The 139,414-nt window shown below is 53.9% G+C and overlaps 6 protein-coding genes across 7 annotated transcripts; 2 read left to right on the top strand and 4 right to left on the bottom strand.

Annotated features, from left to right (window-relative positions):
- Positions 1-12,289: 12,289 nt before the first annotated feature.
- On the top strand, positions 12,290-15,287 carry IL10 (interleukin 10; the record flags this gene model as incomplete). Its single annotated transcript, XM_084302086.1, has 5 exons — positions 12,290-12,448; positions 13,763-13,825; positions 14,047-14,199; positions 14,840-14,905; positions 15,195-15,287. 5 exons carry the CDS (start codon positions 12,290-12,292, stop codon positions 15,285-15,287), a joined length of 534 nt encoding a protein of 177 aa, XP_084158212.1.
- A 14,917-nt stretch (positions 15,288-30,204) lies between these two features.
- Positions 30,205-55,937, bottom strand: MAPKAPK2 (MAPK activated protein kinase 2). Its single transcript, XM_084302045.1, has 10 exons — positions 55,403-55,937; positions 35,495-35,634; positions 33,981-34,045; positions 33,444-33,523; positions 33,210-33,336; positions 32,766-32,841; positions 32,550-32,674; positions 32,341-32,426; positions 32,148-32,228; positions 30,205-31,752 (listed from the first exon to the last, which is right to left on the bottom strand). The coding sequence occupies exons 1-10, from the start codon at positions 55,670-55,672 to the stop codon at positions 31,609-31,611; spliced, it is 1,194 nt and encodes a 397-aa protein (XP_084158171.1). The 5' UTR covers positions 55,673-55,937; the 3' UTR covers positions 30,205-31,608.
- Positions 55,938-66,418: 10,481 nt separating this feature from the next.
- Positions 66,419-78,080, bottom strand: DYRK3 (dual specificity tyrosine phosphorylation regulated kinase 3). Its single transcript, XM_084301993.1, has 3 exons — positions 77,947-78,080; positions 76,938-77,053; positions 66,419-72,968 (listed from the first exon to the last, which is right to left on the bottom strand). Exons 1-3 carry the CDS (start codon positions 77,984-77,986, stop codon positions 71,397-71,399), a joined length of 1,728 nt encoding a protein of 575 aa, XP_084158119.1. The 5' UTR covers positions 77,987-78,080; the 3' UTR covers positions 66,419-71,396.
- Positions 78,081-79,000: 920 nt separating this feature from the next.
- EIF2D (eukaryotic translation initiation factor 2D) lies at positions 79,001-90,496 on the top strand. Of its 2 annotated transcripts, XM_084301721.1 has the most exons (15): positions 79,001-79,120; positions 79,793-79,983; positions 80,486-80,569; positions 82,685-82,775; positions 83,433-83,540; positions 84,179-84,468; positions 84,681-84,798; positions 85,179-85,224; positions 85,932-86,035; positions 87,492-87,650; positions 88,315-88,404; positions 88,508-88,603; positions 89,688-89,808; positions 89,953-90,127; positions 90,225-90,496. In XM_084301721.1, the coding sequence occupies exons 1-15, from the start codon at positions 79,065-79,067 to the stop codon at positions 90,293-90,295; spliced, it is 1,800 nt and encodes a 599-aa protein (XP_084157847.1). In that variant the 5' UTR covers positions 79,001-79,064; the 3' UTR covers positions 90,296-90,496. The 2 variants fall into 2 exon arrangements, with proteins under 2 accessions (XP_084157847.1, XP_084157848.1); XM_084301722.1 differs by lacking the exons at positions 79,001-79,120; positions 79,793-79,983; positions 80,486-80,569 and adding an exon at positions 81,083-81,225.
- A 3,590-nt stretch (positions 90,497-94,086) lies between these two features.
- RASSF5 (Ras association domain family member 5) lies at positions 94,087-106,498 on the bottom strand (the record flags this gene model as incomplete). The annotated part of the gene is made up of 5 exons (XM_084301829.1): positions 106,360-106,498; positions 97,180-97,290; positions 95,459-95,756; positions 94,961-95,076; positions 94,087-94,239 (listed from the first exon to the last, which is right to left on the bottom strand). Exons 1-5 carry the CDS (start codon positions 106,477-106,479, stop codon positions 94,087-94,089), a joined length of 798 nt encoding a protein of 265 aa, XP_084157955.1. The 5' UTR covers positions 106,480-106,498.
- Positions 106,499-124,087: 17,589 nt separating this feature from the next.
- On the bottom strand, positions 124,088-133,608 carry IKBKE (inhibitor of nuclear factor kappa B kinase subunit epsilon; the record flags this gene model as incomplete). The annotated part of the gene is made up of 19 exons (XM_084301844.1): positions 124,088-124,163; positions 124,426-124,538; positions 125,035-125,131; positions 126,820-126,921; positions 127,419-127,458; positions 127,681-127,757; positions 127,908-128,020; positions 128,108-128,183; positions 128,904-129,005; positions 129,512-129,603; positions 129,739-129,803; positions 130,151-130,353; positions 130,533-130,712; positions 130,865-130,975; positions 131,433-131,593; positions 131,860-132,041; positions 132,430-132,559; positions 132,649-132,789; positions 133,522-133,608. The coding sequence occupies 19 exons, from the start codon at positions 133,606-133,608 to the stop codon at positions 124,088-124,090; spliced, it is 2,148 nt and encodes a 715-aa protein (XP_084157970.1).
- Positions 133,609-139,414: the final 5,806 nt, after the last annotated feature.

Below are 139,414 nucleotides of genomic sequence, written 5' to 3'. Positions count from 1 at the left end.
CGGGGGCTGTTATTTCAAGTTTTGCTGAATGAGTAATTTATTGATAACCGAGCTCAATCTTGAGAGTATATCTATCATCACAGTAACACTAGGCAAATAGATTTTATGCCCAGGCTAGTCACAGTATTGCATACAGCTGAAATCACCACAAATGCACCCAACATGCCTCCCTCAGCCCCGTGCCTTAGCACTATCAAAGAAAACAGCCAAAAGACAGGTCCAAATCTGCAGCAGGTTGCATTTGCTCTTGCCAAGGTGTTGGAGTGCTCGGCAGCGTGTGGCATTAATCTGCGCCTTCCTCCCCAAATTCCCAGCTGCTGCACGGAATTGCAGCAAAAGGTGCGCTCGCAGCGGAGGAAGAGGCACCCGAGGGCCCTGCAGCTTTCCCAGGCAGCCGGGTGCACACCCAGCCCGGGTGAGGAAATGAGGGAAGAGGCAGCGAGTTCTTACTTCATTATGTAAATTGCAGATGAGAAGAAGGGATTTCTCTTTTCAGTTTGGTAGGTGAACGTCTTCCTTTTTGGTAACTGATGCCCTAAAGGCAGGTCACCAAATACCAGCAGGCAAGACAGAGTCAGGGGTTAAAATCTGCCCAGCAGCCCACTGGGTGGAAGATGAAGGGGTAAGAGGGGACAGGAGGGAGATGTTGGACTGGGGGGCTCAGGGCTTTGCTCCCCTACATATTCAGCATGGACCTGGGGGTCCCTTGGCCTTGCTGTGCTTCCACTCACAAAGCAGCAGCAAGAACGTGAGCCTTGCCTCGAGTGAGCGAGAGAACAACGATGCTGGAGGGTGGGGGACAGGATCCACATCTTTTCTTAGTGTTTTTTTCAAGTAGGTGCACAGAGATGGTGTTTGATTGCCAGTGCTGCACCTCTGAGGGTCCCCAGCGTGTGCCTTTTGGAGACGACGGGGCACAGTGTGCCTGCCGATGGCACGGCTGGATTTTGGCAGGCTTTGGACCAGCTCCTGGTTGAAGCAAATCACCTCAGCTCAGCCTTCCCCGCACAGATGCGTAACAGAGGCTCTCATCTGCATGCCAGCTGCAGCAACAGGAGAACATCCTCAATAAAACAGCAAGCCGTGTCTCATACGCTCTGGGAAGGAAGAGGAAAGGAACAGGGATTTCTGATCCACGGCAGCGTGACAACGCGGGTGAGATCAGCTGGGAATTGACTCCCTGAGGCATTCTGGCATCATTAAGGCTTTCATGTACGGCTGCACGCTGGGACGTGGTCCTGTCCCCCATCCTCCCAGTCTGCCCGCGGCAAGTGGGGGGCTCCTCCCCAGGGCTTTCATGGCAGGCACGGTGGGATGGGGCACCCAAAAAACAGCCGTGACTTAATAACACACAGCACAGAGGGCTGTTAACGGTCTGACACCATGATAGGGGATTAAAAGGTAAGAAGACAAGCCCTGGACATCACTAGCTTGCCTCAGCGTTATTAATAAAAGTGGCAAGCAGCCCTCCAAGGGGCTGCAGCATCCCCCTGGAGAGCCATCCCTGTACATGCCACGTGCTGCCAGCCCCTGAGCCTTGCTCGCTGGGATCCACCACTGATCCATCAGCTGTTCAGATATCCAAAAAACTTTCATTTCATCCAAAAATAAGAATTAAAAAAAAAAAAAATCTCACCACCAACAAACAAACAAACAATAAAATAACTTTGAAAAAAAACATCCATCAGCAAGACATCGTGATCTGAATAGGAGCCGTGCTGTCATGAACTGGCCACACACACACATCAACACTAGATTTCCAGTAAAGGATTTCAGAGTGATAAGGTACCAGTTTCAACAGTGCATCTCACTGTAGTTTCATTCTGTAAGGAGATCTGATAATGCTTTGCAGACCATCCTTGGTTTGCCATTCTGTAATATATTACTCATAGTTCACAGCAGCTTTAGGTGCTCCAGCATTTCAGATCTGAAGCTGATAATGGTTTGTACACAGATCCCCAGAAATAGACAACACGAATGACAGAAATGCCTGTAGTAATTTTAATTAAAAAATAAAAATAAAAAAATCCAAACTTAACTGCAAAGACCAGAGCTCGAGGAGCTCTTCATGACACGCTTCAGCAGAAAATCCACAAAAACCAACTCAGCCACTTGACAAAAACGTTGCAGAAAAGCAGTTGGTAGGATTTACCATCTCTCTTGGTGATACTGCAGCTAACCAAGACCCTTGCCAAAGGATTTCCACAGGCAGAGGAAAACATATTGGCTTCCTTTTTATGCACCAGAGAAATTCCTTGGGTGCTGCAGCACGGTAGTGCCGGGAGCTGATGGGATGATTAATTGCAGCCATGCTGCAGCTCTGGGTGGTTCTCAGCCCCTGAAAAAACAAAGGTTTCAATGTCAAGCAACCACCTGGCCCTCAAACCTGGAGCCCTTCTCGAACCTCACTTGAACAAGTGCTGATCCAGAGCGGACCTCCCAAAAGGCAGGGGTTTGCCCCGGTGCCCTGAGGACAGTCCCTGCCTCGGTGTCACTCTTTCCATTAGCTTCTGCACCGGTGCACGCCGCGGCTCGTGGTGGAAACGTGTTGCCATGCCCTGTCCCGACCTCCTAAATCTGGCTGTTCTGTCTCTTAATTAGTGCAGTTCATTATCGACAGAAACCAGGGACCTGTTATCAGAGCAGCCTCACCGCCTGCTCAGCCGCAGCTCTGCAATGCTGCTGACAAAAGTAGAAAATTGTTTTTCTCGGTAAACTCATCAAATGACTCAGAAAGGGCTCTGTGAGGAATAATCGGCTGCTAGGTGTGGTACATTATGTGCCCTCTTCTCAGTCACGTTTCTAACCATAACCACTTTAATAATTCTGAAAATCGAGCTCTGAGTCCCGCCTGTCGGGGAGCGGCAGGCTGGGCACGGCTCAGCCTCACCCGGCGCAGCTCCTGCTCAGCCAGGGACAGGCAAAGCCCCAAGCCCATGGTGCCAGACCCCAGATGATGCCAGGATTTCCAGCAGGGGGCTGGCAAAGGGGTCCTGCCTAGCCCCGCTCCCAGCAGGGCTCAGGAGAGGGGCTCAAGACCTGAGAAAGGTGTCCTAAAACCTTAATTTTCCTCCATCCAAAGCTGCAACCCTAACGCCCTGCAAGGAAACGCCCTGCTTAACGCTGCGGATGCTCCACTTTGCCAAACACACTTCTTTCCCCAGGTTTAACTTCTCCAGAGCTGCTTTTCCACAGATGCCTGGAAGAGCCTGGGACCAGGACCCCTACGGGGGCAGCCCGGGGCTGTTGTTGCCTCAGGGGGGCTCCAGGAGAGCACCCCGAGGTGTGACACCGCCCTGAGACATCTGAGAACCGTGCTTTAAAGCATCCTCTGGGTGGAGATGTCACCTCCTGTCCCTCTGGAGCTGCTTCTGCCATTTACCAGCAGCATTGGGAAGGGGACAGAGCCGTGGCCATCCCCGGGGAGCAGCTCCTCGCCGCTGCAGTGGCCCTGGGCTCACACTGGCCTCGCTGGACATCCTCAGCTCGTGGCTACGCAGGGCTGCACGTCACAGAAAGTGCCACTGCCTCAGCCACCGCCTTCACAGAGCAGATGCGATGTCATGCGTGTGACTCACCAGTGGCAGGGCTGCCTGCAGGCCAGGATTTTACCCAAAGAGGATATAAAAAAAGAGAAAAAAAAAAAAAAAAGTAATTTTTTTTTTCTTTTTCCCTCTAACATTCATCTTTGTGGAAGGAGGAAAGCGTGGTGGAGGATCTTGTACACCGACATAGCTCTTCTGCAGAAAACCATTCATTTAGTCACCGGTGTAGGGGGGTGGGGGGTGTTGAAGGTTAAATAGTTGCTTACCCGGATTTGATAAAAACGTGAACTCGTAATTTGGTTATCATAAATGGCATCTTCCTCAAAGGAAATGCACATTTCAGGTCTTTGCAGTGTCATAGCACAGCTAAAGAGTAGCTCCTGCTAGCTTGTTCCAGCTGCCCACCACCCTGTGCCTGCGAGGCAGGGGCCCTTGCCATGCCCGGAGCAGCAATTTTGGGGATTGCTCCCTCTGGGGATTGGATGGAGAAACGAATTGCACTTGGCAAGTCTTCCTCCCGAACCTGCAGCAGTCGAGGAATTTTCCATAAGGTTTCGCAGTCACCCTGCTCGGGTGCCCAGTCACTTGTGATCGTTCCTGCAAGATTTCGCAGCCAGAGAGTGAGCTTTGATGATTTGCTTTTTCCTTTTTTCCCCGCTGTGCTAAGGAAATTGGCCATTTCAGCAAAAATTGAGGTAAAAGTGCCTGAGAAGAGCTTCCTTGCTATTGAAGATAAACGAAAGCTTCCACTAACGAATGATGCAAAGCCCAGCAGTGGTGCTGAGCTAGGCACTAGCCCTCAAACACGCGTATTTCAAAGACTCAAATCTACCAACAAGACTGAACACAGGTTCTACCAATGAGGCTTTTTCAGTTTCCAGGAGGTTTCGGAAGCCTTTTGATGTGGGCATCCGACACATTAATAGTTGGGCTCCTGTAAACAAGTGGTGACACCAGTGTACGGGGGAAAAAAAACGACGAAGAAGAGCTGTGACCTCAACCCACGTCGGCAGCGCGGCGGTGGCCTGCAGGGCTGCACAGGGCTGCAGGACCAACACCTCGCAGAGAAACGAAACTTTCTTGAAAGCTCTTTCTCGAGGGAGAGAGCTGGGCTCAGTGAACACGAGAAACGACAGAAGAGAATTGACTTCCACTTTCAAAACCCACGAGAAGCCCCCCACATCTTCCCTGCAGAATTTAGATTTGTTTACTATTCTCAGTTCTAATTTTAATCCCTTTTCTCTCTTGTAATTAGAGCTGCAGTTGCTATTTGCATTACCATTTATTGCAGTGTTTCACTTTTTCCTGCAGTCCTGGAGGGCTCCTGTGGGGATGCTGCTGAAGGAGCAAGTGAGCACCTTGGGAAGGGGGCAGCTGGTGGCAGGAGGTGGAGATCTGAGAGGGAGACAAGAATAAAAATAGCCAACCCTGGAGACAAGTTCTTCACTTTGAAAATTCAAATGAACAGACCCAGAACAAGGCATTGCTTATCAAGCTCTGTCTGGAGCAAATAGAGATTTAAAAAGAAAATGACACAAAATAAATAAATAAACAAATAAATGAGAACAGCACATGCACAGGTTTATTAGGGCTCATTACCACTACTTCTGGATGAGCAATAGCTCACCAAATACTTTCAAATACACTAGGTGCAGCCAGTGAGGGAATTGTACCCAGAGGGGCTGTTTCTCTATGAAATACCAAACCACCCCTTCCCTCCTTGCGAGCTTCAGACAGACAATAGCTCTGAGTGGCATAACTTTTAAAATGATCCGTAATGCCCAGGAGAGAAGGGGACCAGCCGCCAGGTGCAGCATTTTTAGAAAGCTGCTCGGCCTCGAATTTGGGCGAGCACTGGAGCGGCCTGTCCCACGGAGCTGGGGTTTGTCCGGGAGGGTGAAATGTGCTGATGATGCAGGCACTAAATGATGCCTAATAAAGGAGAAACTGACTGCTCACTGCTACTAGCTCCATTTTTGAATTATCTGGGGAGCAAATGAATCACTCCGATAGCCAGGCAGAGCTCTCATCGATTCACCTTTCACCAAAACTGAAACACATGTTTCAGTAAATTAGCTGAGGAGTCTGTACATAGCCCATCTCTTAAAGACAAGTTTCGGTTTTCGCTGGGTTAATATTGCCTTGAGCATGCACTAACTCGGGACTGGAATCGGTCTCAATTTCACAACCATGAGGTTTTGTGCCTGATAGCAGAGCGGGTCAGCCCTCGGACACAGGGTGAGGGCTCCCCAGCTCGAGAAGAGAGCACAGGAGGGGAGGAAAGCAAAAGGGCCTCTGCCAGCCCCTGGCAGCACCTTGGCTCTCCCATCTCCTATGTTATTTCTTGATGGAAACCAGCAAAAACCCAACAAATCAGCTCTGCATCCCCTGGAAGGGTTATCAGGAATGATTCCTCCGTGCAAGGCTCAGACCTGCACATCCCAAGAGAGCGCAGGGTTTGTCCCAGCCCCTGTGCCAGGGCAGCCCGGCTTCGAGGCATAAATTCCTGAAAAGTGACGGGCTCTGTCCCTCGCAGCACGCTGCTCCTGTGCACAGAGCCACCGGCCCACGCAGTGGCAGGCTCTGAGCTGGGATGCTCGGGGCTGCAGCTCCCGTCCTGCCCAGCCCCGAGCCGCAGGCACAGGGCCAGGGACGTCCCGCTGGACATCCCATTTCCAGCAAACCTTCTGCTACCCAGAAGGAAAGGCTGATAAACGGGTAAATGGCAGGGCTCCTCTTCCCTGAAACAGGAGAGAAAGCTAGCAGAGGGCATTTGCTTCAGATCTTGTTTTCTCCTTTTTTTTTTTTTTTCCTTCCTCTTCTTTTTTTTTTTTTAACACCGATTTCAGAGAGGGGGGTTTCCACATTCGGGTTCATCTGCCACTTCCTACTTACGGCCATCCCGAGTGACACGGAGAGCAGCCAGAGGGAAAAGGGACCTCAGCGCCTGATCCTGATGCTGAAGAGGATCTTCCACTGGCTGCAATGAGAAGACAACTCCCAGGCACGGTGTGCAAGCAAAGGCAGGGGCAGCTCCCTCGGCCCCCTGCCCACAGCCCACCCTTCTGTGCTCCCAACAGCAACGGGAGTGCAAGGGCACCCTTCCCATCCCTGGACGCTGCTGTTCTCTGCACCCAGGCTCACTTCGCCTTTGCATCTTTGCAATTAAAATACCTTCCAGGAGTTATCTTATATTTAACAATTAAAATTTGAATTAACCACAAATTAACTAAAATTTATATTTTAGCAGCAATAAGTAGATTTTAAGATGTTGAATTAGTAATAAATTTAACCACTGGAGGTATTTTATACATCCAGATTTCACCACCAGTTCTCCGAGCACATGGAGAGTTGTAAACAAACATTTTTTTATCAAAAATCTCCACTTACGCACGTGAGATCAAACTCAGATATTTTTTTCTCTTCCTGCCAGTGGCACAGCCCTGAGTTGAGGTGCCACTTTCTGACCGAGGCACCCTTCATCGTTTTGGAAAATGTGAATAGAAAAGCATCTGCTAATTACAAATCAACTGGAAACAACCAAACGCAGGGCAGGGGGAACTTGAGCGATTCTGGTTCACTGCATTTTTCTCTGAAGCAGCAGCCTTGGGGGCTGAGCAGTCTGGGAACCTGCATTATGAAACTCGTTTCTCTTGCCTTGGCTTTTCGGAGGGGGCTCAGAAGTGTCAGACCTAATTCCTCCTGGCGTTGCCACCACATCACCCAAAACCCGTGCTGAGCCTTCGCAGCACTCTGCTTGCCGGGGAGTCCCCACGGGCCACCGTGCTGTCCCACCAGTGTTTCAGGCTGGTGGCAGCAGCGGGGACGTGGGGGGAAACCCGGGGGCTCTGGCAGCCGGGTGACTCCACCGCGTGCGCCCACGCTGCCTCAGCGCCTGGCACGTGCTGCTCTGCGTCTTACGGGATGGAAAAGAAAGCCCGGGATTTCTCAACCGCTCTGCGGCATGCAAATTATAATAATAATAAAAAAAAAAAAAAACAACTGACTGCTTCTCAGCCCAGCAGCTGGCATGCCTTGGGGCTGTGAACTTGTCTTGGTATTGCCGTGCCCAAGGCCACCAAAAAATGTGATAACCAGTTTCTTTCTTATGACCATTCATAACCATGAATGTTTCTTCTCTGTATTATTGATCATAGTGATGATGCTAAATCATGACAGAGACAATCTTCTCCAGAAGATCCACACACCCCAGTAATACCAAGAGTAGAAAAAAGAAACTCATCAGCCAGCAGTTGTGAAATGAACTGTAGAAGAAAGAGTTGTTCAAAATTGGCTCGATAGGATGTTCAAGATAAAAGGAAGTCAAGCTGGACCACGTTTAGTGTATTTTGCATACTTTTACCTTCTTAACTTACCTGCAAACATACTGCTTTCTTCCAAAGAAGCCCCGTTGGCTGCCCTTGCTTGCTCGGAGCACACACTCCTCACTCCTTCATTTCTGTAAGGACAGAAATAGGGTGGTACTGCTAGCACAGCTCCATCTTCTGAATTACCTGGGGGCACCCTGAAACCCACTGGCGGGCCATGAAATAGGGATGCTGTTCCCTATCCTTATATCTTATAATAATAGGATAATGATGTATAGTACATTGTATTAATATATATAATATATAATAATAAATAATAGATACTATTATATCCATTTTGTGATTCTGTTTAGAGTCTACTTGGAAAAATCTTATATCTACCACTTGAGAGAGACGGTTCCTTGATCTAATTGAACAAGACATGGCAAGCTCCAAATATTGGAAGTTTTATTTATGCAATTTAAAAAATGCAAGTATTTCTTCATTAAGATTAAAATGAATCTATAGACCAGAGGAAGTCTCTGTTACCTAAGAATTTTAGGTCAAGGTTCCAGCTTGGGTTATGTCAGATGGAAGTTATGGACCTACTAAGAAAATGTTATGTAAGGATCTTTCTATGTGTCATATTAGAATTCATAACAATGTCTTCCGTTCATGATTAGTAACCTATTCCTGGACACTTAGATGTTACATGACAAAACAATTCATGACATTGGTTAAATTTCCAAAGAGTAATTTGGGATTTACCTGTTGATATGAGGTTGATATGAGTCACATCACAAATTCCGACAAGGGTGCTAGAAAGCAGGTTTCCAGAAGTGAAAAGTCCAACGTCATGCCTCGACAGCAAAAAAAAAAGTCAAAAAAAAAAAAAATCAGTCCACTTTATGTTTCACCCATCAGGAACTGTTAGTCATCAGAGAGGGTGCTGCTTCTGAGAGCAAATGAAATCGCTTCAAAGCTGCTTTCGTGTATGGTGAATGAAGGGCCACAGAGTCTCCCATTTCCCCAGTACGTCACAGACAGCAGTTCTCCTGAATCTGAAGGGATGAGAAATGGGGAATTTTGGGAAAGAAAACAAAGAAACACACCATGATGGCAGCCTGGAAATCTAGGGGATTCTTCAAGCTGTATCTACAACAGTACATCAAACACACAATGTTCCCTTGTCCGAAGAAGGTGACTGAGACCAAGAGGGGGGAAATAAAAGGAAAAGCTTTCCCCTGTGGAAGCTTGCCAGCACGAGAAAACCCTCACGGATGGGCAGCACCCCGGTGAGATGCACAAAACACCACCAGCTCCAAGGGGATGCTGGAGATCATGAAATGCCCCCAGCCCTGTTGGCACGGGGACAGGCTGCCCAGGGCCATGTCTGAAGCCTCTCCTCACACACTGCGTTCACCTCAACACCTCGCTTCAACTGCAGGGAGCAATCCTGCCCTCCTGCCGACTACTTCTTTTGAAGCTGCAGCTCCCAGAAGCTTGTGGGAGGTGGGGTAGAAGCGTACAAGTGGCTTTTGAGTAACGTGCGCTCCTTCCTGAAACGATCTTCTTGGCAACCGTGAAAGCTGTTTCCTAAAGGTTTAGAAATACACCCACGTCCCCGGACACTCTTTAGGAAAAGGTGCTTTATTCATTCATGCAAGCACTTCGTAGTACTGCAGAGTCAATGCATTTCCACAGCAGTAAGCAAGGGTGAGTCAGAGCGAAACTGCACCGTCAAGATCTCTGACACGGCGAAGGAAACCCAGGTAAACACAGCCGAGTGCCGTGCGTGCGCAGGACGGTTTCCTTTGTGGAATGGACACATCTGGCTTACGCCCTCTGTGTACCAAAAAAAACAACACAGGTTCCAAAACAGGGAGGAGGGAATTGCACAAGAGCGAGAAGCGCTCTGAATTGTCAGGGTGTCGAGCTGAAATGACTTCATGGAGAGCCACCGGTTGCCCAAAATAAGAGAGGTCTGGAAACAAAACTCAGCTCCTGGGCAGGAAGGAAGGCAGGTGGCTGCCATGGAGATGACCCCAGCCCAGGAGCCCCTTGGCCAGCACAAGGGCTGGAGCTCCCTGCATCTCTGAGCAGCAAAATGGAGCTGCCCAGCAGCCCCCTGCGAGCTGATGCTCGCCAGCAGCACCAGCACCTCAACCAAGAGCTAAGACCTGAGAGCAAAAAGCAACGCCCCAGAGCAGGGGCAAGGTTGGCAAAGCAGGTCCTGAGGCTGCATCGTTCCCCAAATTGCACCAATCCACACAGGTTTAATCCACTGCTATTGCACCAGATGCACCCTGCACACACAGGGACCACCTTGAGGTGCTTGGGGGATCGCAGCCTGCCCCTTCCCTGTTCCCCAGCACAGAAATTTCCATGGCCCTGTGAAATTTGTGCAGTCATCCAGGTCCTGGTCGTGCAGCTCATTGACCTGAGGCAGATTGGAGTTAATCCAAACTAAAACCTCGCCGTGTGGCAGCCAGGGTTGAAAGCACCGGTAAAAACGGGTTATGTCCAAAGCTACTCATTTTTGCTGCTCTTTCTTCTCCTTTCTCACAGCTTCTCTTGCTGGTCAAGGGAAGAAACCACACTACTGATGCATTCAAACAGGGGAAGAAAAGCGGGGACTGACTTCATGACACATGCTGTGATTCACATAAAACTTCTGGTGTCCCTGCAGTGATTCAGTAGCAGAATTCACCGGGAGGATTCTCCCTCGTGTCCCTTGGAAAAGCAGCAATATTAACATCAAAGGGTAAACAAATCAGAACACAAAATCCCACGCTAGTACCGTATTGAGAAGTTACCTCAAGGCCTTCAATTACTAATAATTCATCACTTTCCCCTTACTCATGCATACTCTGACACAGAACATTCCTCTATTTTGCTCCTAAAATAATTTAAAACATCTAAAAAAATAAATACAGGGCAACAAATAATATTTTGCATTTTTCCAGCATTTTTTTGCAACTAGCTCATTCGCAGATGTTTGCAGGCTCACATGAAAAGAGGTTCAGTGCAGTGAGGGAGGTGAGAGTTGAAGGGATGTGTCCAAAGCAGCAACCCGGAGGTCAGCTGGGAGGGATGCACTGCTCCAGACTAACAGAAAAGCTTTCAAAGGACCCCATGGTCACTCTAAGGCCAAATTTATCTTCACTTTCTCTTTCTTGAGCAACAGATTTGTTGCAGAAATCTTTATCGTGAGGAAGCAGGGGCCTGTGTGTATAGAAATATGTGGAAAGAGAGTGTGAATGAGAGGAAAACGGAAAGGAGAGACGTCAGAGGAGTTATCTTCAGCACCAAAATGGTAGTTTTATCAGCTGGGACAATGAATCTCAGCTAGCAGAGCACATCCAGTTCATGGAGCCAGCGCTGGGTGGCTTGGACGAAGTTACTGTCTATTTCTAGGAAATACAATAAGATTCAAGAACCAGAAACAAAAATGTTCGTGACCTGCTTGGACACTTGGGCACCACACACCGGTGTGCAAACAGCTTCTCCCATGACACAAACCCAATTAAAATCACAGGCTGCTGCTAAGAAACACCTTAAAAAGAGACTGATTCTCTCCTTACTGGTGGGGAAGCAGGCAGGAGAGAGCCCTAGCACCAAGCTCCGAGCTCCAGCTCCTCTCCCCCGCATGGGACACGAGCAGCGGCGCAGCCTGAGCCAGGCTGAGCTCCCCCAGCACGTCTCCAATGCACAGCACCGATCGTGTTAGTGCCCAGGTGAAATCCCAGCTGGAGCTTGGAGCATGCTCCTGAGCTTGCCGGAGCCTGTACAAATTCATGTCGATGTCAGCAGACATAAGCATTAACTGAATAATAAACAGAAAAAGATTTAAGAGTGCCATGTATTTGCATCGGGGTGATAAATGAGGAGACAATGTATTTGAACAAGTTAATTGAAAGCAATGCTGCTGCATTATCCATGGTGCTGGTGATCCTAAGTGGAGGCTTGACTTGGAGATTTAAAAATAGAAACACTTTTTGCCTCACAGCATTCTTCTAAAAATAAAAGAGTGGCTGTGAGAATGCAGAAGTAACCTCACAACCTCACACAGCACCTTTTCTTCTTCTCATTGTATCTGAAGCTTTCCTCTTTAGCCACATTTAAATTTACAAGAAGCAAGCAATGAAAAAAAAATGCAGAGTCTAAGCACAAAAGATTTGATGGGGTGTGAGGAGGGGAGGGGGGTCAAGAGAACAGGAAACCCAAGTTGACGGGAAACCCAAGTGACATTTGCTTTTAATGAATGACTTATAACCCTAATATTGCTCGTCAGGAAGCGGGGAGAGGAAACTGAGAGATGTTTTGAGAGTATAAATGAGGGGCTCCATCAAGGTGAAGACTGCAGATCTGCGTTTTACCCTCCAGTGAAATTCAACCGAGAGCTGGACTAAGAGGAAAGGAACTCATCCTCACAGCATGAGAACCTGCTGCGTGGCGCTGCTGCTGCTCCTGGCTGCCAGCACCCAGCCTGCCAGGTGCTTGCTCACCGAGTCCGGCTGCCTCCACTTGTCTGACCTCCTACCAGCGAAGCTCAAGGAGCTGAGGATGAAGTTCGAGGAGATTAAAGACTACTTTGTAAGTATGACACCAGTTTGTCTCTCCTTGTCTCTCTCTTTCTCTTTTTTTTCTTCTCAGAATTCAGTGATTTGGATGAGGGGACAGCAGCTTCCTCTGGGCAGAAATTATTTGGTTGTGCCTGGTGTCATGGGCTGCTGCATGCAAGCAAGAGAAGTTGTTTTGCTGCTTGCTGAGAGACAATAAGCAAGGGTTTTCTTCCTAGTTTTAGTTGTAATGAACTTGAGCAATTTCATAATGAACCCTGCAGACCTCGCTGGGCAGACTTCCCCCTGAACGCTGCAGAGCAAATTATTCACTGAATTAGTAGGAAGGGACCAGACTCTTCCTCAGGGCCACGAGGTCCAGCCCTTCTGAAACCAATACTAGACGAAAAGGGAAATCTTTTGCTACCGACTTTTCTTTGAAAGAGCTGCAGAAGCACGACCAAAGGACCGGAGCACCCGACAGCAAGGAGCGCTCGGTTGGGTGCCTGTGAAAGGTCACAGCTCCATGCCGCAGGGACGGGGGCACAGGGGAGAAGGGTGCAGGGCCAGCAGCACGAGGCACTCAGAGCATCCATCTGCCTCTGCACGGGGCTGACAGGGGTGGTTGCTCACACCCAGGTTACTATTTTAGTTGGTGTCAGTACAATTTAGCAATAAAACAAGAGAACTCTCCGGGTTCGAACCCAGACTGATGCTGTGGTTTGTATCAAATGAACACTGCCGGGGGGATTTAAGACTTCAAGCCGGCTGTAAACCTTTCAGTTAATGTTAGGAATGAATGTTCACCTCTCAGAAAAGCTTCCGAGTGCCACAGGGCAACGGTTTGGGCACTGTCAGCTCACCCCCTGCACCGCCCCAGCCCCCCGGAGCTGAAGGCGCAGCGGCAGCACCAGGAGGCGAAGCCCCCTTGGGGTGCCCGGTGCCCCAATGTTTGGGGACCCTCAGGTCACCATCAGAGGGCTGGAACCGTCCTGTCCCTGGGAGCACACGAGCAGCCAGGCTGCGTGGGGACCCCTCTTCAAGCAGCTGCCGTAACTTTGACACCTATCTGGGGAGCGGGGTGGTGTGGTTAATGAAATCTAACGGAAAAATCAAACTGGCATTCGAGATTTTGTGAGCTTGCTGCCTCAGCCCCACCAAAAAAAAAAATAAACAAACAGGGATTTCTGTACTTTGCATTACTGAGCTAGAAACCGAAGGGTGCTCTGTGCCTCACCACGGTGAGACCATAAACGCAAACAAGCAGAACAATCCCTCGGCGCAGCGCAGGGGGAAGCGGTACCGCCTGCCTCCGTAAAGCTCATCGTTCTCCTGCATTCTCCTACAGCAATCCCAAGATGATGAACTCAGCATCCAGCTGCTCAGCTCCGATCTGCTGGATGAATTTAAGGTAAGAATCACAATTCTCACCTAAGCCCACTACCCTCCATCCTTCAGCCTGTGTTTTGTAAGAAAGGAAGCCGACCCCAGGCGGGGGCATTCCCCAGTGTCGGCTCTCCAGCTGGCTGCGGCAGGGCTGGCACACGGCCACCCCCGTGCTGCGAGCTCTCTGACCACCATAAAGGCACCGGTTTGTGCTGCCACCAACACAGCCCCTTCCTCTCACCCCAGGGGAACTTCGGCTGCCAGTCGGTGTTGGAGATGATGCGGTTCTACATGGAGGAGGTCCTGCCCAGCGCCATCAGGAGCAGCGAGCAACACCAGCAGAGCGTGGGCGACCTGGGCAACCTGCTGCTGAGCCTGAAGGCGATGATGAGGCGCTGTGTGAGTGGGCTCAGCACCGCGGCACGGGGCGCAATCGGGCACTCAGGGGAGAGGGGCTGGTCCCAGACCAGCAGCAAGGCAGGGGGTGGGAACTGGGTGTCCCCACGGGCAGGAAAATAGGGGCAGGAGCCAGGTGGGGATGCATGGGGAGGGGCAGGGTCTGGTGCTGCACGGCACAGACCCCATGAGGATGCTCTCCGTTAGACAACCAGTACAACAGCAGAGATGCCCAGAAGCACCCTTTATCTGCATCCTGACAAAACCTGGGTGAAGAAACAGCGGGTGGGGGGCAGGGGGATCTGTCCCTTACCTGGCTGCCATCTCGGTGGTGATGCCTCTCGCTCTCTTAGCCGTGACCCCGTCCCCAGACGTAGTCTGAGTCAGACGGGACCAACCCTGCCCTCGCCGAGCCCTGGGGCTGGAAGGAGGGAGGGAGGGAGAGCACAGGGCTGAAACTGGGGTCCTGGCGGGCTCCGATCTCAGCGCACGGCACGAGGCAGCCCCGGTGCCCGCTGCAGGAGCCCAGAGGAAAAGCTCAGGCACACACGGGGAAGGTGGAGACCCGCGGCGGCAGTGACGAGGGACCCGCACCAGGAAGGAAAACTGCTGAGTTAAAGCCGTGGTCTCCTTCCCTTTGCAGCACAGGTTCCTCACGTGCGAGAAGAGGAGCAAAACCATAAAGCAGATTAAGGAGACATTTGAAAAGGTGAGTGCCTTGCTCGGGCGGGTCAGTGGGGTTTACCGCTGTCCTCACACATCAGGGCAGGCGTCAGGAGCCGAACAGGCAGAAGCCTTTGATTATGTGAGTGCTTAATACGGAGAAATCCAGTGAGCGAGGCTCAAAGGAGCAGCTGCTGTGTTTCCGTGAGTGGGTGGGGAGAGAGAAACTGGAGCTTTCGGTGGAAAGAGAACATTTCTAGGGATTCTGCATCGCATACACGCTTGAACTGCAGCGGTACCAGTGAATTAAAACACCAACTGACTTCCACCTGCAGATGAACGAGAACGGCATCTACAAGGCGATGGGGGAGTTTGACATTTTCATCAACTACATTGAAGAATACTTGCTGATGAAGAGGAGGAAGTGAAAGCGCCCGCGGGGCGGCTGCTACACCAAGTCCTGCTACTTCTTCAGAAAGCACATTAGGCTGAGAGACTAAATTATGCTAGGGCTCAGGTCAGGAATTACAGGTCAATAGCAACTTAAAGTTTAGTATTGTATTTAAAAGTTATTTTTTTACTAATTGAATTTAATATTTATTATTCCTAATACCTCAGTGTTCATGTTTACACATTTTTATTTTGAGAGAAGTATAATGACCTTGTAAACTACTATTTATTGTTCAATATTTTATGCTGTTTATGATAGCGCTATTTTATTCATAGCTTCAAAACACCCAAAGCAGCATTCTTCTGCCGAGCAGGTAAATGAGCTGAGTTTATCCTGAGTGCAATTGCTCTGAGCATGGTCGCTTGGTCAAGAGCTCTTCCAGTTCTGAGTTGAGCGAAGTTTAATTGCAAACACCCCATGAGCACTCTGCTCCTATTCTTGCCTATTTATTTATCTGCCCCTATTCAGCCATTTAGTTATGCAATCAAATGTTTCCTCGCATAACCATGTCACTAGCTCTGGTTCTGCAGTTGGAATTTGGCACTGAAATATTTCAAATTATAGCATGGCCTTGCACTGAGAAAAATAATCATAAAATTAATCAAGGGCGGGATTATTTTTTTTTCTTCCCTTGTGAGGAAAGTCGTGCACTCCAGCAAATGCGATGTGACCATGCCTCAGCAATAGCTCGGTTAAAACCCACCTCTTGACTTCAGCCTATAGATTAGTCCAGGTTAAAGAAAAGTAGTGATAGAAATTAAGCTTTTGGTTCTAATAGAACTTGACTTAAACGTTGCTGTCAACTGGCTTCCAGAGCCGCTGGGTCAGACACTCTGCACTTTTAAGAATTAACCTTAGTATTTTCCAGTCTTTGATTGGGTTTTACCTACTGTTTGTTTTTTCTTTTTAGAAGCTAGAGGGTATTTAATTAACCACCATTTTAAGGTGGCTTGGGTAATTTGCATTCAAATTCTTGAAGCTGCACGCAGCGCTGGCAATATTTGGTTTTGCTTCTAACTGGCCGCACGAGGAGCTGCAGCAGACTGGGACTGGGAAGGAGACTGCAGTGGGGCTCCACTGCCCCCCGTGAGACTCTTGTTTTAGGGGTCCTCACCCGCCTTGCCCCCAGTCTCCTCCATGCCCCACGTGCACCGCAGGACCCCCACCAGAGGGAAATCCAATAACGCCGAGGCATTTGCTTCTAATATTTAGAAGTATCAGGGCACCACGATGATGAAACACTGTCTGTTTGCTGTTTGCTTTCCTGTCATTTGTAAGTTTCCTCTGACTAGGGTCTATTTATATGCGATTTACTCCTTTTTGACACGTGTGGGGACAGAAGGGCATTCCTGCAGGCAGCGTGCCCGGCACCACAGCAGGTCCTGCCCCGCGGCAGGGGTGCTGCTCAACTCAGTGCCACTGGCTCGAGGGCAGTGCTGGAGGCAGATGCTGCAAAAATCCATGTCACCTTCTTACTGGGTGCTCTGGCCAGCTCCTCGCTGCTTCTCCACTGAGCTCTTCGCCTTCAGGGTGGCAGGGAGCTGAGCACAGCCCCGGCGCTGCAGCGCACACCAGCAAAGACACTGCGCCTCGGTGTAACACTGCTGTTACTGCATCAACTGCTCCACGTGGATTGTATGAAAAGAAACCTTTTATTTTTGCTAATAAAGACCTCATGACAAACAAAGCCTCTCTTCTGTTCTTCTAAGCTGTTAACATGTTGTAGACCAGCAGCAGTGTCCAGATGCCGTGCCCAGCAGGGCACGGACCCGGGCAGGCAGGACCACCACGCAGGGGATGCATGCACCAACAGGCAGGGAAGCAAGGCAACCCCTGGGACATACATTTAAAAGCAAATCTCCAAGGAGGCAGAAATAGTCCCTAGAACAAACTACCTGCCAGCGATTTCCTAGCCTCTGAGTTACAGTGGAGAAACGCTGGCCCCAGTGTGTGTCCCTTCAGCCTCTAACTCTCACAAGCGTTTCAGCAATTGCCCTTTTCGGAGCAGCTTTTACAGTTAAATAACAGCTCATGTGCCAAATGTCATTGCTAATCCCCAGGACTAACATCCCTGCCCCTCCCTCCCCTGACTGACAGCAGAGAGCACTGCTGCCTACTGAGCTCTTTTTAACTTTGCATTTGTTCTCCATCAGGACGAGGCTTTGATCCTGGATCAGACAGGAGCTACCAGCTCCATTCTCGGCTAATATTAGTTTCCGACAGACCTGCTTGCTTTTCCTCCAATTTGGGATCACTTCTCCACGCACATCCACGTGCATACACCGGCAGAGGACCTGACCGAGGAGGGGAAGGTGTGTGCACACGAAGGCACAGCTCCATCACCTCCAAACCCGGGCACAGCCATTTCCAGAGCCCAGCTCTCACCGACTCCAGGGGCTGCTGCTGGGGGCACCCACCCAGCACCTTTTGGTTTCAGTTTAGAGCCTCTTGTATTTTCACTGCTTGTATATCTTTGCTTGCCAGTCAGAACACTGAGTGCTCACTGGCAGCTGCGGTTTCTTTCCTCACTGTATTATAAATAAGAATATTGAACATGACAATTTTGAAGCCAGTTTCTGCCTAAACTTCACTCCAGTGTCAATCAGCGTGACTGCTGTATTTGCCCAGGAGATTCCTTGCATTCCTGGCAACAGCTGCCCAGTGCCTGGAAGCCTCATCCCTGCCCTGCCCTGCCCTGTTTACATTTTCACCCCTTTTGCACAACTTTTCTTCCATGGGGACAGCACCCGAGGCACCAGCTTGGAGCAGGAGCCTGAGGGCCCTCGTGAGTGAGATGGGTGCTCAGCACCCTGCCCCGGGGAAAAGGCAGAGTCAGCTCAGAGGCGGTGAGTTTTTCAGTAAAGCACAGTCACTCTGGTTAGAGTAACCACAGGAAGGAAGCAGATGGGATGCCTCTTGCTGTATGGAGAACAAAGGTTTCCAGTTACCTGGCGCTACAGGAGCCGCTTGATGCAGAAGGCGGCCGAGGCAGAGAGGTCAGCACCCTGCAAGGGATGCTGCTCAGGGCCACCAGTGCAGAGGTGCAGCCCTGCTCCTCCCAAACTGGGTGAGGAAGCAGGGGGCAGAAAGCTGCCGCAGGGCTCCCAGACCTAAGCACGGGTTGACTCAAGGGAGAGGGAAACAAGTGGCAGGGCACCGAGCACCAGGTCTCCATCCACGCTGCGTGTGAACGCGTCTGTGCCATTTGTCACCGAAACGCGGGGAGGTTTGCATCACGACATGGACCCGGGAGACAAAAGCACGCAAACACACCTATGACTAAACGCATGCCTCATCTCCAAGAAGGTTTAGGAAGGGTGTTCTGGAAAACCCAGCAGAAGTTGCCTGGGCAACCAAAGCCAGCATCTGTCATAGAGCAATAGGGGCCAGCGAGGGAGCGATCGCCGTGATTCACTTCTGGCCGTGTCCTCAGGCAGCCTCTGCAGGGTCAGCTCGGGACACAATTGTCCCTCCCTCCTGGGAGGCATGACCTTAAAAATAAATAAAAACTAGAGGGGAAAAAATACAAATAAAAATGAAAACCCCAGGTTTTTGCATGGCAGCTTGCAGAGAGATACGCGAGGCACCGCTCCAAGCCATCCCCTGTGGCTCATGGCTCAGACCAGCAGCACCCGGGCTGTGCCCTGGCCTGGCGTTTGCTGCATGCATCAGGTGCTGCTGTGGCCACCCTGCAGAGACACCATGAGTCCCATTGTCAACCAGCACACACCAAAACCATCAGTGTTTGGGGGGAAAAAAGACAATAAAAGAAATTTTTTTTACCATGGCGGAGGGATGGCATCGCAGCATGAGCTCCATGAAGTTGGAGCTGGTGTGAGATGAGCGGAGCAGCAAGCCCAGGGCACGGCACCGGGGCCGGGTGAGCACAGGATGAGGCCCTGGGCACTGCACCCCCTCTGCAAACCCAAATGGGACAGCACTCCCTGCACACCATTTTGCACAAACAAGGCAAACTCAGACTGTGAAGGCGATGTCCCCCAGCAGGCCAAATCCAGGCTCTGCTGACAGCTCAGAGATGCCTTCAGCATGGATCTCCCTGCCCACAGCCCTGTTCAGCTGAATTCACCCTCACGAATGTGTCCCTCCCCGTGTCCCTGTTCCATCCATCGCTTCTTAATCTCTGGTGCACAAAACCCAGCCCTGGGATGGGGGCAGGGAGCAGCCCCGTAGGGTTGTGCTGGGCTCAGCAAAAGTGCTGCTCGTGCACCCCGAAATCTGCTGCACCAGAGGCAGCGGCACGTTATCCCACACCACGTAGTGCTGAGGTAGTTCCTGCCAATCTCAGCGTCAGTCTGCGTGTTACAGTAACGGCGCAGGACTCTCACAGATCTCAGAGATGGCGGTTTTCTCTTTGTTGATTTTTTTTTTTTTTTAATCCCACAGAAGGAAACGATTTCCTTGCTGGGTATCTCCTTCCTGATAGCTCACCCCGCTGCCTGAGCGGCTTCCTGACACGCAGCCCCGCTACCTGGGAGCCTGAGTCAGCCACGTGCCGACTGCTCACCCAAAGGAGCCCGAGCTGCTCACCGGGCCCAGCGCCGCACCTCCTGGCTGGCAACACGGGGCCACAGAGATTTCGGTCTGGTGTGGGTTGCACGTGGCTAAACCACTTTTAGGGTTAAATATATATTTTATATATATATACATATACACACCCTGGAGAAAAAGAACTGGAGATCTGGTCTACAACCAGGGGAGGTTTACCAGACCTTCAGCTCCCAAAGCATGAAGCAAGCCAGGGGTCAGGATCTGGCCAGAACACGAACCCAGCAGGAGCGCTGCGGCTGATCCAGCCTGCCGTAACGCAGCACGAAAACCCACGCCTGGCTCCCATCATGACCCATCCTCCAGAGGCACCCCCTTCCTTTAGGGGGTAAAGCCAAAAACAAGCTCCCAATTTCTTATTTCCCTTTTTAAAAAGTCCAGCCGGCGGCTGCTCAGCAGAAGCCCAGCCCCTGCTCCCTGCAGCCCCATGAACCCAGGGTGCATGCCATGGCACGGGACTGGGACAGGAACAGCGCAGCGGGGCCGCAGAAGTCCAGGCTTGCACAACCTTGCCATCACGTAGGCAGGGATTTTCATGGTGAAACCAGCTGAGCCGCAGCAGATGAATCACTGCCAGCGGGCACAGGAACAGGCTCGCCAGCCCAGCACCGGCGGCTCTCCGCAAGGTGCCGCGATGGAGGCAGTCGCTGCGTCCTTCCACGGCTTTCATCAGAGAGATGCCCAGTTCTGGGAGAACGCAGAGCCCAGGCAGAAAACAGACAGAGCACACACGCAGGGTTTGCACAGACAGGTCAGTGGTTTCAACAGCACTTCAGTCACGTCACTGCAACTCTTGCATGAGCACACGCACACAGGGATAAAGCTCCTGAGGACTTCAGAAGTGCCCCAGCGTTAGCTGCTCGTGGCTATAAATTTCACTTGAAATAAGGAACGTGCCAAGTGTGGCAACTCATCAGAGAGCATCTGCCTCCTGAAGGAGCAGTTTCTTCTGCTTTTTCTTTTTTCTCTTCAGAAAACTTCCTTTTGGTGGTACGATGGCGCTGAAGCCCTAACTGGACAAATCCAAATGAAACAAGCACTGCTTGTAACAATTTTTAAATTGCAGAAGCTTTCAGAACTTTCCTGATTTCTGCTGTGGTTACAGTGAACACTTGTTATTTAACTTTTTTAACAAGTCGGGCCACTAATGCCTCTCTGCGCCCTAGATTTCAGCACCACGTGACCCTGAAAATGGGGTTTTTGTCATGAAAGAGGTCAGGAGCAGCGAGAGCACTGAGCAGGGCGCCCCAGCGCAGCACACGCAGCACTGGAGGAAGTGGGCACGGGGCTCACGGGCTGGCACTTTCTTATTTGTGCTGTGGTGGCAAGAGCCTGGCTCACCCGCGGTGCAGCGGGGTTCCTAAAGCCAGCAGCAGAATGGCACCACGCTGCTAGTGCTCAGGGCCTGGTTTCTGGGAAGGGCTCATCCTTATCTCCAGTGCCAGCATCCCACAGAGCCGCCAGTGCACGTGCACGAGACCCGAGCATCCTTTTTGAGACAGGGCAAAGCCTATGAGCAGGCGTCAATCCCACCCCGCTCTGTGGGGCTCCACTTTCAGTATTTCGACAAGTGAAATCTAAGCTCAACGCCTATTCATCTGTGCTCCAGCGTTACCCGTAAGATGGAGGAGCAGCGGCTCCGGCTGTCTCATAGCGAGAGGCTTGCACGGGCGGTGGTGCTACACCCTGTGGCGCAGGGTCTGACGCATGGGGCTGTCCCTGCAGCAGCCCTGCCCGCTCTCGGGATTACGAGCTGCCTTTTCACTCTCGGTCTCAGTGGGGTGACGAGCAGGGCTCTTGCAGGGGTGGCATACGAGCGGATGGTGCTGCTCCCAAGGACCGGCGATGTTTGCTCCGGCGTGTGCGGGCAGATGCCTGCCTGGAGACAGGGCCCTGCATACCAGGCACCCCGCACAGCTCCAGGCTCTGTAGGCACAAGCCTCACTCCTCGCTTGGGGATTCAAACAGCTTGTGCCCTGAAAAAGCCCAAGCCATCCGTTTTCTGCAGACTTTGAGATTTGAGGGCAAAAATTTTGGGAGGAAAGATTTCACCAGCTGCCCCAACAGAAGGGTTTCTCCTCTAACACTGTGCAGCAGACTGTGTCCTAGCCCTTTTCTGAGCTCTGTGGGTTCCTATCACAAGCTCCTCTATTCCTCCACAGCAAGGCAAAAAGAAAAAAAAGAAAAAAGAAAAGAAATGTGCGTTAACACCCCATGAAACACCCCTATCAGAAAACAAGCACGTCAGTCATTGGTAAAGCCCTGCACCTGGCTATTTCCATTTTGTTTCTCCATAATTACTGTTTACCAGCAAAGCTCCACTGTAATAAAGCTTGAAGAGCCACCCATGTCCTTTTCCATGTCCAGTGCTACTGTAAACATGTGGAAGCAGAAAGGAGCAGCACCACCGCTGCCTCCTGTGCTCCGTCTCAGGCTCTCACGCCCGAGGGGCGCACACAGTCAGTGGAGACAGGCATCAACCCCAACACACCAGGCTGGAGGAGCCCCTGCACAGCTTCTGCTGCTGCCCCAGAAACTGCACAGAGCAGACGGCAAATCACGAGCAAAACGGCCAGATAAAAGGAGCCATGGGATGTGCAAAGTGAAGCGATTCCTCCCAGCGCACCTGCGGCTGGTGCACGGGGGTTGCGCGGGGAGCTTCGGGAGCGAAGGGGCCGGTTCTCAGCAAGGCGGCTGCTTTCAGCGAAGCTCCTTTCTCATGCGGCGTGCCGGGCCCTGCACGCCCGCAGAGCCCCCGGTGCCCGCCCCGCAGCGGCGCCCAGCACGCTCCGCGCGCCGTCTCCTCCGCACGCAGGTGGTTTCACAATGACTAAGGGCTGGTTACCCTCAGCAATACAGAGACCAGAGGCAGGCTGGCAAAGCAGCCACCTAACAGGAACAGCAGCCACTTGCTTTCTTTTTAGCTCTAAATCACTTTATCCTGATACATCCTGAGGGTTCGGGGAGGATTCGGCGTTTGGTGTCGAAACTGAGCCCCGGGTGGTTTACAGGAGCTGTCAGGGTGAGCAGCAGGCTGACATAGGACAGAGAGATGCACCCCGTGACCTTTTTTTGTCCCATTCCAACTGTTAACCTGTTATTTTGTGAAAGGGTCAGAGCACAGTTCAGGTGCAGGGACTCACCTGGTTAGACAACGATACGGTGGAAGGAAGGAAAATCACCAGATTATTTCCCAGGCACATCAGCTCTTTTGATGCCCAAGTCTGAGTGCTTCCCTGGGCTTTCTGATTGAGGAGGAGATGGAGATCCCAGCCCACAAAGTCAGTACAAAACCTTGGTTGGCTAGGAATGGTAATTCAGTTGTCTGCACCAGCCTGTTCTCATTTCGCATCTCTGCTTTCCGTGCTGTGCTGCCCTTTGCCTCTTGACAGCTTCCCTCCACCATTTCATCACACCCTGAAGCAACAAAATCTTCTTCTCCACTCCAAACAATTCGGTATTTCAAGGCTGGACTACAAGGTTCATTTCTTGACAGTGCCAAGTTTCTTTTCCCCTGAGTTGAAAAGTCATTTCCTGAATCTTTTGCAATGCTGACCCCAACTCCTATGATCAGCACATCCCGCACACCCTCTCTACAACTTGCTGACAGCTTCCCACTGCCAGCACCTTACCCATGCTGAACAGCTTGCTTTAATGCTCCTGGGCATGCTACTTTTACAGCTGAGTTTAAATTACCAATAAGTCATCATTGCCTTAACCTGTGCTGCAAATGTCCTTGCCCAAAGTCTCTGATTTTACAGCAAGCACTCAGCAGACTTCATCTAACCACAGGATCAAGCAAGATTAATGCTTGGTCCTTTACTGATTTGGCACTCGTGAGCACTAAGCGACTAGCTGTGCCAACACTGGTTGTTCCAAGCACCACAGCAGGAAATCCTGACAACCCTCTGATGACCCCAATCCCAATTCTTAGAAAAACACTACCGTCACCTGATTTCTCACAAAGAGCTTTGCATTTCTAAATCATGCAGCTTGCCACCAGCTCCTGATAACAAGGTCTGACCCGTGAGGTCTGAAAGGCAGCCGGGGCAAGGGCAGCCTCCAGTTATACCATGGAAGAGACATCGCAGCCAGGCTTTGGAGCAGGCACTGCAAATGGAGTCAGTCCAGGACTCGTGTGGTGCAGCTTCCAACGGGACCTAATGCTCCCAGAGGGAAGGCTGAAGCTCTCCCTTACCTCCTGGGGTTACCTCCAGGCTCAGTGCTGCAGGGGCTGTGGGGTGCTGGGACAGAGACATCCGTATGTCCCCCAGCACAGGCCACCAGCAGGTTGGAAGCTAACAGAACAGCTCTGAAACATCACCAAGGCAAAATCTAGGCGTTGCTGGGGTACCAACAGACTGGAAATATAACATACTGCAAAGCCTACGTGGCCAACAGAAGGCTATGGTTAGCTTCCACTACACTGAGAACAGGTTTACCAGTACTGGTAGTACACACGTGGAAAAATATCTACTCTAACTCACTATCCTTGTCATAAGAAAAGTAGGGGCATGAACAAAATGGTCTGTTATACAAAACTGCTTGGTCCTGCTCCATTCTGATCCCTGTCTGCATCCCTTGCACAACGTGTCTTCCTGTCCCGTACGGCCCCGGCGGCCCTGGGGACAGCGTGTCCTCGTGGGGATGGCCAGCGTTGGCCAACAGCAGCAGCTGCAAGCTCCTTGGGCCCCGCTTCTGTCCCTGCAAGAGCAGCAACTACTTCTGGCATCGGCAGACAAGGAAACGAGATCGTTGTGATTCATCTCTCATGTAGTGGCAAACACTGATCATCTACCTGGAGCAGAGCCAGGTTTTTGATCAAAACCAATCCCCTCAATGGTGTGAAATATATTTTTTTTTTCCTCAGCAGGAAGTTTGCTGCTAAAAATAAGAAGGTGGGGTGAGGAGAGAGCGTTTATTTTCCTACCAACTACTGAAAATTTTAAATGATGCAGTGAATCTTTCACATATTCCTTCAGAGTCAGCAGGTCACACATACAGTCCCTCGATTTTACTCGAAGTGCTGGGCAGCTACGTCATCACACATATGTACGCCATGGACAAGAACCCTCAAAGGTTCAATAACACCACCTGAAATCCCGCAGCTTCAGCTCCAGGGGCAGAAGCCCAGCTCCAGCCTCACAGGAGCCAGGGCAGAGGCCCCAGGGCAGGACGGGGTGTAACGTGAAGGAAGGAGGCACGGGGGAGTGAGGCCGTAAGCCAGACACACAGGAGAATGGCTCTGAGCCCTCCCCGATGTGTTCAGAGGCAAGCCCCACGTGAGGGAGGCCTCGGGGAGGAAGCTGCCTCCTGGTTTTGTCACTGTGCTCGGGCCCACGCCTGCTCTGTGTCCGGAGCTACAAAACGCAGCCCTCGGAGCCCAGGGGTGCCCTTTGCAGCCTCCTCCAAGGCTGAAAACCCAGGGCGATGAGGGAACAGGCCCTGGGAGGACGTCCAGCTCTGATTCTGGCTCTGGGAAGAAGCAAGAGCAATGGCCAAGGAGCTGCTGAAGGAAGGGACACCGAGGCACGCTTTGGTGGCAGGAGGCCTGGCTGGGTGTCCCCATCGGGCCGGGACAAGCACACATTTCCGAGGCACCAGCACCTCGGAGCTGCCCGTGGTTATCAGTCCGAGGTGCTGACAGTCTGCTCCAGGGGTGGGGGTGAGATACAGCGCTTATCTGCCATCGTCTGTGCTACCACTCCTGGTTTCCAGTTATGTTTGAGGTGTTTTCATAAAGAGTAAGCATGCGAGAGTATCTCTTGCTCATCTCGTTGCCCTTTATCATGGTGGCTTATCTTCAGCTTCTAGTTGAAATTAGCCATCTATGTCTTCTTTAAGGCCAAGCAAAGGTCAGGCTGCACTGTTTGACATCACTACAGGTGTACGGAGATCGCAGTGTTGGTATTTACCCGCTGAAGTGACTGAGGAGCAAACAAAGACCTTCACAAATTTGGCTCCGGACAACTTCCTCCTGTTCCCAAATCACTTGCGTCTTCAGAGCATTTCCATGCTGAAAAGTGGGAAGAGAAAAACACGTTATTGAAAGCTCCAGTCTGTCCCAGTCCCCCTGCCAGTGGCCTGGGTCCCCACCAGCGGTGCGAGGATGCTGCAGGATTGTCCTGCCCCAGGGGAGCTCTCTGCTGCCGAGACAAACCGCAGGCTCCCCGCGGGAGGAAGGTCTGCTACGACAGAGCCCAGGGGAGAGCAGAGAAGCTCGCCAGCCTTGCCTCCCCACAGGTGCCCCCTTTGCACCCCACAGCAGTGGCTGCTCGCACCCTGGGGTGCAGGGGAGCCTCTGAGCTGGGGCCGGGACACATGGTGTGGGGGCTGCAGGATGTCACCTGCTCAGCAGGGCTGAGGGGAATGGAAATATTGCCCTGAAACAGCAACAGGGCAATGCTTGGCTGACTTGCAAGGTAACATGGGATCTGACCATACCAGAAGTCTCGGGTATATCCTGCATGAGGATTAACCCTGCACCTTTGGGTGCTGGAGAGCCCGAGATACCCAGACTGTGGGTGCATGGAGCCGTGGGGGCACCCACCCACTTGGGGGCACTGGGATCTCCAGAATCCCAGCCCACCACCCTTGCCCCAGCCCAGCCCAGGACACCCCCACGGCACCCATGTCACCGGGTTTCTGTGCTCTGCTCCCACCACAGCTGGAAGGGTGTGCGAGGAGTGGTGGCCACCACCTCTCCCTGCCCCACAACAGAGCCTTTGCTCAGCGATTTTATCTGAGATCCCCTTTGAGCATTTTTACTAATGACGTAGAGAACTGGTCTCGTCTCTCCCCAAGAGCTGTATTCCTTCACACTGCTTTTTTCATCCTCACCTTGCACGGGAGAGCAAACACCGTCACGCATTTCCCCAGCTCATGGCTGCCCTCTTCTCTCCTCTACAGCCTATTTATTTACAGCACTTTGTGAACAAATCTGTCTAAAAATTTTGCTTTCAAACCCGAAGCAACAAAATATCGCCCTGTATGAGTAAGTCTGTTCTCACCCAACGCCCACACTGACCCAGCTATTCCTTTTAGTATCAACATCTTTACAGAAAATAGACCTCTGTTTTCATCCACCTAGCAGACTGTATGAAAGCAGTGACAAAAAAGAGTCTGGCAGCGTGCTGCAGGGAGCGCAGGGCCCCCACGAAGGGATTTGTGTGGGGAAGGAGAGGAGAAGCCACTGCCGGGTGGGTAAAGCTGTGCAGAGCCCAAAGCCAGGACAAGGGGGCTCCAGCCCCAGGTTGGAGAAATGGGAGGGCGACACGGGAGACCCCAGGGAACCTCAGCGACCACCACCACAAGACCTGCAGTGCCCATACAGGGCTGGGATGGGTTTTGCAGAGCCAGCTGCTGCCTCTCCCCGGGGCACTCTGCTCCGCTCTCCGCATCTCCCTCCCCAAGCGACGTTTCGAGCCGCAAGCCTTCAGGCAGGAGTTGAGGTTTGTGTCAGTAAGCACTGTGATTTCCAGAACTGGCTTTCAGTAATAAAGGAAATGCAAACCTCAGACCCCCCGCCCCGCAAAGACAACGTTTGGGTTTTTATTGTTAGGATTACGTTTGTTTATAAAAAACTTCTTTCCAAAGCATTGAACCTGCGCAAGCCCGTCAGCGCTAACGGCAGCCGTGGGCTGAGCCCTTGGAAAAATTAACCTGCGCTTCACACCTCTCGATGCTGTGCATATTTGTGCAGTCCACATTTCCGCTTCTGCAGAGCGATCTGCACTGTGCACATGGGCATGACTTACTGTCAGGGCTTTAAGTATTAGCTCACTGTTTTGGAACGTGGCAGCTGAAGAAAATGACTCCTCCCTCCTCGGCTTTTGCAAGAGGAGGAGGTCGTCAGAGCTCCTTCGCTCTTTCTCTTGCAGCACCTTTGTGGGATTTGACTTCTTTCCTTCCTGCCCCGTTGCACAACAGCATCCCGCAGCAGCACTTCTCGGAGCAGCCCATGCACTGGCCGGGAGCAGGATGAGCGATCCCAAAGCCTTCCCCGCACAACTGCTGCGTGCTCAGCGCCACCACTGCTAAAACACTTCATCAAAAGCAGCAACGTGCCAACCTGCATCCCCCGGCCCAATACAGTGAACGAGGCACGGCCTGGCAGCGAAGGCAAGGACCTGACTTTTGGCTTCGGGGTCTTGTGCCAAGCACTCAGCACCACACACAACATGCAAGATACAAGAGACACAAGCTTTTCAGTCGGTGCATCTCCCATCCACATCTCCTGATGTTTTTTCCATGCTGTTGGTGCTGCCAGGAGCTGTCACACGTGCTGCATGGAGCCACTGCCCACGACGTGGGGATCCTGTCCCTGTGGTCACTACCAAGGCTCTTCCTCCTGCCCCTACTGGCAGCATGGGCCTCGCTTAAACCATACACATAACAGGAAAAATATATATAACATTAAATATTTATATATATAAAGTAAGCTGTCTTAATAAGAGACAGAGCCCCTGGCAAACATTTCCAGTTCACCAGGAACTGGGGGCAGGGGGAACTCGGGGCCAGGAGCCTGGCATGGAGCAGAGCTGCAGCACAGCACCCCATCCCCACGGGCTTCAGTGCAGAGACGCTCAAGGGCAGGAAGGAAAAAAGTGACAGGACCCACACAAATGGGGACCCAGGCAGGGCGAGCTGGTCTTACCTGGCCCAACGCAGGAGCCTCCCAGGCCAAGAAGCACTTGAAGCAACAGCTCTGATGAACTGCGAGCAAACTGGAGCTGCTGGAAAGGGGAGCTGCTGGGGAAGGCCCAGGGCTGGCCCTTCTCTGATGATAGCAGCGCGGGTCCTGTGCAAGCAGTGGTCGCAGTCGCAGGGTCCCCAGGGGTCTCATGTGGCACTCCAAACCTGGTGGTGCAGGGGTGAGCGTTGGACCCATCTGGGATGGAATTTCACCCAGACGTAGGTGGAAAACACCTCCGAGCTCTCCTGCAGGTGGGGAGAGCAAAGCCGACTGCATCCATCAGTCCCGTTACAAGCAGCAAGAGGCAGCGTCGGGAGAGTGCTGGGGCTGAAGATGTGCGAGCCAAGGAGCCCCAGCGAGCCGGGGAGCCCCAGGGCAGCCCCTCCAGGTCACCGTGGCTGCTCCAGCACCTCCAGCACCCACACCACAGCCTGGTCACCCCAACCCATGCTACGGGGTGCAGATCCCAACCCACACTGCAACAGCCCCAGGAATCCTCACAGCACCTGGGAACTTCTCCAGCTGGGAAGGAAAGGCTGAGAGAGCCCCCCCAAGCCTGGCACTTACGGCCCCATCCCAGGGCGTACTGGGGCAAATCTTGTCTAGGAGAGGGGCATCCCCGAAGCAAAAGCCCGAAGCCGGCGTTGCGAGGAGGCTGCAGCGGTGCCAGCAGCCGTGGCAGCGCGAGGCTCGTTCAATCAGGGCTGTCGGAAAAGCGCAGCTCCATCGGCTGGAGCGGAAAGAAAAGCAAGCCGGCTCCAAGCGTGAAATTATGAAACAAATAATCAGATAAAGCCCTTTGTATCGCTCGCTCAGAGCCTTCCTGCTCTGTGGTTTGGCAGAGCTCGTGGGCAGCGCTCCCATGTACCCACTCGCACACGTCACCTGCCCCTCGCGCCGCTCAGCGGCTGCCGACTCGCCCGGGGTGCACGGGGAGGGGGGGGGACACCCTGGGGACCCCCAACCTGGGGCTCAGAGCCCAGCGGGGGCTCCTCCTGCCCGGCCCCCACCACCTGGGGAAAAGCCTCAGGTCCAGGATGAAAAACGAGGGTTTGGAGTCAAACCACCTGAGGGGGCTCGGCCACTCGCACGACCCCACCTGCAGCCCCTCGGTGGCTTCTTCACCCCAGGAGGGACACCAAGAGGAGGAAGAGGAGGAGGAGGAGGACGGCACTGGAAGATTTTGCTACTTCCTCCCCTCCTGCAGACGCTGCAGCCCCACACGGGGAACGAGCAGCACCGGTGGCTGTGAATCCCAGCGCAGGGGTGACAGCGGGGACGGTGGCAGCCGGGTCCCCGGCCCCACACGTGCCCCAGCGCCCACGGCACGGCTGCGAAGCCGGATGCGCAGTTCCCCCTGCCGGCACCCGGGCGCAGCACCCACAGCCCCAGCACCCCAAAGGAAACCCCCCTGCACAGAGCCGGCCGCCAGACCTCATCAGGCAGCCGAGCCCCGAGCAAAGGGCAGAAATGGCACGTCCCCGGAGAACGGGCTGGGGGAACTCAGCCTCTTTGGTGGAAAAAAAAAAAAAAGCCTATTTGGTGGAAAAAAAGGCAATTTTAGGACACATCACGAGAGCAACCACCTGGGGTGCTTCCTACACAGCCACGCAAGCAAGGAGGAGAGACTGGGTGACGCAGTAAGTGTCTTTAATCCAAAGGACTGAAGAGCAGACCAGGAAGATTAGTATAAGCCAACAGACAGAGGGAAAAAAAAAAAAAAAGAAAAAAAAAGATAAAAACTGCTTCTTAAAACAAATCAAAATTCCATACAGTGTCTAAAAGATCACCTAAAAACTAAACATTGCCTTAAAAAAATCTTTTTTTTCCCCATTCAAACACATTAAACGCAGTGAAACATTGTGACAAATAATAATAATAATAATTATTCATGGACTAAAGACTTCAGCGCAGCCGTTCTGCTCCGGGTGCAGGGGATCGCTCCCGGCCCCCCTGCAGGAACCACACTGGGGGGGCAGGGGGGGGACAGCGTGACCCCAGCCCCACACCACTGCACCCCCATCTCCTCCATCACCCTCGGGACCCCCTCAGCACAGCATCTGGCTCTGGGGGGGCAGCAGGGGAGGGTGGAGGCAGGGGGGAAGCATCCTTGCCCTGCGCATGGCAGGGGGGCAGGGGGGGCACCGGCCTCCCACCTCTCCCCCCGCCAACCCCTGAGGTCAGAGCTGGATCGCAGGCACACACAGACCCCCATGGGTGTCATGGAGGGGGGGGCAGCACCTCGGTACCGACGGACACGACGCACAGCCACGCACAGACACACAGCAGCACAGGCACGCGGCCCTCGCGGGGAGCCCTGCGTGCCCTGGGCAGAGTGGAGGCTTCCAGTTCAGGGAGGGCTCGCTGCTTTGTTTTTTTTTTTGTTGTGGTGGTGTTTTTTGTTTATTTTTTTACCTGCAAGAGTGCTTTAAAAGCAGCGGATTTCCAGGCCAGCAAACAGCACGCGCTCTCCTGCATCCGTCCCCATCCCCCCCATGGGGAGGGAGCTCCCCATCCCCATCCCTGTCCCCACCATGGGGAGGATGCTCCCCATCCCTGTCCCCATCCCCGTCCCCGTCCCCCTGCCCGAAGCCTGCCTCTAGCCAGCGCTCCCAGGGCTGTGCTGCCTGGGTTTCAGCTCTACAGTAGTTTTTAAAAAATACGGATACGTTATATACCCTACAAAGGTCACCACAGGAATTTCCATGTCTTTGGAAGGAAGGAAAACATAACAAAAAAAAACAAAAACACAAAAAGCCGAAATGTTTCACAAAAGAAGAAAATAAAATCCAATTATCGGTGTCATCCACCTACAGGACAGAACCCCCCGGCTGACGCGCGTGGATCTGACGGGGATATGGCATCGCCTGCTCCAGAAAGGTCAGAAACACAGGTGAGTAGCTAAAAATAACTAGTCTGGTATAAATGTCTGAATTCCATGCGCTTGGTAGAACAGTCTGTCTCTTTGTGTCTTTTTTTCTTAAAAAATATATATATATAGTTATTGCTTTCTCGAGGGCCGCCGATGCTCGCGCCCTCAGTGTGGGAGCGCTGTGGGCTCCACGGGGTTGGCTTTCTTTCGCCTCTTCATGAGCAAAGGGTTGGAGGAATCCTCGATTTTCTTGATCTTGATTTGTTCGTAGTCCACTCGCATGGTGGCCAGCGCGCTCGTCATCTCCTCCTGCGGGGAGGGGGCACAGCGCAGCGCCTGTCAGCACTGCCACGGGGCGGCAGGGACCCCCCTGGGGTCAGGATCCCCCCACCCAAGGACAGGGACCCCCAAGGACAGGGACCCCCCAACCCTCCTCCCGTGGTCCTGCTGCTCACGAGCAAGTTGTGGGATGGGCCTGACAGCCCCCCAGGCAATTTTTCCAGCCTCCCCCAAATCCACAGGGCAGCAGAGGATGCTCAGCGTGCCCCCTGGGAGCCTTTTGCTCTCCAGTTTTGCACCCAATTGCAATTCCAGCACAAATCAGCCCAACTTGAGACCTTCCCAGCGCAAGGGGGAGGCAGAACCGGACGGCACGCGGAGCACAGAGCGTGGCAGGGCCCCAAATCAGCGGGCCAGGGCCTCACCTTCACGTCCTCCCACAGGTCCTTCTCCTCCTTCAGCACGCGGCTGGTGTGCAGCGGCGTCTGCGGCACCTGCATGGATTGCTGCGGGGGGAGCGGGGCAGCATCAGCCAGGAGCCAGGGCTGCCCCTGCCCTGTCCCCGTCCCCATTCCCGTCCCCGTCCCCACCCCGTTGCCCCGACAGCCTCACACCCACCATGATCCAGGGGTGGTTCATGAACTCCGTTATCGTCATGCGCTGGGTCGGGTCCGTCTTCAGCAGGTTGCGGATCAGCTGCTTCACTGCAAGAGCGGGGAGGCGCGTGAGCAGGGCCCCGGCAGCTCCCCTCAGCCCCAAAACACCCTCGTGTGCCCCCCTCTCCAGCAGACCTCAGCCCCATTCGACCCCCCCACAACCTCCTTTACCTTCCTCCGACACTTCCGACCACTCAGGGTTGGGAAACTCGTACTGGCCCATGCGGATCCGCTTCTTCATGCCGGGGGAGATGGCGAGGCCGTGGTTGGAGTAGAAGGGGGGGTACCCACACAGCCTGCACGGGGGGGGCAGAATCAGTGCGTGGTGCCTGGGCTCTGTGGGAGCCCCCGGTACCCGTTGGGATGGAGAGGAAGCGGGTGACTTACAGGATGTACATGATGACGCCGAGGGACCACATGTCACAGGATTTGTCATACTTCTCCGGGCCCAGCACCTCGGGGGCTGGTGAAAAGAGAGGCAGACACAGGGTGAGGGGGTGCTGGGGGGCAGACGAAGCCCCCTTGGGGCATGGGGAACGCTGCAGTGTGTGGGATGCTTCACCCACGCAGTGCTGTGCGCACGGAGGGGCTCAGCCCACACGCACGGGCAAAGCTTCGCCCCCCAGAGCAGCGAGCGCAGCGCGTGCCTGCACCGAGAGCAGCACAAAGCACCCCACAAGGAGCCGTCCCAAACACCCCTCTGCGGTCAGGTCACGGTGGGTGCAAAGCCAAGGGGCTGCACCGCAGGGGAGCGAGCGTGGCCCCCTCCAAGCCTCCCCCCTTGGCTGTGACCCCCCCAGCCCTGCAGACCTGGGAGCGCTCGGAGCTTACCCACGTAGTAGGGCGTGTAGCACGGCGTGGCCAAGGAGTTGTGCGTGGTGGTTTCTTTAGCAAAGCCAAAGTCAGTGAGCTTTAACACAGCGTTGGGCCTTTTGGAGGTGTACAAGAGGTTTTCCGGCTGTGGGAAGACAAGGGACAGGAGGTGAGGGGCAGGGCTGGCAGCGGCCCCGGCAGCACCGCGGCCGGGCAGGGCTCAGCACCGCGGGTGAGCGCGCAGCGCGGTACCTTCACGTCCCGGTGCGCGATGTTGATCGAGTGCAGGTACTGGATGGCTTCCCCAATGCTCTTCATTATCTCTGAAGCCTCTGAAGCAGCAAGGAAGCCATTGAAAGAGTTTACGAGTGAGTTACGACACGCACAGCTCCCTGGTTACTCTATGGACCAGGAGCCAAAGAGCACGGCTGCAGCCTGAAGGGTTTTTTCTCCCCAAAACCTCCCTTCCCAAGCGGTGACCCCGCAGACTGTGGTCGCCCTATGCAAACCATACCCCAGAATTCACATTTTTGGAGCATGGGGGAGTGTTTCTGTGCTTGCATGCAAGGGATGCACAGGGGAAGCTGAGAAAACATTCCCAAGCTCTGCTCTTCACTGAGCAGAAAAAATCAGGGCCGTGATCAAGGGCTGGGCGCTCACATCCAAATTCCTCAATTCCCCAAATGCAACTGCTGCTAATTCCAAGGGCCACCGAGGAAATGGGCCGCACCAGAGGCGCTCCTACAGACAGCAAGGAATGGCCCAGAGACCAAAGCACAGGGACCATACCCCGTTCTGTGAAGGCCTGGTCTCCCCGGTCCTGGATCCGGCTGAAGAGCTCCCCACCATCCAGGCTGCAAGAGAAGCGGGTGGCGTTAGGTGGGCGCAGGCACCCCGGAGCCTCTGCCAGCAGCTCTGTGAGATGCCCCAGCTCGAGCAGCACCCAAGCCTTTGACACTCAGCCGAGCACCGCCCAAGCTCAGCAGTAAATTTCTCTTTTCTCCATCCCTGCCCTTTGTTTGGCACTTCTGGGCACCGAGCGCTTCAGAGCCTCCCTCTTCCAGAAATGAGAAGGGCAGAGGATTCACACATGCTGCAGAGACACGGGGTGCAAACGGACGTGGTCTCTGTGCCAAGCCACAAGAATGCATTTACAGTAAAGACGGCGAAACGCTCCGCCGTGGTGACAGCACTCCCAGCCTGCTTGGCCTACTTTAGCTCTCCAGGCGGCCGAGCTCAGCACTACACAAACCCAAACCCCGCGGTGTGCGAAGTGCTGAGCTCAGGCGGCTGCGCAGGTGAGGTGCTGGCAAGGGGCCACGTGCCCAGCAGACACCGGGCTGCTCGGGGACCTCCTGAATGCCCCAACGGCCAGGGCATGGCACAGGGCTCCAGCAGCGTGACCCGCATGGGACAGCTCCCATCGGCTTGTAGGGGGGAGAGGCAGGGACCGGAGCCCTTGCAGCACAGCAGCTCGCAGGTATGGCACTGGAGAAGGGCTGTGGAAACCTCATCACGGCTCCCGCCCCCATCAAAGGCTCTCCCAGGTACCCTGGGGAAAGGCTCGACTCCACCAGAGACCGGGGCTAAGAACAGGGATCGCTTCTCCGTGAGAACAGGGACAGCAGCGCTTCCTGCCTCGGCCTTATCTAACTCCAGCAGGAACGGCTCCCGGCTTTCCCAGCATGGAGAGCATCTCGAGGGAGCTCCCTGGACACATCTTGATACCCACGACACGGACAGCGCTGAGCCACCTGCCTGTTCCCCGTGCCGCTCACCCCCTCGGCCCCCCCCAGGCAACCTGCCGGCTTGCCAGGGGAGAGGTTTTGGCAAGGAAGCTACATTAAATCACAGCTGCGGTTGGGATGTGGTTTCAATACTTTCCCCTTCATTCCTCCTCCTCCCCAGGTTATATCAGACATCTACCCGAGCCAGCCCCGCTCAGCAGCTGCTGCGCCGGGCGCTTCTGCTCGGCTGCTCGCTGCCCCGCAGACCGCACCGCGCCGCTGGGTGCCAGGAACCCAGCGACTACCCCGGCTCTCCATGGCCGAAGCCAGTTTGGTTATGACCCATCTGCTACCAGAACCCAGGCCTGAAGCCTCCCGAGCGCCGAGCATGTTTTCAGAATGACTCAGAGCCTGCGCCACTCCCGCCCAGGGCGCGCAGCACCTTGGAAGTCCGTCCTGCCAACACCTTCAATGCTACGCCCCTCCTGGGGCCGGTGTCCCCACGGTGTCCCCAGCACCCAACGCCACGGGGCCGGGTCCCCCGTTCCCCATCGCCCGCCGGCAGCCAGGACTCACCACTCCATGACGATGAGCAGACATTTCCTCCCCTGGTAGAGGTTCTCGTAGACGTCCATGATGCGGACGATGTGCGCGCACTGCGACGCCCTCCAGTGCAGCTCCACTTCCCTGCGGGCCTTGGGGCAATCCTGCAGCATCTGGGGGAGAAGCCAAACCCCGCTCAGCGCCCAGCCTGGCACCTGCTGGGGAGCTGGGGACAGTGCCCCGCTGGCACAGCGCCCGGGGTGTGGGGAACACAGGGGTGCAGCCGGAGCGCAGATGCTGCCCGAGGCTGCGGCGAGGCGCTGGGGCGCTCAGCGCAATGCCTCCAACCCCATCTAGCGGGAGCAGCGCGAAGCCACCCGCCCCGAGAGGCACCCAGCAGGGTGACGGGGCTCGCTCGGTCCTGTTAACCCTCACCTGAACGCCCGATCCCGCTCCGGTGACCCTGCATGGAGGACGGAGCAAAAGCAGCAGTTGCAGGGAAGGCAGATGTCCCGGGGAGCGCTTTCACTTTGCTCCTCCGTCCCGGCAGCAGTACCGAAGCGCTCCAGCAGAAGAAGCCAGGCTTGTGCATTAGAAGGGGTTTAATCGGTCTCGCTCCCCAACGAACCCAGGGCTCCTCTGTACCCTTCTCCTCCCACCCCCTTACAACAGCATAAGCTGCTCACCCTCACTTTCTCACTCTGGAAGCTTATCCCAGCTGCCTGTCGCCTGTCTCCCTCCCCGGAGGTCTGCAGGCAGCACCCTGCCAGCGTGACACCAACCAGCACGACTCCCCACTGCATTTACCAGAGCTTCTTTACGCCGTGCCAGCAGTGCTGCATCCCCACGTGCCACCAAATGTCCTCGCCCTGCCCTTCGCAGCCCCCAGGCAGCCACACAGCACACGGGGCAGGGAGGCTGCCCCACACTGCCCATCCTCTCCTGCCCCCAGGGCCACCATCTGCATCCAGCCACCACCGCTGGCTTAAAACCTCAGCCTCCTGCCCCCTGGGACAGGGACATCGTCCTGCTTGGGGCCCCCCCACGCACGGGCACGATGCAGGAGCCGCTTCGGAGGCCAGCAGCACGCATGCCTGAGGAGGGGACAAAGCGAACAGCCAGATGTTCCCTAAATAGCAGGCTTTTCGCCCAAGCAGCAGCAGCCCTTTAATGAGGCCCTTGCCCTTCCCAGAGCCAGCTCACAGTTCCCAGGTGCAGGAAGGATTAGCTAGTCTGCCACAGACTATTAATTACCATGCTTGTCAGGATAAACAACCAGCCTTAATTATTATACTCCTAAATATAGAGCAACAACAGTGCCGATCCCGAGTGCATTTCATCTTCCTTCCTGCCTCCAGCAGCTCTCGGGGCCGGGCTCTGTGGGGCGAAACACCCGCTGCCCCCAGCCGGGACTGGGTCTGCAATCCCAGCTCGGCAGCGGTGGCTCCAGCACCAGAACAGGCTGGCCTCAAAAAAAAAAAATACTGCTGCATCTCCACAGCTCCTCCAGAGCATCCTGGCTGCTAAAAAGGCTGCCCCCACATCCCCCCGACCCGCCGCAGTGCGTACAGGAGAGGTGACCGGCGGGGCAGATGGGAACACCTCATCCCTAGGGGGGGATGCACGCCAAGGAGGGGAGAGGAACAGCCCCAGGGCTGTGCACGGGCAGGAAACATCAGGTTTGGTCATTTTGCAGCATGCGACAGCCTCATTGTCCGCTCGGTGCTGCAAAAAGACAGCCCAGGCGGCTGCCAGCGGGGTGACAGGACCCGAAATCACGCCCAGGATCCTGCTCCTGGTGCGGCCTGCTCTGCGACAAGGCATAATACCTGCTTTAGCCCCAAAAGACGTGAGCTGCCCACTTATAAATGAAATGCTCAGTGGCAGCACCCACCTGTGTTTGTAAGCCCTGGCTGAGGAACAGCAACTCGCAATCCTGCCCGCAACTGAGCTCACCCTTTGCCACAGGGACGGGGACACAGGAACCCCGACACCCACCCGTGAGCCAAATGCCTGGGTTCTTGGTCGTGTCCCTCCCTGGCTCTGCCCCCACAGGGCTCCTGCCCCCAGTGCTGGGACTCGGCGGTGCCCAGGGGAGCAGAGGGCAGGGCGATGACTGCAGAAGGCGGCGAGGAGAGCGCCAGCCCCGAGGACACCAACACCGCTCGCAGCAGCCCCTGAGCCGGCTTCAGAGCCGCTAAGCAAACAGGAAGCACCGGGGCTATAAAAAGCAAAGCAAGAACCGAGTCGTGAGAGAGGGCAGGAGGCACTCGAGGCACTCCTGGCCACGGCTGCCTCAGAAAGCTCCCCGCAGCTCCGGGGCTGGAGGGCGGCTTGACGCACAGGAGAGGACGAAGCAAGGGCACGGCCTCTCCCTTCTCACTGAGCCATCCCCATCCCCAGCACCGGGGGACCCAAACCCACAAAATCCCACCCAGTACAGCCCAGGGCAGCTCCACACCTCGGTGTGATAGCTGGGAGCAGGCACAACAGCCTCTGGCTGGCAGCTCCTCCAAGCCCTGCCGGCCCCGAGAAGAAGCCAGGCAGCAGGGCAGGGACAGGGCCTGGAGAAAAGTTTTGTTATTCACGGCTCTGCCCCAAAAAAGCCTGGGTGGGGAGTCAGGAAGTTTAAAAGAAAAAGAAAAAAAAAAAGGAAAAAAAAAAAAAAGAAAAGAAATTGTAATTACACGCAGGGAAAATTGAGCAGCAGGAAGCAGCCAGTTAGCATAACTCTGAGCAGAACAAACAGGAGAGGTACAGAAACATCCATCCAATTTTCAGGTCACTGCGAGCGCTTTTAAATAAGCTTAATTGTGTTTCCAACGAGCTGGGAGGCAGCCGCCTCCATTACCTGTACCAGCACAGCCGTGACATTTGCTTTTGTACTCGAGCACCCACAGGCAAGTCAACAGCTGCCTGATAGCCTTCAGAGCACCCCCCGCACCTCGGCTCCGCAAACAGCACGGCCTCCCTCCGATTTCCTGTTAGCTGTGGGATGGAGGAGATTAAGCCTCGTTAAGGGAAGGAGCGGGGCTGGTTGGGAAACGTTCCCGGTGCCAGCCAGAGGCCAGCCCCTGCGAGGCTGCAGCAGTGCCGCAGCGGGGCAGGAGGATGCAGAAGGGCTGTGGCAACACCCTCGCCGTGGTAAAAGCACCCCACGGGCGGGCAGCAGGGTGCTGCTCCCACTTCTCCTCCTCGCCGCTCCTTCCAGCCGCTGTGCCGGGTGGGATGGAGGGAACCAGAGCAAAAGGCTGAGGGCAGCTGGGACATTTCCCCTCTGCTCTTCCACCTGCAGCTCGGCTGCCGCTTCTCTCCGCGCCGCACCCCAGGTCCCCGCGCGGCACCGAAGGCAGCAGCAGTGCTGCTCCCCAGCCAGCACCAGGGCATCCCCTGCTTCCCGAGCTCGGCCCCGCAGTGGAAGCAGAGCCCTCCTCCCCGGCAGCTCGGTGCCATCGGCACGTAACGGGATCAGCACGAAGCCCCGCGAGCCTCAGCGGCTCGGTCACGGCTATTCTGAGCGCCGCGGCCCCACCTGCTCTGCGCCTGCCCCACGGCACCCATCGGGCACGGCTGAACCCACCAAAAACCCCACAGAACCAACAGCAAACGTCCAGCCACCCGGCCCCAACAGCACCTGTCTCAATTTCTGGTTACAATACGTCTCCACGCGTACATGGAAGGCAGGGAAAGAGACAAAAAGTGGTTTCCCCCCGGCATCCGGGGAGAACCCCAGCCCTGATGCCCCCAGTCGCTGCTCAGGGCTTTACCCACTGCCCCAGGCTGAATTAATGCCATTTTAGTGCTGCAGAACAAAGTTATTTTTCTACAGTCTGCTGCTTGCTCCGGTCACTCGTCCAACGTATTTGGGTGTGTTTGGTAACACTGCCCAGGTCCCCAATTTAGCTCTGGCATCCAGGGCGGCCCACGGCCGCAGCAATATTCATATTCCTTGGCTTGCGAGGAATAGGCTGGGATCAGAAAGCACCTTACGTCTCCCTGGTGTCCACAAAGGGTTCACTGCCCCCTCCCTCTCACCCACCCCAGCCCCACTGGGGGCCACAGGGGCTTCAGAGCAGCTCCAGGAGCAGATTTGGGAAGCCGAGCTTGCCAAGGGTTACACTGCCCGGCCAGGAGGGTGATGGCAGGGCAGGGGCAGCCCGCGGGACACAGCCAGGTACAGCTCAGCTGCCCCCACCTCTGCTGCCTCCTCCCACGGGGCGGCTCCTGCGGACCCAGCTCGATGACTTCAGGTGGGAAACCAACAGGAATTGGTGTTTTCAGAGAGAAACACATGCACAGCTGGGAGCACTGCTCAAAGACAGAGGGAAAAAAAGACCCAACACCAGTATTGAGCAGGGGGATGCTCCAGCACCAGGCAGGGGGTGACTGTCCTGGCACCGGGAGTCTGCAGAGCGCCGGGAGGAGCCGTGGGGAGGGACGGGGCCGTCCCGCAGCTCCTCTGCCTTCGGTGCAGCAGCACCGCGGGCACCGCGCGCCGTAACCGGATCCGGGTTACGAAAGCGTCCGTGGACGGAGGGCAAGGGCAGCGCCACGGGGCTGACAAGGAGCAAGGAGCCAGGGCCCTGCGCTCTGCATAACCACCGTGCTCTACAAGAAAAGCCCTGGAGCAAAAGCCGGGCAGTGGCGTGCGTTCCCACAGGGCTGGACGTGCCTCAAACGCGGCTGCGCGGGGAAGAATTTGGTGTTTGCGCTCCTGAATTGCTCCCCAGCAAAATGCTGCCTCATCCTCCAGCGCCTCGCTCCCAAACCTCCCCGAACCCGCTGCAGCTCAGAGCCACCGGCTGAGCCAATTTTTCTGCTCTGCAGCCCCCGCGAGCCCGCTGGGTGCAGGCAGCTTTGCAGAGGAGCAGCCCCGGCGCTCCACAGACACCCTGACCTTTGAGCAACCGCTTCCAGTTAGCAAGCGAAGGCCGGGGCTGCCGACACGGGCACCCTCCGGAGGGCCCAGGGCTGCAGGCCAACACCTCAAAGGCTTTGGCTCAGCCCCACGCAGGCAGGGAATACCTGGGCAGGCAGCAGCGTGCGGGAGCCACACTCTCTTGCATCACCCCACAGCTTCACAGCCCCCGAGGCCGGTACGGGTCTCCAGGGCAGGGCAGTGGACTCCTCGTCCACGGTCACAAAGCCCCTCCGTGCCCAGCCCCTCAGCCCCCAGCCTGTGTTTGCTGCCAGCAAAGGCTCTGACGAGGCTGAGCCGAGGTAAGGGGCTTCCCTTTGCTATCGCAAGCTGTGGGAAGGTGGGTGGGAGCCAGGAAGGAAGGAAGGAAGAGAGCAGAGCAAACAGGGGAGCTGCAGCCGCGCACACACGCTCACAGCCCCTCGCCTGAGCGTGTCCTGATTCAGCCTCGCCGCCCCCTCGCACGATGCTTCGCCGTGACTCACGGCAGGATTCGCACGGGGAGCATCCCCAGCACCCAGCCGGGGAGGTGCTGAGCGCCTGCTGTGGGGTGGGATGGGGCGAGGAGCCGAGTTGCCCCTTCCCCAGAGCCTGACACCATGGGACCAGGCTGCCGCAGGAGCGTGCCCTTTGCTACGCAGCATTTTCGGACACCGGCCTTGGCTGCTCACCTGCTGTGGTGGCCACTGAGGCCCCAGCTCCACGCTCACGCGGGCACATCAGCTGCTCCTGCAGCCTGGGTATCTTTATTTCCCTCTTTTCCCTGATCTCCAGCGCTCCACCTGCTCCCAGCGCAGCAGCACACACATCCCTCGTGCAGGAGCCGTGCCTCTGGGGACCCTCCGGCAGCAGGACACCCCCCGGAGCAGCCGCACCAGGGGGCTGCAGGAACCTGCTCCCGAGGCACGAGGAATAAACCTACAGCACAGAGCTGCAAGTCGTCACCCGCCCCCGCTACCAGAAGGAAAGCAGAGCAGGGGCTGTCCTGGCCAAGTAGCAGCGAGGCGAGGAGCATTTTTCCCTAATAAAGCAAAATGGTTTCTCTTTGAAGGATTTGCCTCTTCCAATCTTTTCAAGTGAACCAGTTGCCAACTGGCGCCAGCTGCGTGACACGTTCGCAGGGCTGGTGCCGGACACTTGGCACGTGCTGTGCCGGGACCAGGATGACCGTGTCCCCCTTTTCTTTTCTCTGCCTTTAGTACCAGAGCATTTGGGATCCCCCAGGGGACCACCCCACATAGCCAAGTCCCCCAGGGAGCCCCCCAGCCCCGACACCACTGGGACGGGGCAAGCAGGAGGGAGCCCGGCTTCCCCTCGCGCTGCCTGGTCTTGAGCTCCGGAAGAGAAATCAAACTGCAAGGCCCAGAGACCGTGCGAGGGATGAAGTTACCCAACACAGGAACACTCATCGCTCAGTTACAGCAATGACAAAACGTGTGGCTCAGGAAACCTCCCCCACATCATCCGGGCTCACACACAGCCCTTCACGTTATATTTATGTCCTCTCCACGGGCAGCACCCAGGGGTGAGCAGATCTCCCTGTGGGCTCCCCGAGCAGCAGACGAGAGCCTTCAGATGAGAACCACATCACAGCCTGCCACGGCACGGGGCTGCCTCCCTGCTCAGCTTCATTCGGGGCACAAAGATCGCAAGGAAAGCCAGTAACAGCCAGCAGCCACCGCACGCGGTACATTAGCGGCTTCATCCCCCCGCTGCCTCAAACCAGAGGTCATCCCCGATACCCATTTGTCTCCAGGAAGATGGAAAGCTTGGAGAAAGCATCCCAGGGAGAGAATTATTCGGATTACTTTCCCCCAAAGCACCTCTTGCAGACAGAAAGTCAAAACAGGCAAAGCCCCAAGCCCGTGAGCTGCGTGGCTCCGCGTTTTTCAGGCGCTGCTGCCCACGCGCCCCCCACGCAGCCCCCACACCACAACACCAGGAGGAGATTTCACAAGTGGGCAGAGGACAGAGGGCTGCTGAGGGAAGTGGCACAACCATTGCACGGCGCTTTCACAAGGAGACCTGCAACACCGGGGGGGGCCGGCAGAGCCCCAGCACAACGGGGCCTCGCGCAGCCGGGAGCGTTGCACCATCCCCTGCAAGCTCCCACTGCGGGGGGGTGCCGGGGACCCCCACCCACCGCCCACCCCCTCAGCCCAGGGCATCTGCTGAGCATTTCCTCGCCCACGACAGATGTGGCAGCTATTCAGGCTTTTCAGGCAGCAACAAAAGCCTCGGCGGGCGCACAAAGGCGAGGAGCAGAAGAGAGGCTGGGGCTTAAACAGGAGCCACCTGCCGGGGGCCCGCGCCCCCCTCCCCGTGCCACCGGGACACCCGTGCCCGCTACAGCCCTGCACCAAAATACTGCACCATCCGTGGTGAGAGGTGCCCGAGGACACCGCCCCGACGCTGAGGGAAGTGCCACCAGCACAGCGGGGACATCGGGGACGAGGGCGTAAGGAGGGGGCCGAGGAGCTCGTGGAAGAGTCAGAGCAGGTAAACGGCGACTGGGCGGCAGCACGAAGCGTCCCCGCTGACTCACCGCCTCGTAGCGACGGCACACCGATGGCAGGCTGCTGCGAGTGCTTAATGAAGATAAATAAACAGTTCCTGCTTCGTGTATCTGAGAAAAAACAGCAAACTGGTGCCTGGGTTTTGTGTTGGGATCGTCGTCTTCTCGCCACCGTACATCAAAGAAACACAGAGTTGGGGTGAATTGGGGTGACTCCCCCGCTGCTCCTTTCTCCAGTGGGGTCTGTGCTGCATGGTCAGATCCCAGCCCAGGCCCTCAACAATCATTACCGAGACCCTCGGTGTCCTGTCACGCAGGACGGTGTCCTGGGGTGTGTCAGGACATCCGTTAATCAGGCTGGTGCCAGCAGGGCATGAGGACGGGTGCCTGCACCAGGAGCATCCCAGTGTGACCAGGGACTGACTGGGAAAGGCCCAGGTCCTGCCCTGCACCCGGGGCTCAGCACCCAAAGGGCCCCTCAGCAGACGTAGGTGCCACAACGGGCACTGCAGTCATGGACAAGGAGGACAGAGGTGATAAATCACCCCCCGGGAGGGCAGAGCACGTCGGCACCGCTGGGCCCAGCACTAAGCCAGGCCGTGTTCCAGCAACGCAGCTCAGACCGGTGCTTGAGCAGGGGGTGAACGGGGGCCAAAACGCCCCAAACCCAGCCTGCCACTTCCTACGTGTGCTGAGATGTCACCCGGCAGTGACAGGGACACCAGATGAGGTCTGAGCGGGGACGGGACCGGCTGGCTTGGGAGCAAGGCAGAGATCACCAGCACCACCACCAGCATCGTCACCACCAGCATCTCGGGCCCTTTTATCTGCACTACAGAAAGTGAAAGGAAAATGAGAAGTCAAGGGAGGGGCAAACATCTTCACAAGAGCTACGCCCCGCTGAGGCCAGGGCTTCGTGAAGAAATGCTTTTTTGCCACCTCCTTGCAAAGCCTTCAAGGCCGCCCCAGCCCTCCCTTCAGGCTTCCCCCCCCCTCCAAGTCCTGCATCTAATTAGATTTCCTATCAGAGCTGCTGCAGCGGTGAATGGGAAAGTGCATGCATGTGCTTTACGATAGGAAGAGGCTGATATTTCTGGGTGTGTTTGATACAGAAGTGAGTGCTAATGTAAACCATTAACTCAGCCCTGACCTCCGTACTTTGCACCTCCTGCAGGCGCTGCACAGCCTGGAGCCCGCTGCTGCAACCCCGCCGCAGCACCCTCTGCCTCCCTCTGTGGCAGCACAAGGTGCCAGCTCTGGGCTCCGTGTCCGTAGGGATCCCCTCCTGGAGGACACACGGACAGGCTCAGCCCTGTAGTGCTGCCTGTGGCCAGCTGAGCAGCCACCGGGCACTTGGAGCATCCTTTTGGCTCCCTGGCTCCAGCAGCCCCAAAGCCGTGTTCTGCCTGTCTGCACAGCGAGGCCTAGAAGAGCCCATCAAATCCGTTTTCGGGGAGCCCTTTTCTCCCAGCCAGGCTGGGGCCAGATGGGGGAAAGCCCACGGGATGCAGCACAGCGCTCCTGAAGCTCCTCTCGCCACCCAGGACATCACCAAGGTTTTATTTACGTGCCCTTGAAGCCTGGTGACGCACGCATGGCACGTTTTGCATCACTCTGTCCTTTCCTCGGCGATTTGTTTAGAAGCGTCTCATCCCCTCGGCGGGCTCTGTCAACACCGGGGCTCACAAACACCTTCCGATGCCAAACCCAGGGATGTGCACCCCAATCCCAGCACCCCAAATCACCCCGGAGGCGACGAACCCCCCAGCACAGACTTAACCATAACCCAAAATGATGTTTGCATCCAACCAGCCCTGCTGCAGGCTGGGAGGCGTTTTGCCCCCGGTCCCCACGTGGCCTGGATGCAGCCCTGCAAAGCGTAACCAGCTCCTGCATTAAGCGGCCGCTGCTCCCATTGAAAGGAGGTTTTGTGCCGTGCAGGGGGAAGGTCGGAACAAGAGCAACACGGGGATTTCATAACACGCCTTTGTCTGCGCAAGCAGGGGCCCCGCGGCTGCCTCCCTCCCCAAACACACTCCCACCCCCGGCCGCCGTGACCGCCCTCCTCCGGCCTTTGTCCCTGCACCCCACACACGGAGGAATGACCCTAAAAGCTCCTCCGGATTCCCCAGGGCTGCCAGCCCTGAGTGGTTCCCTCGCTGTGAGGGGCTGCCCTGCGCCTCCTCCTCCTCCTCCTCCTGCTGCCCAGGGGTGTCCTGCACCCCCGGCACATAGCACGGCCTGCAGAGGACCTCGTATGAATCCCCCCACTTGGGATGAACCCACACAGGCTAAAAGCCGAGCAATGCCCCAGATCCCAAGCTCCCTGTGGGCACTTTCCCCCAAGCACTGGGGTCAGAAGCATTTTGGGGCTGACCCCGGAGCTCAAAGCACTGCAGGAGGCCAAGCGGGCGGCCAGGCGAGCAGCAGCCCGGCCCTCCCTGCGGGCCTCTGCCACCCTTCCACGTGGCCTCACAGAGCAACAGGAACCAAAAAGGGCTTTGGGGCCCTTTTGGGGCCCTCCTTTAGGGAGGAGTACGTGAGCCTCCTGCCACGCACCACTGGCCCCGGGGAGGCCACCCCAGCACCCCGGTACTCAGCACCCTCGGCTTCGTGCTCCCCCTGGCTCGGCCCCCCTGCGCCAGGCGTCCGAGACAATTCCAGCTGAGAGGAAAACACAGTTCGGCTTCTATTTTAAAAAGCCCTTGTTGCATCCTGCTGGCACCTCATTAAAGCACTCAGGACACGGCTGCTATTCTTAGCTCTCCCGGCCTCTCGCAGCGCCGGGCACGGGGAGCGGGCAGGAGGGAGGGGAGGGCTGAGGGAGGGAGGCCCATTAGGGCCAGGACGGGGCCCAGACCAGCGTCCCGGTCAGCGCCGTAACCTCGGAATACCTCATCCAGCAAGCATGCATAATTCATCACCCAGTGCCTAGATGCCTCCACAAACACCGTCAGAGGAAAATCCTCCCCTCTCACCAGCCCCGAGAGGGACCCACCGGGCTCGGTCTCCACAGGCTGTTCCCACTACGATGTCGGGCACTGGCAACGTGGCAGAGCAAGGTGTCCATAGCGGAGGTTTTGTCCTCTTGCACCTTATAAACACGCAGTGAAAACAGGCTCTGGGAGGACTCGCTGGTCCTTCCACAGATGCCCCATACCCCGCACATGTTTCGCCTGTTAGAGCAGCATGGGAAGGGAATAAAAGCATAAAGGCAGGGGCATTTAAACAAATGAGCAAACCCTAAACCTACTGCCACGTTTTTTGCTGCCTCCCTAGCAGCTGGACCGCTGCTTGGGACTCCTCTCCTCAGCCAGCCCCATGCCAGCCCTTACACCCAGCACCCTCGTGGACACGGGGCGAAGGGAAGCGGCTCTCGGGTCCAGCTCCGTAGGAATTCAAGCTCCTTCAATCCCACTTATTGATGAAAAGGGCTCAGGGCCGGGGGGACGCTGGGCGCAGCCAAGCAGCAGACAGTCCTGCCTTTGTCCGGCCCAAGGGCTCCTCCGGCAGCCCCGATGCTTCCCCGAAGGCAAGCCCTGCAGCCTGGCAGGCGCAATGACACCAAGCAGATTAGATTTGGGAAACTGTGTCCCCTCCGAGCTGACTGCACTACCTTGGGACCTCGTTGTCCTGTGCAGGAGGAAAGCACCCAACGCTACCACGTCCCTTCTGCTCCTCCTTTCTTCCCAGGGTCACTCGCCTGGCTGCTTCAGCGCAGTCTTTGGATAGAAAGAAATTCGAAAGGGATGCTTTGGTAAAAGGCACAGCTGCCTGGCCTGCAGAACAGAGCCCGTCTGTGTTGCCAGAGCTGTGCAAAGCTGCATGAATGGGCTCCCATCAGTGAATCCTCATCTGATAGCGGTGATGGAGATAAAGAGCATCCCTCTGACGCTGCCGGGGGGCTCCAGGGACACCAGAGCAAGGGTTCAGGGCAGGGAGGGACGGGTCCCCAGCCGCCGACCCCTGAGGGTGTGCGTGCACACAGTGTGATAACAGCAAAGCTGTGCATACCACGGATTTTTGGCGGTGCTAGCTCCCTGGGACGTCCGTTGGGTTACAAGTTTGACCTTAAGAGAAGGTGCCACGAACGGATTCAAAGAGAACCAGCAGCAAGGCAGAGCGCTGGAGAGGTGACAGGCTTTGTCCAGGTGTGCAGAGGAGAGGTGACAGGCATCTGGCAGGGGACGGGGGTGTCACAGCCCCGCCAGGGGCACAGCACGCTGCTCCACGGCAGCTCCAGCCCGCAGGGAGGGAGCTGCTGCTCAGCCACGTGCAGAGACCACACTGTAATCAGCATGAAACCCCCGGCATGTTACTCACCCAGGCTTCAGCAGCCCAGGATTTGCATCCCTAACAACAGGCACCTCGGGCCGGACTGGCCACCTCCCTCACTGCGCCCAGCCAGGAGCTGGGGCCGCAGGAGCACCCAGGGCACCTCCGAGCCCCGCGGAGCTGCAGCGCTTCCCTTCCAGCTTCCATCTCACGTCGTGGGCAGGGAGCTGCTCTTAACCAGCAGCTCGTGCTCACAGTGAGGTGCTGGAAGCTTCCTCTCCAACACGAAATAAAGAGGGTGGGAGGAGAGGCGAGGAGGGAGACGTTAGATGTCCTGCTCTGACACAGAACAAGCCACTGAGTCACCAAAGCCAAGCAGCGAGGTGTGGCAGCGCCCCTGGAGCGGGACGGCCCCAGAGCTCGGCCGTCACCCGCCTGTCGGGAGAGGGCTGCGTGTTTACGTGGTCAGGCAGGAAAGCAGGGAGCGGTCCTGGGCTCTGAAGTCCCATCCAAGACCCAGACTCAAAGTGAATTTCCTTCAGTCCCAGAGAGGTTGCTCTCGCTCACGTCCCTGGCACTGGGAAGGGGCTGCTCCTTGCAGGGACACCCACTGAAGACAAAAGCAAGCCTCTTGCAAGCCCTCAGGTTAGCCAGGGTGAAGGCATCCTCCCAGGGAATTCAGGCAGGCATCTGTCTGGGGGCTGCAATGCTCACAGGCTCCCCGAAGCAGCCCTTCCCACCAGCAAGGCACTGCGCACCCCATGCACCGGGGTGGAAACCCACACCCAGCCTGCGGCACGGGACTCCCCCCAAAAACACCGCAGCCCTGATGACTTCCAGGAGATAACCCCGGTTTAAACTTCCTGGCAAGCCCACCCTTCCCAGGGAGAGGCAGCCAGCCACTGCGGCAGGGCGACTTATGCAACAGCAGCCCTGTGTTTTCTTAGCAATCTGCCCAACGTAATGGGCAGCGGCGTTGCGAAACGGCTGGAGAGGAAAAGAGGGAGACACAGCAGAGCCTGGAGGGGAGCAGGCAGGAGGCTGTTCAGGCTAAGCAGAGTCCTGCAGCCCCGCCGTGTCGGGAAGCAGCAGCTCTGGGAGCCGCAGGGACGGGGCACTCGCACCCACAGCAGCGCCAGCTGAGAGCGAGCACAGCCCCTGCCTTTTTGCGAAGGCACAGGGATACAGGATGTGCTCAAACTGTCCTGAAACATGCTTAAATGCCAAGATGGTAGATGCAACGAGGCTGCCACAAGGACTGAAAATAAAAACACGTCGCTGTTACCAGGCCAGCCTCCCTCCCCTTTTATTTTTCCTTGAAGTGGCTGAGGATAACATGCATTCCTTCTGGTGTGCTTGCACGTGACTGCACATACCTTCCCGCAGCCCAGATAAGCCGAGACACCCGGGACGCCGTGCCCATTTCCGAGCAGCTCTGCTTGACCCGGCTCCCGCCCGCACCTACCGGCTCGAGAAGCAACGAGCGCGGCTCCTGCGGCCGCCACAACGCACTGCCAAATTTCCACAGCAGCCCCAGCTTTTGTTCCAGCCAGATTTCCCTGAAAACACACGTTTGGCAGGGAGTCCGAGGAGCCTTTCAAGAGGCTACGCTAGCTGCTCGCCGCAGCTCAGGGCCAGACGACTGGCGAGGACCGCAGACAGAAGCGCTACTCAGCTCTGCAAACACTTGGAGCAGAGGAGGTGCCCCACGGAAACCCCGAGATGAGGCTGCCCAAAAAGCACAGGAGGGCTTCAGCCCCTCAGCACAGAGCCCTGGCCCGCTGTTGTACAGCTTTTCCTTCCAGCAGGCAACGCTCGGGCAGTGACAGCCTGAGCCCGATGCACGCTCCTGTCCCAGGCCAGCAGAGCTGAACGGGCTCAACCCGACCGGAGCACCCCGCTGCAGCCGGGGGCATGCAAAGAGAGGCAGCAAAGGTAATTAGGATGAAGCAAACGAGTCCATCCCTCTGCAGATCCCAAATCTATATCCCAAACCGGGCCATCTTATCGGAGCAGAACTGCGAAGTCCCCGCCTGGCTGGAAGCCCCTGGAACATTCAGATCTGAGCTTGTGTTTTGAACTTTATCTCTAGTTTAGGCTACAGCCCGCTGGGCGGCCAGGCACACAATCACATGCAGCCCTGACGCCAACGGCTTAAATAATCTCATTACATATGACGGCAAAGGCCGCGACAGTCACAGACCCCTCGAGCCAACTTGCTCACCTGCCCTCTCCGCGGGGAGCATTTATTCTGTCCCAGCAAAGCCCCCGCCGACGGAGGGCACTGATCCAGGGGAAGATGCTGTCGCCCTCCCCGGTGGCGTCAGGCTCAAGATTTTGCCACGGCGAGGCTCCACGTGCTCAGAGGGGCTGCTCCAGGCCCTGCCTTGTCCCCAGCCGCCCGGTGACGGGGACAGTCCCACCACCCTTCACGTTTTCACAGCTCACAGCACCTCGAACAAGGCGCGTGTTCCGGGGCATCTCAGGGCAGGGGCTCAGCAGCACTCCGACTCGTGGCCTTCGGTCCCTTCCTGAGGCCGTGAAGCAATCCGTGAGTTAACGCAAGCATTAAACCTGTGGTTGCCACAATCCTGCCCCAAACCGGAGATCTTAAAAGGCTGAAATCTTTTAAATGAACCGGCCGCTAGGCATAAAGGAACAGCGGCTTAAAAGGCTGTTTGAGGTCTCTGCATTCAGACTTGTTCCTGCGTGAGTGCACACGGGCACAGGCACTTGCCTGGGGACCACCAGGGCATCATCCCCCGCTCACAGCATCCCCCCCTGCCCCGTCCTCGAACCTGCAGGCAGGGTGCTCTCAAAAACAGAGCATCACCGCCTGCCCCACAGATCACCACAATGCAAAGAGGCCCTGGACCATGCCAAAATCCCTGCCCACAGCAGTGGGGTTGGAGCAAGAAGGTCTTTAAGGTCCCCTCCTACCCAAGGTGTTCTTGAAACATCAGCCCCAACGCAGCCACCTGGGCTCACAGCTGGTTTATTAGGGAGAAATCGGGTAATGCTGTGTTCACCTGCCTGCAATTGGGGCCAGTGGAGGGATTGCCCCAGTCTTTATGGGTCTGCACCCAAAACCAGCTGCCTGCAAGCTCAGCCAGCTCCTGAAGACCCTCTCCACAACTCCTGCCTCAAACCCACCCCCAAACCCCTTCCCACAACATGGAGAGGGGCTGAGCGACCCAACCAGCCCCGGCACGGGGCAGGCGATGCTCGGGGGCTATCGGGGAGGGGAGCCCCGAGCCAGAGGGGCCCCAGGGGCAGCCCCGCAGCCTGCGGCAGCCGCCCCAGCCCGCCGCAGCCAGACCCGGCGCGGCAGAGGGGAGGCAGCGCGTTATTCTTGGAAACCAGGAGGTGAGGTCATGCTGCCTGAATGCTGCTGCAACTTGAGGCCAGGCGCGCAGGGCCGCTGAGAGGGGCCTCCTGCCGCACCGCACCGGGGGGGTCACCAGAGCCGGCAGGGGGACGGGGGCTTCGGCACGCCGCAGGCTCCTTCCTCACGGTCCTTTGGGAAAGAGAAAGTCCCCACGGCTCACACGGTGCAAGTGTAAAGATGGGAGAGTGCGAGCCCCAGAGAAGGGATGGGGTTTAAAACTACTGCCCTCGTACTGCTGTGAGGGGCTCGTGAGGGCTTGGCCCATCACTGAACACAGCCCGGGGCCAGCCTGGGGCCATCAGGGTGGCCAAACAGCCACGGCTCCAGCCAGCCCTGCCCACCCCCTTCATAGTGTCTGCACAACCCAGCAAAGCCCGTGCCCCCCGCGCATCGCAGCCCGAGCACAAGCCCGCCTATTTCAGAGAAAAGTCACCTCCAGGCTTCCTTGGCACAAGTTTTCTTGGAGTTCACCTGTGCCGCCCATCCAGCCAGCGCACGAGGAGGCCCAACGTTTCAAGCGGCTTCGAGTTATTATTTACACCGTGCCCAAATGCACACAGAGCTCCACGGCAGGCAGCACATGCCCAAGGAGCCCCTGGCACCGTGGTGCTTTACAGCACCCATGGTGGCCAAAGCTCGCTGAAGGCCAGGCAAGAGCTCACCACCAAGGAATTCATCGTTTTACCTGGCGGCACCTGGCTATCAATCACACGCACACCACGAAGCTCACGGAGGAGAGGGCAGGCTCCCTGTAAAGCCCCAAAGCCCTGCATCCCAGCATCTGCGAGCACAGGAAACACGGATCCTCCTCTGCGAGACCTGTGGCTGAAGGCATTCAATTACTAAGAGGAAGAGCCCTACCATTTCCTGAGCATGTGCCAGAGCACAAACCAGCCCCCGGCTCCCAGGCCGTTATCAGTTTATCTCCGTTGTAGATTTGACTGCTCGGAACATGTAATATATTTGGAAGGGATTATGGCTGATCATAAATTGTTTAAACAAACTCAAAACCCAAGTCAGTAAACTCTTTTGGTCAATGAGATAATAAACCGCTGCCTTGGAAAAGCCCCAGTGATGTCACTATACTTTCCATAGCTTTTAAACTATGAGTTGCACAAAAATCCACAGTGAAGACATTTTTGGTTACATTAAATACATAGCAGAGCTCAAAAAAAATCCCACCGCTGACACAGAAGCAGACACACAGTGAGGTCTGTTTCCCATGAGCGTAAGCCCGGGATATTCACACACTCCAGCACTTAGGGAGTATTTTTCCAGCTGGCTTGTCCGAGGGACAAAGCATTTGATCTCAAACGAAGCTGCAGGGAAATGGGGTGCTCTGCTTCCTTAAACACCCTTGTAGAAGACCCGACCCATGGTGGCAGCGAGAGCACGAGGCCACCAGCAACATGAACACTCATCCACAGCGCTGATAGCAGCTCCGATACTGCCTGCCCTACTTCCACGGCAGGCGGCCGAAAAGAACAATAAACCACAAAAGTACTGGGCTCTCCTTCCTCCTCCTCCATCAGAGGAACCATCGCTCACGTTATCTGATGAGACGGAGGCCGAGCGAGACTGAGTGTTTCGCAAACATGCCCCGGAGCTCCAAGGATGCTCCAAAATCCGGGCTGCAAGAGGGGACAGCTCTGCAGGAACTGAAGGGAGACACAAAGATTTCCTGCTCTGAAATTTGGGTGAGGAGAGACATTTGTTTGTTTTAAGGGAAAACTGCTCCACGGAGAGACACACGGGGCAGAGAAAAACTCATCACCTGCCGCCCCTGGGCTTCATTTTCCAGCCTGCATTACCTGCCGTTTGCTTGTGAAATGCTGAATTCGTACAGCTCGCCTTCAGCCCAACATCTCGCCTAAAGATTAGCAGAAAGTGGAATTTGCAGCACGCACACAGCCCTCGCTCCCAGCCTGCGCCACTTAATGCCCACAGCCTGACCACAACGAGCAACGCCAAGTCCAGTCAGCGGTGACCTACATACAAGAAGTTTTGCAGGGGTGACAAGCCTCGTCATAAATCACGCCAAGGAAGAAAGGGGTAAGAAACCACCCAGAGCTCGCATTTCAGCTCCACTCGTCACCTCTCCACGGCCTTCCCGTTCCCACCCTGCTCCACACCCAGGAGCAAATAAACCACGGGGTCCCCACCGCCGGTGGTCGGGCAGCTCAGGGCTGAACACGGGCAAGGAGCACCCGAGTCAGAAAAAGCCGCGTTTAGAGCCATCTGCTCCTGAGCAGACAATTCATGGACTCCACGCTTGAAGTGTTTCTTGATACCAGAACAAAAAAAAAATAAAATGGGTGTGGGAAAGCATTGAAACAATATTGATCTATGAGAAAAGGAATATCTCCTGGGTTTACCTAGGTACAGTGCAGCAAATAGAACTACCAAACAGCACTACCATCCGTTAACTCGTACACAGCACTGTTGTGTGTCTCCGACGTGGGTCGTTGCACCAGAAAGAGGAGAAAATTGGCTGTAACGTTTCACCAAAATTGGCTGTAACATTTCACCAGAATTGGCTGTAACGTTTCACCGCCACCGGGACACTGCCTCTGAGCTCAAACGCTCCCAGAGCACCGGAAAGTGCTCTTAAGCAAAGTGACCCTCAGCAAAATGCTAACTTCAACACGTCTCTCTGCTTGGGAGGGAGGTTTAGAAACATAATAGTTGCTCCGGCTCCAAGAGGAAGCACAATGTATCCAGGAGTCACCATTAATATTAAGGAGACACCCAATTGTTTCCTTCACCACGTTAATGTACAAGATCTTGGAACAGAAAACATAAAGAGAAACCGCTCCGAATGGAAAGGTTTGCTGCACAACCAAAGCAGGCAGCATGAAGAGATTTCAGCTTTGGCTGCTGGATAAGAGCCACGAGAATTCTTTTAAGCATCATCTGCAACATGACAACCCAATGCAATCACTTCTGGGTATCCCGCTTTAGGTCATCATTCCACGCTGATGCAGCCCATGAGTAATTCCGATCCAAATACCTCTCTGCAGGTCCCTAGCAGAGATGTCATCCCGGCTGTGAAGCAGGGAGCGATGCTGTCAGCACACGCCGCATCCCAGGCAGGCTCCCCATCGGCAGAGGGACAGCCACGGCTCACAGCTCGTGCTCCCCAGGGCAAGAAGGGCACACGCAGCTTGCCCCGGCTCCCAGGCTCCCGGCAGAACAGTTTATAGGGGCTGGAAGGAATCGCTTACAGTAGCAGCTGTGCTGCTCTTTGGAAAGCCAGAGTCGCATCCAACAGCCCAGCTAAACTTTCCTCTCTCCGCCGGGGAAGTGCGAAGAGGCCAGGGCAGGGGACAGAGGGGAGAAGACCAGCAGCTTTCCAAAACAGATTCACCAGCGGGCGCACCTCATCCTCCAAGAGCTGCGCAGCCATTCCACATCGTACCATTAAATCCTACACCACAAGATGCTTTTCCATACAGCCAAGGACACGACACAACACCTAGCACTAAATCCCGACCCCGTCCATGGGTAGCGGCAGGGCAACAGTGCAAACCTCCGGCCCTGACCCTCCCGGCCCGGGTTTGGCCAGGAAGGAACCGCTGCAGCTCAGTGTCCCCCGTCCTCGCACCGCCGCTGCCATCCTTCCCCTTTCAGTGTTGCGAAAGGGAAGTGCTGGAATCCACGCTTTAAATAGTTGAGTCAACTGTAGAAGTGGTGAGGAGCGCGTCTGTCAAAACAGAAGAGGATTTCGCTAATTTCCATCCCGACGGGCTGACAATACCTCTCATCCTGCAGCGTGACGGGGTGCGGCTAACGACAGTCGCCTGCCTTTTGGGAAGAAACCTCCAACTTTTTGCCGTCCGACTGCACAAGGCCCCGCTGAGCCACACGTGTTGAGCGCCATCCCACAGCGACCCTGCGCACCCCGGCAGCGCCACTTGCACCCCCAGAGCCCACTCCTTCCACCTGCCCATTCCTTCCCGCTAGGAACCTCAGGTGCCAACAGACGGGCAACCCGAAAAGCAAAGGAGGGGAGGGTTACGCATCCGCCCGGCGATATTTTCAGCCTTCACGATTCTCAGGGTAACGGCGAGGTTTCTAACAGCTAATGCGTGGGCACCAGGCGCATCTCTGCTAGGGAACACGGCGCTCCCGTGGCACCGGCTGTTCGTGCCCGTGTCCCCCGGCGCTCCGTCAGCCTCCACGAACTTCCCCGCGTCCCTCTGCTGAAGGCTCCTCGCCTGCGCTCCGAAGGCTCACCCGAAAAGCAGGGCACAGCCCCGGCACGGGGCGCCCCTCGGGTTGTGCTGCTCGGCTGAGGACCCCCGGAGCGGGAGCGGGTTGGGGACGCTGGAGGGGCAGGATAACACCAAACCATTCCCCTTCCAACGCGGGGAACGGCCGCTGCCCCTGATTCCGTGCTGTTTCAGCGGGTTCCATTCCTCATCCCAAAGGGAATGGGACCAAGAGGCCGGCGGACCCCCGGACCCCCACCCAGCCCCGTGGGCCAGCTCCGCGCTGTTGGTGGCACTGGGGGGGGGTACCGGGACGAGAACCCCGCCGGGGGAGCTGCTGCCGGGCCGGGGGCTTCTCGCTCGGCCTCTGGGCTGCCCGGGCAGGCGGGGCGGATGTTATTTGGCTGTGGGGAAGCCCTGAAGCTGCGCGCCGGGGCGCTCCGTGGCGAGCAGCGCGCAGCGGGGCGGGCGGAGCGGGGAGAGAACCGAGCCGGGCCGGGCCGGGCGGCTCCGCGCCCCGACGGGGGCACCGGGGGGGCACCGGGGATGGGGTGGGGGGGGCCCGATCCGGGGAGAAGGGAGGGAAGGGGAAGGGAGGGGAGGGAAAGGAGGGAAGGGGGGGCCCGGCGCGCACCTTGAGGGCGAACTTCTCGCCGCTCTTCTTGCTGAAGATCTCCAAAACTTTCCCGTTGATGCCGAGCCCCAGCACTTGCGTGGTGACCTTGTAGTCGTCCGTGATGGCATTCTTCCGGATCTGCAGGCCTCCCTTCCCGGGGAACGGCGGCAGCGGCGGCGGGGGCGGCCCGTGGGGGGGGGCGGCGGGCGGCGGCGGCGGCGGGGGGGGCTGCGGGGGGGGCGGCTGCGGGCTGGGGAAGCCGGCGGGCGGCGGAGCCCCGGACAGCATGGCCGGGATTGGGGGGGGGGGGGGGGTCGGGAAAGGAGAGAAGATGGGGAGGGGGGGGGGGAGAACGGGGGGAGGCTGCCGCCGGGCTGCGGGGGGGCTCCGGGCCTCGCAGCGGGGGGAGAAGCGCCGCCGCCACCGCCCCCCGCCGGTGCGCCCCGGCCCCGAGCGCGGCGACGGGAAGAGGGAGCGCTCCGGTGCGGCCGCGGCTCCTCCTCCGCCTCCTCCTCCTCCTCCTCTCTTCCTCCTCCTCCTCCTCCTCCTCCTCGCTCGGCCCGGCCCGGCTCTGATGTCAGCGCCTCGCCGCGGCCGGCCCCGGCCGTCGGGGGAGGGACGGGGCGGGGACGGGCAGCACACGGCGGGGCGGGGGCACCGAGCACCGCCCGGCCCCAACGCCCCCCTCCGGGGCGCCCCCGAGGCGGGTTTGGGAGGGGGTGACGCCAGGAGACCCCCCCCGAGGGGCTGCGGGCACCGGGAGGGGGCCCCGACGCCGCCGCCCCGAGCCCCGCGGGCACCGGGAGCCCCCAGAGCCCCCCCCCGGAGTGACCCGAGCCCCCCCCGGGGGCGACGCCGCCCGCAGCGCTTTGTCTGGGAGCGCCGAGGAACGGGAGGGGGGAACAAAGCGGCAGCACGAGGAGCGGCAGCGGAGGGGGGGGGGAAGCCCGACCCCAAAGGATAAAGCCCGACCCCAAAGGGTAAAGCACGGCCTGGGGGGAAGGGGCTGAGCCCCAGCTCCGTGCTCGGCCCAGAACCCGGCAAAGACGGGAGAAAGGCTCGGAACCGGGCTGGGAGAGGAGGGATCCGCGCTGGGGTGCATCCTCCAGGCCCTGGAGCTGCCCCACGAACGCCTCTGCAGCTGGGGCAAAACAGGAAATCAGAAATTTTCATTTCGGGTGTCAAACGCACCGCCCGGGTGGCACCGGTAAGCCCGGGTTTGTTAGCACAGAACTCTGGGTTTTGGCACCCTGTCCCCCAGCTGCCCCCAGGGCGCAGGGGCCGTGCCCTGCAGGAGGAACCAGGCCCAGGAGGCACGGCCCCAGTGCCCAGCCCCCAGTCCCAGACTGGTCCCAGCCTCGCCACCAGCACCAGCACGGACCAGGCAGAGCCCTGGGGGCCCCCAGAAGGTTCTGCCGGAGGGTCCCGGCCACATCCCGGCCAGAAACGGCTGTCCCCATCCACCCGTGCTGCTGTCAGCAGTTTCGCTGGTGTCACAAGGCCAGAAGGAGCCACGGACGCAGGACTTCCCTCTTCCCCTCGCAGCTGGAGGAAGGCGACAGCAAAAGCGAAACGACCCAAGGGACACGGGAACACCAGCCCCGTGGCACACGAAGCCCACAGCAGGTCCTCAGCAAGCAGCTGCCTCCCCAGGGAAGCTTTACGGGCTCTGGGTAAGGACCTGGGGCCCCGCCTGTGCTCGGAGCATCCCTGCAAAAGGCGTCGAGCTCGGGGCTGTCTCGCCCTGCTCCCAGCACACTGCGGAGTATGCAGCAAGAGAAATTCCTCCTGGGAGCATGGGTTGGTGCAGGGATGTGCAGCGTCACCCAGAATGTGACCCCGTGTCCTCCAGCCCGGTTATTGAGGGCTGGGGGTGTTATTTAAGCATTTCTTATGGCAGCAGCCCCAAGCCCGCGGTGCCTCAAGCTGCCGGCTTTGAGGGGTCTTCCCGGCTCTGCCTCAGCCCAGGCTCAGCACTTCAGGACAGGAACCCTGGAGCTGGGGCAGGAGGGGACATTTCTGTGATTTTCCCTGTTGCACACAGTTGGGATCGGTGGCTGCCCGGGCCTCCCGTCACATCCCACGGGACAGGGAGGGCACCCAGCTCCCTGCGCCCGCAGCATCCACCTGGTGCATGGCAGAAGCCATCCCTGAAAATAAGAACTGGAAAAGTGTTAGCAATGTTTAGAAATGTCAAATAAATAAAAGTAATAAATAAATAAAAGTAAATAAAAATAAAATAATAATAATAATAATAATAATAATAATAATAATAATAAAACACTAATAAAACCGTACCAAGAAAAAAATAAAAAAAATAAATAAATAAATTGAAAATAAGAATTAAAAATGTAAACCATAACAATTAAAAACCCAAAAATTAAGAAAAGAAGGGGGTCAGGGGGGCAGGGCCCCGCGGCTGTTGGCCGTGTCGCCACGAGGTGGCCCCCGGAGCCCGCAGAGCCGCGGGCGGGCGGTGCAGCCCCACGCGTGGGGGGGGCGCTTGGCCCCGGCGGGCCCGGAGCCGCCCAGGATACGAAACATGCATACATCAGCCTCTGATACGAAATATATACATACATATATATACACATATATTTATTTTTTTTCCCAAAAAACCTCCGTCCATCACTTGAGGTGCCCAGGGCTGCTGCAGATAACCCCGCACAGGCACCAGGCATGGACTGGGGCACTGCCTGGTCTCCTCTGTCTCCAGCTGCCAGATTTCTGTGATTAAAACCATCCAAACAGACAGATGAAACAATGGAGCAGCCTCCTAGGAGACAATCAGCAACGGACTTGGTTATCAGAACGTCGCTGTAAGCTTAAAACCGACAGCTAGCTGGCATATTACGGAGCTTATCCGCCCAGAGACACAGCTCTGCAGCAGCAGTGCCACCCGATCTGCTCAGCCCCTGCCTGGAGCCTGGCTGACAAACCTCGGCCACAAGAAAATTGGTTGGATGCGAAGGGGAAGCGATTTTTCCATTTCCATCTCCATTTGGGAAAAAGCAACAGCCAGCAGCAGGCTCAGCCTCTATTCATGCAACACCAGTGGCTGATCTGCTAATGTGCTTTCTGTGGCTAGTAATAAACTAGATTATTATTTGATTATATCAGAGTTAGCAGGAAAAATAGACCTTGAAGATTAGGGTAATGATCATTAGCGCTGTGTGCGTCCTGTCCTTCTCCACGGGTAGATTTGCACGAGCACGGGGCTGCTGAAAAGCTTCAGAACTGGTAATACATTTAAATAATCCTGTACGCTTCCAGGATAGGGGTAATTGAATTGAAAAGATATTGTTAATCCCCATTACAGCAATTAATGTCCTTGTTAAAGCAGTGGGAGGAGTGGCACAGGAGGCAGCACTGGGTGGCTTTGCGTGCGGCGGGGGCTTGGTGCGGCCCCCGTGCTGCCGAGGGGATGCTCTGGGTGCAGGAGCTGCAGCCCCAGCCATCCTGCCCTGCTCCCCGGGCTGCTTTACACCACGCCAGGAGCCTCGGCTCTGCCCCCAGCAGCTGCTCTGCTCCCCCGGGAAGCAGCTCAGGGCTTGGAAGTGATCCTCAGGCACGGCTCGCGTCGCTATTTATAAAGCGCCGTGGGATCCTGCAGATGAAAGGAGCTATTATAACCTGGATTTACGATCCAAAAAGTAGCCGCAAGTTTTTCTCCACTTCATCTTCATCTGCTTTTGTCGAGACAAGTCAGAGCAGCACCGAGACAGAGCCTCTCCCCTCACTCCGGAGCAGCGAGGGAGGTTTCTGGCTGCCAGCATCTGTCCCCTGCCAGGGATATTCCCCCCCTGGCAGCACCCTCCTGCTGCGGGCTGGGAGAAATGCCCCCTGGCACGCCGTGGGACGAGGCCAGCAGCTCCAGGGCTTGGCTTCCCCCGGCAGATTAGCACCCGGCTGGCCCCAGCGTTGCTCACATACCCCAGCGGGATGGCTCCACGAACCCATCCTGCTGGGTGTAGCTGACACACGGAGCCCTTAACTGCAAGAAAAGTCAGGGAAAACTGCTCGGAATTGCATCCCTCCAACTGATGGGTACCAGGATCGGGGCACTGCTCGGGCAGCTGGCTGCTGCCGCCCCTGTGCATGGTGCTGGGGGGGACACAGCAGCCCCAGCCCCTCCAGGCATCAAAAATGCACAAAGTCCCCGCACTGACCCCTTAACTCTGCTTTTCTCAGCACTGAGCGATTTTCCATCTCCAGCTGGAAACTGCATCCTGATTCACTGCCCACAGGATGATGCCGAGGGTACTTCCTTCACTCCCCGTCACCCCAGCCACTGCTCAGAACTGGCAAGGAGCCATTCTCATTTTATGTCTCGCCCTCACCTCCGTATTTCTGAACACAGATTTATTTATTTTTTTCTGAGCAAACCTGCAGCAGCACCAGCACGGAGATGGGCTGGGAGTTCGGATCAGCAATCTGACCAAGAGCCTCTGATCTTATCACGGTGTGTATTTTAACGGGCAGCTCTGGAGCAGAGGCAGGGAGCCCAGAGGCTTCTCTCCGAGGGAGCAATCTCTCGGCTGGACCTGCACAGCCTCAGCCCCTCGTCAGCAAGAGGTAGCGTTGGAGCAGGTGAGGTTTCAGGTCAGAAGTGCCCACGTGCTCTGTGCAGCACATGGACCCCTCGTGCAGGCCCTGGTGACATTTCTGGCACAAGGACATCAGCCAGAACTGGAGAGGGATCAGCAGTCCCCAGCCTTGTCCCAGCCACGGCACACGGCGGCATCGCGAGGCTGTGCTGGGAGATTCACCTGCAGGAGAGGTCAAACACGTGGCATAAACTGGAAGGGATGGGGACACGGAGGGGTGTGAGGACAGAGGAAGGGTTGGAGGCTCCGGGCTGGGGCTTTAAGCCCTTGCTTTAAATGGGGCACCCCGGACACGCCACCTCCCACTGCACATCCATCTGCTGGCATCCACGCCTCACCCAAATCCCCGCGATCTGCCAGCAGACGGAGGCATTTGTGCGACGAGATTACGGAGATTAGCTCCCTTAGCATAAGCAGCTCCTGGGGCTGGCCCTAATCCAGGGGGACACACGCAGCCCGCATGCCACCACCGGGCTGCCCCGGAGGACCCGCCGGGGCCCAGGGGGGAAATTTTCGCCAGGGTTTCTGTGCCAGGCCGGGCACCGCATGCCAAAAGGGACTCTGCAAGGAATCCCAGCCTGTGCCAGCAGGATGGCCACGCTGCAGTGGCTTTTTCTGCCCCCACAGCTGCCTGCCAGCCCCCCGGTCACTGCAGCACAAGCGTGAGGTCCTCGGGGCCCTCGGTGTTTTTTAGCTCAGCCTCTGCTGCTGCTTTGGGCAGCAAACGGAGCCCGACCCCAGCTCAGGCTCTGCAGAAGGCGCTGGCTGCTGCTTGCTGCTTTTTTGGGGGTCTCAGCCTTCAGCTATAATGAGCTTTAGCCACACGTTGAAGGCTGAAACCTAGATGTGCCCCATGGACATAGAGGCAGCAAACGCCCAGAGGTTTCTGCACAAAGCTGGGTTCAGGACACCCTGTGTTCAGGAGCTTTGTGCCCCCACCACCCGCCTCCCCCCTGCAGGGAGCCCCTTACCAGGATCAGGGCTCAGCCCTCGCCCCCCCAGAGCAGCACAGCCCTGCTAGGAGGAAGGGCTGGGGCAATTAATGTCATTAACTCAGCAATCAGCAGCGAGGCCTCACCGAACCCCATGCACCCAGGTGCAAGCAACGAGCGTTGCCTGCAGGGAAAAGGGGAGCAGGGAAAGGGAAACGCAGTCCTGAAATGACAAAAAAAAAAAAAAAATCATGATCTGAACCCAAAAAGAGGAGGCTGAGAGAGGCCAGGACCGATGCTGAAGCACAAGGTGCAATCAGCCGGGAAGCTCGTTAGGCTGAGGGTCAGCACCCATGGGCTCGGCCGCGGGTGCCGGTGGCTGCAGGGTGCTGACGGGGCTTTATCGGTGTTGCTGTGCTCGGTGGAAAAACACTCGGGGCACCGAGCAACGGGCGAAAAGAGCCGGGGTCAGGCCGAGCAGCTGCTGCGGGGCCGTGCTGGAAGGCCTTTGCTCCCAAACTGCCGTATCCGCCCCGGCGTGCTGAAAGCAACAACAGCGATTGCATTGTAGCGGGCTGTGACCTGGCACGCGGCGCGAGCCAGAAATAAAACTGTTTATGTAGCAACTGAAAAAAAAATAGCAACAGCAGCTAGGTGAGGCCTATCGATCTTGATTTATTTAGTTCTGGGGGCCAGGAGTGTTTGTTTGTTTGGGTGGGTTAGATTTGTTTGCGCTGTTGAGGTTTTGCTCGGTCCCGCCGTGCTGCTGGTGGCAGCAGGGATGCTCTCACGTGGGCCTGGGACTGCCCGGCCCCAGCAGCTTTTGGGATCGGGGCAGGAACACGAGCAGCACCTGCACACCAAGGTTTTGGATGCTGGTGTACGCCGGGGGATGCTGGATCCAGCACGGAGCTGGCAGGAGGCGGGTGCAGGCTCGAAGCCGGCTGTGTCCTGCAGTTCAGATGGCACCAATATTTCCTAGCACTCGCCTTGCACTCGATCCCGCAGCATTGCCATGGGGGAAGAGCTCTGCTAGCGAGATCCAGGACACGGGGGCGTTACGGGGGGAGCCCACCTGCAGCTGGGCCCACCCAGAGCTCCCCTCATGGCTCCTGGGGAGGCCGGGCCAGCTCCCTGCAGCGCTGCCGGACCCCGGAGTGAGACCAGGGCCTGGGACAGCTTTTGGTAGAGGCAGCGAGGGCTGACAGACTGCGGGAAGGACGCACGGGGCTCGGGCTGTTGTCTAATAGGAAAAAATAAATAAATAAATGAATCATCCAAGAGTATTTATAAAGCTTTGTGTCGTTCTGGTGCGTTTCCCATCACATGGGGATGTGTCGAAGGGTCACGCTTCGTCCTGCAAGTGCTAAAGGGAGGGCTGGAAATAATTATGGCAAGGCATGTGATCCCGCCAGCCTGGGAAAGAGAAGGAGAAGAGCTGACGGGGAGGTCTTGCCTCTTTTTTACCCGCTAGCCAGCTTGGTGCTTCTCCCCAAAGCCCTGCCGGGGTCTCACGCAGCGAGAAATCAGGTGAGGGAGGCAGAACACCCAGAGCAGCAGCAAGGACCCCTCACCAGGCCCTCGGGGGCTCAGCCCCACCAATTGTCGCTGCAAATCCAGCCTGAATCAGCACCAGCTGGCTGGAAAATGAAAGCCGGGCCCTTTGCCTCCCTGCTCCATCTCCCAAAATAACCAGAGGCTTCCCCCTGCTCACCCCAAACACCCGCCCGCCCTCGGCAGCCTGTCCCAGGAGGGCAGGGAGCAGCCAGCACAGCCCAGTACGCCCAGCCCAGTCCCCCCAGCGCCTTGTGGGGATGAATTAGGGGGCACTGCTGAAGATCACAGGGGGGTGAGCATCAGATGGGGCCTGAAATCACCACCACTCGCTCCCGGGGCCGTGCAGCGCTGCAAAGGGGCAGAAACTGAACAGCCCCACTTATTCCCATGCTTATCTGCCCCTGAAGGAGAAGTTAAGCACCTAAATCCTATCAGCTTGGAGGACAAGGCAGGCAGCATGCTTCTTGGGGCACGTACAGCTCCGGGAGGGCTCCCCGTGGTGTCTGGGCCCCGCAGCTGCCCCCAGCCCCGTTCTGTCCCATGGCAGCACCCAGACCAAAGGTGCCAGTGGCTGGCTAAGCTCTGAGCTCTGCACGGGGCAGCAGCAATGAAGGGAATTGTGAGGGGATATACAGGGGATATACAGGGGATATACAGCTTATGTCTCAGAGATCCATTCTCATACCAAAAAAAAAAAAAAAAGACATTTTTATTTATTTATTTATTTATTTTTAAATCCACCCCTGCTTGCTGGCACATTTATTTAGTGCTTAGGTCTGAGAGCAGGAACCTCTGGTGGGAATCACTCGCGTGACCTTTCCTAGGTGATGACTTTACAGCTGGCTGCCCAGACTTCCAATATCACCTCGTTTCTGCCATCCATCACCAACGCCTTGCAGCTCCTGTCGCTCCCGAGCTCGGCGCTGCTCTCACCCCGTGTCGTGGCCGTGGCCGAACAGCAGAAATTGTCACCGTGCATGGCTGGGGCCGTGTCGGACATGGGTGACCTCCAGCATCACCTGTCGGAGCCACAGAAGCACCGAGTGAAGTCTTTATTCCCTTCTCATCCTTCACCTGTGGCAGGATGGCCAGCGGGAGCTGCAGAAGCCCCAGCTGAGCAGGCAGGGCAGAAATCCTGTGTTTTTTTCTGAGTCCTGCCCTGCCAGAGCTGCTTTCCCCTCCTCGAGGGCTGCCAGCCAGGGGCACGCTGCTCTGCATCACCTCAGAGCTTTATTTCTCCTTTCTTTCATCCCCTTCTCTGCTCTGCTTAATGACTCTTAACCCTAACTGTGCTCTCTGTCTTCTAACCTATAACCCCCTTGCCCAGAAAACCAACTCTCCCCAATGCTCCCTCCTCCACCTGCAGAGCCCGATGCCAGTTTCCAGGCTCCCGAGAGGAGCACAAACCCTTACAAGGCTCCACACTTCGGCAGGAGGCCGGGGCTGGCCCTTGGTCATCTTTAGAAAGCTATCCTCAGCCGTTAAGAATGGCCGGGCTTAATTCAGGCAGGCATCTCAGCCCTCCAGACAAAGCAAACAAACTGAAGCTCATGTAAGGGGCAGCTCGTTTAAACCCGCGTTGCCAGAGGAAATTCGGCCGTGGGCTCGTGCCGATGAGCCCATCTCCCTGCAATCCCACACCGAGCCCTCCTTCAGCTCCTTATAAGTTCAGCCTCCGCGGGTGCCTGGTGCCGAGTCCAGCCCCGCTCGTCCTTTGGGTCTGCACAAACACCGGGGGGACGGGGGTGGCACGGCAGGAAAACAGCTCGGGTACGTCGGGCACGCTTTGTTCAAGAAGGCACACGCATGTGAGGACAAGAAAAGTCTTCAGAGGAAAAGGGAGCTCTGGGCATCTGCGCATGTGGCTGTCCCGAAGTGTTTGTAAAGCGCTTCAGGCTGATCTGACAAGGGGAAGGAAAACAAACCCGGCGCTGCCTCCCATTCATTCATCTCCTGTGCTGCAAAGGGCTTCGTTTCTAAAAAGGATTAGATGAATCACACTGAGACTAGCACTAGCTTATTAGCTGATGCTTAAAGAAAACCTAATTATGGGCAAGATTCACCTCTGCAGTCCACACCACCCTGAGTCACAGGCGAACCCCTCCTGCAAGCACCGTCTGTATGTGAGAGTCGGGAACCACCCCAGAGCTCTGGCAGGCTCCAGCTGCTGCTGTCACTGCTGCCACCTGCACCAGAGAGCTCAGTGCGGGGCTGCCAGGGGCTGCCAGGCAGCTCGTCCTCACCAGCACAGCAGGAGATGCAGCCCGGGACAGCCCGAGGAGTGTGAATGGTGCGGGTTGTTGCTGAGTGTTGGCAGATGTGGTGTGACAGCCCCAACACCTGGTGCCCCCCTGCACCCATGGTACGAGCAGAGCGCTCCCCTGGAAGGAGGTGTGCGGGATGCTGCCCTGCCATGAGTGCAGGTACCATCAGCAATTCATGGTGTTCCTGTCACCAGAAAGCATAGCCAGAATCTTTGCAATTCTGAGGCCATGTAGAATGGCTTTTTTTCCCCTAGGAACTTCTTGGCACTTCGCAGAAGCAGCAGGTTCCTTTGAAAGGTGCCGAGCAGAGCTCCCAAATCTGCAGCTCCGGGGTAGCCGCTCACCAGGGAACAGTTCTGGCTTATGAGCATAAATTATTGGGTGGCTTCAGAAAACAAACAAACCCCCTCAGCCTGTATTTTTAAAACATGACTTTTAAAAATAAACAACTCCCTTGCTAGACTGCTGCAGCTGCTTCTAAAGAAAGTTGTGCTGAATGCCTCGGCCGTGCAGGACGTTGTCCCCTCGCTTTGTAAGGGGGAGTTAGGGCCAGTGAACCAAAGGGAGTAGGGCAAAATGCGAGTAAATCTAGTAAATCTCCTCCTCTTCTGCTTGTCAAAATGATTCGAGAATCTCCTGGTTAATTTTTCCTTTAAGAAACCCATTAATTAATGATTGAATTGTGCAAAGGTGCTGATTTTACACCGGCGTTCCTCAGCGTAAGGCAGACAGGCAGAGTTACCTGAGCGCAGCCCTGTGCTCGGTTCCCCATCCTCAGGTAGCGCACAGCAGGCTGTGTAACCCCGAAGAGCAGAAGCCGTGAAGCACAGCACCTTACTGTCCTGTGGCGAGATAAGGCTGCTCTTTTACACGGGGTGCTGTGCCTGGGAAAATGCCACAAAATCCTAACAGAGGCTGAGCCCTGAAAAACAGCAATCGCAGCAGGCTGAGAAGCAACTGTGCCTACAGGCTACACGTATGGAAATCCATACTGCAAACATAAATAAAATCAAAGATCACTGAACTGCCTGTACGTACATATTCTGTTACTGTTTCCAGGCTGTGATTTTTATTTATTTTTTAATCAAACATCTGACGTTCACCCACATTAAAACGAATAAGGAAAAAATCCACTCTGTTGCCTGCAAACTTTCTGCACGTAACTTACATCATTCAGTCAGATAGGTCGTAGCTAGAGACCTTTTTATTGCGGGATGATTTCATCTCCAAACTATTCCAATATCCACTTGTGTACTGTAAGTTACCCATTTATAGGTTTCTAATAAAAGCAAATCTTCCTTAAGTGGCTATTACTGGATTTCTCCTTGCAGCCTAGGGATAAGCAGGATTCTGAGCTTTAAAAAGCTCTGCAGTGGACTAAATAAGAAAGTGACAAGCAGAGAATGCTATGGCAAAACTTTGGTAAGTTCTAATTATGGCCCTGTTAATGGGAAGAACGTCCGTCAGATCAGAGCGCTCATCACATTTAGCCCTGGCACGCTGAAATCATCTGCTCGCGCGGCCTGAAAATTCTCTGCTGATCTCTAGATGCCACAGAAGTTAGGATCTGGCAATACAAAGTAAGCCACACCACCTGGAAATAATCAAATATCTACGTGTATTCTGTATATATTAATCCAAGTATGTCTTTCAGGAATTTGCACAGTCTGTTGCTAAAGAAAATTATGCATTTATTTTCTTTTAAAAATGAACCAAAGTACAACTTTAGGAAATATCTGCCCATTACATTTAGATACATAGTTTGAGACTGACTTATTTCGAAAGTGTTCCTTCACAGAGAGAGTTATATTCACATGCACCTTAAGTGTTTTCTACATTTCCACCTTATTACATCTCTTCACAATATTTATAATAAAAAGGCTAACCTGCAAGTTCTTTAGACGTATTGACATTGAGTGTGAACATCTGCGATGTTTAAGAACCCCTGAATAGTCATTTGATTGCACCAAGACAGATGTAGGCTGGTAAAATGATAAGGCACAGTACTATGTATAGGGAACACGGGTTGTTCTTTCAGCACAGGCTTACTGACCTCCTTAGCCAGCCTGCAAGAACTGCGTTTGGGTTAAGTCACTGCACCCTCTGAGGGCAGCGACCATGTTCACCTATGCAAGACTGCTCTGACACCCCAAGGGTTTTACACGTGACAGTGGGAGTAAAAAGCTAAGATTTTAGTGGAGTTTTACAACACTCAAGGGCTCCTTTATGTGAAGGATGAAGTGTATACATTTCCCCAAACCCGTATCAAATTAAGAAAAAAAAAAAAGTGAAGTGGTTTCTTTGTTATACTCTCAACATAAAACCATGATGTCCAGATTTCAAAACTGCTGGGTACCCACAACTCCGAGTGCTCAAGGCATGAAAAAGTTGCAAGTTTTTCTATTAAGGAAAAGGGTTTTCAGTGTGGTTTGCTTTGAATCTCAGCTGGGTACCGCACAGAAGTCCTGCAGACCTTCCCGTGTTATTTTGGCTCTTCCCTTCCACAACAGTATTAAACTTTGGCAGGCAGGGGATTTGTATCAATCATTTCAGCACAGATCTCTGGGTGCAGAATCAGCCTTTTGCTTGTGTGGCGAGGATTAGTAAGACATTGCTGAGATCATCATGTACATGTTCGGCAGCCAAAGCAGCTATCAGTATTAAAAAAAGAGAGAGAGCTGCAGTCTGCAGCGCATACCCCCTTAAAAAGGACCCTAGGTTTATTTCAGAGGTAGTTTCGAAGAGGATGACCATTGCAAAGAACCTCTATTAATAAATTCCTACCTTTAACAGCTTCTAACTGCATGGAAGTCCTCACAGGTCACAACTACTGTAAACAAGCTCAGACTGCGTCGCACGCCCACAAAACGTGCCTTAAAACGTTCAGATTCGTTTGTTCTGAACTCCTAGAGCTCCTACCCAAAATGGATGGATAAAAACCTCTGGCAAGGAGTACCTGGTGTACGCAGACGACCTCCGTGCTCAGATCCCTGGTGTGAAACAAGCTCCCACCAGGACAATCAGAGCTGTGCAGAACTGAACGCAGCCCGGTTTGGTGTGTGTAGTACCATGTTCCACAGTGAATACGTTACTGTCCCGCTGAGTTCACACCAAAACAAAGTTTCTCCTTGCAACTAGGACAGCCGTAGGATATTTGGACCCCAGTGTGAAAGCAACATGTATCTGTCGGATGCGATGCCCATGCCTTGTCACTTGTTTCTATAAAATATTGCTAAAACAAAGAGCTAAGATGCAAACAATAAACAGAGCATGTTACTCACGATACAGAGACTAACAATGTGTGCAGTCAAACAGGAAACATTGTAAAGAACAGTTTAAAACAAGTTTGGGTGACTTCATTAAGATTCTTAGAAATGTGATGTCTGTTACAAACTCAAGTAAATCGCATTTGTCTTGTGCTAACTTCCTAGAAGAGCATGATTCGGGTTCCAGTGGAACCTCACTAGTGCTGGCAGATTAACAGCCCTGCAAAACAAAGAGGTACCTCAGAAATCAGCGCTGCTGTTATTCTATTTAGACAAGTTTTGTATCAGTTTCATTCAACATCCTAACCACTATCACAAATGATTAAAATGATGAACTTTTAGTGATTTCAGACCTCCTTAGTGTTCGGCTTTCCAAAAATTCGTGAGAATTTGTGAAATCAGTGTGAATTTGAGACTCAACTGTATCTCAGTGATGACAGCCACTGTGAGTGCACCCGCGGTTTCCAGCTGATGCTGTTCAGCAGCACAGCCTCTGCTCCGGCCCCGTGGCTGCGTGCACCTCCTGTGCTAACTCACCAGGTGAAATGTCCCAGACACAAAATCCACCAGCTAACTTGACGGGCTCTCCTGCTTTGGCAATAGTGTGTCACACTTCCTTGAAATCATGTATTTTATAAAGAAAATGGGGGCTTAGTAAATGGAAACAAGCTCAAAATATCGTTAGCTGTATTCCCTGGGTGATGAAGAAACCCCTTTTCAATACAGCAAAAATCTTCTGAAGTTGCTTCTTGTTGCTTCTCATCTGCTATGGCTGTGCAGGCAAGAGCCCCAGATCAGCAAGACAGTCAGCTCAGCACCTGGCTTTGAACTACAGGAACAGTCCCAGGTAAGTGAGATTGATTCTTAGCCATACACAACTCAAAGAGCACCTTCTTTCATCAGGTCAAGATGAACACATTTTCTAGGTTAAAAAAAAAGCCATATTCTTGCCAAATAATTATTGTATTTGTAGTTTCAAAGCACAAGCTTTAAGTGAGAGCACTGTACGTATGCTAGGGGCTGTGACACTGGAAGTTACCTGCTAGTAACCAGATCTAATCACTCTGCATCTGGCATTTTAGAGATAAAAATGCCCCAGAACCAAGACACTACTTGCTACTTCTGGAGAAGGGCTATTTCACCTTCTCTTTGCACAGCTCCTAGCACACGAACACTCTCCTGCCTTCCTCCAGGTTCCAAACACCACCATCACTTTATAGTTTTTCTACATAAAGTGCTCTTTGTCTACGCTTCTTTCGTACCAACTTATTGCTCCTCACTCCCCATGTACATTTAAAAAAAAAAAATATGTTGAAAACGCATATGGGGAAGGGCAGAGAAGGAAGAATAATATTTCTGGCTTTGAAAAAACCTGCCCCATTTTTAGAGATTCTGCTAAAATTAGTGGTCTATTCTACCACTTCCCTCCCTGTTTTCCTGATTCTCCATTCAAATAAAACTTCGCTAGGCTGAGCCAAATAAAAAATACCAGTCCTGCATTATTATGAAGTGAGCCATGAGCATTGCACACACACTGGTATTACTTGTAGCTGCACAGATAAAGGCTAGACTACGTTATTTTCATATTATTACTAAGCCTATTGCATTCATACTCGTAAAACAAAAGAACTTGGGAAAACTAAATGCGTGAGAAACTCAGTTTGAGCAGCAGCCCGGGAAAGTTTGGAGCTCTGGGTCTGTCTTTTGGCTTTTTCACAAAAGCCTCCATCCAGCATTTCCCAAGTGCTGTAATTAAAACAGAGCAGAAAATGCAGCCCCATCTTCTCAGAAGAAGGGTCTTGTATTGAACACGTGGTCACCTTATCTTAAAAATCACCCTGATAATGCCTTTGTTTGTATAATGAGAGTCTCCTTGTTTTAACATCAGAAACCTGCTACGGAGAAACTCATTAAATTTAAAACCCTCTCTTCATAAAAGCTCTAAATTGTATTTAAAATTGTGTTCAGGCACCTGGCAAGAGATCAGATGCTTTTGTAAATGGACTCGGGCCATATGGCTCCAAGTACTAACAACCAGAACAAGTTGTGCTGTTGTCATTACAGGTCACACCACCATTTCATGTTCTTGGAAGATAAAGGAAATACAAGCTCATGCATCTCGAGCATGCAGAAACATCTCTCAAAGACCTGAAGGAATACGATTAGAAATAAAGCGATTCATCCCATGATGTACTTTGATTTGGATCCACCAATTTTTGCAACTTATCGGTTTTTCCTGATATTTTGTAGGTTACGGTGAGATCTCAGAGCACTCTTCCACTTAGGCCTGTCCCCCACGTTTTCTAGTTATAGTCCTGGGCCTTCAAATCTTTTCCTTATCTGACCAGGGCGGCATCTTTGCTTTTTTATTAAAAGAGCTCCACCTAATGCAATGGAATTCACTCTACACAACAAAGACATTTTTTAAATGATCAGAATCTCAAACGTGTAGAACAGACCCCAGATTCGATGGTTCCTTAAATTCAACATTTTTGTTTTGGAAACAACACAGGAAAAAAAAACACACACACACACACAAAATCCACACACACACACACCTGGCAGAACTGATTTTTTAAATCTGAGCTCTAAAAAACATATAATTGATTCATTAGGCCTGAACACACTGGTCCACACTTGTGATGGACCAGTGCTGAATTTGAATTTCCTTGTCAGTTTTCCATAGGTTTTTAAGGGAGATAGCAAGTGCACAGAAATTGTTTTTATTTAGAGATATCCTGTGCTCTGTGCCATTTCCAAGGTCTTCTGAAAAAAAAAATAAAAATTTAAAATCAGACTACAAAATTTCAACACCAAACTCTCTTGGTGTTTATATCCCATGGTATTTTTAAAAATCTCAGGCAGAATAGGTAAGGGAAAAGCAGCACAGAGAAATCAAATTCTTCAAACGTAAGTTAGCCATTTGCAAGCAAGTTCTTAATGCATTACGTTAATGCACTTGTGCTTTTGACAACAGATGTGAAAACATTCCCCCAAATAAAAATAATTAATTTGGGGATTAACTGAAAATATGCATTTTAAATTATTTTCCCTTGCTGTCTTAAGCAAAATAATCTTCTAAACCGTCTTGATAAGAAAGTTTGATGTCTAAAACAGCATTATTAAATAGCACATCTGTCAAACTCATTTTACTCAGCAGAGGAGCTGACCTATCCAGAGCGGTATATGCACCATGTTGTGAGAGAAACAATTTGATCAAAGTTAGCCCTTTAAAAGTTTACATTTTGACTAAACTTTTTATATTCAAGATTCATCCTCTAATAAAAAGTAAAATCCATTAAAAACCTCTGCATTTAACTTCCTTACACGTTATTAACAAACGATTGAAATACAAGGTGTGTGTTCTGGAGCCACAGAGCCCGCTATTAGCTGACCAGCTTTGGCAGCACAGTACATAGAGGTATACTGCCGCTGGAGTCGGAGGTTAAATTCGCTCTCAGCTTGTTTGCTACCCCAACTACAGGAGGCAACTTAGAACCAATTCCCGTGAAGGAACTCGTGTAGCTCGATATCCGTTTACTGGAGGTTTTGTCAGTGCTGGGCGGTTTGGGTGTTCGTTTACAAATCCACGGGTGCCTTAGAGCCTGACTTGGAGTCATGCGCACCGAAGGATCCCAGCTGAGGCATTCTTTTAAGAACTCGATGAACAAGGGATCGTCGCAGCCTTTCAGTGCCGTCACCCAGTCCTTGTTCCCTGGAGCACCTCGTATTTTCCCCCTGCGCGAGCGACTCCCGTTCAGGGTCACTCTCCCGTCTGCATGCGTAGTTACAGTGCAGTAGCGCGGGTGACCCTTGGAGTTGATGAAGTTCTTGGCTCGCTTGGATTGATCCAAAAGCTTCTGAGGGGGCATTCCCAGAAGTTCCATCATACAAGCCAGTTGGTCTCCCTCATCCTCTCCAGGAAAAAGAGGGTATCCAGTCAATAGCTCCACCAGAATACAGCCAAAACTCCACATATCTATGGGCATCCCATAGCGGCTTCCTAGGATTACCTCTGGTGCTCGATAAAATCGAGACTGAATGTACGTGTAGACTCTTTGGTGCTCAAAACAGCTGGACCCAAAATCTATGACCTTGATTCCGCTCCTCCCTTGCTGTTTCAGGAGGATATTTTCTGGCTTCAAGTCACAGTGTATGATTTTGTTCCTATAAAGAGCATCCAAGCACTGCAGTATCGAGTGAGCAAACTTGCGTACCAGCTGGATGCTGAAGCCCTGAAACTTATTTCTTTTAATCAGCTCATACAGGTTCATACTCAAGAGTTCAAAAGTCATACAGATGTGGTTCCGAAAGGTGAAGCTCTCCAGCATGTGAATAACATTCATGCTGCCAGTTTTATCCTGCTTCTTCAGGTGCTCCAGAATCCGGATTTCTTCCGCTGCTTGCCGATGGAATCTCTTCTCATTGCGAACCATCTTTAAGGCTAAGTGTTGGTGGAGTTTGTGATCGTAGACTTTAGCAACTTGTCCAAAACTGCCCTTGCCAATGATTTTGAGCACTTCATACCTGTAAGCAAGGTGGTCGTGGGGCACGTGAATGTAGCTGCCTTGGTCATCGTCGTAGCCTCCGTTGTTGGGACCACCAATTACTCCTTGCCTCTTTTTTGCAGCTGGACCCACAAAGTAAATTTCAGAGAAATTGAATATCTCTTGCTGCTCATAAGCAGATAATTGGTGTTTGTACTGTTTGACAGCTTGCTCTGGAGCTTGGGAAATGGCTTTGTGTGCTTTTGAGGAACTAACACCACCTTTAGAAGTGCTTAAGCTCTCTATACTCTTATCTTTTGCCAGGGAAGGAAGAGATCTTTCTGAACCAGTAATTCCTGCGGACTGCAGAGTACTGCTCCTTCTGTTACCAGAGTCCTCAAATAATTGCTCCACTTTGACCTGACTTCCAGTCAGAGGGTGATCCTTCATGGCAAGTTTGTTGCTACAAACCTACAGAGGGAGAAACAAAAAATCACCTTTACTTTATGTTTTAAAGCATGGACTAAGAAAGAAAGCAACATCACAAATAGAAACACCAGCATGTTTTGCATCTCCTTTAGATACAAAGAGCTCAATGTATTACCTAAGCTAACTCAAGCTACAGGAGTAATTACAGAAGGGAGCACAAAATGCAACTTACTGGAACAGGCACGTGCACAAACACGGTGTATTTTTAAGTCCCTACAGGGCGAACCCCAGAGCATCAAACACTCCAACAAGGACGCAGTACCTATCCCTACTAGTATGCACGTGGTCAGCAAACAGCTGGGGGAACGGCTATGTTTAGCTTTAAACGTGGGTGCAGCAAACACAACCGACAACAGATGCAATTTGCACCTGTCCGAGACACGCAACACAACAAGAACGTGCAGAGAAGTGTCAGGAATATTGCAAAGACAAGCGCGCCGGTGGAAGACAGAGACATGACAGCAAGTGACATAAGGCTGGTGTAACCAAGCTGAACACAGAGAAAAGGGATGACAGCAGGATGAGATAAAACACATAAATGATATAAATTTCATTTCTATCTATACATAAACGTTTGGTGGTGGCTTTTTTTCCTTCTTTCTTTTTTAACGAGGAAAAACACATCATATCCATACTTCCTTTGGAATCATGATAGCTGAATAATTACTACAAAAGAAACTTGGCAGCCCTCAATAATCAAGAATATCTTTTACTCCAACATCTTTGTCAGTAGCGTGTAACCACTGCCACACACTGTCACGTTAAAATATTTACATCTGAAATTAATGCATCGAAAACAGCACTTAAATGTGAGAAAAGCATTGTGAAATGTTTCAAGCTTGTCATTTTTACAGACTAGTAAGTGTCGAACTCCCTGGAGTTCAGTCCCTTATTTGCACAGCAGTTATTCCCCTTTTCTACCCGCTGATGCTCCTTGCTGACAGGCAGCAAGGAGGTGTTGTTTCATCCCATGCAACAAGGAAGAAGCTGTGACTAGTGTAGCAACATCTGTTTTCCATTCTGTCCTTTAATCTAAAAATAAAGGTTTGAGACACATGCCAAACCGAATCCCTGAAAACCAAAATAGCTACACAGGAATCAAACAAAAATATAAATAAACCTGCAGATCCACAGCCATAAAACCAAATTCCTTTTTAGTTACATAAAATCTAACATCTTAGCACAGTCTGTAAATAAGGGAAGTGAATGCTCCTGCCAAAGCCAGCTACATGTCTCTTAAGAGTCTATTTGTCAGTGCTGCCTTGAAGGGTTAGTTTTGCTCACGAGCCCAAAAAATGGGCATTTTCTGCAGAATTCAGTTGTAGCTCAGGGGTGGCTATGCCATCAGATCTATCCTACTAAGTTCCACTACTCGGAGTCCTATCAACCCCGAACCACAGTGTACGGTAAGAGACACGCCTTTCCAGAAACCCTGAAGTGGAAAAACAAAGCCCAACCCTGGTAACTTCGGATAAACGCCTTTTTCTCGGAGTCTGGCTGAACCTCTGAGATAAGAGCGGCGTATTTTCGGAGCCAGCTATTCAACGGAGCACACACAAACAGTAAGTTTACAAACAAACAGCAAACACAAAGGTGGAACGAGGTTCATGCTTGTTTGGTTCCTGAAGTTTCTGGGGACCCAGGGGGGAAGAAAGCCTGCCCTTCATCAGTAGGAGTCTTACTTTCACCTCTGAAATCAAAACTTCATGTTCTTACTACTTGGGTTTCAGTTGCGTGCACAACAGAAGCAGCTGTTGCCCAGCCTGGCTTCAGGAGAGGTGGCAGAACAGCTCTGCAGAGAGCCATCCTGGTGCAGAGCCGTCTCGGGGCAGCTTAGATCAGCAAGGCCCCTGCAGAGCAGCTTCCTGCAGTCACCTGGGTGAATTAAGCACCAGGACTTCAAAAGGCGTTACTGTACCGCACAGATGGAAGCTATTACATCAATTCCTTTCACTATCTGGTTGTGAAAAAATGGTGTTAACCGTCTGAATGTCATCAATTTTAGCAACATGACAAGGCCTAGCAAACAGTGTTGCATCCAAATACTCAAATACTTCCTATCCAGCAGCAACAGCAACTCCCCTAGTGCTGTTGTTTGGGGCAAACATTTTGTATTTTAAGTTCCTACTCAAACAAGGAATTCACAGTTACATTTCTCCTGAAACTGTTTCTTAGAGAAGGGGGCTTTGGATCTCAAACCTGACTCAACACCCATAAGCAGCAAGGACTGAAATTTCATTCTCAGGAGGCGACCAAAATCATTTGCCACGTGACGGTGAGCCACAAATAGAGAGCAATCTCCAGCCCAGGAGAGCTACACCAAGTCAGATGACTTCTGGCTAACATCAGCTTTCTTTCAGCAGCTTTCTTCTACAAATCACAGGCCGCCCAGTTTTTGTTGTTGATAAAATATGCTATTAGAAGCCCAGAAATTGGACCAACAGCACAACTGGCACCACATTAAAGATTTTCACATCCTTCTCACTTAAAATGAAGTTTTATATGAAAACGGTTAACCCAGTTCCTACACAGTGGGGCTGTCAAAAGCTCATCAGTTATTTTCACAAACTGAATTGAACCCATCTATTCTCAAAGCAGAAACATTTATGCTCTCTTATATCACTAAGATGAAAGGAATGGACAGCTGCGTATCTCAGAAGTTTGCAACTCTCACGTTACATTAAATCGTAATACAGAAATCTTGCAAAGAAAGAAACTGAGTATCACTTAAATCCATACACTTCTCCATCAAAACTGAGCATCACAATCCCTGCACACTTCATCTCAGTTCCTGCTTGCAAGCCGCCACTAAGGTTGTATTTTTTGACGTGCTATCATGGCAAAACTAGGCATTTTGCAATCCTTAGTCTTGTCTTAAAAAGTTAACAGGCTTGATGGACAAAATATAGGTGAAGGATAAGATACACCATGGAAAAAAAACAGTCATGCAATTATATTTGCATTTAACCTGACAGTTCCAGTGCACTGGCTTCTGTTCAGTTATGAACAATTCTAGTTAAATTATGACTTAAGCCCTGCAGTTTAGGATTTCCCACATGCCCCCCACAAAACAATCCACTGCTCCTGAAACCTGTATGTTTCTGCTGCTCTCCCTCAGAATTGCTAAAAGAGGAAACACAGACCGGCACTACTGAATTTGCTCAGTGAATGGCACAGACCAAATTCATTACTAATGTCTGTTACACCAAGTTTACACAAAGTGATGATTTTCAAATGCAGCTTATTTGGTGAAATGTCTGTTTTCACTTTCTAGAGGGTTGTGTTGTTTTGTTTTTTCCTAAGCACAAGCTCCTTCACTTCTGCCAGAACTCAACAACAGCCAAAACACGGTTATGACACGTATAAAGGTCAGATCTCTGCACAGCTGAACACCACTACTACTGCACAGTTGGAACAGTTTAAGAAAAGATCCCGTAACTCCACACCTGTTTAGGAAACACAGCTCCTGTAGAGAAACACGTTTACACCTTCACTCCATAAAGACCTATTTTGCTAGCAAATGAAGTGGAAGATAATGCCAAAGCTTTCAGAGAAGAAAGATACTTCTGTAAGGCGTTTGGAAGACACACAACCCCCCACCGAAGTCCTGAAATTTTCATAAGTGAAACTGAAATGGAAATGTGCAAGAGTTGAAGCAAAAGGTGTAGGTTTACATAGTTATCAGCATACCAGGTGGCAGAGCAGAACACTTCAACCCTTTGTAAAATAAATTTCTTAATTAAAATGAGAGCTAAGGATAATAATACTGGATTACTGATGCTGCCTAGCAAGTTTTACGTTCAACAAAATGCTGTACTGTTTTTATATTTAGTAAAAGCCACACTAAATAAGCTACTGAAAGGCTGCCACATCCCACTTGTCTCATTTACTCTCTATAGTCAGATACAATGCCACACCAAGCCTCCACGCAGGAGACTTTAAAATACTCACATTTGATCTTCCAAGGGAAGGAAGTCCTGAGGGGCTTTGTTCTTCATTTGTAGACTCCTGGTACCTGATCTGATCTATCCTCATATAGGAATCATATAATCCGTCTCCAAACCTGGCTGGAAATGTTCCATACACAAACCAGTCAGTCACAACGATTCGCACGGATAGAGACACACGATAAAAGCACACCTCATGTTTTAGTAAGACCTTCAGTTCTCTGTCAGCTGTTAAATGATCTTCAGAATTTAACTCTGATGTTTGGGCTGTATTTTAATACCTCAGAGTACACAGCTCTTTGGAAACCTGAATTTATGACACTTTTAATTTAGAGCTTCTCTTTTTTCATCATTTTTTTGCACTGCAAACACACCCTTAAGAAACCTTAGCCAATGCACTCCCCCCCCCCTTTTTTTTTCCCTTAAGCAGGATAATCCCAAAGTAGCCTCATTGAGGGCGACAACAGAAAATGAGCGCACGCGTAGGCACTTGGTCGGAGCGGCTTTGAAGTAGGTTATCCCTTAAAAATGAGAGGAAATTAGCAGATTTGCTGCAAAAAGCAAAAATAAATAAATAAATAAATAAATAAATAAATAAATAAATAAGAGGGTCGCGTTGGTTCGCCCAGCATCTGACAAACCCCGCTCAAGACCCTAAAACCGAACCGCTCAGCGCACCCGACATCGAACCCACGACCTATCGCGATACCGCATCCCGTCAGCGCCCCTGTCGCGATACAGCCGACCGGCCCGGGCTCCCGGTCACGGCCCCGGGGGGGCTGAGGCGGTCCCGGGGGGGCTGAGGCAGCCCCGGGGGAGGCCGCCCGCCGCCTCCAGCCCCCCCAGCAGCCCCCCGAGCGGGGCCCGCTCCCACCCCCGGCCCCGCCGTGAGGGCAGCGGCGTTGCCGCGCCCCGGGGCTCGGCAGAAGGGGAGCCCGGAGGCCGCATTGTTCCGCCGCCCCCCCCCTCCCAGCCCCTCAAACACCCCGGGGGGGTCCCCGCCGCCTCCTCACCTGCCCCGAGGGGCGCCTCCGGCTTCCTGCCCAGCAGCATGGTGGCGGCGGGGGGCGGCCCCCATCCCTCGGCCCGCCGCCGCCGCCGTCAGGCCCAGCGCTGCCGGGGCGGGCGGGCCGCGGCGGGGCCGCCCGTTGCCAGGGGAACCGAGCCCCCGGCCGCGCCTGCGCACTGGGGCCGGGGCGGGCGGGGCGCGGCGCTGCCCCCTCACGGTGGGGACGGGGCTGAGGAGCGCTCCCCGCCGATGAGGCGGCCGTTAACCGCCGTTATCCGCTGTTTCCCTCACGGGCACGGCTCGTCCCCGCCGCACCGGCTCCTGAGGGGGTCGCGGAGCTGCCCTCCGACCGGGGAGCCCCCGTTCTGCCGCCCCCCAGAGGCTCGGCGCAGCGCCGGCTGCAGAAATGACGCCCCGCAGCCGCCCCGGCCTCGTTTTATTTATTTTTTTATTTTTTTTCCTTTCTGTGGGCTCAGGGGTTGCGGTAATCAGGCGACGCCTGAGATAACCGGCGGCGCAAGCGGGCTGGATTCCTGGCTGTGACACGGCGATAAAGGCACCCTGACACTGGGGAGGTGTCGGTCACTGCCCCGAGCCCCCTGCACCGCAACAGACACCAAAAAGTCCCCCTCACAAAGTCGTTTTCTGTATTTTAGACTTGCACCCAAAACTCCTTATATCTGTGCAGCCTTTGGGTTTTACTACATCCTCCCTCAGCATGCTGGGGTCTGGTCCCTGCCCGCGGGGACCCAGGCAGCGCTTCCCCTCAGCCCCAGGGCGCGTCCTCCACGAAACAAAGCATTTGGAACGAAAAATAAACTTATTATTAATGCAAAACCTCCCGCAACACGCCCGAGCCTTTAACCTGCCCCGCTACTAGCAACCTGGCGGAGCCTTCACCGCTTCCTGCGCGCTGCGCAGGGATTACAGCAGAGCAGCCCGGAGCTCTGCGGCCCCGCTGCCGGCGTTGGGGACGTTTTGGGGGCTGCTTTTTTCCCCTAAACCCCCCCCCCGGAGCCGGGCCGGGCCGTGCCGGGAGGCGGTTTCCAGCCGGACGCCTTTGTGCCGCGGGACGGCGCCATGGCGGCTGCCGCGGCCTGAGGGGGGAGCGGGGCGCCCGCCATGTTCTGCCGGGCGTTCCGGGTGCGCTCCAACACCGCCATCAAGGGCTCGGACCGGTGAGTGCCGGGGGCAGCGGCCCCGCCCGCCTCGGCGGAACCGGGCTCGGCCCCGGGGGGAGCGAGCGGGGCGGCCCCGGGCGCAGCGGGGAAGGAGCCGGGGCCTGAGGGGCCGTGGGGGCCGCGAGGTCCCCTCGGAGCGCGCAGTGCTCGCTGCGGGAAGGCGCGGCCGTGGCCGGGCTCGTCCAGCTGCTCTGTGTTTGTTTTGACTTGTGTGGTGATGCTGGGGTGACTTGGTGGTAGCTGGGATTCACCCCATGCTTCTGTGAAAGATGCCACAAACCCCGCTTGGTGCCTCTTAACCATCTCCTGGGACTGCCCAGACAGTGTGTGGGGAGAGGGACCCGTCTGCAGCCCGTGCTGTAGGGTGCTGGTGACAGGCCCCATAGCACAGAGGGGTGCTCGGGCCTTCGGAGCCATCCCAAAATCACAGACTGTGAGCAGATGTCAAGGAAGAGCAGGAACAGGGAAACATGTTTGGGCTTTCGCCCTGTGTTCTCCCAGTATGCAGCTATTTCATGTGTAAACCCAGACGCAAATGCCCCAGGTTGTTTTCAGTAAAAACCTGGGAATCCTGTGAGTAGCCCCCAAAGCGGTAACTGTTTATGTTGGAGTTATTTTAAGAGGCAGTCTAGACAGGTTTGTAACATGTTTGTGATTTTATCGTTACAGGAGAAAACTACGAACCGATGTCGCAGCAGCTTTTCCAAATCTTAGTGCCGAACAATTAACTGAGTTCATTCCGAACAAGGAGGAGCTTAATGTCATCAAAATATACACTCACAAAGGGGAGGCTGTCACGGTTTATACGAATAGCAGGAACCCAATACTGTTTGAAGTTGAGAAAGCACTGTATCCAACAGGTATGCATAGTGGACTGGAATAATCCTCCCTCTCTACTTACTGGACAGCAACTTTTCCCCAAAAGATTTGCTTGTGTCTAAGTACTTACCTGTCTCCCATCACTGTAGTGTATGCACACTTTGTAATCTTTAAAGTGCTTATTCTACCACATTCTGTGTGAAATCCAGCAGCAGTTCTGGATTCTTTCTGCAAAAGGAAAATTAAGGTGCTGAGAGGCTAGAAACCAGAAAACAAATGTTTTAAGTTATAGGATAGCATCATAGCACTATTTCCTCTTTTGTCCACTGCAAGGGGTAATTCCAACAAGCGAGATGTCAAGTTTCAGGCAGCCATCTATTAATTATGTTAGGAACATTCTGACTTTAGGTGTCTTGATTATCCAAATAACAGGAGAGTGGTTAATTGTGGTTAGTGCGGTCCTGCTTAATCTTAAAGATGGCAAGAAGCAACAGCCAGAGAAAGTTTTTTAATGATGCATCTTTAAATTCTGTTTTGGAACAGTGTATGCTTTGTGGGCCTACCCAGATCTTCTCCCTGCTTTTTCGACATGGCCTCCTGTGCTACAGAAGCTAGCAGGAGGAGCAGGTAAGAGGACTAGAACTTTGTCACATCGTGTTGCAAAAAGGAATTCCCTTTGGGCTTTTTAGTGTTATCTTTCCCAGTGACAAAAATGTACCTGGAACTAAGAAAAAGTATAAAGAATACTTATTCAGAAAGTAATTCATGTTTTCCTCCCAAAAAGGAAAATTAGCAGTAGACAAGTTGCTGAATGAGAAAGTAGGTTAAGCTGTTTAAATGCTGTAATCTGTTCCATTTGAGAGTCTTGGGTTTGGAAATTCCTTCTCAGGGTGTAAAGTTGATCAGTGACTTTGAACTGGGACACTGAACTGCCTGTGTAACTGGTCTGGTTTTTATAACACTCCTTGGGCAGCCGACTTCATCTGCTGCCGCCCTGCTTTCTGTCAATTCAGAGGTGAGCTCGTGTGGATAAGTTAGTTATCTTGGAACCTACAGTCCTAATCACTGTCAAGTAAATTGTGGATTGTGCAGGTGAGGTTGAATTCCTGGATTCCTGGCTCTATCAGCTACTTATGGATCAAGACTGAAGAGAAAGGACTCGTATTTTCTGGAACCTGCTTTGGATGCAGTACAGAATCATGAGAGTCAGGCCTTTAGAACATGAAAGGGCAGAACTGCTCAATCAGGAAAGGATTGAATTCCAGCCATTGCAGCTTTAATCTGTAAGTGGAAGCGTACAATGTAGAAAGAGATGTCTTTTCCGTTATGCAGTATCTGGAGTAGAAGTACTCAAATCCTTCTGTTCAGTTTGCTTCTGGGGAAATAAAGTGCATGAATGTGTAGCTGTGATGGACATCTAAGCAAGCCTTGTTGCTGACTTGTAGTAACCTAGTTTCAGGGGGGAAAAAAAAGTCTTGCTAATGGGCAAAGAACATTGAGGAAAGAGGGATGCAGATCATTAATCTCCCTGGCAACCAGGCTACCTCTGGGTACGATCCAAAGATAAGAAACTGGCCACTGAGACAATGGCCAGTGAAGGCAGAGAACAGAGACAGAGCCACGCTGCATCAATAGGAGGAGAGGCGTGAGACTATCCAGCACTGCAGATGTGGAGAGAGGGAGGGAGCAGACTTTAGGGAGCAGTCAAGAAGCAAGGCAGTGCTATTCGTGATACCTGTTCTCTGAATTCAAAGGTCTGACTGCCTGTCCTGGTTATTTACATGATACGTACACGCTACCTACCTCGTCACGTTAGGTTCTTACACGATTTCTGTCCTCAGAGACGTGGAGCCTTGGTTGCAATTGCTGAGTTCATTCTAGATTTGCTGGAGGTAGTTGTGACAGTGAATGGGAGGAAAAATATTGGAGGCCTCTTCAGCTTGTGCATTAAAACTAGGATGCTGAGAAAGTGAGATGGCTTCAAACCAAACCATGGAACACAGGTCAGTCCATGAGACTGCAAGGTCTGGATTATTCTAGCTACAGGGAAGGAGAGCAGATGATCTTAATGTAATTCGGTGATAACATGGTGCTGCTGTACATGGTGCATGGAAAACTTGAACTCACGTGGCAGCCTGTTCATCCCTGGCATGGAAAGTGGAAAGAAGCACACAACAAAGCCCACTCGTTTCTGTCCAGATCAGCAAGGAAATGGTTCAGGCTGCTTCCTCATGCTCAGGAGAGTTCACAGCTGAGAGCGAAGCTAGTATCAGATCAGGAGGGTCATGTAAATTGGGAAATTTTAGGCAGTTCTCTATGCTAGGAGAGAGTTGATGGGATACCCTGCCCTTGGGACAGGGAAGAATAAAGAGGTGGTTCCACACACATCTTTATGCCTGTCTCTTTCCATATCAATAATAAAGAGCAATGCTGTCTGGCCTGGGAAGCTCATGCCTTTCTGTTAAAAGCAGTGCCCTTTTGGGGCCTGACAGGTAAGGGACTGAGCATTTTAAGCTCTTCGCCGTGCGCACCATCATAAATAGGATCCTTTAATCCACAGGGTGGTAGCAGGAAATGCTGCCTTACTAGGAAAAAACAGAGAATCATGTTTTGTCTGGCATGTGCCCAGCTGTTAACAGGCTTGTGTTTCTGCTGAGTAATGGGGAGGGGGTGGGCGGGGAGAGGGGGAGTGGAGGAGGTCGTGGCTGAATCTTTCATTGAGAAATGATGCTTTTTTTTCAGATCTGATGCTGCCAGGAGTAATAGTGCCACCTTCTGGCTTTCCGCAAGTAGAGCGGGGCATGCTCTGTGCTGTCACCCTCTCGGGAAACAGGTACAGAGGACTCCTTACTCACACCTTGTCTTAGAAACTAACCCTGAGAGGAAAACTGCTTTTTTATGTGGAGACTCTGGGGCTTTTGAGGAAATCAAAGCAAAATTATTCTCATGCATTTGATGCACATGTAGGTAAAATTGGGCAGAAGAAAACATCCAGTTAAATTTCTGATATGTTTGAGCTTGGGTATAAAGCTATGTAAATTGGTTCTTTTGGACCTCTTGGGGCCTAATTGGTGGATTTGTTTTGAAACAGTAATTTTTAACAAAATACTGTATTCCACACAGTTGTCTTTTTGTCTGTCTGGAAACTCAGAGAGAGGGAACAGTGCTAATGCTGCCATTTCTTTTTTCCCCGTTAGTCTCTGTTAGTAGTACTTGGGCTTCTTGAACTTCCTAAAGGGAAGGATGTGTCACTGCCCAGCTTTCACTTCAGTATCACAACTGCACATATCCCTGGGATTCTTTGGAAGACCTTAAATACCAGAAAGATGGGGCAAAACCCAAAAATGCCTAGATGCTTGAAAAAAACAGGCTGTAAAGTTCAAGGACAGTGTAAAAGAAACCTGGTCTATCACAATGGCACAGCTCTTTGTTGTTCAGGTAGCACAGTGTATTTGTGCTGCCCTGCTGTAATGTTCCTGTCTTTTCCCAGAGCTCCAGTAGCTGTCTCAGTTGCCACTATGTCCACTGCGGAGATGCTGGCTGCTGGAATGAAAGGGAAAGGCTTCGCTGTGCTGCATACTTACATGGATCATCTCTGGTGAGTATATGGCCAGGCACTTGGTAAAATGTTTAACAACTCTTAAATGCTTACCGAAAATCAAAATCTGTGTCCCAGTACTCTTAATCTATCAGTTCAACGTACTGAGTTATTTGGGTACAGTTTCGGTAAGACCCCTGTTAAGGCTTTAGCTGTGCTACATGTTTTGGACGACCACACTTTTCTGACAGAGGCAGGTGTCTGTCATGAGGTCTGTCCGATATATGCAGATTGGAAATGTATATATTGAAAATTATTCATTTGATTCTGTTACTTCAAATGCAGTTATTATTAGAAATGAAATTAGAACATCCCCGTTACTCTAATTTTAGAATATCTTCCTGTTCTATAAAACTTTGAATCATTTTTGCATTAAAAAGGTCAACTATGCCAATCTCAGCTGAATAAATGAGTTGCTCTGCATTTGGATTCAACTAATTGCTCACTTTTAAATAAAGATTCATGGGGGAACACAGAGCTTTTGGAGGAAGGTGAATTAAAAATAGATCTTATAATTTGAGATCCATGCAACTCACCATGCTTTTTAATCAGGGAAACTTTTTAAAATATTATTGTTGCCATATGGGTTTCAAAGCATTAAACAGAAAGCCATGTTATGCTTTTTCTTCCTTTTATAGGGAATATGGTGACAAATCTTATCCTCCTACCTTAGCTCCCTTGGTAACAGATCCTGCTGAAAAAGAGAGTGCTGATGATGAGGAAGAGATGGAGGAGAAAGAGCCTGTCAGCAGCTTCTCCACTGACCCACTACAGCACGTGGACATCGGTGATTTGAGCCTGAAGGAGCAAGACAGTTGTGCCATACTGATGGGAAAGGAGGAACACAATGAGAATAAAGCTGCAGAAACAGCTGACGATGACAATACAGAGGTTCAGCAGGAAGCAGAGGACAGCAGGACACCCCAAGGTACTTCTGTGTACAAATGGAACCAAACTATGCACCTTTTGTTTGCTGAAGCTGGTACACATGATCTAGGCTACTCTGCATTCCAGAGAGCTCTCTGTGAGAACAGGGGTAGAGATGGTTCTGTGTGGCCTGAAAAAGGGTCTGAAAGAACTGAACATTACATTCAGAAAGAGAGGCTGCTCACTGCATGCTTGTTCTTTTCTTCCTTGCAGAGCAAATGGATGCATTGCTTAGCCAGTGCTTTTTTCATGCTTTAAAATGCAAAGTAAAGAAGTCAGATCTCCCTCTGCTCACCAGCACGTTTCTACGCAGCCATATGTTCCCATGCTGGTACGTGGTAAGAAGAGTGTCTTTGGATTTGCAAGAAGGTGTGGGTTATTTAGGATGAAATTTTTGACTCAGAAGTAAAATTCAGTCCTTACCTAAGGTTATCCAAGGTTACGCTTGCTTCTTACAACAAATACTTCGATGTAATGATTGTCCAGACTGGCAATTGTTCCAAGATTTCTTAGTCACTTAAATGGCTGTTTGCTTCCCCACAGGGACATCAGTACTAGATCAACTCATCGTGTTCTGTCTGTTAGCTTGTTTGAAGTAATTCTTTGTGTGATTAATATTTTTGCTGTTAAGAGACTTTTAGCATAAATAGCAAGATTGATGAAGAAATCATGACATATCTAAAAGACCTTTAAAAAAAAATCAATTTATAGCCCCGCTGGACAACAATTGGATATAAAGAAATCAAGCTATAAGAAGGTGAGATTTTTCTGTATTTTTTCTTGTTAATTGAAATAAGAAGTAGAAGGAGAGAAAAATGTTGAGTTTTAAATTGTTGAAGCATTAATAAAACAGACAAAAAGCCTAGTATCTGTTCTTCAATCCAAGTTCTTTTTCCTCACATCTCTGCTCCTGCAGGATCAAGTGAGGAATGTCATTGCCCAGAAAATATGAGCATTGATCTGTTTTAAATGTATCTAATGCTCTCTGATATGCTATGATAGCTATTAAAGGGTTCTACTCTTGTTTCACAGTGCAATTGTTTGCAAGAAGAGATTGTTCTTTCTCTAAAGCTGGAAAAGAGAAAGAGCTAGAGAAGAGAATGGAGATGATACTATGCCTCTTGTTTAGATGACAAAGACAAAATGTATTGCCAAAGATGTCACAGTAATCCCTGTGATATGTGCTGTTATTTGGCTAAGAAGGTCACAGTGCAAACAGGTGGCAGACCTACAAAAGGAACAGTTGCTTACTCTTTTTTAGAATATGATAGGGGCACTCACTGCTCCTTAGCAATTGCTGTGTTTATAGAAGCAAAGGGGTGCAGTGTGTTTTTTTGTTTTTTGGTTTTTGTTTTTTTTTTTTTACCTTCCAAGAAGATTTTCTCATTTAGTAAGTAAGTTGTGGGCAGTCAAAAACAAATTTAAAATGTTTAACTCCACATTTCTGATCGTTTCTTCCTTCAGTTTTCTAAATTCCTACAATGTATGCAGCACCAGAAGATCTTACAAGTGAAGGAGCTGAGCAAAGGTGTGGAAAGCATCGTGGAGGTGGACTGGAAGCATCCAGAGTATGTAGAACATTGTAGCCTTTAAGAGGTGGTAGGCTTTGAAAGGAGGGAGTGGAATCAGCCCTTGCCAGCTGTTATCTATTCCCTGCTTGCAGTCCTGTGACAGCCTTTGTTTCCTAATCTTAGTACACTATGGAGGGGTTTTATATCCTGCTTCCACACACCAGTCCTTACATTTTCTATGCTTGTAAAGTTCTGCAAAGTTACATTCTTCCCTTTTTACTCAGTGGCTTTGAGTCTAATGACAGTATTGTGACTTCAGCCTTCCCTTTCTTGTTCATTCAGCCAGAGACCTTTAAGGGGCTACTAGATAACCTGAGAGATGTATATTGCTCTTCACCCTTGTATTAAGTACACAAATATTCCAGAGAAACATGTTTGAAAATGTTAAGGAGGATTCAATTCATTGCAATTTGTTGCACCATTAAAATGACAAATTTCTGGCTTCTAGTCTGGGTACTCTTAAAGGTGTTACCGTGCCAAGCCTCTTAGCAGTCACTAAGCAGCACATTAATTTAACAGTGAGTCTTGATAGTTTGTGAGGGTTTCTTTGTTGTTGTGGGAAGGGAACAAGGTTTTATATCCATGAGGCAGTTTCCTGATTATTTAGCATTAACTATAATGGTTTTATACCTTTCCCAATTAAGCACATCTCCCCTCTATCCCATCAGCGTGCTGGGACTTTTTGTTTAGCTTCCAAATGAACTTACCTATCTGAAAAATAACTCCAATGAAAAGGTTAAACCACTGTTGAATAAATGGCCATGAAATTACAGCCTTAAAGTGTCATTCAGTATTAAATCAACCACTTTGCAAAATTGGCAGGCAAAGTTATAATCTTAAAAGGAAAAAAAAAAAAAAAAGCTTTGTTTTCCATTACACATTGATTTACACAAATGCTCTTATCCTTTCGGTTGCTTATTACCCAGCTCCTCTAGCAATGTTCCCATTATCTAAGGCTTAATAGTTACCTCATATCAAGAGCATCCTACTCATTCCTTTTGCGTATCAGTGCATTAGCGTGCTCTCAGAATTTCCCAGTGGGCCATGGGTCTTCTGTTACATAACATCTCCTTGGCAACTAATGGGACGGAGAATATTTTGGTAGATACCAGCATATATTCTCTTCCGCATTTGGAAGGAGGCAGAATTACTGTGACTTCTTGCATTAAGTTTTCTCTCATACTTGGCCTTATCACTGGGAGACAGGCACAGTCAAACTCAGTTCATCAAGTTCTCTTACCTGCAAGCATGGAATCTGAAGTTCTATACAAGGAACTTAGACTCCAGCTCCTGAACCTACATGGTTCTTACTCCTCTCTTCCAGAGTCTTTATCAATAACCACTAAAGAATCATGTGCCAGATCTTAATTTCTTGTGGAAACAGAAGTTAAAAATTTAGGTCCCTTTCACTCCCACCGTATATTTTTTTTAATATATATATTTAATTTTCCAGCATTAAAGCGTTTACAGTACCTGAAGGATTTTCTTCAGCCTCTGCTGCCCAAGACTGCAAGAGTGAAGACAAAGAACAAGCATACCATGCTCCTGAAATCATACCACTTTATGGGGTCTCAACAAAAATGGTCCCACTCTTTCAGGAATCTGGACACAAGTAAGCACTCAAAAAGTACAACAGAATCTTTGTTAGGTGAAGAGAGAGGCTAAAAACCTGTGCTGCTACCATCTTGTTAGCTTTCATGGGGAGTGGGCTGTGATGCTGTCAGGGAAGGTGATGGGAATCAAAATATAATCTTTTTTCCTTTTGTGAAGCAATGGAAAGAGACTGTGACAAGTGCGTTCAGCAAATACATCGCTTTTCTTACAGCTAAGGAGGTGATAATTTAAGTGTTGAAATTGCTACATTTTACTTACTTGGATTGTCCTAATTTGCCATTGGATAAGGCGTGTTCTGTCCACCCACAGTGTAGTTTACTGGAAAGAGGACACCCAGATGATATAAAGAAATCATTTGCCTCCTTGTACCCTAATCTTGCCTGTTTTGATGCAGTTTAGATATTTTTAGTGGCACCACTAGGGTCATCTTCCCAAACGAGTCTCCCACCAAGGGTTTTAGAGTCTCCCTAATTACTGCTGTGAGCCTTTTATCTGGCATACAGGAGCTGAGGTGTAACAAGAAAATCACTGCCTAGCAGAAAACATAGCTCAGTATTGAGCTTTTGCTACCAAATGTAGCCAGGGTAATTGCTGTTTTCTGTCAGCTCAGTGGTTCTGCTCAACACCAAACTACTTGAAGTAATCGTTTTCTTTCTGTTTAGAAAAGGCAGCATCCTCTCAAGCAGCGAGGTGAGAAACATCATTGTTAACTATGTGAAGACTAACGAGTTGGTTGATGAAGCAAACAAAAAGTAAGCATACATGAAAGTTGTCCTACCATGCTTCCACAGGAGATACTGAAGGTAGAGCAAAAAGAGAGCTTGTTTGCACCTAATGCCTGCTTTTCTTTTGCAGCTTTGTAAAGGTGAATGCCATCCTGTGTGACTGCCTGTTAGATAAATCAGAACAAGATGAAATCTCAAACCTTAAATGGGATGACCTCCTGAGCAGGTGACTGATTTCCCCATGCACCGTTTCAGTATTGTACAGATTTATTGTGTGCAACTGAAAGCCAGACATTATGGGAGCTATGTAAAGCTGTAACTGCCTCCTGGTAATACAGAAAAACATCCAGAGACCTTCACTTGAAGAGTGTCTCATTCTCCGCATTTAACAACCACCTGGCATATACTAATATTGGCTTTTTGTTTTTGCTTACACACTAAGCATTTATCAGGGAAAGCCTTCTAAACAAACAGTGCCTGGTTCTGCATATAATCCGTATGTACATATCGAGGAAGCCATTGCTTGCATCAGATAACTGAACATACCCTTTTTAGGCAATGGCAGTCATCTTGCTCTTTTACGTTCAAGGCCTTTCTTGGCTGTGCAGTTCTAGACTTGACATACATCAGCTCTTCCTCACAGTACTAGGCAAGATAATTGAGATTCACAGAAAGTCATCAAGGACCATGGTTTTCTCTTTTCAGCATGAACTGACTGGAAGCAGCAGCACAACTTTTGCATCTATAATGTAAACTCACTGTTTAGATCCAGGAGGCTCAGCTAGCTGACAGAAGACTGTTGTTTCCATGCAGCAAAAAATTTTGCCTGAATGTCCCCGATGTCTTACTTGCCTTGATCTTTATCACTATCATGCAATGCTTCTGAGCATCTGCAGAAGCTTCCTTTATTTCTGAAGCCATGTTTGCTGGTGGAACACTAGCAGAGCTTATGGTGAATTTTAACTTCATTTTAAGGTGCTTCACCAATCTTTGAGCAAAACAGCAGAACACTAGTTTAAAGATAAAAATTAAAGGTTTTACTCTGCAACAATTCATGACATTTTACCAATAGTGAGCTAAGCTAGAATCTTTGTGAATCAGTAGTCTAGCTTTCTTTTTAATTAGTCCCTTTCTTTATATAATGTCTAGGATGCAAGTCTTGCATGAGATCATCATGCAGTATCTTTAAGATACAAATTCTTCTCACACAGAATTTTGGCTTTCATGTAGTCCTGTGAGAGGCTGCAGTGGAAAAAGCAGTTATTTTTGGTGTACTGTATAGACTAATTGGATGTTTAAACTTTGTTCAGGTGCCTTGAACGCCTGCAGCCCTTACACCAGGTGACATTTTTTGGACAAGAACCTATTGTGAGGAAAGGAAAGATTGAGCCCATTGACATAACCATAGCACAGAGATCATCAAACAAGAAGGTAAAGAGAAAATAAGGAGATGGGTTTTGAGAAGAAGCCTGAATTCTGAGAGCAGCTTTGGCAGCTTATTTTTCTGGGATGAGTGGGACATGATTTGCTAAACCCCACAGCACTGATGTTTGCAATAATTACTCAAATCTGCAGGTGACAATTATCAAGAACCTTGAGCTGTACGGTTTGGACCCACAGTCGGTAGCCAACATTCTACAACAAAAAGTACAGGCCAGTGCCACCATCGCCCCTGTGCCTGGAACAAAAGACAGAGTTCAGGTCCAGATCCAAGGCAACCAAATCCATCATCTGGCCAAGATGCTGCTAGGTAAGTCTGTCCTGGACCTGGACTGGTTATAGCAATACAGATTTTAATTCATGAGCTCTGAGTATTTATCTGAAGTGAACTCTTCGTTATGTTGCAGAAGAATACCAGCTACCTCGGAAATATATCCAAGGCCTTGAGAAGGCTCCAAAGCTTGGCCGGAAGAAGTAGGAGAAAAATCTACTGTAAGAATTATTCAGCTGTCATTATTTATAAGTGTTCTGCCAACAGATCAAGGGTACGTACAGGCCCTATTCATTTAAAGAAGAGTCCTGGATTTTTACAAGGTCTAGGACTCTCCCAAATAATAATATTCATTGTATCTGTTCATTTTTCATAAAAATAATAAAAAATAAAAAAACACAGGAGTTATCCTTTCCCATATATTTTCTAGAAGCCTGTAGGGGTGCACCATTTTTCTGGTTAGTCCAACATTCTTGCTTTGCATCTTTTAACAAAAAGCACAGTAATAGAACCTCAGTCAAAATATTAGTGAAGTTATGTTCCAACACAGCACCTTGGAACGTTCAAGGACAGTGTGCCACAGGCTGTCTATATTAAATATAAAAGCTATTTGCTTTTCGATTTTATCCTTTAAAACACTTCCAGGTATTAACACCAGGCATTTCAGCAGGGAGAATGAACTCTTATTTGCTGGATTTTTATGGTTTATATTATTTTCACATGTAAATACATTTTTATGTATGACATTAACAGTAGTTTATCACGGGTAATAGTTCTCTCAAAGCCATCTAAAGTACTAAGGCAATTGATAGGACGCTTTGTTTTCACAGGAATAGATGTTCCATACTGCTTTAGCTGAAGCTTAGACTTTAAACACTTTATAGTAGGATTAAGATATTTAAATTCACTTCTAGGAAGGAGTCCTATATTTTCCCTTTAGATTCAGTAAAGGAAGTACCATAGGAAGACGCCAGAAAAATAAGTTAGAGATTATTATTATTTTTTTAAATTATTGACAGTTTTATTGTCATTGTCTCTTACACCATCTGCATGTGAATAAGGATTTTCAGAACCTTCAAAAAAGCTGAAAGTGGGACATTTTTTAAAAATGCCATAGAATTACTAGGGAGTAATAAAAATAAATTACAGCATTGCAAAAAATGCATTTCACTTTGCCATAGAAGCTTTGCTATTCCATTCTATACACATTATTTTACATGTTTTACAATAGACATGGAAAATAAATTCACATGAACTAGGCAACACAATATACTAACCAAAGGCACTGCCAACAGTATTTTGCGCTTTAAGGAAGGGGCCCAATATGCCTGTCCTAGACACAGCTCAACTGACTGTTGAGACTTTGAGTTTCAGTACCTACCATTTCAAATGCCCCATATCTTTAAAAAAAAAAAACAAAGGAAACAGCCCTCCCCTTTGCAGGAGGTTTTCAGCAGCATTCACGGTAATTGCATAAGAAGCCATGCCTTCTACAAAATTTCAAAGACATGCTGGGTTCCAGGAATGGAAAAGGAGATAGTCACCAGAACTCTAATAGAAAACAACAGCAACAAGAAAGAAAAAAAAAAAAAAAAAGAAAAAAGATCTTTGCAACTTTTAGCCAGAAAGATAAGGGATTTAAAAACAAACATCTGGATCTTGCTTCTCAGAACCAATGGCGGTTTCTGCAGTTTTCTTGCTCTTGACTGAACAGAAGTATTTATACAGTGCTTTTAAGACTCGAAGCACTAGATAAATGTTATTTGAATACTTCACGAGTACATAGCAAAGTAGTAAGTCTTACAAACGGGCAGACAGCCCTAGAGCTGGAAAAGTGCTGCTCTATTTGGGCTGCTGCCATATTGTTAAAGGTCATCTGGGTAAAGATTACAGTACAGCTGGGAGGCCCTTCCTGCACTGCATGCCAGAGGCTGGAGCCCTGTTTGCAAACCCTTTTACACTACTGACTAAGATATAAGCTGGAACTAAGCTTGCACGAAGTGGCATTTATACAAACTGAGAGGCTTTACGTGATGCAGTTATGCTCCCTTACCATTTATAAACAAACATACTCAAGTATAAACCTGGAAAAAAAAAAGCCAAACAGTCACCTCGCAGAAAGCAATACAACCATTCCTCTTCTCCCTATGGACAAAAGCAGCCTCATCACAACAGTACTTCAGGTAACTGGGGGGAGCACTGACAAGGCGTCTTGACAAAAGCCCCTTCCAAATCTTCCTTAGCCCAAATGTAAAGTTTTCACACTTAAGGAAAAAAAAATAAAAGGCACTGAGGTAAATTTTAGACTCTTTCAAGTTGTCTCCATCACAACTGTTACCTAATAACCCGTTCCCTCCCTTCCCACTTCATGTAGGTGGGATTGCGACAGGGAGCTCACAGGGACACTTGGTTCATCAAGTCAGTATGAAACATTTCACATGCTCCAGCTCCTTTTAATGGTCTCTTCTCTTTTTACACTTGGTTGCTGTGTCCTGTGTAAACAGAGGGAAGACTGAACCTGGCTGTGTGCAATGTGCTCAGTGCAAAGCACTGAAAGTAAACATGGGGAAAATCATTTATCGGATTGGCATCCCTGTAGCATTCCTTGTACTTCAGTGATCAGGATCTCTGGTTCGAGTTGCAGCAGTAGCTGACACTCCAGCTACAGGATTTTATGAAGGATGGGGAGTGCACAAGCATTGGAGACACTGGGAGCACTGAGCAAGGGGGAAAGGCTTCCTCCTAGCTCCAAGTACAGAGCAAAACCTGGTAACCTTCCTGTGCATGCAGAAAGAGCACCGGTTGTGAGCGGGGAGGGAGGGAAGATGAGCACACTGTGGCCCAAGGAGGGAGAGCACGGCGTGGTACAGACTGGAGAGGTGGGAGCAGCACACAGAGGGTTTAGCAAGAGGAAGCATGGTACAAGAGGGTGGTGGGAGGAAAGCAGCTGAGGTTAATAGTTCCCTTATTCTTCCTGGTGCTAAGGATTTCTCGCACAGGCAGCCTGTGCTCATGGTACCACCTCCACTCCCTGGCCTCGGTCGAAGCTCCTCTCCCTTGGTGTCAGACCTGTTTGTAGCTCAGAAGGGGTTTGATTTGTGAAAGTTCTGAGCTTCCCTGGACTAGGCTGTTGGATATGTATTGCTAAGTGTTCTATACAGAACTGTCATCCCATGCCCACATCTTCACGCTTTTCAAACACTTTTTTAAAACATAGGTCCCAATTCCTACAGCATAGAAAACCAGTAAAATACAGGCTAACTTAACTAAGCATCAGGGATATTTGCTTTAATTCAAGTCTGTTTGCAAAACGAAATTAATTAGAATCGAAATGGATGACTTTTCCTGGAATTAATGTCACTAAGTTTCAGTAATACTTACTAAGAGACTGCTGGGGTGTTGCAGCTGCCATCGTGTCACGACTTTACATTTCACTGGCCGGCTGAGCCCTGAGCGAGTCTGTCTGGCAGGGGCTAGAGCTGCAACACCCACGTGATTTGGTGCAACAACCCCCTCCACTTCATCTGCTGCTTCCTGCGCTCTACTTAAGAAATGAGAACTCAGCCACACGGGCACACACAACGCAGCTGCAGCACCTCAGAACAAGAACAAGCAAGTTGCTGGTAGGAGCGTGAACAGCAAGTTTTACCCCGCTTAGAACAATTAGCCAGTAGATGTTCCTGTTGGGTTTAACATTCAGCATTTTCCACGAAGCTTCTTCATCTGATGGTACAACTGAAAAGCGAACCAGCAGCTGGGCTTGGTTTGTTGACGGCCACAGCTCTGAAACAGGCTTCCCGTTCTCTGACTGGCTCTGGTCCTGTGATAAGAGGTTTCAGAAGAAGAAAATACAGTATGTTCATTTTATGAGTGCTGTGTGCCAGTCCTTAATGGAAGGATGAATGGGGAAAGTGACCACTAGAAGGTGTCCTGAGAAGTGTCTTTTAATTTTAAAAATAACATCTAGCTTAGTCTGATTCCCAGTGCCTCCTGAGAAGTTAGCCAGGCTTGCCTCCGGCTTCTTTCAAGGTCTGTTGCAGTCTTTGTTTAAACTTCTCATACTTCCTTTGCACTTGCTGGATTTTGTCCTTCTCTTCTTTGTCCAGTATCATTAAGAAGTTTTGTAGCTCTGGGATAGAGAACGCGTCCCACTGCAGAATCAGCAAAACCAGAGAGAAAGTGAGCACACATGATTTACCTTATTACTTTTGTAGCTTTTCCTGCAACAAAGCTCTCAGCTGAGAGCTGAGATCCCTTAATAAACACTGCTTTGTGGCTCCTCAGCAGCCAGCATTGCTGCAGCACCTTCACCAGCTGCAGCCCAACCCCGTGGGCAGGGGAGGTCCTGCAGGATGCTGCGGCCACCAATGTCTGTGCTCATCCTGGTGGGGAGCTTTACTGCAGCCTAAAGCCAAATGTATTACCCAAGTGTCCTGGGCTTCTATTTAAATTAGTGGATTACTAATCACAGTGTTTAGCTAATCTAATTATTGAGGGTTAAATCTGGGACAGCACTGCGTGGTTCTGTAAATAGAGCATGGTTTGGCCATCAGAAGTGGTCTCAGGATTTTCACAGCTCTAGGTTGTTTTTTAAGATCAAAATTTAGGAGCAATAGATGACCAAAAGATATATATATATATATATATATATATATATATATTTTAAAGCAAGTCCATTCAGCTGATAACTCTGGAGAGCAGCTGGTATCAAACTCAGCATTTTAGGTGGTAAAACCAACAGCATTAGAGGGAGAGAAGCAACCACACACCAGCACTTCAGCCTGCACTGACTGCTGTAAATGTCTGGGGTCTGTCCCATTGCCCACTGTTAAACACTCACATAAAAAACAAGGCAAAGAGTCACAGACGTACCTCAACTTCCCCTGTTTCATTTTCCTTCAGCACAAAGCTGAGCACGTCTGTGTCGGGGCCAGCCAGCAGCCGGAGGTACAAGGGGTACTCGGTGAGAGGGAGCTTCTGGAAGAGAACTGCAATGGGAACAGACATCCACCATCAGCCTTCAGGTGCCAGGGCAGGAGTGAGCTCAGCAGGTTAATTTGGACTGGAGAAGTGGTTCATATTGCTCAGAAACATAGCAGAAGCAGCTGAGCATCCATCAGAGATCTATGACAATCTGTTCGGTCTTACATGACTTCAGCCCATTTCTGGTAATTAGTAATTCCCTGTTAATTTTAGCAGCATCACCTCTCGAGGAGGTCAGGCCATTTATCCATCTGAAATGCAGCCACAGCCCACCCACCACACCACTGAGCCCTGGAGGGATGCTTTCACCATGTTTCTGAATCACAACGTAGCAAGCAAAACCCATCAGCCCTCGGAAAGCTGGCGGCTCCGAGGGTGCAAACTCACCTTGCCCGTCCTTCCGCATCTCCTTGAAAAGTGCAAACTTCTGGGGATTATCCACCACCATGAATTTCTTCAGGAGCCCCTGGATCACCTCGCTCACCGTGGTGGTGCTGCTGATGTGCAGCTGCTTGATGGCGTCCAGCGGCAGGTAGAAGGACGTCCTCTTGTCCGTCATGTCCGCCAGGTTCACCTCCTTGAGGGCATCGTAAATGGACTGCGGCCGGATCCCTGCCGGCACCGTCACGGGGCGGCGCAGCTTCAAGTGCACTTTGATGAAGCCGGTGTACGTCCCGTCCTCATTCTGAAGCAAAGGACATGGCCGTGACTGACCAACGTGAGGTACCGGACAGACTGACGTGAGGTACCTGACTGACCGACAGCCATGAGGTACCACAGGGCCTTGCAGGCCAGGCCGAGCTCACCTCCTCCTTCCCCACCGCCCCTGAGGTGCTTTCTGCTGCTCAGCACTGCAATGGGTTTGAGGGTTTTTTAGCAATCGTGTAAAAAGTAACTAGTAATTTAGGGTTAGTCACCACTGACTTCCTCCTGTTCCTTCCACTCCGCGGTGACTCATCTCCTCCCATGTTTGAGCTATCGTCTCGTATTTAAAATCAACACTGCTACAAGTTAGTAATGGAAACCATTGTATGTCACTTGCAGTTGCACTTCAAGGAGGATTTGAAACCTCTGGGAAGGGCTCTACCCCCTCGTGTTCGATGGGATCTCACAAGTTCCCTCCCCACCTGTCTATGTGCCGTCACCTTGTGGTGCTGGGCAGTACGAAACCAAGTGATCCATGCCAGGAGCCAGGAGCCTGTGCTCCCACCAAAGGGGCTGCCAGCATGCATCGAGTCCCAGAACTGTGCTTGTACCAAGCTTCAAGGAAAGTACCTCAAGAGTAAGCATTTGGGTCCCAAATTACTCCTGTAAATTATGAGGGCTACAAAATCACTAGGCGAGACATTCCAGCAGAGCTCACTGTGCAGCTTTCACAAATAAAACTGTTCTAAGATTGACTATTTTAAATATTATTTTTATTATTATTATTATTATTTTTTTAGATGTTAGCAAGCACCAGGAAGTTACGTAGCTGCCATTCTTAGAAGTTCTAGAATTTAGTTCGTGCTTTATGAAGCTTTCCCCCCCACACTCCGTAAGATCATCTGAAGCCTGGTGGTACTCTGGTCTGTAAACCAGGCCACCTCCTGTCCTCCTCGCTACCTGTCCCAGGCTTTGCCTACAGGTGCTGATAAACAAGCTCGCCATCAAAGCTTCAAAATGCAACGCAACTACTGTGGTTCTTAGATCTCTGCTTAAAGAAGCATGGCGGTGGCAGATTAGAAAAGAATCTGTTTCTAGAAAGGCTGCGTGCCGCTAAACTCACTTCAGGACAGCTGCTGAACTGCAGCCGGAGTCCTGCCATGACTCATCCCCACCCTCCTCTGCAAGTCAATGGCAGCACATGTTGGCCAGAGATTACTGGGTGAATTTCCCCCCACTGAGATAGGGCAGAACAGTCAAAGAAAAAAAAAAAAAAAAAAAAAGAAAAAAGGGGGCAATCCAAGCAGCACAGAGCAGAAGAAAACACAGGTCAAGTGAGGAAGACATGAACAACTCTACAGCCACGAGCCCTCTGGCCTTGGAGGCTGCCTCAGGCTCAGTCCAGAGCCCTGAGAAATCAGCACCGGTCTTTCTGCATGCAGCCCAAACAGAGCAATACGTACCAGCTTCATCAACAAGCAGTTTGTAACTTTTGCATTATATTTTTCAATTTTCTTCTTGATCTCCTCAACGGTTGGAGGCTCAGGTTTTTCTTCTACTGTTTTCGTTACATTCTGAAAGGAGAGGAGACAGGCTTTAGCTGGCTGATATATGGAATAACCCCGCATCTGTTCAGCTCCTCTCTTGCTTGGGAAATGCACAAAGATGTCGCACAGCTCCTGAGCTCGTGCGAGCAGCGATGGCACAGGTAGAGATGGTTCCTATGGCCAAGAAGGTGAACGTGCAGGGATGGAAACATCCCTGCCCCAAATCACTCCTCTAGAGGAGCACCCATCAGTTGTCTGTCTATCTAACAGCCATTTCTGTAGAGCTGCAGAGGCTTTGCTGGTGGAGAGCCTTGCTACTAATTCCTCTTATAAGAGGACCAAAGTGTGAAAGCCGGGTCTTGTAAGGGATTAGAAACAGGGTCAGGCAGCGATTGTAGCAGAAGCCCCTGGTGAGCCTGGACCCTGCACAAAGCTCCTGCAGAGCTGCAGCAGCACAAAACGCCACATCCCTGCTCCCTGCAGAGCCTGGCCCTGACCAGGAGTTACAGCCTGGTAAAAGCTGGGTCTGACCGATAGACACTGACTGTCCCAGGCAGCTCTGTGCTCCCCCACACTGAGCTGCAGAAAGATGAATAAATGTTTTGGAAGCACTAACGATGGTTCCCCACCTCCTGGGGGGAAGCCTTACTGCTGCTGTACGGAGGGGGAAATGGAGGCACAGGGCAGTAACGACATCCCAGTACAAAGCAGGGCGCAGCAGGGTGAAGAATTCAGCCTCTAAAAGCTGCTTTCAAAAAAAGCCACCCGCACCTGCCGAGCATTTCTTTGCTGCTTGAGATGCAGCTGAAAAATCACATCCTATTTATAGCATTCCCCCGCGCTGCCGACCCGAGCCGGGCAGCCCCGCAGCAGCCTGCGGTGTTCCAGGAACGAGCTTTCAGCGGGCTCACCCAGGCAGAACCTGAAGTTAAACCTCTGCTGGATTCCTCCTCCAAGCGATGTGCTGCTATTGTCCAAAGCTTTGGAAATTACAGCTCAAAGCAATAAAAAAATAAAAGTCACATCAGCAGCAGGCCAAGCCAGCAGCATGACTAATAAGTTGCCCACCCCAAACCCAGCCACCACAGCCCAGCCCGTGTCAGAAGCTGTTCAGTGTCTGCCCGCGTGTGGGCTCGCCTGCAGGATGACGGCTGCTGCTCACCAAGGGTTTGGGGAGCTTCCTTTGGGAAGCAAAGCGACAGATTTGGCACGTTGGTGGGGTTAGCCTGTAGGCTGCGCGTGGAAATGCCACCAAGAGTAACAGGAGCACACAGCCCTGCCACGGAGAGGCGGCTCTCAGCCCCCCCAGACGCAGCCCAGCGTTTGGAGCGTTCAAGCAGGAGGGCAGCAGATGGGTTTGGGGATGCTGCCAGCAAAGAGCCTGCTGCTGCCAGCCCCGTGGGCGCCCAAGGTCCCCCAGGCTCTGCTGCAGAGCTGGGGGGCTCCTGAGGTGCTGGGAGCTGCGGGTGGCTTCCTGCAGCGATAGCGTTTGTAGCGGTCTGCAGCAAGAGCCCGGGCACTGCTCCCACCTTCCATATACCAAAACACCGCAGCACCAGCTGTAAAGGCCCACGAGCCACCTGAAAATGAAATGTCAGGACAAAATCCCACACGTGGAGCTGGGTGAGACAGTGCCCATGCGTGCCTGGCTCTGCTGAGGGAGCACAAGAGCCGATGACTGTCCCCAGATCCCACCGGGAAGCCACCAAGAAGGTGGCTGCACATCCAGGCAGGGCCTTTGCCTGCTCCCACCCCAAGCTGCGGGGTCTTCTGAGGCTTGGGGCTGTCCCCAGGTGCTGGAGCTGTGCCTGCACCACCAGCAAGGGGCAAGGAGGGGATGGAAACCCAGGGCACGAGGCTGAAGAGACAGGGCTGCTGTAACATCCCCGGCTCATGGGGCTTCAGGGGTCACCTCCCTGCATCCCATCCCCAGGTACTGCAATTACAAGCCTGAAGCAGGCTCTTTGGATAAAAATTTACCTTCAAAATAAACCCAGAGCAGCCTGCTGCAGAGCTCGTGGCTCTTACAACACAAAGATGGAAGCCAGGACTTAGACAAAATGAAACTCATGGAGCTAAACAAGGCCAGGAGTTCCCCAGCCACACAGGAAAGCCCAGAGGTGCCCACGGGTCTCCCTAGGGGAAAAAACCTGCTGCAAGGGCAGGGCTGAGCCCACCACAGAGCGGTCACAGAGCTCCTGCCTCGGGGTCTGCACCAGTTTGGGTGTCCCCACTGCTCGAGGGCCCTGCAAGCACATCCCAGGTCTGCAGCGGCTGTGAACAAGCCCGCGTGTGTCCTGGAAGATGCTCAGGGGCCGTATTTCACACCGCAAAGCTCTGCTGCCTCTCCATAAAACACCACCTTCCCCAGAGACAGGCTATGAATACATCGCAGCCCATGCAGCCTGGAACTGCGAGCAGCAATCCCATATTTTGTGTGGGCTTCCTCAGAAGTTCACGTTAACGGAGAGCAGAAAGCGTGAAGGGACGTGCTAGCGAGGCTGGAAAGGCTCAAAACGAAGACTTTAACCTCCAAAGGGAGAAAAAAGAGGGGGGAAAAAAGCAATTTGGGAGCAGAGCCCTGCTCCTCCCTGGCAGCCCCACTCTCCAGGATTTGGGGCTTTTCCCCCCCAGATGTGGACACAGAGGGAGGCACCGACCGCGGGGCTGCAGCCTGCCACACAAGCACACTGCACAGAAGCCAGCATCGCCCCGGGCTAGTCCTGGTATTTCTTTCAGGAGGAGAATTGAGCCCAGGACAAATGAAATTTCTTGATCGCAATCTGGCAAGATGGCTCCAGCCTCGGGACTTGGAGAGCCCCGAAGTCATTCAAGCAATTCTCTAAGGCAGATTTCACAATTTCTGCTTGAGGCTGGCAAACAAGAAACCTCCAAACACAGATCTCACAGATCGGTGGCAGTGACCCAGTGCAGGAACACTCACGTTGTCGTACGCTCTCCTCCTTGTTCACTGCCCAGCAGAGACCAAAGCAGGGCTTTGCTGCAGCAGCTAACAATCCCACATCAACACCCATTCATCATAAAGGCAATTTCAACTCCCCAATTTATCAAAAGACTCAGGCTTCACTGCAATCTATTGACTGTAAATAAATAGTTGCACACAGGTGTTTTGCTGACATGGGAGTCTATTAGAAAAGAGTAAAGGGTAGAGACTATCTGAAGTGGCATTAGGGAAAAAAATACAATCAAGAAGCTTCCTTTCCAGTTAAGAGATGTGCACTCGGAAGCCCTGAGCATGCAGCAGGCCAGTCCCGTGCCAGCAGAGCCCAGGACGGGATCCTTCTGTCTGCAAACAGCCTCGTAGCTGCTCTGACCACGCTGCATGCAGAGCCCGTGCATGCTGCACTTCACCCGTGGCACAAACACAACCCAGCGCAGACCAGCATCCCTCCAGACGTGCACAGCAAAAGCAAACGGATGGGCTGAGTCTGCCTCTGTCACTGCAATCCGCTCCTCTCCAGCAGGGTCAGTCCCTCCCCATGATGTTTCCAGCGGAGGAAATGAAGACGTGCCAGCAATTACAAGCCCTCGAGCAAGGCGCACGTGGATGCCAGCGGTTCCGTGCAGGGCACAGCCAGGACCACGGCTGCTCCCCAGGGCTCACAGCAGGCACAAGCTGGGCTGCTCTGTGCCCCAGGGAAAGGCACCTTCATGCCCTGCACCCACCAAGAAGCCAACGAGGAGCCAGCCTCCCGCAGCACTTCAGAGACAGGCATGAGAACACTCAAGCCCCAGTTAATTTCTCTTCTATGTGCTTGTGTTTGAGGCAAACCCACTTCACTCGCAGAAGAGGGAGCAGGAAGCCTGGCTCAAGACCACGGTGACGATGGCTCCGTTCGAGCACCACATCACATCCACCCTGCAGGTCTCACCGACAACCCCACAGCCAGACGCGCAGCACATCCTCCAGCTTCCCTCCCCTGCAGAACCAGAGCCCAGGAAAGCACACCCAGACAGTAACACTGCCCGTAAGCCACACGCCTCATCTACGGGTTTTGACCAACGCAGGCGTACGTCAAAATGTCCCCAGACCTCGGGGCCTGCCACACGCGAGAGCTCCCAGAGCAGCACCCTGTGCTCCAGGGGCTGCAGCCAAGCTCAGAGCACAGCCTCCAGCACCCAGCTGCCTCCCAACAACCCAACCTGCCCTGGGCAGGCTGGCCCCAAAGGGAGGATCACCCCCAGGGAAGTGGGCTCCAGCCCTTGGATGTCACAGACCCAAGGATTTACAAGATCAGTGTGCCACGGGGTGGGCCTTCTCCTTCCACACACAATTGTAATTGAAAAAAGAAAAAGGTTCAAATGGCCACGTTGCGTTCTCTTAGGGTCACTCACGTTCTAAGTCACCACACAGCTGGTACAGAATTAATTTGCTCTTGTTAAGCAAAGGGGGTTTAACCATGCCCACCGCAGCACAGCTCCAGTTGTGCAGAGCCACCGGCCCCGTGCAGCGCTGCCCTGCTGGGACACAGCTCGGAGATGTCCCTCAGGAACAGCACAGGGCTCCTGAGCCCCTCGTCCCCTTCCACGTCAGGTGTAAAAACCAACCCAGAAGCTACCACTGCCACTCCATTAGCATTTAAGAGGGCTAGAAAAGCAGCTGGGCCGATTCTTTTGCAACTGCTCTGATTTTAGAAGGAAGACTGCAGCGCGTTATGAAAGTCAGCTGGAGGAACACTGCAACAAGGCAGCACAGTGAAAAAAATCTTCACACAGAAAAGAAATCCTGGTGCTTCACCCCACCGACAGCACAGGAGCGATCCTACAGCAGCCCCGCCAGCTCGCCCTGCTCCTGCACACCCCACGCAGAGGCTGCAGCAGTCCCCGGGGAGGGCGGTCAAAGCCACGAGCTCCAGCCCAGTGAGGTGGGAGCGAGGCTTTGCCCTGGGCCCCTTGGGGACACGGTGACCGTGCGGTGGGACAGACACGGCCTGGAAGGAGTGCTGCTCCTTCCACCGAGCACTGAGGTCTGCTAGTTCACTCTGGTTTTGCAGAGTTTCTGGTGCAGAATATGCAATTCTGGCTGAAGGGAGAAAAACAGAAGCTAGTAACCATCAACCGTTGCCACATTTCCTGTTGTACCGGGACAGGATGAAACAAGCTGAGAACAAAACAACCTCCCCGTAACAACCCTGGTGGGTGCTGCTGAGCCCGTGGGGTCCAGGACAGAGCCTCGCTGGCCACCTGGGCATGGAGTGGCACAAAATGCCTGCACCCAGCCATGGTGCACCAAGACGCAGGCACAGGACTGAGCCCAGGGCACCTGCAGAAATGCAGAGAGATGAGCCCACGTCCTCCTCCTGCCATCACAGCATGCTGCAAACACGCTCCCCCCTCTATAACCAACATTATTCCTCAACTGTAAGAAATAACAGCGATTACAAGACAGGACTGGAGGTGATGCTCAGCAGGAGATGGGTTGCCCAGGCCAGGTGCCCTGGGAAGGGCGAGTTGGCCACGCCAGGCTCCCCTCCGCAATCCTGCACTTGTCTAATGAGCTGTGAGCTCATGACAGGCTGCTGCTGGGAGGTAAAACCCCACGGGCCACTGTGAGTGTGGTGATGTGCTCTCAGAAGAGGGATTCTAAGCCAAGACAGGCACCTACGAAGCCTTGGTGACCTTGAGTTATTGGTTCACGAGGACACCAGGAGAGAAATGCTCCACTTCCAGATAAAGAGCATCACTCCTGCTGCCACAAAGCAGCCTCGTGGGCACTGTCCCTGCCCGCTCGCTCCCCATTAATTTCTCCTCACCAGCTAATCAGTTAATGAATTGAAGAGCAGAAGTGTGGAGATGGATTTGGCCCATGTTCTTGGCAACATCCATCCTAACCGAAGGCAGGAGAGGCCAAGTCTTCCCTCTGTGTGCTCGGGCACGGCTCCATCCCCATTTAAATCAGTGCTGCAACAATTTGTGCTCCCCAAAATGCAGCCTGAGCTCTCAGCGGGGAGCTGTGACATCCCTGCAGCCCCCAGTGCCTCCCCCTGCACCAGACACAGACCGCAGCTTTCACTGCCTGTGCCAAGTTCAAACAACGCTGCTGTTTCCTGTGGGGCTCAAAGGAAGAGGCTGAAGATGCAGGAGCATCTAGAGAAGAGGAAAAGGCTCGCTGCTGTGTTTTGGAGGTTAGAAGCGAGCAACGGGCTCGGTGTGTTGATTGCCATGGAGATTTTGCTAAGAAACTGCTGTTCTGCCACCTCTCTGCTCGCCAGCGAGCACCCGATGGGGAGCCCAGCTCAGCAGGGTCAGGGCACCCCCGGCATCCCCAGAGAGCAGCCCGAGGAGACCCCAGCCCACATCAGGACAGATCCAAGGCATCTGCCAGGTCTCAGCAGACCTCTGGGAACCGACCACAGCCACTCGGGGGCCAGACCAGCCCTTCCCTTTAACTTCTAGTTAAACAGGATGCTCCCAACACCATCAGCTAACATCCACCTGGTGCAATCAACCCACACAGGAGGGACAAGAGGGGTGTGCTGCCCAGAGCCACCACGGATGGGAAGCAGCACAGCTCATCCCATGGCCCTGCTCCACCACCAGCACGAGGGCTGCTGGCAGCAGTGCACGGGCAACCCGAGCTGCTGCTTCCATTATGTGGATGAGCTTCACTTCTCCTCCCCCCATCGGTCTCTTTTCAGAAGGCTGTACTGTAGGTTATCATTTTTTCCTCCAAAATTTGAGTAGTCCTAGAGCAGCAGTGATTTGGCATCCTTGCCATCTTGTGTTTTCTCACCTTGGCCAAACCTGCCCCTTTCCCTCTGTAAGCTGTTGATGCAGGGCCCGAGCAGGGCTTTTGCAGAGCGCTGAGCAATTGTGCTTCAGGCAGCAGCCACCAAAACCACTCAGCTGAGGAGGCAGGAAAATGCCAAGCAATAGATCTCCAGGGATGAAGTCACACTTGGAGATCCAAGATGGTTGTTTGCTAGCGGAGAGTGATTGCACTGGTGGTTCTGAAAATTAAAAGGAATTACAAAATTCCTAGAAAGAGGCTTTGCAGACTAATCCGGTTATTTGAACCAAGAAAATAATTTCTCTAATCATAGTGATCAAACTCCACTTTTTCCCCCCTGTTTAACGGCAGGAGGCCACTCTGCCCCCTCCTGCCCCACATAAAACATTTCCTCTCCAGAGTCCTCTGAGCCTTTCCCATCCTGCACCCCTAAGTTACCCGTGCTCAGCTAATTCCTGCCCAGTTCAGGGCTCTGTGGGCACACTGCACATCCTGGGCTTGGGAACGATTCCCAGGCATCTAAGGACGGACGTTGCCATTCCCAAAGACACCCAGCCTGGCAATCAAGTTTGGGTCCAGAGGGCATCCGCTGCAGGTGGCCACAAGCAGGTTTTGTACTGGTGGCTGAAACACGATGCTGCTGTTCCTGCACTGGCTGTGGCCATGGAAACAGTCCACATTCAGTGAAATTGCTCAAGAAAGGCAAGATAAGGATTAAAAATGAGGGGACAGAGTGATGCAAGGCCCCTGGGAGATGTCCACCTGTGCTTGGGCCTGCATCCAGCACAACCTCTCGGAGCCAGCTCCTGTGCCTCCCACCCCCAGCAAGTCACAAAGCCCCAAACCTTCCTCTACCAAGACCCGAGGACAGTTTCCACCCCTAGCTGGAGAAATGCTCGGGACCCTCCTCACCCAGCCCCATTGCGCAACATCTGCTTGAGCAGCAAGCTGTGAGTTTTTCATGCACAGGAACCATTTCCTCCCCGTAACACCAAAGCCCCAGCAGGCTCCATCTTCCCCAGCAGCCCACGCCGACCACATCCAGCCGAGGAGCTCAGCAAGAAGGCACCGCAGATCCCCAGCACCCCTCCGAGGGAGATGTCCCGAGCCCAAGGCAGGGTGGTGCTGGAGGAGCTGCAGTGCCCGGGCTCGCTAAGAGCAGCGTTAACCAGCGCTGGGTGCAGCCCATCTCGTACCAACATCACAATCTTTTACATCTCCTCCACAAATGAATCATCAAATGACATTTAAAACCCAGCAGTACGTGTCGGTTAATCATAGCGAGAGGGAGCTGGTGGCTGAGACGGAATATCCCACGTTAAACCCGAGGGAAAATTTCTTCAAAGTGAAAAATAAAATTCCCAGTTGGTTGAAACCCAGCCCCAGGCTGAGAGCCCTGCAGGGATAAGGGCCCAGGTCACGGCCACGGCCCCACAGAAAGGCGAAACCCACAGCACCTGCTGAGGGCTGGAACTTTGCAGCCTCAGCCGGGCAAATATAGCAGAGCCCGGACAGGAGCATTTCAGCACTGCTGATTTAGGGGGGTCTGTGCATCCCCAAGCTCTCCCCAAGCCCTCTCGACACCCCCCGGTGCTGCTCCCCAGCAGATCTCATCTCGCAGCCCTTCAGGGTGCTTTTCCTGAGCAAAACCCCCACTTCCGCAGCGGCTTCTCTCTCCTTCTCCTTTTATGCTCAGTTCTGGTCGGGGCAAAGTTTACGCCGGGGATGTTTCTTTTTAAACAAACACTGAAACACAAAGCAGCTTCGTGCATTTTCTGCGTTACTGTTATTACAAAAATCTTGTCCTGGGGCCACACGCTGCCCAGCCAAGCGCCCTCTCCATCTCCAAGGCAGGCACACACACACTTGTACACCCAGGGACGGACCAGATTCACCCCCCCGTTAACAAGTTTGCGGACAGATTTGGTCCTGAAACTTCCCCATCTCACTGCCCACCCGACAGGTACAATACACGCAGACAGCGGGTATTTTGTGGGGCCAGATTGTGGATTTCTGTCAAGGACACTGACCCCTGGACAGCAGCTGCCAGCTCGCAGGGCTGCTGCCTGCCCCCCTAAAGCTGAAAATCCCATTTGGAGTCAGCTCCTCCTCCGTGGACCCTCTGGGAAGGGGGGCGAGCTGGTATGCAAGAGATGGCTGCAAAATCCTGCAGCAGAGCTCTGCTTCCCCAGCGAGGCAGCGAGCCTGCAGAAGGCAGGTAGAGCCCCCCCAGACCACGCTGCTCCTGACCCCACAGCAAGGGAGTCCTGGCAGCACCTGCAGACCGCCGTGCACGGCCACCGGCAGCCACCTCCAGCCCCGCACAGCGGCTTTCGAGCTGTTACCTTGGCAGGGACCTTGCACGGCGTGCTCCGGAAGAAAGAGGTTTTCGCTGTGAAAAAGCAATCCTCGAGGTCTTCGTCCAAGCTGCAGTACCCGCTGCTCATGCTGCCGCCGATGGTCATCGAAGGCGAGCAGAGGCGAGAGGCCAAGCGACCACCGGCGGCCCCGCAGCGAGCCGCGCTCACATCCTGGGCTCGCCGGCGCTCAGCTGCAACGGCTCCTTCTGCTCATCCTCCGGAGCCGCCGCAGCTATTTCGCTACCAGGCAGCCGCGCCGGGTAACCCTTCCCTCTCCTCCTCCTCCTCCTCCACCCGCCTCCCCGCGCAGCATGGAGGGCAGCGCTGCCGGATCGCTCCCGCTCTTCGCCCCCGAGCTCGCTCGGCGCCCGCGGGCTGGCCTCTGGGGCACCCGCGCAGCATCGCCTCCCCCTTCCTGCTGCGCAGCCCTGCCGCTTCCTCTTGCAAGATTTCTCACCCTGCACGCAGGGACGAGGTGCTGGGCTCGGCCCCGGGTTCCCCCCAAAGCCCCCCGCGTGGCTGCTGCCCAAAATCCCACCGCCGCCACGGGCTGGCTTCTTGCTCCTGCCGTTAGCGCATCCCCAGGAGCTGCATCTGCTGGGAACCAAGCCCAGCCTGGACCAAGCCTGAAGGATCTCGAGGAGCTGTGCGGCCCCAAAAGGTGGTGGGGAAAAGGGGCTTGGTGAGGATGTAGCCCCAAACCCTCCCCAGGGGTGCCAGGAGCCCCGGGCAGTGCAGGAGGCAGCGGGTGCCCCCCTGCTGGGTCTGGGGAGCAGCGATTGCAGCAGAGCCTCCCCCAGCTGGGGCAGGATCACTTGCAAGCCAGGAAAATGCCACCTCAACCCCATTCACATAAGTCCTCACTGCAGAGGGATGAAAACACAGTGGGGGGCTCAGGAAGAGCCCCCCAAGCACCAGCAGCATCCCTGCTCCCCGTCAGAAACTCAGCCTGGCCCCTGCTCAGCGCTGCCTCCTCCATCCTCTGCTCCCCTGGGCTGGAGCAAGGGGACTCCTGCCTGCTTTGTGGCTCTTCGAGCTATAAATATTTAAGAACTTCACAGGCAGAGAACACATTTTCCTTCTCCTCCACAACCCCGTTCCTGAGGTTTGTGAGAGTCCTTTCCTGCATGGCAGCAAAGGAAGCTGCAGCCGACCCCAGCGCACAGCCCCACGCTCCCCCCTGGCAGCACACACCCCATTCAGTTCCCTCTGCAGACCTCACAGTCAGGTTAATCCCAGGTGAAACCCCATGAATACAGTGCTTGGCAGCAGCCAAAGCAGCATCATAATTATTTCAGAAAGGAAAAGGGAACAAGGCCTGAAGGTACTGTGCCACTGAATAAAGCCATCCCAGGCACACACTGCAATACTTCATGCAAGACCTGGCCAACCCACCCAAGGATGAATTAAAAATGACAGGAGGTGCAGGGAAGGGCAGCACAGACCAGAGGTACAACGAGGTTTCCATTCCTGGAGCCAGCCTAGGTCAGGAAAGAAGGAACCAGAGAGAGCACAGACATGATGGAGCACTGTAAAATCATGGGAGATGTTTACATTAATAACATAAGTTCCAATCCCCCAAAAAGAGCACTCTCCCATGCCTTCCCTGAACTCATCGCCAGGTGTTCTGCCCGGTGGATGTGGATGTACAAAGGTTCAGCAGAAAAAGCTCCCGGAGGTTGGGATGCAGCCCCCAGGAGACCCCAGCACATGCCCACAGAAGGCCCTGGAGCAGCCCACCAGACAAGGCCCCGCTGTGCCCAGGTGGCTGCTCTCCTGTTGAGTCCTTCCCGTCCCTTTCAAGGCACAATTCCCATCACCAACAGCTATTTTTACACCACGCCGGCGAGCCCAGGGAGCTGGCAGGCAGGAGCCTTGGCTCTAGTCCCCGGCTCGAGTAGCTGCAGTAGGACCATCAGCAAACCACCCCTGTACAGCGGGGCCACCACTCTCCCCATCAGCTCACGGGGACCCTTCAGCTGCTCTGCAAGGGCTCCCAGATCCTTGCACAAACCCCATCCATCCACTCATGGAGCCTCTTCCCCTCCTGAGAGGCTGCAGACGGCATTTCTCACCCTTCCACCCGTATCCGTCAGCTGAAGGACTTGAATTGCTACGAGGCTTTGAGAGCTCCGCACCCCAAGCCAGCAACATGAATACAAAACGGGATGTCAGCACGAGCCGTGCAGCAGGACGCAACATCTGCATCTCAAAGGAGAAGGCACGAATCCAAACGGCATATTTACAAGGCAACTTGTAACACTGCGAAAAAAATCAGCTGTCCTCTTAGCAACGTGCATCCTTCTGCAGTGGCACCCAGCTCCACCAGGCTATATTTAGCAGAGCAAGAGGCTTACATCGAGCGTGCACGGCATGGGCAGAAAGTGAGCACTGTGCCCATACGGGGTGTAGGGGTCAGGTCCCCACTGAAGCCTCAGCCCTGAGTGTTTTGGGGTGAAAACAGAAGAACGAGCTGCAGCAGCAGCTGTGCAGGTGGAGCGGTCACTGCTGGCACTGCTGCCCCATGCAAAGCTTCCCCGAGCAGCCTCGGTTTTGCCACCACAGCCCACTGCCTGGGAGGTCGCCACCATTAAAAAAGTAAAATAAAATCTGATTTTGACCCTTCTGTCCAGCGCCAGTCTGCACTCGAGCCCACCTGCAGAACAAACCAGCGCCTGGGTGCAGAACTCTGCGCAGACCGAGGGCCACAGTCCTGGTGCTGAGCCCAGCGGGGCTTTGCCAGCTCCAGGAGTCTGGATTGCACCCAGGGAGACTAATCGGGGACCCGAACGTAACGCTCTCTTAAGTACTTTGCTGGATCAAAGCCCAAATTCTTAATGCCTGGTATTACACGGCAGCGGGACTTAACTGCGTGCGATTAAAGCAGCTAGCTCCCCGACGCTTCTGGTTTGCTTACACTTGTAATGCTATTTACTGACTCCCAACTACACCACCTCTTAATTGAAGTTTCCCGTGTTTCCAGAGGCCAATCCCCTTTTCTTCCCTTGGTGTATTACGGCACCCTCTTAGTCTTTCTGAAATACCGACACCATTTCCCCTTCACCTTTCCGTTTTCAAGCAGCAAGAACTACCTGGCCAACAGCAGCACAGCAGGAACGGGGCTGGGTACTCCCCTTATGGGCCCAGGTCGTGAAAATCCGAATACCCACCTTTCTTCCCAAATCCCACCCCGTTAAGGTGTCCAAGCCTAAAAGGCGTAAGGGACACAGGCACTGCTGGTCCCTGGTCAACTTCTTAAAACCGCAAACAAGAACAGATTTACCGCTGTGATTTACTCCCGTCTGGCCCCAAACAGACCCCGGGCAGTGCAGCCTTTCCTGGGACAGGGAATGCCCACCCAGGGCAGGCGTACGTACAGCCTGCAGCTGGAATCGGAGGGACTTTTGCTCCCCAGGCGCGTGGGGGGATGACACCAGGGTCACATCAGTGACAAACCGCTGCGAGGCACAGGTCCCACGTTCATTATCAGAGCCATCAGTAACCCCGGCTGCCCTCATCACCCTGAAGAAACACCTCTTCCTAGTTTTTCTAAAAATTAAGCCTTTTTTTTTTTTTTTAATGTTGCTGGGGGAAACCCACTGACATTTGAGGGAGATGTAAGCAAACAGCTACAGCTTCACGCCCTTCTTCAAATAACTCAGGGACAGCCCCTCCAGCGCCGGCAGCTCCCAGCAGCACCACGCTCAGGCGCAGCGCAGCATTTACATGCAGCCCGTGCCAAAAATACCCAAACCACCTTGTTAATTGGGTTTCCTCCAGATTTTTTTTGACACCACATAAAGCCAGCTGTTGAAGCAGCCATGTGCTGCTGTGCTGCCTGGTTTAGCAGCAGTGGATTATGTGAGCAAAAGCAAGGAGAGCTGCCCGTGTCCGACCCTGTCCCTCCCCGTGCACATCAGACCCAATTCGGGCAGGTTTTAACCTGCCTGTGACAAAACCTCCCCCGTCAAACCCTTTGGGAGCAAGAAACAGGTCTCAGAGAGATGGGGTTGAGCATCACAAGGCGACCACCACCCCGGGGACCCCGGCGTACCTGGCTGCAGGGAGGCGCGAGGGTGCTCTCAGGTGAGAGCTGCCCGGGGCCGGGCCGGCGGCAGTCCAGCTGGATGAGGCTGTGGCACTGCGGGTGGCACGTGTACCTGCAGTCTGCAGAGAGAGGAGAGCACAGTGAGCACCCACACTGTGATGGGGGGGAGACAGGGACCCCCGGGGCAGGGTCTCCAAGCTGTAGATGTGGGTAAGCAGCAGCAAAGCCTGTCTGCAAAGACTGCTCCTGTGCTCCTTCCCCTGGGAACCTCATGCTATGATGCTCTGGCATGGACAAAGCTCCCACCTCGTGTCCTGCTGCCTTTCCCCCACCTGCTGGGGCACCAACACAGACGCAGGGATGTGTCCAAGCCCCACCAGACCCACACGGCCTCGTGCCCCTTCCCCGCTGAGCTCCTGGGGAACATCACAGCACCAGCAGCAAAGCTTGGCCACAAGGAAAAGGATGCTCAATTCTCCAGCATCAAGGGGAAAACCACCCTGATACCAGACAGAAGTCAGACTACATCAGGTCACCTGCTGTGAACACTTTTGGGGGGGTTGCAGTGACCGAGGCATGGATTTACCATCAGAGTGCCCCAAAACCAGGATGCAGGTGGTGGCCGTGACCTCCAAGCCCCCGGCAGGCTGCCCTGGAGCAGCCAGGCGTTGGTACAACACATTTGCTTTGGCTGCTGCCCCGTCCTGCTGCGGGACATTAACTAGTTCCAGGCAGGGATTCCACGGAGAGCCCTGGGATCCCCTCCTGGGCCATGCACCTTGCTCTGCCTTGGGCACGGCCAGCACCTCCTGTCTGACACGGCAGCAGTCAGCTCCCCCCAGGGTTTTCCCCCAAAATCCAGACTCCTCCATTCTCCCCTGGGAGCAGCCACCAAACTCCTTCTGCTTTAACAGCCCTCCCAACCCGTTTAATGTTTAACTGCCCTACAAATGCCATTACAGCAACTTCTTACACTATCCAAAATTCCAGCGCGGTCACTGACCTGAAAAATAAAATAAAAAATCCCCCCAAAACAAGGCAAAAGAGTTGACACAGCAGAAGGAGACGGGACTTTGGATGCTCCAGGGTGCACCAAAAGCACGCCTTGCACTCACTGCTGCAGTGCAGCAACCACAAGCAGCGACACCGCCGCGGCTGAGCAGGATCCCTGCTGCCCCCAGCACGTGCCCGACACGAGCCCAGCAGCACGGCGTCCCCAGGGACCTCAGAGCCCCCACGGCAGCCAGCAGCTCATTGAAAAGCAGCCCTGGCTCCCCCCATCCCTCCTGCTGCCTCTGCAGCACCGCGTGGTGGCTCGGTGCCGTTTTTTGCTATTTATTTTCACGCTGCTCTGAATCAGTTGGAAATCTATAGATATTTCACTAACGCCAGTGGCGTCGTTTGGTATCTCCATGGAAATAGGCTGGCACTCCAGCAAGATGGGCTCAGGGCAACTCACGGCCCTGGGGTGGAGGAAAGCTGGGGCTCCTGCAGCACGGGGACAGGAGCCGTGCCCCGCGGGGAGCAGGGCACTGCAGGGACTGGAGACGTCCCCCAGGGCTCTCCCAGAAGAGCCAGCACACCTTGAAGCAGGAGATTCATTTACTGCTGTGAATTTCACATCATCACCTTCCAGAGCAGACCTGGAGCGGGGGATACGCCTCGAACCTCCCTGCAAAGGACCCGCACGTGCACATCTCAGCCCCTCCAAAAACCAGTAACACCAGAACAGGAGTCCCCTCTGCAGGAAAACCCGCATTTTCCTGTTTTCTACTTATTTTTCCCTCCCTTTGGCTTTCAAGTGATTGCTTTTGAATGCCTCTGGTTTGCAGGAAAGCAAAGCAATGTCCCACCTCTGCTCCAGCAGTGGGGATTCCTGCGCAGCCCCACACGGGAGTGCCCAAGAACAGAGCTGGTGCCTGGGGGCAGAGCATCGCCTGCAGGGGAGGCAGGGGAGTCAGTTCTCATTTAGCATTCATCTGGCACCAGCTGTCTGTCATTCTCCTCTTCCAAGTCAGTTGTCTCAAGTAAGCCTGGGGGAAAGCAGGGAGTCTTGCCTTTTTTTTTTCCTTTAATTTGAGATAAGCTGAGCAGTTACATGGTAATTTAATGCATGACCTTCTGAGCAACTGAGCAGCCACTTACCAGGGGACACTCACCAAGTCTCTGCTGGAGGTCCCAACCTGAGGGGGCTCCAGATGCAAACAAATAAAAAAGTAATCACTCCCGGCTGCCTATTTCATCCAGGATGTTCAGATTTAGACAGCTTGCCCCAGCCACAGCCTGTGGGGCAGGAAGGCTGCAGCACCTGCACGTGGTGAGGTCCGAAATGCGTAACATCGGCCACAGAAATCACAGCTCCCGAGCACACCGCGGGCAGGCATTTCTGTACAGGATTACAGCACGACACCTCCTTAGTCACCAGCACCTATTAGCAGGCCTAATCACCCGGTATCTGGCAGGGAGCACTAATTTTAGAAAGCCCGCACAGCTTTAGGAAGCCGCCACGTGACGGGCTTGCCAGGAGCCACCGAGGCAGGATGCCTCCACTTAGGCTTTGAGATAATTTCTATTCCAGTCGAACAAAGCAACACTTGGAAAGGCAGTTTCTTTTTAAAGGGAAAAACAAACAAAAACCCAAAACTCTGATCCCAATATAGAAAAAGAAGAAACACAAAACAAGCTAGTGGCTGAAAAGAATTTCCCTTTATCCACAGATAAGGTTTTTAGGGGAGATAAAGCTGGCTGGTGCAAAACAGCCCCATTCATTTAGTCCTAAATATAGCTCTGCAGGCACCCTGCCCCTTGAACGCCCCAGATGAATGCCATCCCCAGCACACCTGGAGCCTCCCCGTGCTGAGAAGATTTCTTCCATTCATCCTCCAGCCCCAAAATCCCTTGGACAGCTCACACACACACACCTGGAGCTCGCCACACACCAGGTTTGCCTTTGTGCTCACCCGGAGCCACCCAACGTCACTCGGGGTAACCTCAGCCACGGCTGCAGGATGTGGCCCTGTGACCTGATGAGAGCCGCGTGTCCCCTCCTGGGGGGCAGGATGGGACCAGGGCACCCCCACAGCCTCCACCCAGCACACGCAGGAGAGGTCCTGAGCTGCTGGGAGGCCCCCAAACACCTCCCGACACCCCCGCAGCAGCCGCCCAGCCCTGCCCCTGCCCCATGCCTGCACCCAGCAGTCGAGGGCTGGGCAGGTTTGGGTCTAAACCAGGTTTTTGATTTTTCAAAGCAGGGGGAAACTGAGGGAAGGGTTTTGCCTGTCCAGACCTGACTGTCCTGATACCAGTAACTTGCCCAGGGGTCCCCTGCACCACTGCAAGGCCTGGAGCACAAAACCAGCTGCCAGGCAGATGATGCTCATGGACCAGATTGCAGACCTGAGCAGAAACCTCTCTGCGGGCACCAGCAGCAGGGCCAGCACCTCCCCACCATGCTCCCTCATGGCAGGAGCAGGGCAGCCCTGCAGGAACCCCATCACACCTAATTAGCAGCAGCAAGCCATCACGCAGCAGCCAAACACACCCGGCCCCACCAGCCCCTACCTTTCATCAGCAAGACCTCCCTCCTCGGCCGCTGCAGCCCCTCCGACCATGACTTCGACTTGGGAAAACACCCAAAAATTTTGCGGATTCGCTTCGTTACAAGCCCAAAGCAAGCGGCTGCCTCCACTTTCCCTCCCGACATCCTGGTGAGAGGAGACCGAGAGCTCCCTGGGCCAGCACGGGAGAGGCTCCGGGCACTGCAGGAGCTGCGCCTGCTTCCACGAGAGGCCTTCCTCCCGTGGAGATAACGCATCCACAGCGCCCATTTACAGCCCGCCGCTGTTTGACAGATATATATATATATATTTTTAACAAAGAGGCAATGCACTCAGCTTGGGGCTGGTGCATCTCAGGGCTTGTCCGGCTAGCCATGGAAAACTTTCTATTTCTGGGGCTTTTTGCTTGATAAGATAAAACAACCCAAGGGAGGAGATTAGAGCCGAGAGGCAGCGCAGGACCCAGCCGCACGCGGGAGGTCTCGCTCCCATCTCCTCCCTTCCCTTCGCTGCCTTTCCCCTGCGGTCCTGTAAAGCCTCCGATGTTTAATGAAGTGTTAAAGGAATACATCGAGGGTAATTTTGACTTTAACTCTGCAGAGGGGTAGCCAGGTTTTAGATCGATGCTGCCGTTCTTTCACAGCACCCACCGGTTACAGCTGCGCTGGGTGCTGAGTGATGGGGTGGGACAGGCACCCCCTAACAGGGCACCTTCAACCCGTCACTCACAGCCTCGCATTTCCATCCGTCTCATCTCTGCTCAGGCATCTTCTCACAATCAGGGCAGTTTCCCAGCACCTCGTGCCACACATTCTTCCTGTCTTACCCCTGGAGTAACACAGATGAAAGTTCCCAAATTTCCCTAAACATCACACCAAGCAGGCAAGGAGGTAACACAAGGGAATTTCTTGTTCACAGCTCACTGTCCCAACCCCTTGAGAGTCTCCCCACGGCTACACACATCCCTTCTTCCCACATCCAGAGCATCCAGCTCAGCTAACCCCACCAAACCAGGAAAGAAATGGAGGGAAGAAAAGCCCCAGGACTAACCTGTACAGCAAGAGCTGGAGCTTTTCCTGGCATTTCTCTCCATAAATACTTCCTAAGGCATCGGGGCTGGACTGAAAGCAGCCAGGAGGATGACCCCAAAGACCTGAGCTGCCCCAGGAGCCAGGACAGAAGGTGCAAGGCCCGGGGCAGGTCTCAGCCCCTGCCCACACCTCTGTATCCCTGATAAGTGACTGCCCTGCTCCAGGAGCTGCGGGCAGGATGCGCCCCACGCCCGCCCCCGATCCCACAGCACCCACCCCAACACCTGCGAGGGCGAGCAGCCTCAGGAATCTGTCCGGGCCAGCTAAATGCAGAGAAACACAACGTGCCGTGGCTCTGCGAGCTGTTAGCAATCATGATTTACAGTGGTGAGAGCAGAGATGTGACAGGGCGTGGGAGGACGTGGAAAACCCTCGGGTCCTGGAGAGCTACAGGTGCAGAACCCCGTGACAGCAAAGCTGTGCTCCCTGAGAGCGTCCCCACCTGCCAAAGAACTCCTTATCTTAAGCAAACGGCTGCTCAAGAACCTGCAATGTCAGAACTGCACTTTGCTAACCAGAAAGAGAGACGCTGTGTTTTGCCGGCTTTTTTCTTAAGGAAATGGGTCCCGATTCGGCAGTGCTCGAACATGAACTGAACTGCTCGGAGGGGCTTCAGACCCTGATGTAAACCCAGACACGTGCTGAGGCACTTTGCTGAGCCAGCTCCACGCTGCAAGATGGATCAAACCCTGCCCTGGGACAGAGCCGTGCCTGCCTCCGCAGCCACCAGGAGCTGAGGAGCCCCAACCCCTCCTTGGGGCAGCATTTCACAACCAGCCGTCCCGCAGGGCAGCAGGGGTGGTTTTCTTACAAAAAGCCCTTTGGCCAACAGCCTCCTATGTGGGTAACATCCCGGACAGAGAGGTACGAGCTCCATCCTGTCGGGCCAGGAGGGCATCGAGCTCCAGCCAGGCCCTGCTGGGCCCCCCCAGCTCCCCACAAACCACGAGAGCAAACACCCAGAGGTGGCTGCGGTCACTCCAAATGTGAGCGACACGCCCGGCTTAACCCACCCGGGCCAAGGAAACAGTTCCACGGGACTTGATAAACACAGCCCAGGAAATATGTGAGCAGTAACTCACACCCCGAGCTGCCCGCAGCAGAGGCCGCGGCACAGCCCTGCCAGCACAGACACAAGGCCGGTGAAGGCCGGGGGTGAGAGCCCAGAGCAGAGCAGATGGTGGAAAAAGGCGAAGGGACGAGCACTGGGATGGGTCTGTCCTCGGGTTTTGCTAGCAGCTGCAGTTCCAGGAGCAGGAATTTCACAGTCAGCACCTGCAACACCCGTACAGCAAGGACGGGAGCATCCTGCAGGAAGAACCGGGCCGCCTCGGGGTGAGCTGGCATGGAAATGCAGTGAAGTGCTCTCAGGAAAAGGCAATTTTGAGGCTGCACTGAGAGCTGCTCAGAGCAGAGCCAGGGAAATGGCTGGAGGGGACATGGAGCAGGTGGGAGGGAGGAGGAGACACAGCCCCAACCTTTCACTCAAGACCACCAGATCTGATGTAGATACAAATAGGTCAGAACTGCACAAACACAACCCCGTGAATCCTCAGGCTACAAGCCGAAAGCAAACAAGCAGCAACCCTGTACCAGAAGAAAGATTCACCACGGAAGCAAGCACTCCCCTTCTGCAGCTCTCGGGCATTTGTAAAAGGAGCCACTGCTGGGAGGACAGCCAGCACAGAAGATGTTCCGAGCATTTCCACTGAAGTTTCCCTCCTTCCCAGCAACGCTGCTTGGCTGTTGGGGGAATTTCAGAGGCAGAACTACTCCCACAGCCTGGATAATTATCCACGGAACTGAAAAGGGAAATAGTTATTTAAGATTGGTTTCAATATAACTAGGAAAAAAAAGTCCTGTGAGAGAAGTCACTCAAAACATCTATTTATAGTGCTCACAGCACCACAAAGTGCTGGGGATTAATATTTCAGATTGGGATTTTCAGAACAACCACCAGGCCCCCCGAGCCTCACCACATGTGTGAGCCCCACAACAGCTTGTGCAGGATGCCTGGTGAAGGACAGGAGCCCAACAACATTTGTTTTACTTCAAATAAAGCCAGGCTCGTCCTTTCAGCACGTTCATCACACATTTGCTGGGGTGCAGCGGGCGAGCTCCCAGCCCCAGGGAACACACCAGCCCTTACAGCTCTTCCAGGGAGTCAGTCAGGAAGGGCAGGCAGAAAGCAAAGGTACCACTGGCAAAACGCATCTACATCACCCCCTTAAAAATAATTCAACTAACACTGCACTGAACAAGCTCACCAGCCCCAGCACACCCCTGTCACTGAGCTGTCTGGGCTCCATGTAATTACCAGCAGCCCGTGCTAAGACCTTAACGCGATGCAGCACAGCCATATGGTGCAGCCACCTCCCGACTGCCCTTCATTTCCAAATGGCACCAGGAGGCATGTGTACGAGCCCTGCTCACACCACACCATGCAAATCCCTGCTAGAAACATTTCATCAGTTCCTAACTCCAGGAGAGCCAAGCATAAGGACCAGAAGGGGCTGAGCGTGGCACTAACTGCCCCAGTGAGGCTGGCGTCACAGCACGAGCCTGGCACAGTCCCCCAAATGAGCAAGAAAATAAGCAACGAAGCCTCCTCCAGAGCTGCACAGGGGACCCAGCTCATTGCTTTGCCCCAAATAACCACCAGCAACCTGCCAACACCCATGCCAACACCAAGGGCACCCTGGCCCCACACACCCCTGACGGAGTACAGGTGATGCTACACGCACAGACCTGGGGTGAATGGCATTGGCATCACCAAATCCTGCAAAAATCAGAGGGTGCAGCTGACCCCAACCAGCACGTCGCAGTCACTGCACCAGCCCCAGCCCCAAAAGAAGCCTCCAGCCAGCGAGTAGTTCCACCTTGGGCTGCTTCACCAGCTCCAGCCCCAGCCGTTCCCACACCCACAGTGCCGGAGCAAATTTCCTTATTAATTTCTACTGCCAGCCAGCAACAGAGAAAGGACAAATGGATTCATTACCAAGATTAATTGCACCAGAAATACATCGGCATTCCTCATGTTCCAGTAGCGGTGCTTGTCATACAGCAGCAATCAGTGACATTTGCACGATGGAGAAGTAAAAGCTTGACCCAAACAACACAAAAACTGACTTTTCCTCGGTTACCTGAAGACACACAGCACCTAACCCCAGCTGCTGCTCTACCCAGAGAGCTTTTGCCACCATGACTTTTCCTTGCTCATGTCCCTGCTGATGCAAGTGTGACTAAGCCTGCCCGTTTTGCTCCCTGCACTGCTGGTGCTCAGCCCTTGCTGAGATAAACCAGCTCTGAAGGGCTCTTTGCTGCACCAAACCCATCCCTTCGGGCTGAGCACACAGCTCAGGCAGGAGAAGCCCCCCACTGACATACACTGGTAGTTTTGGGGTCAGGGCACTTTCCCTGGAAGAACTTGGCACCAGATGCAACTTTTTTGGTACTTAGAGTTGATTTATGGCACCTGTGTCCCTCGTGTCTGGAGCAATCTGCTGCCCCCAAGTTATCAGTGAGGGGAGCTGCCCAAACCTCCCCTGCCTCAGTCCCCTCGTTCCCTCTCCCTGGGACACTGCAGGGCTGCAGCAAGGACATTCAGGGTGTGCGTGTGCCCCGTGGCCTGAGAGCAGCCCCAGACCCAGCCAGGCCACCCCGTTTGGTGGCTGGGAGCCCCCATCCCACCCGGCAGAAGTGGTGACCTCCCTGCAGGACACGGCACAAAGGTGACACGTGCCGGATGGGCACAGCAAACATCTCAGCGACCTTGAGATGGCTCTCATCCAGGAGTCAGGGCAAAGCAAGGTGCCTGAAAAGCCTTCTATTCCTGGAGGGATTTACACCCCACCGTAAAGCATTAAGGACACAAAACCCTTTCCACTAACCGAGGAGGAGATCTGCTGCCCAGGAAGAACACCGAGCCCTTCACAGCCCCGGCAAGGAGCAGCTAACCCCAGTTTTCCCCAAAAAACTCTGCTTCCCACAGCCCATCACCTCTGGTGGGGGTCACAGGGGGGAGTCTCGCAGGGGGGGCACGGGTGGGAGCAGGCAGGGGAGTGGGGCAGTGAATTTGGGCACAAGGAGAGAAGGGTAAGGACAGATGGAGCCCCTGGGCAGGCGTGGGGGGGGGGGCAGCAGGGTGCAGGGGACAACGGGAGAGGGGGAACAGCAGGGTGCAGGGGACAGCAGGGGTAGGCAGCGGGGTGCATTGGGCAGCGGGGGGGGTTCAGCAGGGCTGAGGGGGCAGCGGGGGGGGGGTCAGCACTCACAGTCGCAGCGCAGGGCGCGCTCCCGCACGGCGGCTCCGCACAGGTCGCACCAGCCGCGGCGCAGGGCGCGGGGCACGAAGCGGTGGCCGTGGCCGTGGCCGCTGTCCGGGGGCTCCCCGGGGGCCGGGAAGATGCTGCGCACATCGGGCAGCAGCCGCGGGACCCCCCCGCGCCGCCGCAACCGCCGCGCCCCCCTCGCCCCGCCGGGGCTCCCCGGCACCCGGCCGCCCCCCGGCTCCGGGGCGCTGGGAGCGGGGCCCGACGGCCGCCGCATGGTGCCGGGAGGGGGGCACGGCTCCAAACACCCACCCCCCCCCGGCCCCAAAAGCTCGCAACCCCACGGCCACGCCACGGGCTCCCGGCACAGGGCAGCGCAGGCGCCTTGGCCCGGCCCCGGGGAGGAGACAGGGCCGGGGGGGGCGGCGTGGGAGCGGCCGCCGTGGGATTCCCACGGGGAACCCCCCCCGGGACGGCTGCCCCCATAGCCGCCCTCCGGACCCCTCCCCAAGCCCTTGCGCCCCCCACGGAAAGGGCTTTCCCTACCCCCGGGGGGGTTCTTCCAGCAGGAACCTTCCCCGTGGGACCCCCCCCACGCTCTCCCGAGACCCCTCCCCACGGGACGCGGCTCCCCGCGGGCCCGATGCTGGCTGGGGGCAGCGCACAGCACCCCCGGTCCTGGTGCTGCAGCCGGGGCGGGCAGCCCTCAGCACAGAGCTGGGGGGCAGCAGCAGCATCCCCAGCCCCGGCAGCACCCCCAGCCCCAGGTTTTTCCCCCCCAGCAGCAGTAGGAGCACGCCTAAGGTGCTGCTTTATATACGGTCACTAAAAGCTGGGTGCAGCCACACAGCGATCCCTCTCCTCGCTCAGTGATTGCACGGCCCCGGCTGCTGGAGCGAATTCCCCTTCCCCACTGCAACGCCAGCAGGGCTCTGGAGCGCCGCTGAGGGCTGCGAGCCGAAGCAATTATCTCTCCCAGCTGAGGCTTTTGTGGTTGTGGGAGAAGTGAAAAGGAAAATATTATGGCCAATTTCTGGAGTGGATCTGAGCAGGCTCCAGCCCTGCGGTGCCAAGGAGAGCCGTGTCTGGTTTGCCAAGCCCTCCGGATACCCTGGGCCGCGCAGGACATGCATCGCCCAGGCTTTGGGTTAGCTGTCGAACCACCAGCACATCCCTTCTCTGCCGTGCTCAGTCGCGTTGGTTTGAAACGCGAAGCTGGGGCAGAACCAGGGCTGTGCCCCTCTGGGCTGTGTGAGAGCGGCCAGGTGAAGGGACGGCTGCGGTGAGCATGGTGCTGGGCTGCGCTTGGGAAGCTCAATCTGACATCCTCATGAATTCCCGAGGACAAGGTGAGCCAAAGATACTGAAGTCCTTTTGAAAGATTTCAATTTGAAGGATGGATCAAAACACTGGCTCTGAGTTACAAAAGACTTGTGCCATAAGCAGTCACTAACAAGAGCTTAAAACTGAAGGAGTCAGCCTTGATTCTGGGAGTCCCCTTTGCAGCTGCTGTGTTAGGGCAGTTTAAGAATGACAAGGGCTTAGTAATATTTTATTTTATTTTATTTTATTTTATTTTATTTTATTTTATTTTATTTTATTTTATTTTATTTTATTTTATTTTATTTTATTTTATTTTATTTTATTCTGTGCCAAGACATAAATCCCTTCTTGCTAGAGCCAGATGTGTTCCAGGTCAGATGCTCAGCTGACCTGGTGCCACCACCACACGTATCCCAGTAGGGGCTGGAAATTTTTGCCATGGTCAGTCCAAGGATTGCCCCACACCGGGCAGCCCCCTGCCTCTCCGTGGTGCCGCTCTGCCCCCCAGCTGCTGGCTGAGATCTGGGTCCTGGTCCCGGGGCTGGGGACGAGCTCAGGGACTCGCAGGAGCCCAGGGAGCAGAGCAGCCCGGCAGGCCCGGACTTGGCTGAAGGCTTTTGGCTGAGCCAACGCGTGTCACCTCCAGAAAACGTGCCGGGAAGGGAACTGGAGGAAGGGTGAAGGGAAGATCTGGGTGTTTCGTTCCCTGCTGAGGGACAGGTTCGGGCAGGCACGCTGAGCATCCCCGCCGTGGCTGAGTCAGACGCGTTTGCTTGCCCAGGCAAAGGCTCAGCCTCTGCTTCCAGCGGCACCACCGGGAGCTGCACGGAGCCGCCCCGGGCTCTGCTGGTGCTGGCGCTGCCCAAACCCCGGCTCTGACCTCCCCGAGCACCAGCAGCCAGTGGTGGTGACCTGGCAAACACACGGCCATGGGCATTGTGCAGGGACAGGAGTGAATCCAAACTTGTCCTAAACCCTCTTTCAGCAGCACAGCCACCACCTCGCAGATGCAGGAGCACAGGGGGGACACCGGCTGCCAGCCCACACCCTGTTCATGCAGACCCTTCCCAGGGTGCTGTGACTCTCCAGGGAGCCCAGGACACTAATGTGTGTGTGTGTGCATGCCCTCGGTGTGTCTGCAAGGGGTGGAAAGAGCTGGGGAACTCTGCCTGCTCTCTGCCAGGAGCCCCCTGGGTGTAAAAGCTGCCGCGGAGCCTCACTGACCCCATCCCCTGTGCTGGGACATGGATGCCACCCTGCCTGGCTTCCCTGCAGCCCAGGCACTTTCCTGTCACCCATCCTGGGCTCCCTGCAGCACCACGGGCTGTGGGATGTGTCACAAGCCATAAATCACCCCGGGGATGGGCAGGAAGAGGTGGACAAAGGGGGTGGCACACCCGATGCTTCCCACAAAGAGGGCCTTGATACCATCGCACGCTCGCAGTTCCGAAAACCCGGGCTTCCCCTATCACTGAGCTGCAGGCGAGCAGCTGACTCAGCTGATAACCAGAGGATTACGGCTTCTCGTAACACCCAAGGTTAGAAAACAGGAGGAAATTTGGAGCATAATGCATTCCCCAACAAAGGACTGGGTGCAGCCCTGATGCAGAGCAGCAGGGCCCATCCTCACCGTTCCGGGCTCTTCCTGGCTGTCAATGAGGTGGGAGTAATGAGCTCCCCATCCCTGCCACTCCCCTGGGGCATAAAAGGAGAGCTTCCTGCTTGCATCCTTCCCAGAGCAGCTTCAGACAACGCCAGCAAGCCCCGAGGTTGCCTGCCTTGGTTCCCTGGTCCCCATCTCCACCCCGTCCCCATCCCTGCTGCCGCCCTGCCACCCAGGCTGTCGTCACCTCCTCAGATGAACGCACATTTTCACCCCGTATTTATTAATGAGGTGGACGTTTAGGATTTCTTGTTGTCTTTCACCCCAAAGAAACGTGCCTCCTTTCTCTCAGGGGACTCGCCTTGCCTGAGATTTTGCCTCGGCATTCACTAACCCCCCAGGTGAGGTTGGAGACGTTCCAGTGAGGGCTGTTTGGATGCGGCACAGACACAGACACGTCCATAAACACTGATCTCAGTTACATTTATAGAAAGGCACCAAAACAGAGAAACCTCCCCCAGCTTCCTGCGCCTGCTGCCATCTGCAGCCCGGGACGGGGCCGAGCTGGGGACAAGGCCGGGAGGGGAGGCAGGAGGAGGGCGGGCAGGGACGGCGGCTGCGCCCTGAGCCCCCCGCGGGCAGCGCTGGAGCCGTCCTGGGCCGGCCCCGGCCTCTCCTCCATGGGGTGCAGCATCCCCCTGCCCTGGGCTCTGCCCCAGCCCGCGAGGCACCCATGAGCACAGGAATGTTAACAGGGGTGGTAATCCCTAAACGGGCAGGAGATCATTTCTAGCCTCTTTATCACCCGACATCGTGGTTCAGAGAAGCTAGAGAACCGTGGAAGTCCTTCAAGCACTTTTCAAAAGGAAAAACCCTCGCGCTGTGCCAACTTTCCATCAAGTTTTCACTGGAGAACCGTGCAAAGTGCCAGAGCAAAGAGGTAGGACCGGGGGCAGCTCTCCAGACACGGGCACCCAACTCGAGCACAGCGCTGGACCCGCGGTGTGTGTGTGCTCCCCGCTGCCAGCAGCGCTTTGCTTCAGCACCTGCAAATCCGCCGCGTCCTCAGAGGCCGGGAGTGGGAGCAGCCCCGCTCAGCCTGCGGGAACAAAATCAGAGGATTTGGCTGGGGAGGGCTGGGCTGGGCTGGTGCAGTCCCAAACCACGGCATGGGCTGGGCACCGGTGGCTGGGCTCGTTCCTGCGTCTGCTGCTGTGAGCTCTTCGTGCCGTAAGCAGGCCAGACCTCCCCTTGTCCCCTCTTTTATTCATGGTGGATTTGCTGCAACAGCACGCTTGGTCCTATAGAAGCCAAGCTGGGGTGAAACCCTTATTTCGTTTTTTCTTTCAAAATCCAATCTGAAGCTCTTTGAGGTTTTGGTATGGATATCCATAGTGCTGGTTTGCATTGAGACCCTCAAAAACAAGTTTAAAGAGGAAGAAACCCAAGGGGGGGCTGCCAGCAGTGGGATTTTGCGGGGAGGTCTGTCCAGGAGCAGAAAGCATCAGCTTCTGCACGGCAGCCAGCAGCTGCCAGCACAGAGCAGCGCGGGGAAGGGCTGGAAGGAGGGCGGCAGGCATTGCATAGCTTGTGCAGTAGCTCATGCTTCAATTTCCAAGAAAGATAAACCCTCTCCTGCTGCCAGATGATGATGCAGACGTGGTGCTGCTGGAGGAGCCGTGCCAGGGGCTGTGGTCATACTCGGCGCCAGGCTCAGCCGTCCCCATCACGGCACCGGGGTGCTCATCCCCCAGCCCGCAGGCAGCACCCCCAGCACCCATCGCCACCCGTCCTCACCCCCGGGGCAGGATGCACCCCACTCACCGCTCGATGATGCTGTTGTTGAACTGGAGGTCGCACGTCACTGACTTCATCTGCTCCAGCAGCTCCTGCATCCTGCCAGACACACAGCGAGGGGCTTACACGGGGGCTGCCCGGAGACCCCTGCCCGCCAGAGAAGCAGAAGCGGTGGCTGAGCAGCAGGGATGCCCCAAACCACGGGCACTGAGCTGGGATGACACCGGGCAGCCCCAGCCCCACACCAGCCCTGCAGAGCCGAAGCCGGAGCCCTGGTGCTGTCCCACGGAGGACGAGCAGCAGGCGGTGGCACTGTCCCCATGGCACCAGGCTGTCCATGAGCCCCCTTCCAAACACTCACTGGAAAGCCATCTCCCGGCGGGCCTGGCTCAGGGGGACGGGGGAAGGCACCGGGGGGACCAGGGCCGGGCTCCGTTTCTCCGTCAAGGCCATCTGGGAAAAGGTGTCCAACGCCTGCAGAGATGGAGACATTTGGCAGCTCCGGCACCCAGAGAGCTGTGGCCTCACCCGCGGGTGCTGTGTGCGTGCAGCCTCCCCGTGGGCACCCTGCTTAGCTGAGGGACCAGAGGGTGACCAAACACCTGGGGAAATGACACCTGTATGGTCACACCCTGCACACCACCTCGTCAGGAGAGGCAGAATGACCTAACCAAAGGGCATCGGCCGGTGGCTGTGCCCCAAGGTGTCAGATAATCCACCGTGACAGCTGGAGGTGACACGTCGGCTCTTCTACTGCTGCCATTTCCTGCCTGCTGAGCACAAACTCCCCAGCACCACGCCGTCAGTTTTGGACTCAGTGCCACAGCCAAAGGTTCACTCAACCCTTGTTCTGCTCAGCGGAGCAAAGCAAACTCCCAAAACTCCAAGCATAACTCCACAAATCCGCAGCAAGTTGTTGAAACGCGCCCGGTGCTTCCCCCCCAAGCAGGGCGGCAGCGCGGGGACCTACGTGCTGCAGGCACTCCTGGCACTCCATCGCCTCCACGCCGCAGGTGCCGATGCGGTTGCTGAGCCTCTTCAGATGCTTTTTTGTCTCACACACCTTCCTAGAAAGGAAAAATGATGGTAAAAACTCCAGTCAGTGTTTGTCAGCAATTGAGATTATCAGTGTGGTTTTTTTTAGTTTGTTTTGTTTTTTTAATTTTGCATCGCTTTCTGCGAACCAAGCTGGCTCAGCGTTAAAATCCCAAGGGAAAGATTCACCACGGTGTGGGGACTGCAGCCTCCACAGGCAAGGCCATCCAAACAGCACCGACAGCAAGCTAATTAGGGGAAGCGTGGCTTACACAGGGCCAGCTCCAGAGCACCGCTTCTGCCTCCTCTGTCCCCTGCAGAGGACTGAGCTCCTAGTCAAGGTGGGTGCCAGGTTTTGTACCCCACCCGTGGGCTCTCCTTTCACACCTGAAGCCCATAAAGGTCAGAAAATTCCCCCCTCAGCCCACCCTGTCCAGGCTCCAGCCCATGGGAACCCCTTTAGGTTTTGGGGCTGATCCCCTGATCCTGCCAGCTCTGGGGCAATGGGGCCACGCAGCCAGCAGGTGCCTCAGGAGTGACACAGCTTAGTATAAAAAAAAGTTTGTTTTAGCCTTAAAAAAAAAAAAGGAAGAATATTTAAGGTGAATGGTCCACCTCTGGTCCCCAGAAAACAGCCACCGCACCACAAACCCTCGCTGCCAGCAGGAAGAAACCCAAAATAAGGCAATTACAACTCAAGTAAAAACAATTTTTAAATATCCAGTTGTGACTCATGATGCGTCCTGCCTAAGGACAGAAAAAACAGATGCAAAAATACTGCAGGAAAACAAGCAGCAGCTTCTCTCCCTCCTCTGAGTAAAAGCAGAAGCCCTGCTTGGGCACGGACGGGGCTCGTGCTTTGGGGACAGATTTCATCCTGGGACAAAGCTGCCCCCGAAGCCGAGGGGAGATTTAAGAGCAGCGTGAGGGGATGTGGCAGGAGGTGAGCCCCCACTGTGGGTAATAATTTCTGCCCCCAAAACAAAACCTCACCATGGTGAGGGTTTGCAGAGAGAAACCCCCAGCTTCGCCTGCTGAGGCTGGAGAGGGGAGGGTGCAGGGGAACTGCCCGCTGCCCCTGGGGACCTTTGGGCATCTCGGACAAATCCCTGGCCTAAAAATCCCCCCAGCACTAAATCCAGTGCAATGCTCCATGCCGGAAATTGGGACCAGGTCAGAGGCACAGTTCGATCCTAAGGCACTGTAGAAAATCTTTCTCTCACCTACACGTACAGCCCGTGCGAATGGACGATCTGCTCTACAGGCAACCTTGCAATAAAAATCCAATTCCTGCGACATCCCCCCCTTCTGAGAGCCTCCCCCCAGCCCGCTCCTTCTCGCTGTAATAGGCAGCGGATTGTGCTCAATCGCTGCAGCTTAATTTGCTCTTTGCATCATTCCCCAAACACCGCTTAGCGTAACACCTCTCCTAACAGGCAGATCCCTTTGTCTCCGCAGGAATCTTGGCCTGATAAAATAACCTCCAAGGAGGGAATCCGGCGGCATCAAGGGGAGCTGCAAGTTCACATTGGGCAGGGCCGGCTTCAGCCTTACAAGAGCCGGGTACGGGATAAGGAGCGGATACACAGAAGGCACACGGAGCTTCTCTGAGGTCTGAAGCCCTCGCTGCTGCTGGAGCCCCCCTTGCCCACCCCCTCGCCCACCCCATGTCCCACGGGGCTGTGCCGGGCCAGGATCCCCAGACCCCACGTGCTGGTACCTCATCCTGCTGCTGTGCAGGGCCAGGACGTCCTGGTACTGCCGCACGCACTCGTCCTGGAAAATCAGCAGAACCTTCCTGGCCAAATGCCCCAAATTCACCCTGAAAGCAGGAGAGGCAAGGGGGGAAGGGAGCAGATATTATTTCCTGAAAGGCACGAAAATGAAAAGCCCAGGTTACATAGCAGCAGGACTGAAGCTGGCTCCTGAAGGGGGGGGAGAGGGACTGGACAAGCGGTGGTGCCAAGAAAATGAAACCAAAGCAGGACAAAGAAGAGATTTCAATTCCCCTCTTTCAATGGAAAATGAAAGGAGAATTTTTACAGATAGAAAAGCCCCACGGGCACTGTGCCACCTCTGAAAGCCAGGCAGGTAGGGAAGCACTTCCCCAGAAATGGACACATCCTAAAGAACCATTTCAGGGGATAAACGAGCCCCAGACTGAGCGAGCAGAGCAGCAGCAGCCGGCCTGAAATGTTCTTGTTCCCCGCAGGGCTCTTTGCCCCGGGAACGTTTTGCATCCCCGTGCGATGCTCTCGGAAATGCCAAATGTCTGCCTGGCAACGCTTTGGGGCCAGAAGGGGAGGGGGTGCTGCTCACTTGTCCAGCTTGTGAATCTGCTCCTCGTTGTAGCCCAGCCCTGGGGGAGGAAAGACACGGGTCACCTGCTGGAGCCAGCTCCACGCGTTTTTGTGCTCCTAACCCAATAAACAGGCAATTTCACCATGCCCAGATCACTGGGGAGGCTTTTCAGGGCTTCATTCCCCGGGATTACTGGCACGGGACAGAAACCAGCAGGGAAATAATTTGTTTTCCCCCCAGGTCAGTGCAGGGACGCCCCCCAGTGCACCCCAGGACTCACGCGGACAATTCCTGGCCTTCCTGAACTGCTTGTGTATGAGCTGCATCTTCTCCAGGCAGCACTCGAGCTGCTGGATGCTGTGAAACAAGGACAGGGAAGGAGGCGTGAGGCCACAGGAGGAAGGCTAGGAGATGGGGTACCCGCCCCCGGCTACCCAGCTCGGCCCCAAAATCAAACCCAAACCAGCAAAACCTTCCCGGGGGTTTTGGTAGAGCCGCTCTGCAAACCTTTTGTCTTCGTGCGCTTGTTGCCTGTGCTGCACCAGCTCGGACAAAATGCCATCCAGTGCCCCCTGGAAGTCGTAGATGCTGTGGGAGCACTGGGAAAGCTCCTCCACGACCTGCAGGTGAGGAAGGGAGGTGGGGGCCGGCTCCTGCCAGCGCCGCCTGCACCCATGGGTGCTCCCAGCCCCTGCCTCGCTGCTCACCCTCTGCAGCCGGCTCTTCACCACCGCCAAGTCCTTCAGAGCTGGCAGCCCGCTGCCTCCGGGAAGAGCCTCGTACCTGAGGACAAGGAACCTTCCTCAGTATTCAGGGGTGGACATGAATAAACCATCACCTGGGCACAGAAACACCTCCCTGGGGGAGCGGGGCAGTGGTCGGCTCAGGCAATAAATCCCAGCTCAGGCACCCAACCAGAGCCACGAGATGCAAAGCTCTGATCGGTAAAAACTCGCCCCGTGGTGTCCCATTTGTTCCAAAATGTCTGATTTTATGTGAGCTGGCCTCATGCTGGCTGATGGGGAGCACAGCACCCGGGCACAGTTCCCCCCCTGCCCTGTCTGCCTCCTCCTCGTGCTTACTCTGTGGTCGCGGGCTGCAACAGCCCAAAAACCCTGAGCAGGAGCCAGAGCCCAAGGACTCCTCCTGGGCTCACACAAAACCAGACCCTGACAATTAAAAGCTGAAGCAAAGAGGGAGAAGCAGCCACGGCGGCTCACTTCCCACACAGTCTGCACAAGAAGCAAAAAAAGCCTCTTGTGCTCCAGCTGCCAGCTCACTCCTGGAATTTATTCCTGATTATTCAGGCACCTTGGAGACCCCATAGCTGAGCTGCGATATTGGGATGACGGCAGCAGCATCGGAGCCTCCCCAGCCTGCTGCCCTGGCACCTTTGTGGGTCCTGCCTGCCCCTGCTTCCAGCACCCAGCACCCAGCACCCAGCACCCAGCACCCAGCACCCAGCACCCAGCACCCAGCCGGCAGAGCCACCCCTGCACTTACAGCCCGCGGGTCTTCACCTCCAGCAGCTGCAGGCTGGTGAGCACCGTGTTCACCCCTCTCCTCTGCTCCAAAACCCTCGAGCACTCCGATTTCAGGTTCCCACTGCCACGAGAGAAAACGGCCCGTCCTGTTTTCTGCCTGCCCCGGCAGTGCCAGGGCTCAGCTTGTGGCTCCACCGGGCTGCTTGTAGGAGAATGAGGGGCTGGGGGCACTGCAAGGGGCTGGGATGGGTGGGAGGGTGCTGGGAGGGTGCTGGTCGGTGGGCACTGCACAGGTACGGCACAAGGAGCTCCTGCCCCAGGGGAATGCAGAAGATGGTGAAAATGCACCATGAAGGTTTTAATAATGAAGATGATGATGATGATGTTTTCCTCAGCCTGAAAAAGGTGACCCAAAAGCAGCAAACGGGGGCAGGAACATCCTCAGACACTGAGCCCCCATCCGGGTGTAGCCCCCTCCCAACCTGGCACCTGCGTCCCTTGCATGGGGACGCTGTGCTCCCTCCCAGTGCCCCCACTGCCTGCAGAGGCTGGAAAACCCCGAGCGTTTCAACCCTTAACACAAATCTCCCGGTGAAACGGGGAGGGACGGGCGGCCCCGGCACTCACATCACCCAGTGCAGGCCCCTGGCCACCAGCTCCTGGCAGCGCCGCAGCGCCTGGGCGATCCGCAGCGTCTGGTGCACGGCGCCCACCGCACTCTGCAAGGCAAAGGGGTTGGACCCGATGATCTCTCGGGGTCCCTTCCAGCCCCTACGATTCTGTGATTCTGTGAAAGGGACGGTGCTGGTGGCTGTGTCCCCGCTGCCAGGCTCCCCGTGGCCATCCCCACCTACCTTGGCGGTGCTGCAGTCGGCCACGACGTCCACCTTGGGGACAAACTTTGGGAAGTCGAGCGCCGCTGGAGAGATGGAGAGCAGTCAGCCAGGGGGCTTCGGGGGAGACCGGCAGGGACGGCTCCTGCCAGCCCTACAAGCCCCCGAGCTGCTCAGGGTGTCAGGAACGGGAGCAGCTGCAATGCTCGAGGCTTAGCGCAGCTCTCCGAGATATTTTGGGAACGGGGGTGAAGGCACGAGCTGCACAGAGCACACATGGGAACATCTGGGGGGGAACTGACCCTGAAACCTTCCAATCCTGCCCCAGCCCCATTGCTCTGCCACCTCCTGCTCTGCCTTGGACTCCATCAGGACGATCCTTTAAGCAAACCCCTCTGACGGTGCCCACCCCGTCCCTGCCGCGGGTACTCACGGTCTCTGTATCTCACTCCCACCACCTCTTCTGGCTGCTCGGCGGAGCTTAGCAGGGTCAGCGGGCTGTGCCGCGCGGTTCTGCAGAAGCTGTGGGCCTGCAGGTTGGGATCCAGCTCGTACGGGTGACCTTCATAAAAATATTCCTGATGGTGGGGAGCTATGCTCGTTTGTTTGAAGACAGCGTCTAAAAACTTGCTGGTACTGAAAATTAAAAAAAAATATATGAAAGGATGGGGAACGAGCCGTGAGGTTTGTGTTCAGGTTTCCATCGCTTTAGCAGGCTGCCGGCATCTCCTCGTGGCAAAACTGCGCAGAGGCCAGCGGGGCCCCTCCGGAGCTCAATTCCCAAATTCAGCCGGCCTCTCCCGGGGGTTCCTTACGTGTTGTAGGGGTGGATGTAGATGCGATGCGAGGAAGCCTGCTGCAGGGAGAAGACGTCGACCACGATCCTGTGCAGAATGTCATTGGTTTCTGCAAAAAACTGATCGAACCCCCAGCACTTCTCCTGATCCGCCTCCAGGATATTGGCCAGGATGGGTATGAGCTGGTCCTTCAGCCCCCTGCGGCAGCAAGAGGAGAACGAGGAGAGGTTTTGTGCATATTGCTGTAACCACAGGCCATGGGGGGGTCTCGGCAGGGGCAGGGTGCAGCTGCAGCCCCACGGGGAGCGGGGCCGGGACGCGGGACCTGCAGTGCCACTGGGGACACTCACGCCGAGAGCTGGCAGGTGACAGGCAGCTCGTAGCTCCACTCGATGCTCCCGTTCTCCTGCCTCTGCACGCCCGCGATGGCCCCGGGGGGCTTCTCGGTGGTGATTTTGTACCTGGGGGGAGGAAACGGCTCGGTTTGTCCTCGGTGAAAGGAGCCAGGAGACGCCCGTCTGGGCACCACGGCCCTCGGGTGCAGCAAAGAGGGAAAGGAGAGCGTGTGAGCGGGCTGGGGAGGGCACAATTTACAAAAAGAAAACACAATATGGAGATAGGGAATAGATCAAGAAACAGTCAAAAAGTTTCACACGAGCATTACCCCTAACTTCTTCAACTGTTTAGCACCTGAATAAACATTTGGAGGGTAAGCAGGACAAATGGACACAGCCCCCCACCATGCTGTGTACGCTCCCCACACCGCAGAGAGCACGCAGCCAGCCACGAGCTACGTTTCCAGGCTCTCTGGGTTTTATGGGGTCGAGCCACCCTGCAGTCAGAGGGTGCTGCAGGCAGGCACCGAGCCGCCACCAGCTCGTCCTGCAGCCCCCAGCCGCCGAGCCTCCCGGTACCCACATGGTCTCCTTGTTCCTGCGGGGTCCCCCGAAGGGGACGAAGGGCAGGCTGCCGGTGGCAGCGTGGTAGAAGGTGACGCCGATGCTCCACAGGTCGACGGTGACGCCGTAGGCCTTCTGCTGCGGCTTGCGCAGGACGGCTCGCTCGTACATGTCCGGGTGCTGGAGGGGTGAAGCAGAGAGTGGTGCTGCCCTGGGGCATTTAAAACTGCTCCTTTGGGGCTCTTCTGCTGCGACCCCAAAGGAAAACGTGGCCCGGGGGGCTGCAAGCAAAATGCTGAGCCCCTCTCTTCGAAACTCATGGCCCCTTTGACGTGGGGCTCTGCAGGTCACCGCTTCTCCCCGTGTCGCCCCGCTGTTGGAGGGATGGGGACTGGGACCCCACAGGACACCCCGTGGCCACCAGACCGTCCCCGTGCCCTACTCACGAGATACTCCTCGGTCCCGTAGACGGACACAAACTTTTCGTCATCTTCCAGCTCTCGGGCAGCCCCAAAATCCGTCAGCTTGTAGATGCTCTGCCCGTCTTCGCCCACCAGCCGCATGATGTTGCCAGGTTTGATGTCCCTGTGCACCACGCCGTTCTCGCGCAGGTGGTTCATCCCCGCCACTGGGAGCAGGAGGGAAGCATGGGCCTGGGGCTCTCTGCTCAAGCGGGCTTTGGGTGAATGCAGGGGTAAAAGAAGGACCAGAGCGGGGACAGGCCCCAGGGCTGGCTGTGTGTTCATGGGAACCAGCGTGACTTTGGGGAAATGGAGCCGAGGAGCGAGCACGTGGGGAAGCACAGCCCAGTCCCATTGCTGCTGGGCAAGGAGATTTTTGGGTTTCCCCCAGAGCAGCGCTCACCGACCCAACCTGCCCCAGGTGCTATCTCTGAGCGTACAGGCTGCCCTAAACGCCCACAACCCCAGCACCGGGTGGTCCCAGCCTGTCCCAGAGCCCCAGGAATGGGGACGGGGATGGGGACAGGGACGGGGCCGCATGCAGCCCCCGCTCACCCACGCACTGCAGCACGATGAGGAACTCGGGCTCGGCCAAGCCGAAGGCGTTTGCTGGGTCCTCGAGGACGTTGAGCAAGCTGCCGCTCGAGCAGTACTCCATCACCAGCACCTTCTGCTTGCTGCTGCCCTGCAGCAGGGAGCGGCGGTGAGGCCGCGGGCGGCTGCCCCATCCCGGCACTGCTGGCACTGTGGTTTCTGAGCTGTGGCCCCGCTTACCGTCTCCTCCACGGCAAATAACCTGACAATGTTTTTATGGTTCAGCTTCCTCAGCATCTCGAACTCCCTCATCTGCACCTCCTGCGGGCGGAGGTAGCTGGCATTGTTGAAGACCTTCACAGCGACCAGCTCCCCTGATTTCTGGGAAAGGAGGAAAAGGAGAAAAAGGAAATGGAGCGTCACCCTGCCTGTGCCCCGAACAGCAACGTTAGCTCCAGCACTGCTCTCTCAGCCCGCTCTGGATGCAAACTGTGCTCACAACAGAGCTTGCTTTCTGAACAGGCTTCCTCAGCCTTTGCTGTCTGCATTGCAAAAGCCAGAGATATCGCTCGGCTCTGTTTGCTTCCTGCCTCTGAAGCCCATGTGCTCGGTGGGAGCATGTTTATGCTGCTGTCACAGGCCCCCACCTGCTCTCTGCAGGACAGGGCTGTTTTCAAAGCATCCTCCCAGCCCTGAGCCCCGCAGAGGCAGCTTGCTTAATAAACTTCAAAGGCCAGTGGGGCTGAAAGTCTCTGTTCCAGCCCTGGCAAGTGTTTGCATGATGTATGCAAATCGCCACGGATGGGGTTTTCAAAACCTCTGGGCATTCCCCAGAGCAGCTCCACCTCGATGCAGGGAGCACCCGCACTGTGAGCCCCAGTGAGCCCTAAAAGCGGCCCTCACCCCACAGAACTCTGCTGGGGGAAGCAACCAAGGGAAAAAAAATGAAAATAAAACCCAAACAGCCCCAGCACTGCCGGCAGCTGTGGCTCACGGCAGGGCGAGGGCAAGCGGAGCATCCCCGTGCTGCGGGGCAGGAGGGCTGGGGCATGGGGGCACCGTGGTTTTGGGGCATCCACCACCCCCTTCTAACCCTCCCTGGCACCTCCTCACCTTGTTGCGAGCTTTGTAGACGGAGGCCGTGGCGCCCTGGCCCAGAAGATCGTCCGTGCTCCAGAGGTAGTTGGGGGTGCTCTGCATCGCCTGCACCGCCGCTGCGGGGAAGCACAGAGGTCACCCTGGCGGCTGCTCGCATCCCCCTGCCCGGCCCCACCACCATGTGCCCGGCCGTTTGTCTGCCTGGCTGTCCGTCCGTCTGCTCCTGGCAGTGCCCGGGGACACTGACGGCACAGCATGGCCCCGGCAAGCAGCTCCCAGCCTCCTACCTCGCCGGCGCCGCTCTGCGCCAAGGGCTGCGCATGAGAGGCAGGGAGGACGCCGTTGGCTCTGCCCAAAACCACCCGGCCGCTGGGACCTGTCGGGGCCAGCAGCAAAACACTGACAGATGCAAAAAGAAAAAAAAAAAAAAAAAAAAACAAACACAAAAAACACACACAACACACAAGCAAACAGAGCTGCAAGGTGGAGGGAGGCACCTCCCCGCTGCGAGAATAGAAACCTATGGGATTGCAAAACTCGCTCTGCGAGAATCAGCTGCGGCTGGAGGAGGAAATGCTTCAGCTTCCTGCTCGAGAAAAAAATTCCCAGTGTTGCAGCCGTCCCCAGGCCCGGGCTGGGACAGCCTCTGCTGAAGGCAAACAGCGCTGGGCACCGGCCAGCACCCAGCCCTGCCCGGGCTGGGCAGAGGGGAGGCAGAGGCAGGGCAGGATGAGTGCCTGGGGGCTGTGTTTGGCCTCCATCAGCAGTGCCAGGCTCCCAGGCATGGCCCTGCCGTGCCCGTTTGGTGCTGTGGGCTCACTGCTGGCCCTTGCTGCCCCGGGGCAGGCTGCAGCATTGTGCATGGGGGTGTGCTCAGGGCGGGCTGCTGGCACTGCTCTGCTTATGGAGCCACCGGGTGCTCAGAGCCCCACCAGGGGCTTCTCCAGAGCAGAGAAGCCTGCAGCAGTCGTGTTTTTACCAAGTCTTCTCCATAGCTCCAGGAGGAGATGGATTTATTGTGACCTGTCCATCTCCAGGAGCTGCTTTACAGAAGTCACAGGTCCCAGAGGCTTCCCACAGCCAGCTGCCAGGACGGCTCAGCTCCTCCGGCCGTGCCCCAAAACCTCGCTGCTTGTGCAAGCCCAGCGTGCTCCCAGCAGCCGAGCCACACCGCGGGGGCTGCTGCATGGCTCCAGCAGTGCCCACACACCCCGGGAGCACAGAATTATCCCTGCAACCACGTTCATTCACCCCAGACCCTCCTGTTCCCTGGGGGTGTTCCTGCAGACCCCAGGCCCAGCTGGCTCCTGGCTGTGCCAGCACCGCGGCGCTCAGCAGCTCCCCGTCCCCGGCCTTTGAGCCTGCCCCAGGTGAAGCTGCCCCAAAGAAGCGCAGAGAAGGCGAGAGGAAGCAGGTGCAGACAGAGCAAACAAGGCTGCCGCCCTCCCCAGCCGCAAACCCTTCCCCCAAGTGTGTGAAGCACCAGATCCGGCCCGGCCCCAGCGCCTGCAAACACTGCCAGCGGCTGTCGGCAGCAAGCAAAGGGCAGAGGGGAGATTTTGGGGCATTCCCCAGCCCCGGCTGCTCCCAAGCTGCACCTTCGGAATTGCTCTCACCGTATTTCAGCGATCAAGGACTTCTCATCTCAGCAGGGAAAACCAAGGGAGGCCGTGGTGGGGCTCAGCGTCACCGTCCCCACGTGCACAGGGGCTCGGCCATGCAGCAGCAGCACCCGGCGTCCCCAGAGAGGGGCCAGAACGGGCCCCAGATGCTCAGATCCTGGCTCTGATGGGGAAAAAGGTGGTGGGGAGGGCACAGGGGACACAGCCCAGGTCTGGAGCTGCTGGCTGAGGGGTGCAGGGTGCAGGATGTGGGGTGCTCAGGGCACCCTCCCGCTGCCTGCACACCCGGCTCACTTTCCCTGCTCACTTTCTGCTTGCAGTGCCCCCACCTCGCCTTGCCCAGCCTCAGCGCCAGCAGCCCGGGTCCCTCGGTCAGGAATTTCTTTGGGCTCACAGGGCCATGTCTAGGAGCTCTCCTGGCAGAACGGAGCCTGCATCTGTGTTTGAGTCTGCGAGCACAAGATGCACGCAAGGAGAGGATGCGACGCTTCACTGCCCTGCACACCAACTCCGTGCCTAACTCGCTCGCTAATTACGGCCGAGCTTCATTTCCCGGCCACGTGAGGGGCTGCCCGACAGAGCACGGCGCGGTGCTGAGCCAGCGGGGCCTGGTGGCGGTCACGGCAGCCACAGAAGCGAGGCGCCGCGGCGCTGAGAGCAAAGCCACCTCGCTGCAGCTCCTCTAACGGGAAGAGAAAGGGACGGACAACTTCTCGAAGTCGTTTCCAGCCTTGTTTGCGACGGGCTGGGGACATTTCAGAGACCTTTCCCCACGCAGATAAAAACCGCAGCTCGTTTCGCATCTCAGGCCTGCACCCAAACCGCGCGGATGGGAGCCGTTAAGGCCAGGGAGAGGCGAAGTGAAACCCGCCGAGGGAAATGCCGAAATTTCTCCCCGAGCTGCCCACGGGCACCCCGCACCCCTCGCCTGCTCCCACCCCTCGCGGGACTCAGCTCCTCGCTGCAAAAAGAAACCGAAAGGGAGGCGTTGAGGCCACAACCCCCCCCCCCCCAAGGTGTTCTCTCGGCTTTCTGACCCATACGCGTGGGTTCAGCTTTCACCGACAGTGAGCAGAGCTGGGCTGGCGGTGGGTAAAGGCAGGCAGGAAATAACCAAAATGCTTTATAACGCCCCAAAAGGATTATTGGCGGTTGTGCAGCAAGGCTGCTCGCAGGAAGGGAGTTGGGAAGGAGGGATTCGAGCAGGGAGGGAGCTCGGGAGGAAGGGTTTGAGCAGGAAAGGGGTTCGGGAGAAAGGATTTGAGCAGGGAGAGAGCTCAGGAGGAAGGATTTGCGCCATCAGCGCCTGCTCCAGGCGGGGGCAGCAGAGCCCCACCGATGCTGCAGCCCCCGCACGGCTCCGGCCCCGCGGCCGGGGGGGGTCAGGGGGAGCCGCGCCCTCCCCGCAGCTGCAGCCCCGACCCCGCTCCCCCTTCTGGGGCTAAAGGTGGGGGGAAAGGAGACGATAGAAAGGGGGCAAGGGGTTACAGCATCCTCCTCTGCGCTGCTGGAGAACCATAATCATTTGCCCCTATGGCAGCTCCGCTTCCCAGCTCGTGGTTATTAAAAAAAAAAAAAAAAGGCCAAAAATGCACACACCCCCCCAGCCTGCCCCCTGCATCCCCTGGGAATCAAAAATCAAAGGGGGCTCAGGGAGGGGGCTCCTCCCTCCCGATCCGTTATCAACCAGGGGACTGATCCTGGAGCCTCACGGGTGGCCCTGAACAGCCCCAAAAAGTGGGGGGCTTGCGGCTGGAGATGCCCGGGTGGGGGGCACAGGGCGAGCAGCTGCCCCCGGCCCCGCTGCTGCATCCCGGGAGTGGGGGGCTCGGCGGCCCCAGCCCACCTCCAGCACGGCACATCTGGATTCAGCATCAGCAGGGCTGTAATTAATTAATCCCCTCAAACCTAAACAAAGGGAATCCAAAATTACAAGCCCCTGACACAGTTTCCGGGCCGTGTTCTGAAAAAGGCACACTGAAAAGCGGAGATGGGGGGAAAAAACGGTAATAATGTCGGTGACCCAATCCCTAATCTCGATTTTAAATCCTCTTTCCCAGAGAGGGTTTGAGGCCCGTCCTCTCCAGGAAAATGAGGAAGATTAAGCATTTTGCAATCAGGTCATTGCAAGGCAAGTTCATGCTCTGCCGAATCCTGTTACGAGGTGTGTGGGGGCCGAAGAGGAGCAGGGCTGGAAGCACACAAACGTTCCCCGGCTGCCCCCCGGCAAGCAGAGGTGCCCACCGCTGGGGAAGGAAGGAGCCTTGGGAGCCAGGGGCTGCAGACACCACCCACACCCATCCCTCGTGGCAGAAGGGAGCCCCCCTCGGCTGCAGAACTGTGCCCAGCATCCCCAGCACTGGTGTTACTGGGGTGCGCTTTGGGCTCCGGTAACGGCAAGGCTCCTCGCCCACTTGATTCAGTGCTATGAACGGTGACATGGACTGATGGATCCTGCAGATTCTTCCTCACTTACCAGAGCCATGTTGCAGACCATGCAAAGCCCCGGGCTGGGGGGGCTGCAGGGAAGGCGCATGCAGGCGATGCTCATCCCCGCTCCCACTCGGACACGCGCTCACTCGCACGCCGTACATCATTTACTGGCGCCCATAGGTCAGTATTTCCACCATACCCAAAACATTTATTTCTCCAAAACTATTGCTAATGACAATGGATACATTTTGTAGCCCCAATATGGATTTAACATTTCCAACACGTATACTCCTAATACTGTACAATACTGTACCAAAAGGAAGAAAAAAAAAAAAAAAAAGGATGTACCTCCATATTGTACAGTTATATATACAAAGTACAATTTTACACAGTTTAATATATACACCATATATATATTGGTGTAGAAGACATGAAACAATGGAAACTGTTTTAGCAAGAACATTCCATCCCACCAAACAACTGCTGTTAATAAAAACCAAAAAGCCAACGCACCACACGAGCCTGAGCCCACTATTGCAGGACTGAGGTTTCAGACCAACAGAGAACAAGGTTTCCAGACTTTGCAACCGAACTTTCTTACATTACAGTAGAACCATGACATCGCTGCTATTCTTGAAAATGCATCAGAGGTGGTTTCAACGATTGCCCTATTTTGGCTACATAGAGCTGGTCTTGTAGAGAACCTGCCACTTACAAGTATTGCTCCAGCAGTTTGGCACACTCACAAGTCCAATTCCATCGGACTTCAATTATTCGAATTACAGGGCTCTGCCTGGAGAGAAAGGCTGGTGAAGTCCACTTCAAAAGTAAAGTTACAACAGTGCCTTTAAAATGAAGGGTCCGTCTATTACTCCCATTGCAAACTGCTCAGTATTTACCCTGTACGAAGCGTGGTATATCAAGTATTAGTGCAGTCGGGAGCTGCCCTCCCTCTCCGCCTTCGCCTCTTTTTGGCCCATATTCGAAAAATGACACTCTCGTCTCTAACTACGTTATAGGAAGCACAAAATAGAACAGAAAAAAAATAAAAAATCTTACATTTTCCAGGCCTCAAACTGCTGCTTTGGCATCTCTTTGTCCACCAAAATAGACTCGGAGAGCCAAGCCTGGAAAGCGCTCGCTCTGCCTCCCGGCGCCTCACCTCGGGCCTTGTGCGGGCGCAGGGCAGCGGGTCAAGTATTCATTTCAAGTACCAGGTTGTTGCACACATAAGAGACGAGCAGAAAAGCTGATCCGGAGAGAGGATTCTTAGAAAGTGACGTGTAAACTCAAACCCAAAGTTCAGTCCAGCCCGCCAGTAAGTGCTCGGCATTTCCTCAGGCCTGCAGGTCGGGGGCGTTCTGCAGGGAGCGTTTCGGCACGAGGGAGCATCGCTCCCTTCTGCCAAGGCCTCTGGTGCTACCAGTCCGCTACAGAACAGCTTCACGTCGGTAACGGCGGTTGTGGGATGTTCACCAATACCAGAGAGAAGCCCACAAAAAGGCTTAAAATTTTTGTGAAAACTAAACGTTTCAGAATAAATAATTCCCCAGCTCGTTACACTCATTTTGCCTGTTCTGTACAGCCTCACTAGCAATAGGAGTGCCCAAATGCTTCCTTTTATTTTTTTAGCTTTTTTTTTTTTTTAAAAAAAATCGGTTTTCCTAGCTTGTGAGTGAGTAAATGCATTTACACTTTGCAGCACATTCCTGTACACTTGGGCTTGATCCTGCCAAGCGTGGGTGCCCCGTACCTGGTCCACTGAACTAACACAAGCCTCAGCGCTGCCTCCCGCAAGGCACGGGCCTGCCGCTGTGCTACGCAGGGGCCAGGGAGGTCTCATCAAGCCCACC

This window comes from Netta rufina, assembly GCF_964035555.1.
Source record: "Netta rufina genome assembly, chromosome: 26".
NCBI lineage: Eukaryota > Metazoa > Chordata > Aves > Anseriformes > Anatidae > Netta > Netta rufina.
The sequence above is the reverse complement of the archived record's forward strand: the minus strand, read 5'-3'. Positions and strand labels throughout refer to the sequence as shown.

What these genes read in the sequence shown, in the direction of transcription:
- DYRK3 (XM_084301993.1), bottom strand. Translation starts at nt 77,986, where the DNA reads ATGCTGCTGGGCAGGAAGCCGGAGGCGCCCCTCGGGGCAG. An exon ending in GGAGGCGCCCCTCGGGGCAG is followed by an intron (nt 77,054 to 77,946) that starts GTGAGGAGGCGG and finishes GAACATTTCCAG; the next exon opens with CCAGGTTTGGAGACGGATTA. An exon ending in CTTCCCTTGGAAGATCAAAT is followed by an intron (nt 72,969 to 76,937) that starts GTGAGTATTTTA and finishes CTCCCTCTGTAG; the next exon opens with GTTTGTAGCAACAAACTTGC.
- MAPKAPK2 (XM_084302045.1), bottom strand. Translation starts at nt 55,672, where the DNA reads ATGCTGTCCGGGGCTCCGCCGCCCGCCGGCTTCCCCAGCCCGCAGCCG. An exon ending in GTCGGAAGTGTCGGAGGAAG is followed by an intron (nt 32,427 to 32,549) that starts GTAAAGGAGGTT and finishes CCGCTCTTGCAG; the next exon opens with TGAAGCAGCTGATCCGCAAC. An exon ending in ACCTGTGGGAGGACGTGAAG is followed by an intron (nt 31,753 to 32,147) that starts GTGAGGCCCTGG and finishes CCCTCCCCGCAG; the next exon opens with GAGGAGATGACGAGCGCGCT.
- EIF2D (XM_084301721.1), top strand. Translation starts at nt 79,065, where the DNA reads ATGTTCTGCCGGGCGTTCCGGGTGCGCTCCAACACCGCCATCAAGGGC. An exon ending in GAAAGCACTGTATCCAACAG is followed by an intron (nt 79,984 to 80,485) that starts GTATGCATAGTG and finishes GTTTTGGAACAG; the next exon opens with TGTATGCTTTGTGGGCCTAC. An exon ending in GTTGATGAAGCAAACAAAAA is followed by an intron (nt 88,405 to 88,507) that starts GTAAGCATACAT and finishes TTTCTTTTGCAG; the next exon opens with CTTTGTAAAGGTGAATGCCA.